The sequence below is a fragment of the Hermetia illucens genome, chromosome 2 (genome assembly GCF_905115235.1).
Source record: "Hermetia illucens chromosome 2, iHerIll2.2.curated.20191125, whole genome shotgun sequence".
NCBI lineage: Eukaryota > Metazoa > Arthropoda > Insecta > Diptera > Stratiomyidae > Hermetia > Hermetia illucens.
In genome coordinates this window covers 81,425,484-81,553,838 of record NC_051850.1, presented here as the reverse complement: position 1 = coordinate 81,553,838, position 128,355 = coordinate 81,425,484, and the positions used below count along the sequence as shown (strand labels likewise).

The 128,355-nt window shown below is 43.2% G+C and overlaps 1 protein-coding gene across 1 annotated transcript; it reads right to left on the bottom strand.

Moving 5' to 3' along the window:
• Window positions 1–65,498: 65,498 nt before the first annotated feature.
• On the bottom strand, window positions 65,499–127,190 carry LOC119649007 (contactin-2-like). Its single transcript, XM_038050951.1, has 6 exons — window positions 126,474–127,190; window positions 107,786–107,934; window positions 106,476–106,686; window positions 106,187–106,298; window positions 88,508–88,683; window positions 65,499–65,692 (listed from the first exon to the last, which is right to left on the bottom strand). The coding sequence occupies exons 1-6, from the start codon at window positions 126,583–126,585 to the stop codon at window positions 65,550–65,552; spliced, it is 903 nt and encodes a 300-aa protein (XP_037906879.1). The 5' UTR covers window positions 126,586–127,190; the 3' UTR covers window positions 65,499–65,549.
• Between the last annotated feature and the right edge of the window lie 1,165 nt (window positions 127,191–128,355).

Sequence of the window (128,355 nt, the reverse complement as noted above, 5' to 3'; positions counted from 1 at the left end):
TGTCTATTGCACCTTTTATCTCAGAAATTTGATTGAAATGCGGGACCTGTGGATCCCTTTGCATGCACGAAATAGCATAGTTCTACGTTGACTCCAAGGGGGGTCCCCATATATGCAAAAGAGGGGGTGAACAATTTTTTTCCACGGAGTATCAAATGAATGGTCTCGATAATTACTTCTCGGAACCGATATTAGTTTTAAGATTGGTTGCAAAAGGGATAAGTCGGAGGGTCCGAAAAAGGTCAGTTACTTGAAGGACCCATTTTCACCAACTCAAATATCTGAAAAGAAATATGGGTCCACGCACATTGTAACTAGGCTTCAAAATACTCTCCATACCAATACCTGTTTAAATAATATTAATAATAGTAAATTACCATATTTATTGTAAGTAAATTTTTTAAAAATTGACTGGGAACCCCCTTCAAGTTTATCCTAAAATCATCTACTTTTGCGGTAATATAGACTATAGAACATAATACTACCAAGTTTGGTGAATATCGCGCTATTATTAATAGAGATTGACCTATTATTCAAATCGTCACTTTCGTGCGAATTTTTTGCTTTCAAAGACTTTGAATGTCAATATCATTCCAAAGTGAATGGTTTGACAAACTGAATGCAAAAAAAATACGAGCTAAGTAAATTTATACACACTTAAATATGCTTATAAGCAATACCCAAAACCTTTCATACTTGAAGCATTTTCGGATTTTCGACTTGATTCAGATTTTTCGGTTGGATGGGTTCTGGAAACGAGGCCTGTTTCACTTTCACTGTAAAAAAAGAATTTTCTCCGCCTTTTTACATATATCGGGAGCCTGCCTATTCTATTCTAACCAAATTTCGTAACGATAGCTCCAGCATTTTCGGAGTAAATCTCGTATGACAGACGGACAGATAGACAGACGGACAGGGGAGGTAGACAGATCTCCCTACGGGCGCGTCTGTTCGTGCAGATACGGGAACGCTCGGCGGCTGCGTATGGATATGCACTTGTACGTATTTGGAGCTGTGCGGGCATGGGTATGTTTATGTAAGCACCCACCCGTAGATGAAAATGGCTATCGGAAAGGACACCCACGACAAGAAACCCAATCGAGGAATAAAGGGGGGAATTGGAGCTGATGGGCCTTGGAGAAAGCGTCAACCGAATCAGACGCTCCCAAAAAGGATATTTGATGCTGGAGCTGAAGAAGTTTCTGGGAAAACGGCTGAAAATTGCCCCGGTAAGATGAAGAAGTTTTAGGGGAAGAGGCAGGAATACGAGCAGGAAGCGGGAGATTGTGATACAATGTAAAGGCTGAAATCACGACCAATGAGGATATACACGAGGTCCTAGAAAAGCAGTTCCGTCCAATCAATTTAGAAGATTTCGCAATCAGAGGGCTGAGGGAGGCACACGAAGGCAGCCAAACGGCAATTGTAAGCTTACCAGCTTAAGTAGCATTCAAAATGCAAAAAGTAAAGTAAAAATAGCTTGGGTCGTTCGCCTATTCAGGGGGCAAGTTTCCTCAAGCATTGCTTTTGATGCCTGGTATTTGGCCACATAGCGGCGAATTGTAGAGTTGTAGCAGATCAAAAAGATGCAGAAAATGTGGGGGCAGAAGATCATATGCTCAGGTAGTGCAAGGCTGAGCCTGAATGTGTGCTTTGCAAAGGGAAAACAAGTCGGAATACCGGAAGCTCGCGCTTCGGATATAAAGGTTTTGTGTTCATCTTATGTAAGAAATTTCAACGCATATTTTTCTATCCGTATATAGCTACGAATCCAACATTCCTTCATATTTTTCCAAACTACGAGACATACGTACATATTACAGCCATAGATATTACGCTCACCCTAAACAAACAAACTGCCTATTTCCGAATACTGTACACATATAGGCACGTATATAAATTGATCGTACCCATATTTCCGATTTACTTCTTATATCTGTTTGAATTAGGCACTACCCGCAAAGTTCATTAGCACGCATATATTATATACCTACATGCACACCTGTCTGGCTGGCAAATAACCAAAAAAGCTAAAACAAAATAATTCTCTGGGACCCAATTCATAAGAACTTATTTTCTTGTGGTATTGACGAATTGATATGTGATGATGACGTCATGCAGGTTGTAGAGTGCACGAAATTCACAAAAAATTGTAAAGTTTCACCTCCTATAACTTTGTTAATAATAATTGGATTTTCTTCAAACTTGACCAAATTGTGTATTATATTCTTCATTACACGCATGCCAAATTTTGTAGTTCTGGGATGAACATAAGGGGGGTGCCGGGTAAATTTCTAAAATGTGGAAATATACTATTATTAACTTTATTTGTGCAGATGTCGGAACTAGATATATTTTGAGGCCTAGATTTCGTAGAGATGCACCACTGTGATTTTTTTCAGATTTTTCGGTTGGATAGGTTCTGAGAACGAGACCTGTTACACTTTTTGGGGGTCATATTTTGAGCGCTCACTCCTCCATGTTTCACCTAATATCAAATATTGTACCAGTTTCCAAAAGTACTAATTGAGACCTTTCATTTGATATCCCACATGGCTACATTCTGTGAAAAAAAAATTTGCACCCTCCATTCACATGTATGGGGAGCCCCCCCTTAAACTTAACACAAGATGGCGCCACTTACTGCATGTAAAGGGATCACCAGATTACATACTCTCACCAATTTTCGTAACAATCGGTCCAGCCGTTTCCGAATAAATCGGGCGTGACAGACAGACAGACAGACAGACAGACAGACAGACAGACAGACAGACAGACGGACAGACGGACAGACAGACACCGTCTCGATTCTAATAAGGTTTTGTTTCACACAAAACCTTAAAAACGTCGACTGTCGGCACGCTGTAGGCAGGCAGCAGATGCCCAATATTTAGAAGAGCCTTGAATGCAGTAAAAATGAGGTTGATACAAATCAACCTTAACCACCGCCATGCAGCGCACTTCCTACTCTCGCAGACCATCTATGAGAAGGGTATAGAAGTTGCCATAATGAGCGAGCTTTATCCCAACAATAAGAGTGGTGCCTGGACTACAGATGTAACTGGTCAGCTGGTGAAAATCAAGCCATCCAAGAAGTGATGGAGTTTCCAGAAGTTGGATTCGTAAGGACAAAAATAACTGACATCTACATATATAGTTGCCATGCTCCACCAAGCGCGACTATAGCAGAATTCGAGGAAATGCTAGGTGTGCTGGTCTCGGATGCAAGAAGACGAAACCCTAACATCAGAGGGAGATTAGAACTACGAACACCATTGTTCGTATCCACATGTGTCAGAACGACTATTGCACCAAAGTCGTTCTGACATATGAGTATGTGAGTAAAACATTAGCGAGGAGAATGGTCTGGTTTGTCAGTGAGCATACTCATAGCGACCACCAGGCAATTTTCCTCCAGATCGAATATGGGATAAGCGGGGATGTGCGTTCCCATGGAGTTGGAAATCAGAACCGGTCCGTGAAAAGGTTTGAAGAGGATACATTCATAGAGATGGTATTGGGAGGCCACATTCCCGGTAATGCACATGAAAAGGTAGAGCAAATGATGAGGCGCATGATGAGAGCACGCGACCCTGCTGCCATATCAAGAGGGCAAGAGGGCAACTATTGGTGGAATGAAGAAGGCGCGGAGTTACGGGCTCCATGCTTTCGAACTAGAAGGATCTGATAACGATCTAGAGGAATAGATATTTTGTGAGCCTAATCACGTGAGTGTCAATCAGTTGAGAACAGTAAGTGGGAACAGTGAAGGTGAACAGTGAGCGAAAAAAATTCAGGCAGGTGAAATTTTTACGTCATAATTTTAGTAGAAAATTTGTAGATGGAAAGCATTATTTACTTGCAATAGAATTTCGAAGAGGATTGATCTTAGGTTTTGAGCATTTTTAAAAAACAAAGACTGTATTGAGATAATTTCCGTTGATTTGACTGCATTTTTTGAATCTGAGGTTCCACCTTTTAAAACATTCCTTGAAATTGTCCTTATGAAACTTCTGAATTTTGACTTTGACTGCATTCAAAAACTCATCATTAGAACGTAAGACTCTTCTCCCCATTCGTTTTTAAGGTTTTGTTTGCAAAACAAAACCTTATTAAAATCGGTTCAATATCCGTCTGTCTGCCTGTCTGTCTGTCACACGCACTTTTCTCAGAAACGGCTATACCGATTGACACGAAATTTGGTGATAAGATGGGAACTGTGAACCCCCAGACATGCAGTGAGTGATATCCTTCTACGTTGAGATTTAGGGGGTTCCCCATACATGTAAAAGGGAGGTGTAAACATTTTTTCTCCGAATATAGTCATATGGAATATCAAATGAAAGGTCTTGATTAGTACTTTTCGAAGCCGGTGTTAGTTTTGAGATTTATTAGAAAGGCGGGGAGTGCGAGGGGTGGAAAGTCATACTTTCTTTAACGGACCCGTTCTCAGAAACTACCCAACCGAAAAATCTGAAAAAATTCACGAAGCTGCCTCTATATGGGTCCAGTCCTCCCAATACTCTCCACATCGATGTCTGTTCAAATTAAGTTCATAATAGTATATTATCATATTTTTGGGGAAATTGAGTAAAACCGCCCTTAAGTTTATCTCAGAGTTATAAAAGTTGGCAGTAGTATAAAATATAATATGAAGCATACTAACTCCAAGTTTGATCAAAATCATACTATTAGTAATAAAGTAGCTCAAAGTTGACTTTACCCTGTAAATTTACTGCAGTGATATCATACTAAAGTGGGTAGTCAGACATGCTAAATGCATATACATAACGGCTACGTACAAATGGGATAGTTCTAGACTCAAATATACTCACAGAAGAAGCAAATAAAATCCTTTGATACCTGAAACCCCCAGCTTCCGGTTTCGCGACTTGTTTACTTTTGATAAAGACCAGGGATTATACGGTGCTAGATCAGGGGAGTATGAAACTGAACCAACTTCTAGGATACCTGAAACCGCAATCAACACCATTGTCATAGTGTAGAAAGTAAGGTCGAAGTTTCTTTTTTGGCTTTTGGCCCATCATCATGCCTATCATAAGACATTTGATCCATCTGTTAGCTCGACGCATCACCATTCTCAGTGTACGCTTAGCTTGCTTAAACGTGCGTTCGGCAAGCAGTCCAATAACTCATCTTACCAGATGTGATTCATTAGGCATCTCGAGTCGTAAAGGACTTTCGAATAAGGCATTTCAAAGTCCCGGACCAAGAATTGATACCTGAGCCATGCCCGATGCGACCTACATTTGGACTTTTCCAGAGCGTCAAGCACCACCTTGCGTAATCAGCTTATACCTGAGGCCCCATTAACTATTAACGTTACTGATTAGCTCCTGCCAACAGGTTTCTGATTCTTTATTTTGTTTTCAAGTTCATTTTTGCTCTCTCTTATTTAGCGTATCTAAGGGTTATGTCATCTTGGTCTCTTGCAGGTTAAGCAATACGCCGTAAGAAACCGTAAAGCCGTCGTCGCTTGACTTTTTTTAAAAGTTTGGGTGCAAGCCCTAGGCGAGGGGTCCGTGGACCAGGAAAGAGGGAGTAAGTTGCTCCCCATTTGGTCCTGTCCTGCATTAAGTTGATGCGGACTTAGGACCCCATCATTCTCAAAACGAATACGCCGATGTCGGAGGCAGTTCTCTCGTATCTGCGATAATAAGGTTGACTGTTGGCTGTATTAGCGATTCAGTCGCATTTTTTCTGTCCGCATCTATTTACCCTCTGGAGAGAACTTCGGCCAATTTTCCGACATCAATTTTGCCTCTGTTCCACCCGGTAGATGTTTGCCAGATTCAGATCATTCGGAGGAGCCATCTTTCATTTCGAAGGAGATGAACTGGTGATCACGTTGCGCCGCTGAGCCTCTGTAGTAAAGGTTTCGACAGATGGATTGCCCTCGAAATCAGGAAGTTGTAATGAGTGTCGGAATACTACAGATATTTAGGACATTGGGTCCTGTCCTGGCAGTCATTTCCAAAAGCTATCATCATCATCAACGGGGCAACAACCGGTATTCTGTCTAGGCCTGCCTTAACAGGGAACTCCAGACATCCCGGTTTTGCGCCGAGGTCCTCAAATTCGATATCCCAAAAGCTGTCTGGCGTCCTGACCTACGCCATCGCCCCATCTTAGGCAGAGTCTGCCTCGTCTTCTTTTTCTACCATAGATATTACCCTTATAGACTTTCCGGGTAGGATCATCCTCATCCATTCGGATTAAGTGACCCGCCCACCGTAACCTATTGAGCCGGATTTTATCCACAACTGGACGGTCACGGTATCGTTCATAGATTTCGTCATTGTGTAGGCTGCGGAATCGTCCATCCTCATGTAGGGGGCCAAAAATTCTTCGGAGAATTCTTCTCTCGAACGCGGCGAAGAATTCGCAATTCTTCTTGCTAAGTACCCAAGTTTCCGAGAAATACGTGAGGACTGACAAGATCATTGTCTTATATAGTAAGAGCTTTGACCCTATGGTGAGACGTTTCGAGCGGAACAGTTTTTGTAAGCTGAAATAGGCTCTGTTGGCTGACAACAACCGTGCGCGGATTTCATCATCGTAGCTGTTATCGGTTGTGATTTTCGACCCTCGATAAGAGAAATTGTATTCTCCTATCTTTATTCTTCCCGTTTGACCAGTGCGGTTTGATGTTGTTGGTTGGTTCTTTTTCGGTGCTGATATTGCCACCATATATTTTGTCTTGCCTTCATTGATGTACAGCCCAAGATCTCGCGCCACCTGCTCGATCTGGACGAAGGCAGTTTGTACGTCTCGGGTGGTTCTTCCCATGATGTCGATATCGTCAGCATCGGCCAGTAGTACCTCTTGGATTTGCCTCAGCATCACGGATCACTTCTTCTCCAAAATCTATGCGCTACGAAAATCTGGTTGCGGCATGCTCCCTTCGAGGGCTCTGGTATTACGATCTCCTCAGACCAGAGCTCCTTTTTCCGTGTTTCGAATCTCGTCCTCCAAGCGGCGCGCCTACTCCGAAAAGCAGATATCGATATGTTTGGTGTGTAAACGCTGAAAGAGGCTTACTAACTCAATGACCCTGGGTATATCGGGGGCAGTAGGAAGCATTTACATAATTTGGAATTTCTCTTATGAAAAGTTTATTGCCGCTCCTTTTAAAAATTTTGTATACTGCCGGTAACAACGACCTGACAACACAACCGTCATGTCGTTGATGTTGTTAATGTTGTTGATGTTACCATTGTATTTTGGGGCTACAAGCCGCTATATCCGCTAGAAAGTGCAGTCGCTTTAAATGATTTAAATGTACTGCCAACTTAATGGTGTCATAAATTTGAACTGTTAAGATTATTATCAAAACCTGAAAGTGGTTTCCATGAAATGTCACAATGGTGTAGCAAAGTAACAGAATGCCACAGCTCTCAGCTCATGTCCATACTTTTCCGAATCGTTTTCCAAATCATAGGTCCATGTCCTGCCGGGTCATCGTGGTTATCACCGCCCACATATTTCGCCATCAGGCTGACTGATGATTATTTCAGGCTATCAACTGGGAGATGTGAATCGACTTGGCTCTGAAATAAGGATTGTTGCCATCCAACAGCTTTGCTCTATCTGACATTTGGTCGCGGTTTTTTTCAGGATGATACTACTTGGGTCTTTAACATGTATACAATGGAAAAGGAGAAAATTAACTAAGAAAGGAGTTAATTTTTCCGTCTATAGCTAGTATTGAGTGTAAGTGACACGTTTTCTGCAGGAAATTTTGAATGCTGAACCGTGTTTTTCGTTGGATAAGTATCTCCAACAAATCCGCAATTCAGTGAACTGGACAGTTGAGGTTACGTAAAAAAAGGTCGGGACACCGGATTTTTGTTTTGAACAAAATCTTAAAAATGATGTCGCGTTGAAAACCAACAAATCAAAAATTCTACTCCTAATCCAAACACGCCATTTAGGAAAAATTTTACTCTGAGGGATTATAACTTGGAAAATGTAAATTATTGTTCAACTAAGAACAACCCTTGAGAAAGATGGAAGCAAAGATGAGGAAATCCATCGGAGAATTTTACATATAAATTAAATGTACTACTTAGTCCAGAAGCATAAAAGAATTCAAACAATTTACACAGGAACAGGTTCGGCATATAAAAAGCTGTGAAACCTGACGGAGATGTGCATGTTTTTGAAATACCTTACATCACAAGAACTGATGATGCTATGCTAAGTAATGCAAAGAGCAGATAACATTACCAGGCGAGCAAACTGAACTGAACTGAATATGACCATTACCTAACAAAAGTCTTCTCTACTTATTATAGAGTAAGAAGTCACTCCAAAAATCATAAAAACAAAATTGTGGAGAAGCGAACTGAAAATTTCGAAGTGTCAATCTGTCGGTCTGTCGATCTGTCCGTCTGTTCGTCTGTCCGTCTTTTTTTTTTTTTTTTTTTTTTGAGGAGGTGGAAATCTTTAAAAGACACTGGTCTGGACACACCAGCGTGTGGGATTTTTACCCACTAAAACCACCCCCGACTCCCTCCCTGCCCCGCGGAACCACCATAAGGTATTACATCACGGGGCGGAGTCAGCTCACTCTAGCTTAATCCCATTTCTTCTATACGCGGCGCACGTGACCGCGTTTTTCTCCTTTCCTCTGCCTTTCGCAATTTATCTTGAATTGATGCGATCATGGAGTTGACCGCATCCCAATTCTCTTGATGTGCTAGCATTTTCGGCACCAGATTTTCTGGTACCAGCACCTCTCCTAGAGTCTCCTCTAGGTTCCTCCTTTCTTCCACAAATCTCGGACAGTGGAAGAATACATGCTCTGGGTCCTCTGGGACTCCATCGCAATTTGGACAGTCGGGTGAGGTCTCCAATTTAAACCTGTGAAGGTATTGGAGATATCCTCCATGTCCCGTGAGAAACTGGGTGAGATTATAATTAATCTCACCGTGTCGTCTCTCCAACCACTCCTTGATGGCAGGAATGAGCCTGTGAGTCCACCGACCCTTTCCCGAGCGTTCCCATCGCTCTTGCCATCTATTTATAGATCTCTCCCTCTCAGCCTTCTTCGTCTGCAATAAGGGAGAGATTGGCTTCGCATGGTATATATTCGCCATCTCATCTGCCAAGATGTTAATGGGCATCATTCCAGAGATGACAAATGCTGCATCATCTGAGACAGTCCTGAAGGCAGAGCATACCCCCAGAGCTGTCCTCCTGTAGACTGCATTCAGTTTGCTAGTGTTAACTGACATCCGCAACGCCTCGCTCCAAACTGGGGTCGCATAGAGCATGATTGAGGTCACCACCCTGGCTATAAGCAACCTAGAGGTATGCCGTGGCCCTCCCACGTTCGGCATCATCCTGGCCAGGGCCATACTGGCAGTGGATGATTTATCACAAACATACTGTACGTGTTGCTTATAGCTGAGCTTCCTGTCTATCACCACCCCCAAGTACTTGATGACCGGCTTGGAAGTGATGATATGATTCCCGACTCTAACACAGGCGTAATTTCTCTTCCGGCGCTTCGTGATGAGGACCGCTTCCGTTTTTTCCTCCGCAAGCGTCAGACCAGAGCTCTCCAACCAGCATTTGACAGCACTGATTGCCTCGCTTGAGTATAACTCAGCATCTTCGAGATGCTTTGCGACAACAACCAGTGCAATGTCGTCAGCGTAACCCACCACTGTGGCTTCCTCCGGAAGGGGAAGATTAAGTACATCGTTGTGCATGATGTTCCACAGGAGTGGGCCCAATACGGAGCCCTGCGGGACACCCGCGGAAACGACGTACTCCTGCGGTCCGTCATCAGTGTCGTACCAGAGCCTCCTTTTTGTTAAATAACTATCGACAATTGCGGCGAGGTAGGCGGGAATACCAACCTTCGCTAGGGATTTCCGGATTAGGTTCCAATTGGCCGAATTGAATGCATTTTTCACATCCAGGGTTACTACCACGCAATATTTGCTGGTACTACCCTTTCCGTGGATTGCATCTTCGGGCAAGCCAGTAACCAATTTGATGGCATCAATGGTTGATCTGGCTTTACGGAACCCATACTGCCGATCTGAAAGGCCGCCTTGGCTCTCAACTACAGGGAGTAATCTATTATAGACTACCCGCTCTAGCATTTTCCCCACAGTGTCCAAAAGACATATGGGTCGGTATGAGGATGGTTCACCCGGTGGTTTACCAGGCTTAGGCAGAAGCACCAACTTCTGCCGCTTCCATACCGCTGGAAATATTCCCTCGGACATGCACGCTTCGAACAACTCAGCAAACATGTCCGGCCTGGATTTCACGGCAAGCTTAAGGGCCTTATTCGGTACTCCGTCCAGACCCGGTGCTTTATCGTCTCCTATTCTGCCGCAGATCTCCAGGAGCTCGTCTCTGGTGACTGGCGGGATTGCCGTCACATTCAGAGGTGGTTGGAATGTGTCGGTGTTCTCCTCTTGCTGGGGGAATAACCCCTGGATGATTTTCAACAAGAGGGCGGGGCACGTGATCTGCGGAGACGAACGGCCTCTAAATCGTCCCATCACGATTCCATAAGCTCTGCCCCACGGATTTACGTCCGCTTCTGAGCAGAGCTCCCTAAAGCATTTCCTCTTGCTTCGCTGGATGGCGAGCTTGAGGGTTTTGCGGGCTGCCTTGTAGGCGCACTCTTTCTGCCCTTGATCGATTCTACCTACCGCCCTCTGAGCCGCTCTTCTCGCTCGGTGGCAGGCTGATCGAAGGCCGGTCAGTTCATCATTCCACCAGTAGTTTGGTCTTCTACTGGGGAATGCGCACCTCCTAGGCATGGACGCATCACATGCTTTGGCGATGCATTGAGCCAGATGGACAGCTCTTTCCGTAGAGGCGCCTGCTATATCAGGTTGATCCAACCACACCTCTAAGAAGCTCTGCTCATCCAAAGATTTTGCAGACCAGCCTGAAATCTTTTTCGGTTTCGGGCATGATAGCTCTTTGCCCTGATGTTCGACACATGTCTCAAAGAAAACTGCCTGGTGATCGCTGTGGGTGTAGCGTTCGCTGGCGCGTGGTATGTCCTGGTGCGGCTGATAAAGGTCAGGTCTACAACCGAGCCTGATCCCCCTTTCTGGAAGGTGTTTACAGCACCTTCGTTAGCCAAAACTATGTCCATCTGCGCAAAAGCTTCTAATAAACTGCGCCCCCTAGCATTTGATTCCCTACTACCCCACTCTAGGGCCCAAGCATTGAAATCACCAGCAATCACCTTTGGACTTCGTCCCTTCGCGTCGAGAACAAGATTATCAAGCATTTGCTCGAATTCAGCCAGTGTCAAACTTGGCGGGGCGTAGCAGCTGTATACATATACACCACTTATTTTCGCCCACACGAAGCCACTGCCTGCCTGACTTGCAGTACATTGTATGGCCTGTCGACCGCAAGCCCATATCGCCGCTCCACCAGTCGAATCTTTGACCCATATGCCACCGTGACGGTGTCTATACGGTTCGCTTATGATGGCGATTTCCATCTCAGATTCGAACGTGGCCTGCTCAAGTAAATCCTGAGCGACCCTGCAATGATTCAGGTTTATTTGAATAAACCTCATTTTGTCATTGCAGTGAGCGCCTTCCTAAATTCTGGACATTTACCACTCCCGGCAATATGCCGGTTATCCTGTCCCTCTTTTACTTCGCACAATAGGCACTTGGGGTCCCTACTGCACTCTCTGGCAATATGGCCTTTCTCCCCACACCTTCTGCATCGATCGGATCGATCAATGCTGCTGGTGCATGCCTTCGCGAAGTGTCCAAACATGAGGCATTTAAAGCATCTCTTCAGTGAAATTTGTTCCCTTAAACGGCAGACAACCCATCCAATCCGAACCCTTCCGGCTGCCAATAACATCTGTGCTGCCTCCGCTGGTACTCGTATTGTGGCTGTTTGAGTACCACCATAGGCCCTTCGTAAGCCCACAATAGACTCCTCGGTGAGTTTTTTCAACTTGAATTGCTCCTTCAGAGCAATACAAATTTCTTCTTTCGATGTTACTTCATCGAGATCCTTACATTGAAGGTAGATCTCATGTTTTTGGGCACGCAATGCGGCATTCTCCCCAAGTGAGTTTTTCACTTGAGTGCGAAAGTCATCAGTTTTGCCACCGCTGGATCTTTTCAGCTCGAACATGAGATCCCCTTTCTGGGTTCTTCGGATTCGGTTTACATTTCCGCTCAGATCTTTTAGGTCGGGATCAGCTTTGACCTTTTTGAGTATCTCCGCGTAGGACAGATTGCCCTTACTGGAGATAACAATTACATCTGGACGAGTTCGCACTTTTGCCTTTCGTTCCGCTTTTTTGTTGTTTTTGTCCGTCTGTCCGTCTGTCCGCTGTCTGTCTGTCCGTCTGTCCGTCTGTCCGTCTGTCCGTCTGTCCGTCTGTCCGTCTGTCCGTCTGTCCGTCTGTCCGTCTGCCCGTCTGTCCGTCTGTCCGTCTGTCCGTCTGTCCGTCTGTCCGTCTGTCCGTCTGTCCGTCTGTCCGTCTGTCCGTCTGTCCGTCTGTCCGTCTGTCCGTCTGTCCGTCTGTCCGTCTGTCCGTCTGTCCGTCTGTCCGTCTGTCCGTCTGTCCGTCTGTCCGTCTGTCCGTCTGTCCGTCTGTCCGTCTGTCCGTCTGTCCGTCTGTCCGTCTGTCCGTCTGTCCGTCTGTCCGTCTGTCCGTCTGTCCGTCTGTCCGTCTGTCCGTCTGTCCGTCTGTCCGTCTGTCCATCTGCCCATCTGTCCATCTGCTCATCTGTCTATCTGTCCGTGTGTGCGTCAGTCCGTCTTTGTGTTTTTTTTTTTGAGAAGGTGGAAATCTTCAAAAGAGACAGGCCTGGACACGCCAGGGTATGGGATTCTCACCCACTAAAACCACCCGACTCGTCCCAAGCCCCGTGGAACGGTACGGTATTACATCACCGGGCGTAGTCAGCTCATTTTAGCTTCGTCCCCTTTTGTCTCTACGCGGTGTATGTAACCGCGCTTTTCTAGTCTCCTCTGCCCTTCACAGTTTCCTCTGGGTAGATACGAACATGGAGTTGATCGCATCCCAGTCTTCCTGATATGCTAACATTCTTCGCACCAGATTCTCTGATACGAGCACCCCTTCTAGAGTCTCCTCTAGGTCCTTCCTTTCCTCCACAAACCTTGAACATTGAAAGAATACATGCTCTGGGACTCTATTACAGTTTGGACCATCGGGTGAGGTATCTAATTTAAACCTGAACAGGTACCGGCGATATCCTCCATGCTCCGTGAAAAACTGAGAAAGATTTTAATTGATCTCACCGGTCGGCATCATCCTTCCTAGGGCCACACTTGTAGTGGCTGCTTTGTCATACTGCAAGTGTTGCTTATAGCTAAGTTTGCCGTCTATCATCACTCCCAAGTATTTGATCACAAGCTTAGAAGTGATGATATGATTCCCAATTTAAATATGGGTAAACTTTCTTTTACGGCGCTTGGTCATGAGGACCGCTTCCGTTTTTTCCTCCGCAAGTGTCATACCGGAACTCTCTAGCCAATCCTTAACAGCACTGATCGCTTCGCATGAGTATAATTCAGCATCTTCGAGATGCTTTGCGGCAACAACCAGCGCTACATCATCGGCGTAGCCCACCACCGTGGCTTCCACGGATTAAGACAGGATTAAGTACATCGTTGTACATGATCATCCCTGTGGGACACCCGCAGAGATAACGTACTCCTGGGATCCGTCATTTGTGTCATACCAAAGCCTCCATTCTTGTAAATAGCTGTTGACAATAGCTGCAAGATAAGCGCGAATACCAATTTTCGCCAGAGATTCCCGTATTAAGTTCCAACTGGCCGAATTGAATGCATTTTTCACATCCAGGGTCCCTACTATGCAATATTTGCTAGTACTGGCTTTTCCGTGGATTGCATCTTCGGCCAAGCCAGTAACCATTTTGATGGTATCAATGGTTGATCTGGCTTTACGGAACCCATACTGTCGATTTGAGAGACCTCGCTGGCTCTCAACAACCGGGAGTAATCTATTATAGATTACTCGCCCTAGCATTTTGCCCACAGTGTCCAAAAGACAAATAGGTCTGTACGAGGTTAGCTTACCTAACTTCTGTCGCATCCATGATGCAGGAAATATCCCCTCGGACATGTACGCTTTAAAAAACTTAGCAAACATATCCGGTCACAATTTCACGGCAAGCTTAAGGGCCTCATTTGGCGCGCCATCCAGGCCCGACTCCTATCCTAGCGCAGATCTCCAGCCCCTCGTCACAGGTGACTGGCGGTATTGCCGTCACATTCCAAGGTCGCTCGAAGCTGTCTGTGCCCTCCACTTGCTGAGGGAATAGCCCCTGGGTAATTTTTAACAAAAGTGAAGGGCACGTGATCTGCAGAGAAAATCGGCCTCTGAATCGCCCCATCACGATTCCGTAGGCACTCTCTCACGGGCTTAGCTTGAGGGTTTTACGGGCTTCCTTATAGGCGCGCTCTTTTTGCCCTTGGCCGATTTTGCCTACCGCCCTCTGGGCCGCTCTTCTGGCTCGGTGACAGGCTGATCGAAGACAAGCCAGTTCAGTATTCCACCAGTAGTTTGGTCTTCTACTGGGGAATGAGCACCTCCTAGGTATGGACGCGTCACACGCTTGTGTGATGCATTGGGCCACATGGACAGCTCTTTCTGTAGAGGCGCCTGCTTTATTAGGTTGGTCTAACCACACCTCAGCCTGACATCTTTCTCGGCTTCTCGGATGATCTTCTTCCTGGAGACTCCACCCATAGCTGTAGGTGTAGTCCTTGCTGACGCACCAGGGCATACCACGTGCCAGCGCAGGGCTGACAAAAGTTAGGTCTACGATTGGGGCAGACCCTCCTTTCTGAAAGGTGTTTACATATCCTTCGTTGGCCAGAATGATATCCAGCTGTGCGAAAGCGTCTAATAGACTGCGGCCCCTTGCATTTGTCTCTCTACCCTCCTCACTGGGCCCAAGCATTGAAGTCACCAGCAATCACCTTTGGACTACGACCCCTTGCGTCGAGAACAAGACTGTCAAGCATTTCCTCGAATTCTGGCAGTGTCAGGCTTGGTAGGGCGTAACGGCTGTATACATATACCCCGTTTATTTTCGCCCATACTAAGTCGCTGTATGTCTGATCACCAGTACATTGTATGGCTTGTCGACCGCATGCCCATATCGCCGCCCCACCAGTCGAGTCTCTAACCCATACGCCACCGTGACGGTTTCTATAGGGTTCGCTAATGATTTCCACTTCGGATTCGTAGATGGTTTGCTCGAGTAAATCTTAAGCGACCCTACAACGGTTGAGGTTTACTTGAATAAACCTAATTTTTTCATTGAAGTGAGCACCTTCTTAAATTCCGTTCATTTACCACTTCCGGCAACATGCCGCTAATCCCGTCCCTCACTTCCTTCGCATAATAAGCATTGCCTTCTGCATCGATCGGACCGATCAATGTCGCTGGTGCATGCCTTCGCGAAATGACCAAACGCGAGGCACTTGAAGCACCTCTTTAGAGAAATCTGCTTTATCTCAGACGGCAAAGAACCCTTCCGAATCGAACCTTCCCGGCTGCCCATATCTTCTGCGCTGCGTCCACTGGTAACCGCAATGTGGGCGTTTGAGTACTGCCATAGGCTTTCCGCAAACTCACAATGGACTCTTCGGCAAGTTCCTCCAACTTGAACTGTTCCATCAAGGCAGTGCAAATTTTTCCTTTGGATGTCACTTCATCGAGATCCTTTGCACTAATATTGGCCTGATGTTTTTGGGACCGTAATGTGACATTCTCCCCAAGTGAGTTCTTAACCTGAGTTCGGAAGCCATCAGTTTTCCCTAAGCTGGTGTTTTTCAGCTCAAACATGGGGTCACCCTTTTGGTCCTTCGAATCTTGCTGACATTTCCGCCTAGATCTTTTAGGTCGGGGTCAGTATCTCCGCGTAGGACAAACTAACATTACTGGAGATTACAATCGCTTCTGGGCGAATTCTCATTTTTGCCTTTTTCTTCGCCTTTTTCTTAACTATCGTGGCCCATCCACCGTTTTCATTCCCCTTGGATTTTGTCGAGTCGATTGGAAGAGCTCGCACTTGGGGGACCTGCTTTCTCTCTTCGGTGCTTCTAGTTCCGTTTTACGGAACTATTTGTTTTCCCTTTTTCCTCTTAGGAGGCTGCTGATTTCCCAGGGGATCCACATCTCTTGCCCGCGCTCTCTTGTTTGGTGGCAAGTTGATCGCAATATGATTAGGTGTTACTTGAGTTGCCTGTGACACCATTGAGGCAACAGATTTCGACTTGCCTTTGCCCCTTCATTCCTCCTGCTGGGATTTGTTGTAGAGCACTCTAATAGCCCTCACCATGTTTCTTATGACTTGGTGCACGTTGTGCTTGTCCTTGACGAACTCAGACAGCTCCACTATTTTTGCACCAAGCTGTGTGAAGGGTAATTCCTCTGCTTCAGGGTTCTGCTCTCCATGAGTCCTAACCGGATTGCTACTTTTAAATAGCCCTTCACATTTAGCATTCGTTGACCTTGCCTCCGTTTTATCTTTTTTGATGTTTGGCACTGGAGGAGATCTCAGAGCTGACGAACTTCTTCTGAATGGGTCCTTTTCCTGGTCCTGGAGTACCTGCTGCCGCTGCTCCTCTTGAATATGTGCGGTCGGTATTGTGGCTGTTTTTGTCGTCTAGCGATCTGCTTTCAATTCATCCTTCTTCGATTTTGTTACTGGTGTTCTTGATAGAGTGGTACTTCACTTGAACATTTCCTTTTCCAAATCTAAAACACTTGTAGCATTAGATGCCACGGTGCCCAAGTTGTTCACCACCGAGGTACTGCTATCGAGGGACATTGACAACCCGGAGCCGCTTGCTCGCTCCCAAAAGCCACCGGTACTGGGGTTCCGAGCCCCTGCACCGTAAGTTTCCTCCTTCTCTTGTCTTCCATGGATTTTTTATATTCTACTGTATCGCACATTTTGGCTATTGTACATTTTTCTGGATAGCCGCGCACGGGGAACGAAACTGGCCCGTACCGTGCGCGGCAACTTTTCAAAATTTGCGTAATTTCGATCCCAATTTTCCAGAAGCACTCAAATGAACCAAAGGTTCTGAACTGTCGTAGGAAGAAGTTAAGTTGATTTGAATAAAAAAGGAAATTGGGATGTGATTCGAAGGGAACTTTGTTTTTTTGAAGCATTGTTCTTGAGTGACTGAGACATAACAGTGCAAGCAAATTAAAGTAATTTGTAGAGATTTACTTAAGTTTCATATGATACATATGCGCCATGGACCTCAAGAATATTACTCCAGATGTTGGGCTTATATTTTCGGGTAATTTGAAAAAGATTTTAGTAAGCACTGAACAGATATAGTGGGTTGCGTGTCTTGTGTTCCATAAGAGGCGACGTCGGCAGGAGATGAAGAAAAAAGAGCGGATCAAGGGAGGTGTTGAAGGTGAACTATCATCTTTACTTGGAATTTCCAACCAACAAAAAAAAGCAACTATCCTAAGTCATACAAACAAGATGCTGACGTCACAATTAACGAGAATAATTGACATTTGAGTGAAATGTTAAAATTCCATTCATAAAGAATTTAGTTCTTGTCAGCCTTTTTTAAGGTTTTGTGTAAAACAAAACCTTATTAAAATCGGTTTACTGTCTGTCTGTCTGTCCGTCACACGCATTTTTCTCGGAAACTCTAACAGCGATTGACACCAAATTTGGTGGAAAGGTGGGAACTATGAATGCTCACGCATACAGTAAGTTACATCCTGTTACGATGCGTTTAAGAGGAGGTCCCCATACATACAAAAGGGGGGTGTACAATTTTTCTTCACCAAATATAGTCGTGTGGGGTATCAAATGAAAGGTCTCGGTGAGAACTTTCCGAAGCTAGCCTTAGTTATGACTTTTGTTGGAAAGGCCGGGAGTTCGGGGATATGAAATTCATCATTTATTTAATGGGGCCATTCTCAGAAACTGCCCTACCGAAAAATCTGAAAAAAATCAAGAGGCTGCTAAACTCCAAAATACCTTCCATACCGATATCCCTTCAAATAAAGTTAATAATAGTATATTACTATAATTTTCAGTAATTGGCTGCAGAACCTCCCTTAAGTTCATCCCGGCACTACGAAACAATGTAGGTTATAATATAAAGCTTGATAATGCCATTTTTATTGGAAATCGCTCTATTACTAACAAAGTTATAATAAGTCAATATTGTTCCTTTCTTTTGAAATTCAAGATTTGGAATGTCAATATCACCCGAAAGTGGATATTCTCACAAAATGTGTATATTACGTGTGACGTGCTAATGGAATAAATTCACACTCAAATGTCTTTATTAAGTAAATATACAAAACCTTTCATATCTGAAGCGTCCAGCTTTCCCGGCTTGTTTATATCTGTTGTAAGTTAAGTTCTTCATATTTGCTAATAATATTAAACTCCGAATTTGAAGTATATGAGCTTGACTATTATCAATACATTAAATACATTAAATGATTTATTCAAATCGCTTTCTTCTTTTTTTCTTCAACCGTTATTCACAAGCGGGGTTTGCTCGTCGTGATCGATTTCGCCATTTTATTTTATCAAATGCCTTATCTGGATGTAATCGCGAGGTTTTCAAATTCCCATCTAACATATAAATTCACCATTATTTCTGTCGGCCTTTCGGTCGCTTACCATCGAGTTCGATGTTCAGATCAATCTTGGCAAGTGAATTCTCGTTAGCGCGAATTACGTGACCATTCGACCGAAGACGTTTCTCTCGCAGTTTTTCCACGATCGGTTCAACCTCATATCGATCACAGATAACCTCATTTCAGTTGCGATCAAAATGTGTCACGCCACTAGTCCAACGCAATATCTTCGTCTCCATTACCGCAAGACGCCGTTCATTGTCTTTAATAGTCGGCCAACACTCAGAACCGTGGAGAGCGACAGAACGGACGACATTGCGGTAAATTAAAAATTTGAGACGTTCGCTGATACGTCGATCACAAAGAACACCATTTGTGAAGCAATTTCATTACCCAGTTCTCCATTGGCTGATAGCATTGACTCGAGATATTTAAATCGCTCAGTTCTGGCCACCAGAATTAAGCGATTTAAAGACCTCGAGTAAATGCGAAGCCAATGGAGAACTGCGTTATGCTCCTCACATAGGGAGACACAAACCGTTTACACCTACAACGTCAAACTTCCGGACTCCTGACTTGCTATTAGTTTATTAGTAATTTTGCTTTGATTTAAATATACTATTACTTCCCAGTTTCCTGAAAAGGAGCCACCACACCATACATAATAGTGACCACCCAGTAAACCATGTGCTCGGAGTAGGCTTCTTAGTTAGCCAAAAAATCAAATCTGCTGTTATCGGCTTTCAAAACATAAGCGAAAGCCTATGCACTCTGCGCTTGCGAAGCATATTTATAACTACAAGCCTCAGTAGAGAAGGATACTTTCTACGAAGCAGTAGAACGAATCCTCGAAGGCTGTCTCAGGTATGATATCAAAATCATCCTTGGAAATTTTAACAGCCAAGTAGAGGCGGAGCCCTTATTGAAGCGATAACTTGGCTCCCCCAAGCTGTTCATCAACTTATGCTTAAGGTGCGGAAGAGCGAATCAATGCCTGACGACTATAACGAGACATTATCTGGTCCATACTTAAAAAGGAAGATATTGCGTAGCGCAGCAATTATAGAGGTACCACGTTGTTGGGTACCATTTATTGCATATTCCCCCCTATCTTGTTAGATCGAATAGGTTCATGCCAAAGAGGCTCACTCCTGGCAAATCAGCAACAGATAAGATTCTCTGTCTGCGGCAAGCGATGGAAAAATGGAATGGAATGTAGGCATCAGTTGCACCATATTTTAATCGACTCAAGGTTGCCTATGGTAGCGTAGCCAGGCTAAAACTTAACGCGACCATGTGAGAATTCCGTATTATGACAAATTGGTAAGACTGACTAGACTCACACTGACCAATATGCGAGACCGAATAAAAGCAGCAGGATCATTCTCGAGACCATTCAACATCAACAACGGGTTAAGACGAGGGGATGCCTTATCATGCGAGTTTTGCCGTCACACGGTTGTGTGAGTTAAACAAAAAAAAAATAAAAGAATATTTTTCTTTAGTACAAGTAACTTCAACTTCAACAATTTAGACGAGTAACGCTTGTAACGATTTTAGAAAAACCACCACTTTTATACATTTTGATATTGCACATTTTGTAATCTAAGGCTTTAAGGGTTTCCGCGGGTGGGTAGATGCAAAACTGCAACGTAGCGTCTGGCAGATTTCCATTGTTGGAATTTTCTCATGAAATTTTAGCAACGTTTGCATTTAAAAATAAGGACTAACGGTTTCGTCCAGGAAAGAGGCAACTCATCAGACGCTGCCTCACCTCTGCCCTAAGAGCAGCGTGACCGTAAGTGGCAAAAGATGGAAAACGCTCCTTTATAAATTCGCATAAACATGAAAAGGATGCGAATTATATCCAAGTGAAACCGTCAATGGTTTGAGCCTAAGCTAGGCGTGGGATCCGTGGACCAAAAAACGTGAGAGTAAGTTGCTCTCCATTTGGTCCGGTCCAACATCAAGTGGATGTAGACTTAGGATCCCTCACTATCCTAAACAATAACTTTGCATTTACTTGCGGTAGAATATTTCTTGGAATATGTTTGGAATTTGGAATACTATACATAACATAACACCAATTCGATATCCTTAAAAAACTGTCCGAGGTCCGCCATCGCTAAATCGCATGCACGGTCTGCCTCGTCTTCTTTTTCTAGCATAGATGTTGCCTTTCCGGGCTAAATCATCCTCATCCATACGGACTAAGTGACCGGCCCACCGTAACCTATTGAGTCGGATTTTATCCACAACTTGACGGTCGTGGTATCGCTCATAGATTTTGTCGTTATATAGGCTACGGAATCGTCCATTCTCATGTAAGGGGACAAAAATTCTTTGAAGGGTTCTTCTCTCGAACGCGGCCGAGTGTTCGCAATTTTTCTAGCTATGAACCCAAGTTTCCGAGGAATACATCAAGACTGGCAAGATCATTGTCTTGTATAGTAAATGATTTGACCCTATGCTGAGAAGTTTCGAGCGGAACAGTTTTTGTAAGCTGAAATAAGCTCTGTTGGCTGCCAACAACCGTGCGCGGATTTCCTCATCGTAGCTGTCATCGGTGTGATTTTCGACCCTAGATAGGAGAAATTACCTACGGTCTCAAAGCGGTAGTCTCCTATCTTTATTCTTCTCAGTTGACCAGTGCGATTTGATGATCATTTCTGATAGCTTGCTCCTTGGTGCAACTTTTGGTTTGCCTAATGCAAAGATTCTAAATTTCGCGGCCACTGTATTATGAAGTCTTTCTACTTCAGCGATGCCTGTGTGACTACGTGGTGTTGTTATATGGAGTGTCACACCTTCGGATTGAAGAAATTCCTTCACTTGAGCTTCATTTAAGTCATTTTCAGCAACAATTTTGCTTGGTTTGCCTATTTTGGCGAAGTGATCTTCCAATTTTTCTATTATTGTTATGTTGTTCCTGTCATTTTAATAGTATGCTGTTCCAAATTTAGAAAACCTGTCTATGACAGTCATGAAAGAATGTTTCATAATGATATTATATCTACTTGGATAATTTGATTTATATCGCTCGGGGTTTCTGGAAATTGGAATTTAGGCTTGATTGGCTTTCTGTCATATTTGACTTGTTGACATGCGTCGCATTGATTTATTACGTCATGGATAATATCGACTAGACTAGGATAATAAATTTTGTTCTTTAGATTATGAAATGCCTCCTGAATACCCGAATGAAGGCTTTCCCTCACATGATAAAATGATATTAGTTTCACGGCTTTCGTTTCCGTAAGGAGTCTTGTGCTCTGTAAGAACACTTGATAAATTTGATGGTGCTGTGGTTGGAGAACATTTGTCTTAGTTTTTCTTGGACAATGTTATATTCCGTGTCCGCAATTTCCGAATAGATTCCCGTGGTGCCTTTTTTAAAGTATTTCCTGAAACTTTCTCCTAGGTTCTCGAACTCATACTGAGCTATGTAAATTATTCGCTTATTGTGAACGATTTCTAGCTCTATTGTTTTGTTATTTGTAAGGATTATCTGAGTGCGGTGTTTATTCACGATCTCTTCCTTAATTGGAATGTAGTCTAGCAATTCTTCTTGTCCAGAATGGATTGTAGCCATAGTTACAACTTCATCGTCATCGATATTAAACAAATTATCTAGTGTAGATTCTCGATGATTTTCGGGTTTAGATGTTCCTTCATCCAGATTTTGATCTCCTTCCGCATGTTTTACTCGGCTTAGAAAGTCAGCAACGCGATTTTTTTGGCTTTGAGATATACAATTGTAAACTGTAATTCACCAAGTCTGAGAAGCCATTTTTGATGCTGTAGGGAAATATCTTTACCCCTATGCTTAGCTTGATTGGTTGATGATCAGTGAGTGTGGTAAATTTATTACCATAAAGGTAAGGCCTAATATATATATAAAACAAACTAGGTGTCCTTCTTGCGATAGGTGCTCAGAGTTGGGGGGGAGGAAGATGGGGCGGCAACCCTGTCGGCTGAACCAATACCAAGTGGCCGAGGAGAACATCCACGTGGTGGCACCGGGAAACGCTGTATCGCATTGGCTTGCCGGCCGTGAAGCAGTAGGCGAATCCTCCAAGACTTAATTAGGGCGATCAGACGAGTCTGCACGGGGACTCAGCTGAAATGGCTTCGGCCACGAAACCTTACCAGCGGTATACTGGTACTATGGGAACTAAGATAGTCCCTGGGCTCATGTACTTCCGGAGAATTCCTGTCGTATATGAGTTCGGTCGTTTGCGGTTGGCCCCCTAGCGGGAGCTGTGGGGCTGTGGTGATGCTCAAGCGAGAAGAGACCTTCGGGCCTCGGCGTGGTGTTGCGTTTCAACACGAGTTCCGTACTCTTTATTTCGGTAGAGATTTAGGCAGGTCTTGCATCGACCAGTATGAATGCTAATCCATGCACTTGGTATAGACTGGTACCGTTGTTGCTTGTCACAGCGGGGCTCTGATTGTGGTCACAAAATCAATCCGTGTCTTAAGAAGACCGTGGGATTAAGGCACCACGACAGGTACCTACGTTAAACCCCCAAGGACTTATCTGTCCTTCTTGTGAGAGCAACGCTCCGATTGCATATCCAGATGCATCAGTAGTCAGTTGAAATGGTAAATCCGGAAAACGTAATATAGGATGAGAACTTATTGATGTTTTAAATTTTTCGAACGCTTCAACATACGTCGCGTCTTTAACATTTATTTTATTGCCCTTTTTCAGGTATTTTGTGATTGACTGAGCTACCTTCGCATAATCGCGTATAAACTTTCGGTAGAAGCGCGTTAACCCTATGAAGCTTCTAATCGGTTTCTCCGTTTTTGGGAGTTTTAGTTGTTCAAAAACTTTAATTTTATCTGGATTCGGCTTCAATCCTTCTTTAGTAATTACATGTCCTAAGAAGTTCGTTTCCTTTCTCAGGAAATTGCACTTGTAAATTTGAAGCTGGTTTGCTTCCAAAGCTCGAAAGATATTTGTCAAGGATTTAATATGCTCCTGCAATAAAGTACAGAATATAAGTACATCATCCAGGTAAACTACACAAGTTTTATTGGTGTAGTCTTGTAGTACATCAATCATGAGACGCTGAAATGTTGTCGGACGTTTTTCAGCCCAAATGGCATCCTACAAAATAACCCATGAGGTGTTACGAAAGCGATTTTATGACGATCTTTCTTTTTGCCTAGTATCTGGTGATATCCCTTCGCCAGGTCTATTGTCGAAAAATACTGGGCCCTTCCGAATTTATCCAACAAGGAATCCATATTGCGCAGAGGGAATTTATCGTGAATAGTTATTTCATTGAGGCGCCGACAGTCTACGACTTATCTAAATTTTTGTTGCCCTGAATTATACTACCTTTTCGGGACAACAATAAGAGGACTTGAATATTTAGAGGAGATCTTTTGAATTATTCCTTGCGCCTCATTTCACGAATTTGTCTACGAACTTCGTCTTCGTGTTCGGGTGGATACCTGTACAACTTCGAGTTGATTTGCTCGTGATTGTTTTAATTTCGTGCTGTACGGTATGAGTACCTGTCAGCTTATCACCTTCTTTGAAAAATAGGTGGTCAAACCTTTTTACAAGTTTCATGAGTGCAGGATGTTCTTCCTTATTTAAGTGTTAGATGTTGTAGATAGATTGCCTATATGTTCCAGTTGGAATACTTGGTTAGTTGGTAAAGGGTTATTTAGGAATTTAATGATTTGATTATTTATAGCGTTTGTTTGAAAGTCGATAATTTTGTTTAGGGCATTTAATAAATGTGCACCTATTAAAAATTGATACTTGCTCCTTTTCAGGGATTTTACTTTCCATTTAATTTTAGCTCCAAACGCTAATTTAAATTCCACCGGTGCTCGTGTTTGAATTTCGTATTCAATCACATCTTTTCCAGTAATAGTGGAAAAATAAGCGCAGGGATCCGTCCTAGGGTTGGGCCTTTGGAACGCTACCTATTATAGTCTACTTAAACTCGACATGCTGGATAAGTAATGTGACAAGCGTTTCCAGGTTAGCTCTCTGAGGATGGGGAGTCCAACACTCTGTGCGTAAATGCAATCCTACTCCACAAAAAAAAAGTGATTGTAGTTGCAGCAGTGACACATCAGCACACAGTCGAAATGCAATCTAATCAATGCTTTGAGATAAAATTTTCGGAGTTTCTGGAGATGCATAGAGCCTGGAAATACCTACAAAGGATCCATTTCTGAGAATTGTATGCATGGTCTTTGTAATTCGTCCCGAATATCACGGCGTGGTGTTGTTGATGCCGATGCCTCTGTCCCCATCAACTTTGCGGTAGATGTTAGTGGCAGTTCCACCGACAGCGTCAAAATTTGCAAAAATTACCTTTGTTGACAAGGAAACCATAGCTCTTTTAGTTGCCTTTTACGAAGTGGAGGGGGGACGCTTTTCAGGTGTGATGTGCCACCTTATGTGGTTGTTGCCAGTCCACTTGGCAATCCCTTACTCTTCTTTCTTTGTAAATTAGTTTATGGTTAGTCGGAGCAGCTAAATGCCAAAACTCCAGACTAACCAGCTATGGGAGCAGCAATTGCCTGAACTCCACAATGATCTAAGCAGTGTAAATTTTGGGAGCAGCAAATTGCCTGGACTCCACAGAATAAAACACGTTAGGCTTGTGTTCGATAGTTCCAACGAACTAGGTACTTTTAATTCATATTTCCTATTTTATACAATTTTTACCTATACTTAGTAGGCCGGTACATATGAATTTACAGTATTTTAGAGAAAATATTACATAGTAGGCAATGATAATGTGGATAAGTTTACAGTATTTTACACAGGCAAAGAGATTTTTCGATATTCCAAGTCAATCGAAAATTAATTTTTTAAACAACTAAAGTGTCATATGTAAGATTTATGTCAATCGGCATCATAAAGTTTGAGTTTACTGGTGCGACCAACTTTCCCCGTTTTCCCCAAAACAGCGAGAATTGAAGGTAGAGCTTTACGTCGCCTGTCAAGTGTGGAAGGTTTTGTTGGATAGTTTGACCGTAGGCTAACACACAGGCAGAGCTATTATTATTAAATCTACATTTTTAGCTAACCCTAACCTTCAAAAGACATATGTACAAACTTGACGGATGTAGGACTATTAGTTTATGAGGTAGAGCATTTTAATGAAGCAACTTTGGTTAGTTTGAAGAAAATGGATAAAAAGGAATTTAGTATGTTGATGAAGTATTGCTTTTCGACGAAAAAAATGTTGAAGCACTACACTAGAAACTCCCTCGACGATTACCTACCTTGACGTGGTGAGGGAGCTCAGTAGGGAAGATCCTCCAGGAAACGGGAGGTGACACCTGAAGCCAAGCGGTAATCAAAACCCCAAGCCAAGGTGTGACTACCGTGCCGAGGGCTGAATGGTCACAGGGGTTAAGATGTGGCCGTAAACGGTGAACTCTGGGTACCAGGCGACCCCCAGTTTCAACTAGCCTTGTCTCGGCAAAAAGGGGCTCTGCCGAGATCGACTTACTTTCCCCGGAAAAATTGAGGCCATGGCAGCCAACTATGAAAAAATAAAAAAACAAAAACACAAACCTACTAAGCAAACACAATTAAACTTCGATCGTGACGATCCAACCAAGTGAAGGGGCAACCCTGAGCTCATCGATGGAGAACCTGAGTCTAGACTCAGATTCCCCACTTATTCAAGTGGGAACCAATTCAATTGGGACCCAGTCCTTAACGGATGAGCCGATGCAAGCCCCTTCTGTCAGTACTCCTGACCCCAGGCTCCAATCGGCGCCACCTGCTGAGGCTAAAGTCTTGCCCATGGGTAAGCACCTGTCCACGGACAGCAAACTGTCTTCGGGCAAACCGCCTTCGGGCGAACAGCCTCCGGGCAAACCGCCTTCGGGCAAACTGCCAGCGGGCAAACCGCCTTCGGGCAAACCGCCTCCGGGCAACGCACAACCAAAGAGCTGTGCCAAGGTTGAGGGGAAAGGAGCGTTCGGGGCACCTGCGGCTAAGGGGAAACCGAAGCGGCAGCGGTCCTCGGACGATCCTAACTCTTCGACACAAAAGGCGGCAAAGAGGGCTCGGCCGGCAACGGCTAGGCCTTCATTTGCAGCCAAGGCTATCGAAGCCGATGGATGGGTCCTGTATGACGACTCTAATCCATCCGGCTACGATACTGAACTGTGCGAACAGCTTAGAAGGAAACTCCTCCTAGCAGTAAGGACTGCGTCCGCGCAAGGCATTAAGCATTGCTTTGAGTCGGTAGGTGTATACCGTAAAATGTTACGGCTGAACTTTGCCGAAACACGAACGAGTGGCTCAGGCAGTACTGCTCCTCCCTTAACGATGTGTGGGAGGGTGCGCGACTAACCTTGAAAAGGGTCTCTGAGCTGCCATCGATCAAAAAGTGCTTTCTCTGGCTTCCAGAAGAAGAGCGAAATGGTGTCGGGGTTCTGGAACAACTTGGTGCACAGAACAACCTTAACACTTCCACCTGGTTGCTGCTAGGCAGCAGAACCGATAGGCCGGGAACTTTTCTGACTATCGGCGTTCCCGAACCTGATGTTAAGAAAGTTCGGGAAAAATCGGGTTGCCGGCTCTACTATGGGCTGGGGACCGTCACGTTACAAGTGTCGGCTCCTAAAACCATTGAAGGGGACATGCAGCCCCCGGCATCTACATCTGAAACATAAATGAGGTGCCACATCTCCCAAGTAAACTTGCAGCATTGTAAAGCGGCGACTGCACTTATCAGTCGTCGGATCAATAGCTGCAAGACATTTATATACCTCGTACAAGAACCGTGGGTTGTTGGTGGGGCAGTCAGGGCCCACTTTCTTCAACGTGGTCAGGCGAGAGGTCATCGACATCACGGTGGCATCTCCTGACATCGCGGCTCTGATCGGAGAGTGGAGAGTATCAAACGATGTCACACTCTCAGATCACAGACGCATTGATTTCGTTATGGGCATGGATCTACCTCCGCCCACTCCATTTCGGAATCCAAGGAAGACAGATTGGGTAATGTATCAAACAGAATTGAACGCCCGAGTCACGATCCCTGGGAGGCGCATCAAATCCATTGCTGGAATTGAGAAGACAACCCAGATGATCACAACTAGCATGAGAGAAGCTTTCGAAGAAAGCTGTCCACTCAGGATGCCAAAGAAGGGTAAAACACCATGGTGGAACTCGGATTTGGCAAAACAGAGGAGAACGACAAGCATGCTCCTTAATCGTGCTCTGAAGGGCGAATCAAGCACTAGCTGGAATCGCTATAAAGAGGCACAGAAGGCTCTAAAGAAGAGCATAAGATTGGCCAAACGGTCATCTTGGAGACGCTTTTGCGAAGAAACTAACTCTCTTGAGGCAACCTCAAAGCTGAAGCGGATTCTGGTCAAAGAACGTAGCCAGAAACTGGGTTACTTACGTTTACAGAATGGGAAGTACACAGAAAGTGATGAAGAAACGGCAAATAATTTGCTTGAAGTACACTTCCCAGGCAGCATCCAAAATCTAATCTCGAGGCCAACAGGTGCATACAGCCCTCAACCGAGAGATTGGAATCTGGCATGCAAAGTAGTATCACTGGAGCGAGTGAAATGGGCATTTAACTCGTTCCACAGATATAAGTCTGCAGGTCCGGATGGCATTATTCCTGCGCTAGTAATAGAAGGAATGGATGCCCTGGGTCGACACATTCGGAATATATATCGGGCATGCCTAGCACACGCCTATATTCCAATTAGATGGCGGGATGTGAAGGTGTTGTTCATTCCCAAACCAGGAAAACCCACCTACACAGACGCAAAAAGCTTTCGACCGATCAGCCTAACGTCCTTTCTGCTAAAAGGACTAGAAAGATTAGTAGATCGGTTCATAAGGGATACACACATTCCTAAATGGCCACTTCACCATAGGCAACACGCCTACCAGAAAGGCAAATCCACGGAGACAGCACTCCATGAACTTACGGCAAAAATTGAAAAGGCGATGTCCAATAAAGAATACGCTTTAGGCGCATTCATGGACATCGAAGGTGCATTCAATTATGCCTCATTTGCGGCAATTTGTGATGCGGCAAGACAGCATGGAATCGAACCGCTGCTAATCAGTTGGATCCTTCACATGCTAGAGTGGAGAAAAATCCACATATCGGTCGGCCAGAAGTCTATTGAAGCAGGATGTCTCAGGGGCTGCCCACAGGGAGGGGTTCTCTCTCCACTGTTATGGCTCTTGGTGATGGATACCCTGCTGTGGCTCCTGGAGGACAAAAAAGTCTTCGCGCAAGCATTTGCTGATGACCTAGCCGTAATAATCACCGGCAAGTTTGCGGACACAGTATGTGACCGCTTGAGTGCAACTCTGCATGTAATCCACAACTAGTGCCTCCGCAATGGACTCACGGTGAACGCTAGAAAGACTGGACTAGTTATGTTCACTAAGAACGTCAGGTGGGGCAGCTATACGCTACCCACCTTAGCAGGGGCGGAAATCCAGCTGGCAGAAACAGTCAAGTATTATACTTAGGAGTGCATTTCGACTCCAAGTTAACGTGGAAGCATCATATCCAGGAACAATACCAGAAATCCTGCAGATTGCTCTGGTGCTGTAGGAATGCGATAGGTAAGACCTGGGGACTTTCACCTAAACGGATATATTGGATGTATACATCCATAATAAAACCCATTTTGATGTATGCATGCATCGTCTGGTGGCCAAGACTGAACTTTGCTAAAGGCAGGAAGCTGCTAACACAGATTCAGAGACTTGGTTGCCTAAGTATTACTGGAGCAATGAGTACTACGCCGACTGCGGCACTTGAAGCCATCCTAAATTTAGCCCCCTTCCACTTGGAGGTGAAACGGAAAGCAGCCAACGACGCATATAGGCTCGATACCATTGGGGCGTGGAAAGGCAGCCAATCCAACGGGCATGCGTCTATATGGAAATTCCTTCAAAAACATCCGGTAGCCCTGATGCCGACCGATCATATGGTTTCCAGATTCGTCTTTGAAAAGACATACACTGTCGTAATCACCGAAAGAGAAGAATGGTCGACAAGTGGCCATGAGTCTTTTCAGATTACAGACCTAATAATCTTCACCGACGGGTCAGTCACGGAGGATGGATCGGGTGCAGGCGTGTTCTCGGAGAATCCGATTATAGAACTGGCCCGACCCCTGGGAAAAATGACGACCATATTCCAGGCGAAGATATATGCCATTTCATTGGCAGCAGAAGAATGTCTGCGACAAAAATGGAGGGGTCGCACCATTCGAATCTGTTCCGACAGTCGGGCAGCATTATCGGCACTGGATGGCAACAACATATCAAGCCAGTTGGTGTGGAGTTGTCATCAGGTGCTGCTGAAACTTGGCCGACTGAACGAAACATTCCTAATGTGGGTGCCGGGGCACTCTAACATCGCCGGTAATGAGGGGGCTGATAGACTGGCTCGCCGAGGGTCTGGATCCACAATGGTGGGCCCAGAACCAGCTCTTGGAATCCGACCATCTACTGTCAAGTCTACTCTGAAGGGTGAAATTGCAAGGATTCACGCAACCGAGTGGAGAAATTTGGACTCTTGCCGGCAAGCGAAAATCCTTGTGAAGGAGCCTAGGGCCACTAGAGCGGCATTTTTGTTGTCCCTTAAAAAGTGGGACATGAAAACCCTAGTAAGGCTTTTGACGGGGCACTGCTCCTTAAACTACCATATGGAAAGGATTGGGGTAGTGGTTTCGGCTGTGTGCAGCCAATGTGAGGAGGAGGAGACGGCCCTGCACTTTTTATGCAGCTGCCCGGCATCCTCATCCGGCATCAGACGAAGACACCTTGGCAAGGTTTTCTTCAATGAAGAATCTGCACACTCTCTGCCTCTTGAGAATGTTCTCAGATTCGCTAAAGCCTGCGAACACCGTAGGCGGGAAGCCATTGAATAGGCAACTTACGGGGATAGTACAATGGGCCTAATAATGGCCTGAGTGCTCGGAGCTGCGGCTCCCCCCATTTAACTAAATTAACTAACACTAGAAAAGTCAACCGTTCAAAAGTGGTTTACTAAGTTTAAATCAGACGGAATAAGCACCGAGGACGATACACCCAGTGGATGCCGCAAAAAGTCTGTTCTCAACGAAAACATCAAAAAAGTTCACAAAATAATATTCATTATCATCAACGGCGCAACAACCGGTATTCTGTCTAGGCCTGCCTTAGTAAGGAACTTCAGACATCCTGATTTTGCGTCGACGTCCACCAATTCGATATCCTTAAAAGCTGCCTGGCGTCCTGACCTACGCCATCGCTAAATATCAGGTAGGGCCTGTCTTGTCTTCTTATTCTACCATAAATATTGCCCTTATAGACTTTTCGGGCAGGATCATCCTCATCCATACGGATTAAGTGACTCGCCTACCGTAACCTATTGAACCGGATTTCATCCACAACCTAACGGTCATGGTATCCCTCATAGATTTCGCCGTTATGTAGGCTACGGAATAGTCGATCCTCATGTATGGGGACGAAAATTCTTCAGAGGATTCTTCTCTCGAATGCGGTCAAGAGTTCGCAATTCTTCTTGCTAAGAACCCAAGTCTCCGAGGAATACATGAGGACTGGAGAGATCATTGTCTTGTATAGTAAGAGCTTTGACCCTACGTTGAGATGTTTCGAGCGGAACAGTTTGTAAGCTGAAATAGGCTTTGTTGGCTGTCAACAACCGTGCGCGGATTTCATCGTCATAGCTGTTATCGGTTGTTGTGTGTTTTCGACCCTAGAGAGAAGAAATTATCAACGGTCTCAAAGTTGTAGTCTCCTATCTCTATTCTTCCCGTTTGACCAGTGCGGTTTGATGTTGTTGGTTGGTTGGATGGTTTTTGGTGCTAACGTTGCCACCATATACTTTGTCTCGCCTTCATTGATGTGTAACCCAAGATCTCACGCGCCTGCTCGATCTGGAAGAAGGCAGTTTGTACATTTCGGGTCATTCCTTCCCATAATGTCGATATCATCAGCGTAGAACAGTAGTTGGGTGGTTTGCTTCAGGACCACAGATCACTTTCTCCAGCGGCAGGTTAAAGAGGGCGCATGAAAGGGCATCTCCTTGTCTTAGACTGTAGTTGGTGTCGAATGGTCCCATGAGTGATCCTGCTGCTTCTATCTGGCCTCGCACATTGGTCAGGGTCAGCCTAGGCAGTCTTATCAATTTTACTGGGATATCTTATTCTCTCATGGCCGTGTACAGTTTTGCCCTGGCTATGGGCGGTCTTAATGTCGATGAAAAGATGATGGAACTGATGTCTATATTCCAATAGTTTTTCCATCGTTTGCCGTACAGAGAAAATCTGATCTGTTGCTGACTTGACTGGAGTGAAGCGTCATTGATGTTCTGAGCGTAGGGGGTTATCCAGCCTCTAGAATTGCTGCACTGTGTGATATCTCCCTTTTTATGTATGAGACAGATAATGCCTCGCTGCCAGTCGTGAGGCATTGATTCGCTGTCCAACACCTGGGGCACAAGTTGATGAACCGCTTGGTGTAATTCGTCGCCTTCACATTTAACCAATTCAAATCCCGATGACTTATGATTTATAAGCCGATGGATTGAATGGATTATTTCTTCTAGACTTTGTGGTGACGGTATTTGTCCGTCGGCTTCAGTTGGCGGGACATCCAACTCGCCGATATTCTGGTTGCTGAGTAATTCATCATAGTACTCAATCCATCGCTCCAATATGCCCATCCTCTCGGAAATCAAATTTCCCTCTTTGTCTCGGCAGGATGACCCTCGAGGTGTGTAAGGGTTCATCCTACTTACTTGTTGGCAGAATTTGTGTGCCTGGTGCTGTTGCTCCTTGTACTTCTCGAGTTCACAGATCTGTTGGTTACTTTTTCTGTCTGTGAAATGGCTCTGCTCGCCGAAGTTCGTTATAAGTCTCAGTGTGTGCGTGTTCCGTAACTAGCTTACATTTATCGTCGAACCAGCCCTTCCGACTCTTTTTGTGGCTGGGGCAAGTGTTTTTGTGGCCGTATTTATGATAACGATCTTCGTGTAATTGTGAAGATCATTTGTTGATGCTTCGTCTTCAGGATCTGTGTTCACTGCGGTTATTGCTGCGTTCATTTTCCCCTTATAGGTGTTATGGAGGGCTGTGTTGTCTTCAGTGTTACCTTGTAATGATAATGAGTGGAGGTAGGAGATCAAGTCGATCATCCTGAGTGGCCGATAACGACCTAGAGGGCAGAGCTATCCCAAAAAGCTAAACAAATTAGCAAAATTTGACCGTGAAGGTCCGCCCACAAAGATTGAAGCTCTATCAAAGTGCTCGGTCGACACGTTCTTGCACGCCTCTGTGCTAGCCAGGCTCGGGAATGTGGGGGGGTCCTTTGAGCGCTTTGATCCCTCACACTTCATTACTTAAAACAACGTGCCTTTTCCGATGCGTGGGTCCGCACCGGATTTTAACTTCGATTTTAAGTAGGATTTCGCGACGGCCTATCGAATGAAAACCAGAACGCGAGCTAAATTGGAAAATAAAAAAAAAAACCGGCTCGACCGCGCGCGTGGAGCCGTAAGTCTCCGGACCCGAGTGCCGCGATCAAGGAGGGGAAGATCCACGACGGATCACCGTCTCGATTGCCGTCTCTTCCGCCTCAGATCTTGTACGAGGCGCGGCCTGTGAGGTTCCCGCCCTTCCACGACATCCTCCGGCCAGTTATTCGATTAGAGGATGTCCCTTTCATAGGAATTCCGCGGGAGTAAGGAGGAACTAAGGGGAGGAAGTCCTCAAACTACTTCAGATTATGCAATCATTATTGTACTTGTTCATATGTATTGCAATATTAAGACAAAAATTATTACAAAAAAAAAATTAAAATAAAAATAACTAAAATGTAACACTTATAAGAAAAGAATAAAATAAAATAAAAATCATAAAATAAAAATTATAAAAAAAAATAGAAGAAGAAAAGAAAATAAACGAATAACTTACTCTGATGTCACTCCGAGCTCGGATTGATGCTTCTAGTATCTATATTTTCTTTGCTTTTTTTTTCAATTCAATATATTAATAATAACAAAACTATTATATATAGTCCTTAGAGAAAAATTAACGTTAATTCACTTTCTATCTTATAATTCAGTACTTCACTTTCAGGTGTTTGTGATGGTTTATACACAGCGCGGGAATTCCGACACTTTAATTATGCCGCTAAATATTAATTTCACTCATTTGATATTTCGATTATCGGTCTTTTCCATTGTTTTTCCACTTTTCTTTTTGCTCTCAATCACTGGGCGTTTATCATTTATTAACGACTGAACGATTCGTCCGCGATTTTAACTTATTCACGCGTTAGAGTTTAGCACGAAATGGTGTTAGATTTCTTAATTGAACTCTTTTCTTTCGCTCGCGAAAGTCTTCACCTTCTCGGATCAATGATCCTCTTTTCTTCCCCAAGATTTTCCAAATTCACTTTTAGTTCCTCTTTCTCTATTTTCACGCAAAAGCAACCCAAAAACCCATCTCCTCTTTCAACATCGACTCCAGTTCCCCTTTTTTCTTCTCGTCTCCTTTCCTTCTACGTCCTAGCGGCACCTTCCTTCTCCACGTCAACCAGACCAACTCCTCCAAGACAAACCTCACTCCCGTTCCCCTTTTTCTTCTCGTCTCCTTTCCTTCTGCCTCCTAGCGGCCCTTCCTTCTCCATCTCAACCAACAACCCATCTCCTAGACGAAGCCTCACTCCCGTTCTTCTACACTTACCCAGCAACATTCCCGCCGTGCTTTGTTCGTGCACCGCTTCTATTCCCGCTACATAGCCTTTCTCACTCGGCAATGTTGCGGCAACATGCGCATGCGCATGCGCCTGCAGATGCGGCAAATCATTCGCCTCCTATCAAGATCAATTCGCTCGAATGCATTGAATAATGTGCAATCTGCGGCGAACATTAAGGCAATTGCACACTATTAAATGCATTAAGCAAATTAATTAAGAAAGAGCCGAATGAAATTTCGCTCCCGTCGCGCAGCCGCGGTCACTACAACCTCTCACCTGATTGTGAGAGGGGATTGTAGGTGGTTGTAGGTGTTGCTACTCGAGCTCAAACGACCATGCCAACGATATAGTAGATCCGAGGTTATATTGGCCCCCTATATGTTCTGATATTCATCAAGGCTGAGAGGTGGCGGCATTCGATCAACACGTAGGCAAATTGATTGAAAATGGTCCCGTCTGGAGAGGCCCACGTTTGCTTGTGGACCCCTTTCCGCGCAAACCAGGTACCTCCAACAACCATGTCGAGAGTGCATACCTCGCTTTGGCGTCCATGCGGTGGTCGTCACTCACCAGGGAATGCAATTTGAGTCCACCTTTTTCTCGGAGTTAAGAAAACTCCTGGGGTTTAAACACCAGCGGACTACTGCATACCACCCGCAATCCAATCGGATGCTAGAACGTTGGCACCGGACGCTGAAAGCCGCCATTATGGCACGCGACAATCCGTCCTGGACCCAAGTCTTGCCTCTCGTCCTACTCGGCCTACGTACAACCCACCGAGAGGAATTTGCTGCCAGCCCCGCGGAGCTGGTATACGGGGAGAACCCAAGACTTCCAAGTGATCCGATCTTCGACAAGAGATCGGGTCTCACGGAGTCGGGGTTGGTGCGTCTGCTGAGAGACAATCTCCGATGCATCAAGGCCACTTCTCCCACCCAACCCTCGTCCGCACCTGCCTGTGCGCCCAAGGAGTTAGACACGTGTACGCACGTCCTGGTCAGAACGGATGCCGTCCGGAACCCGCTGCAGCCTCCTTATGAAAGCCCGTACCGCGTTCTCGAGCGGAGAGAACATTTCTTCCAGCTCGAGATCGGTGGACACAAAAAGGCGGTCTCCCTGTCCAGGCTGGAGCCCGTGTGCACACCTAAACAACGGCGTCCCAAACAAAACTTTTTATTTAGTTAAATGATTACAAGCAAAACCCTTTATTTAATTTAATACGGATATCTGATAACTATGAAATCAACCACCACCTTTTACTAATCAAACACAACTCTTTTCACAAAACGTCTCAATATCGGCAATTATTTTTCCCATGTCATGGCACTCTGATCTCCACTCCTGTGGCGAGATCTGAACTGAGTGGAGGGCGCCGGTGGCGTCATCTGTCCGCTCGCATTCCTCCCGCGCCGCATATGAATGTTTGGATATGTTCAAAGGGGGTGTCGAGCGTGCTCACAACCCACCAATTGCAAAGATGAAATCGCGGAGAACGGTCCCATTTGCAGAAAAAGAAAGTGATGTTTCAGCAAGACAATGCACTGTGTCACAAATATATCGCCGCAAATGAGTCCTATTTTGAGGCTAAAGACAAATAGTACTATAAAAATGCTATCGAAAACCATGACTATAATCGACCTCCAAGGATAATAATAATAAACTATGTAAGCCTAGGAGTCTTTAAGCCCAACTTTTGACTACAGAGCTGTCCTTTTTGTTCAATCCCCTTCATGTGTATACTCAGTTTACTTACCTTAGTGTGACACTGATACTTGGAATTTGGGATTGCCGTAAATTTACACGGGAAAGACAACTTTCAACTTGTGGGGATATCATGCGTCCTAGAAGAACTATCATACCGCTTTGCTGGTTATAGTGTACCTAGAAACTACAGTATGTCATTTAAATCTCGAACCGGCAGAAACTTGATTATGTTCCCTGCTTCCAAGTGTTCCAGCTTGGCATGGCCAGTATTAAGTATTCACCCAGATGCCTGAACCTACTTTGCACAGATGCCGGACACTATCCCAGAACATGTGTGAAGGTTTCATCACTCTCTTCACTGAATCTGCAAACAGTCCTGATGTCCGTAGATAGATTACAAGTATAGACGTAAATGTCTACACTTGTGTCTAGAAAATTAGAAAAGAAAGAAAGAAAAAAGAAAGGATTTCTATTTTAAATTCTTAAATGTGTAAACATTTATGTTTCTGTTTTCGATCATGTTTACTTACAAATAAGGAAGCCTATTATTTATATCCTATTTACTATATCTTATCTTCATGAATATATTGCCATGTAAAAAAACTATGCCTCTTTTATTTTCGTTTTCTTCTCATTCAAGTTTCTGTCTTATCTTAAACAAATATCTTCCCGTAAGAATTTTGTTATCATCTAAAAACATACAAAAATCCAAAGTACAGGTTGCATCTTAATTATGTAGTACAATAATGCTCATTTCGCACCTATCCTATCCGACAAGGGAATAAAGTTTCAGTGCTTGAGAATGGATATTCATGTTACATATACATGTTGTAACTGATATCATGGAACTTACCGGATGATAGTTTCGAGCACTTGGGTTTGTATCCTCCCATGAGAGTAAGTTCGTCCAGTAAGGTCTCTGAGCCGTTTCTAGTTATGTTTCAATATCGTAGCTACGAACTCACTTCCGAATCCACAGAATGGCTCTGGCCCATATAACGACGTCGCTGCTCCCTTCTTGGCCAGTCCATCCGCTCCTTCATTTCCTTCTAACCCAATGTGGCCTCGAACCCAGAGTATCCTGACCCCATTGAGTGAACCGAACATGTCCAGTGTATTAAAGCATCCCCATCGTAGTTTGGAATTTACCTGATAGGGTTTAAGAGCCTTAATTTCGGCTTGAAATATGCCAGCATGCTTACCCATTGGTTCAAAGTGCGTTTTCCTTTGATCAATGGCCATAGGGCCTGCATCCTTTGCCGTAATTAACCCTTCAGTGAACCAGGTAATAAGTTGCTGGTGTAAGCCGTATGTCAATGCTATGTTCTCCCAATTTTCCCTATTGCTCCAACGTGTTTAAAACTTCTTATCGAAGTGGAACCCCCTTCCTCCAGGTACCTCCAATAACCATTTCGTGTGACACTGCTAATCGTAAGGAATGGGAGCCAGGTTATCGCTTGGATAAGCGCTCCGCCTCTACTTGGCTGTTAAAATCTACAAGGATAATTTTGATATCGTACCTGAGGCAGTCTTCGAGCATTCTTTCTACTGCTTCGTAGAAAGTAGTCTTCTTCAACTCTGCAGTATTCCCGGACATTTGAAGATCGTCCCCTTTGCCTTCATCTGTATGTGCTGATGGAGAGAAGTTAATCCCAGAAAGACCGCTAGGCATGCCGTTGGGCAAGTTCTCATTGCTCCACTGATGCACACGCAAGCCAGTCCTTCTTCGTTTGTGTAATTCTCTGGTTATTGTGCTGAGTTGAGTTCTTCCCGCCTAAATTACAGCCTCATAAGTAATCATTTGCCTTACTATTGGAGTGTATATCCAATGTAGAAGTTTCGGATTGTATCCCCATTTTTCCCCTGCTGTTCACCTGCAAGTCATCAGAGCCCTTGTAGTTTTGCGATACATGTTTTTAAGACGTGTCTTCCAGAGAAATTTTTTTAATCTTGTGTGATTCACCTCGACGGCCTCATGGGAGGCATTGGCATCGCAGCCGAAGAGAAGTGGTAGCGCCTTCCTCTCACAGAACTTCGTTAGTGTACCAGCTAATTTCCGTAGGATCCGATTGATTTTAGTATCCTGATGCCATTACTGTCTCTCGAGTTCTTCCCCCGGCGTGTAGTGGGACTTAGATAGCCACGAGTTCTCCAGTTAGAAACTCTAAAAGACATATGTACGCATCGTAAGTTCCTTTTGATAATAATGCAAGCTCTTGTTTTTTGACAAGGGAAATCGCAAATTACCTGCATTCTTCCTTCCTCCGGCACTTTTCCAATGTTATCCTTGCAACTGCTCTTGCAATTACTTCAGGTGCAGCCTTTGCGTGGTGGTCGTTTATCTAGGCTGTTTTACTGCTGACGATTGGCTTTGTTAGAGCTCTCCTCCAGTATCGGAGCATTTCCCTAATGCGTTTTGCTGCCCGACTTCAGCTCTAGAAGGCCTATATCAAGGTGGTCCAGTTTCTCCTCTTCTGTAGCCAGCTCCACTCTCTTGTTCGGTCCTGCCATTCCAACCTCTATGATTTCTGCGATTCCTACCTGCTCTTCACGAGTGAAAATTTGCTTTGGAAATACTTTCGGCAGTATGGCCAGTCAAATGCTTTTTTACCGCATTAGCATAGCAAACGGTGAATTTCCTGGCTCCGGCCTTCATCTCTGCCTGCTCTTCAACCGCTCGTCAATCATCTAGATTGCCGCCCTTAGGATCGCATGTATTTCAGCCTGAAAGACCGTTGCATTTTGTCCCAAGAGAAATACCCACTTCTCGTTTTTATTCGAGAGGTAGGCTCGTTGTCGAGAACCCTATTCTGTTTTTGAGCCATCGGTTTAGAAGACGTTAGTGTATCCTGACACGCATTCTTCTGGTTCGTCCAGTTCCTTATTGTATCAAGATAACTTTAAATCCTCTACCAAACAGATGTTTGTACCCAAGAATCAGAAGGCATTGTGAAAACTGGATTCAATTCACCCAATAACTCTTCCAATACTTTCTACCATTCAGTTTTCTCCCTTTTTTAAATAATACCATCGTGGTTTTATTGGGATTTACTGAAAGGCCATGCCTGAGGCAGCATATATCAATCAAATCAACGTTTCCAGATCTGAAACTAATACAGCCACCTTATCTGCATAAGTTTAAGCGGGTATTGAATTGAATTTACAGTTCGCAAAGTAGTGAGCCAATCGCAATACTCCACGGAAGTGATGACAGCATGTGACCGTCACCTGGTCCTCTCTTTTGCATTTGAAAAGCCATCTTTCCAAGGTTTAGGACGACCTTACCCTTTTGCCAAGAGGAAAACACGTAGCCCAGAGCAAGACATCTTCGAAAAGTATTTTTTGGAAGTTATTATAAGTGGTCAATACTCTCCTTTGGCATTGCTGGGTAGAAACCATGCATGCCAAGTGCTTTGAAAAGTTCAAAGGATAATATAGCAGCTCTCGCCTTCCCATTAGTAGCAACAACTCTCATAGTATCCCAATTCCCCATCCAAAACTTTCGTGTTTACAGAAAAGGCAGTATGCGATTCAGAGTTTTCAAATTATCTTTTATCACCAAAGGAGTCCTTAGGCGCCTAGAAAAGTTCACTTTGTTCCGCGTTTCTATTACAGACCGTTCGCCTGCAATAGTCAGACCAAATTCTAAGTAGCTGTGATCTGAGAGTGAAACTTCATCTAGCACTCGCCAGTCTCTAATCAACTCTAACTGCTTTGAAATGCAGACTGTTAGATCAATTACATCAATTCTTCTTGGGCCTAAGAACGTACTGGCACAGCCTAAGTTCGCGGTCATTAGACCAGCTGAAGTGATAAAATCAAACAGCTTCTTTCCTCTAGGATTGCATTTACTATTGACCCCGACAAATAGCTGAGCATTCACATCACAATCTATTGAGAGCTCAAAGCGATTTGATTCTGCATGCACTAAGGGATCTGGTCCCTTAGTCCTTACGTTGGCGGCGGGCACAAAGTATCATAAAGTAAGTATGCAGAGGCAACTGTAACGTTTCTCTGGTCCAGTACCACTGATTTTGCAAAAACGAACCTATGGCTCTTCGAACAAGAATATATAAGGACAGACCTACAATTTTGCCTGCTTTGTTGCCAGTATATAGGAAGAGGCTTTGGCATGGCACCGGTGAATTTGACTAACCTTCACCCCTAACGGCCCCCAGATTTTCCCACTCTTGGCAGGAGGTTAGGTTTCATGGGAGCATTTCCCTCTTGCGATCCGATTTCCACTGCTCCAAGCTTTCATGACTATGATGCTGAAGGGTTAGGTTGGTGTTGACCCTTCTTAAGGGCCACTCTGGTTGCAGGTCGTCCTTTAGATAGCGCAGATACTATTTAGTACCTGCGCCACTGAGACCTGTCCCCTTCCTGACGTCTGATACGGTGACCTGAGAAGTGCCTTTTTTCGTTACTGGTTTTTGAGCGGGGACCTTTGTAGGTTGTGGTTTTCGTTCTCAACTTCTCCTTTCTTGGGTGTGGTCACCAGGCTCTCAGTGTTTTGAAGATGTGTCTCCATCTGATTGGCTAGTTTTTGTACGGTTGTTGATTTGTAAGTTTATTTTTTATATTACTCATAATATTCCTACAAGCATGGGGGTTACGATATTCGTGGTGCCATGGGCCCCCATAGCACACATAAACATACTCACTCAGCCCACCAGGTATCAGTGAGACTGCGTTCAAATGCAATTAGCTGCCCTCGACTGCAGAATATCCAATGTGCATGGCTCGCATAACACCCTGGATTTGGGGATGTGTTTTTCGACTTTTCGGTCTAGATCCGTAGCGTTATTAATAGTAGTATAATAGTTAGTTAGTAAGTGATACAAAACCTTTACATCCAGAGTGTCCAGCTTCCAGTATTCTGACTTGTTTGTACCTATTTCAAGCGACTATTATCGGTGCAGTACTTCTCAGTGCGAATTATTTGTGGAAACGGCTCTTGCGAAATTGCCCAGGATTGAATTTTTAACTATATACAAGTGGGATTTAGTACAGTCAAGGCACGTCACATAAGAAAGCACCAAACTTTTGACTTCACAGTTTTCAGTTTCCTGACTGATTTTTAATTTATTTATTTTTTTCAGTGAATAATGCTTACGCGATGCTAACGCAATGGGACGATTATCGATACAATACTTTTTAGACCGCATACAAATAGAAGTGTCCACCAAAGAAAACAAAACAAAACTCAACAATACATAGCGCGTTTAATTTCTTGTCTCCAATTTCTTTTGAAGTTATATACAGTTGTGATGGTCGCCGAAATTTTTTGATTGCGTATTCTTTAAGTACATTATCCCAAGAATATTTTCAATTTCATAACAATTGGAGCATTATGTCCGAAGTTATAGGTATCTATAATGCCCTACTTCGATGCGCCAGCGTAGTTGTGAATGGACTTTTGAACCCTCATTGCCGTATATGCTGCTTGCAGTTGCAGCCGCAAAACAAATCGGAAGCTCGGCGGTTCAAGTATAAAGGTTTTGTGTTCATCTTCTGTGAGCAACTCTCTATGTACGTTTTTCCATTCACACATAGCGTGCAAAATATTCCATCATATATTGCCAAAAAAATATGTATGCACATACATACATACACATAGACATAAATATTGTTCGCAAAATTCTCTGCATCTTCACGCATTTCCACTTTACTCTGTGCACGAAACCATGCATACGTCCAACCCACAAATTCCATTGCATATACCCATACACACATAGATGCCTGTACATATAATGATGAGGTCATACATGCCCTACAGTGCAATAAATTTACATGCAATACAATAATCCAATAACCTTGTTAATAATAGTTGGATTGCATTCAAACTTTCCAGAATTATGCTCTATATTATCAGCTATACTGTTGCCAATTTTGTACCTCTAGGATGAACTTAGCTTAGGTTTTTCGGAAAATTTCTGAAACATGGTAATATACTATTATTAACTTTATTTGATAGATGATTGATTAGATGTATTTTGAGGCCTAGATTTTGTAGAGAGGCATCACTGTAATTTTTCCAAATTTTTCGGTTGGGTAGGTTCTCAGAACGAGACCTGTTTCACTTTTTGGAGCATGCATTTTGAGTCCTCACTCCCATATGTTTCATCTTATATCAGAAATAAGTTCTGTAAAAAAATGTACACCCGCCTTTCGCATGCATGGGGATGCCCCTTCAAACTCAACACAAAATGGCGCCATTCGCTGCATGTAAACGAGCATACAGATCACATGTTCTTTGCAAATTTAGACGTTTCGGAACAAATCGGATGTGACAGATAGACAGACTGATCGATAGTGTGAACTGCCGCCCGAGCAAGGTGTGAACTGCGAACGCTGCGGAAGATTATAAGAATAAATCAGAATAATTCATAGTGAATTGATTGTTTCTGAACCTACATTGGTAAAAAGTGTGAATAGCGCAAGTGGAAATTGTTGAAGTGAATTACTGTAGGTATTTTACGAAAAAGGAACATTAATTACAAACTTTCCATTCCTTTGTGCTCTGCATTTTTAATTTTCTAACGAACTGCGAACCGTCGAAAAACAGCCGGTTTTTAAGGTTTTGTGTAAAGCAAAACCTTATTAAAATCGATTCAATGTTCTCGATGTTCTCCAAAACGGCTAAACCTATCCGAACGAAATTTGGTGGACAGATGGGGACTATGAAATCCCACGCATGCAGCGAGTGGCATCCCCATACATGCAAAGGGGGCATTCAAAAATTTTTTACCGGATGTAGTCGTATAGGATATCAAATGAAAGGTCTCGATTTATACTTTCCGAAACTGACATTAGTTTTGGCATGAATTGCAAAATGCGAGAGTAAAGAGTCAAAATGTACGCACTTAAAGTGAGACAGGACTCATTTTCGGAAAGTACCCAACCTAAAAATCCGAAAAAAAACCAGGGTCGTGCGCTTAGATTTAATCTAGGCCTCAAAATATGTCCCACTCCCATATCTGTTCAAATAAACTTACTAATAGTATATTATCAACTTTTAGAAATTGACTAAAAAACTTCCCTTAAATTCATCCTAGGTATACTAAATTTTGCAACGACATAGAGGACAGTCTCGTTCCATGAAAATCCAACTATTAGTGTCAAAGTTATAGAAGTTCAAACTTATCAATTTCGTGCTAATTAACAGCATTCTAAGCCATACAAATAAGATGCTGACGTCGTAATTAACGAGAATAATTGAAATTCGAGTGAAATATTAAAATTCCATTCAAGAACAATCGAATTCTCCCTAGCCCTTTTTAAGGTTTTGTGCCATTTATATTTGATGTTGGTTAAATTCTTGGCATTTGCTAATAATATTAAACTCAGAGTGTGAAGCGTATGAGGTTCACCATTATCAACACAGGGCTTTCCATCAAATGATTTATTTAAATCGGTTTCTAGAAAATAGAGGGCAATAGAATTTTTAGCTATATTACACGGAGCTGTCGTGCACTCGTCGCTCCTCACATCTTTTTCTTTTTCTTCAGCCTTCAGTTCAGAAGCGGGGTCGGCTCGTCGTGATCGGTTTCGTCATTTTATTTTATCAAATGCCTGATCAGGATGTAATCGCGAGACCTTTAAATCCCTGTCCAGCGTATCAAGCCATCATTGTTTTGGCCGGCTTTTTGGTTGCTTATCATTACTTTCGATGTTCTGACCAATACTGGTTGATGAATTCTCGTTAGCGTGAATTACGTGACCAGACCATCGAAAACGCCTCTCTTGCAGTTGTTCCACGATCGGTGCAAACACATATCGATCGCGGATATTCTCATTTCAGACGTAATCAAAACATGTGACGTCACCAGTGCAATGCAACATCTTCGTCCCCATTACCGCAAGACGCGTGCATTGACCTTTATAGTCGGCCAATACTCAGAACTATAGAGAGCGGCAGACGGACGACATTGCGGTAAATTTTAGATTTGGGACGTGCGCTGATACGTCGATGACAAAGAACACCAGTTGGGGAATGCCATTTCATCCAGGTTGCATTAATGCGTGAAACAATTTCATTACGCAGTTCTCCATTGGCTGATAGCATTGACTCGAGATATTTAAATCGCTAAGTTTGCTGTGAGAGCAGAATACAACGGATATCCCAAGTATAACAGAGGATGAGCTTACCATTGGCTGCGAAAAAGTAGGGGCTAAAAAAACGCCCAACCTGGACGGAATACCGAACGTGTCTTTGAAGGCGGCACTAAAAACAAGACCGGAGTAGTTCGTTTCCACTTTTAATACCTGCTTGGAAGAGGGCACCTTCCCGACTCAGTGGAAAATGCAAATGCTGATGCTATTACCAAAGAGTGGTAAACCTGCATAGGAAAGTTGCTGGAGCGTATTATATGCAACAGGCTGCTCCCAATTGTAAAACAAGTCGCGAAACCGGAAGCTAGACGCTTCAGGTATGAGAGGTTTTGTGTATTTCTTTTATAAAGAGATTTGAGTGCGCATTTGTCCCATTAGCATGTAGTACGTAAAATATGCATATATTACGTCAAAATAGCCACTTTCAAGTGATATTGACATTCATAGTCTTGAATTTGCAGAGGAGCGACAGTTTTGACCTAGTATAACTATGTTAGTAATAGTGCGATTTTCACAAAATTTGGCAGGATCATGATCTATACTGTAGCCTACATTGCTGCAAAATTTTGTGATTCTAGGGTGAACTTAAGGGGGGTTTTCCTGTCAATTGCTAAACATTATAGTAATGTACTATTATTAACTTTAGTTGAACAGGTATCGGTATGGAGGGTATTTCAGAGCCTAGGCACCATATAGTGGCAGCCCCTGATTTTTTTCAGATTTTTCGGTTGGGTAGTTTCTGAGAATGGGTTCGTTAAAAAAATGACCACTTTCAACACCCCGCACTCCCCACCTTTTCAGCAAAAGTTAAAACTAAGGCCGGCTCCGAAAAGTACTAATCGAGACCTTTAATTTGATACCCCACATGACTATATTTGATGAAAAAAAAATGTACACCCCGCTTTTGCATGTATGGGAACCCGCCCCCTTAAATTCGTCGTAAAAGGATGTAATTCACTATATGCGTGAGCGTTCACAGTTCCCACCTTTTTACCAAATTTTGTGTCAATCACTATAACCGTCTCTGAGAAAAATGCGTGTAACGGACAGACAGACAGACAGACAGACAGTAAACCGATTTTAATAAGGTTTTGTGTTTACACAAAACCTTAAAAAGCAGGAGGCAAGTCTACACAAAAATGTGGTTTTCGCCCCGGCCGATCAACGATGGATGCTATCTCGTATATTCAGCTAATCATCAGGAATTATTTCGTGGACAAAAAGTTCCTCTACGACACTGACGTAGGCCCAGTTGAATATATGATAACCACCGGAGTCTCTCAAGGATCAGTGCTGGGATCATTATTCAAGAAGGTGATGTACGACCATGTGCTGCGAATCGAACTTCCGCGACCACCTACCCTTATCGGCTATGCAGACGACATCGTAATTGTTGTAGTGGACAAACACTTGCAGACATTGGTTAGACTGATCAAGGATAACTTGGATTAGGTTTAGCGGAACATAAAACTGAGCCTGTACTGATCAGCAGCAGTAGAATGAAAGAAACCCTACGGTTTCGTGTGGGACAGCATGTGATAGAATCCAAGCCTTTCATCAAACACCTCCGCATTATGTTGGATCATCGACTGACACTGGAGCAATGCGGGCAAGAAAGCAACGAAAGTTGTAGGTGCGTGAACTGGAATGATGCCCAACATTAGAGCACCCACACCACCGTGGAGGCTGCTGCTAACCAGAGTGTGTTCAACCATTTTATTATATGCAGCACCCATTTGGAAAAAAACCCTTAATGTTCAGGCGTATAGGAGCAAATTATCTTCATTAGATCGTCTGATTGCGTAAAGAGGATATGGCGGATACGGTAGCTATTTGTATCGTTTTGGACATGACGATTCTGCCTTCTGTCCTCAGTGTAAAAACGAATAAGAGGACCCGCAGCACATACTCTTCGTATACCCAAATGAGACGGAATATCATGAACTTCTCTTGACAAAACCCTTAGAAGTGGAAGCGATCATTCCGCAAATGTTCGAATCCCAAGAGGTGAGGAATGCAGCTAGCGCCACCAGGAGCTTCGAAGGTTAGAGCGCTTACGAAAAAGCGGCAATGAGGGAACAATCTTCACCGTAGTGGACATAGTGGCAGAAGAGAGGTGCCTTTCGTGAGTTAAAGTTCCACACTGTGGTTTCGATGGTGTCCACCTCAATAAACAAAACAGACGGATGAACGGGCAGACGGATAGACGGACAGACGCACAGATGGACAGACGGACAGACGGACAAACGGGCAGACACCGCACATGTTCACGATGCTCGACAGCAGGAGGTGCTCCAGGAACAAGGAAGAGATCCATTCAAAAGAAGCTCATCACCTTTGAGATCTCCACCAATGCCAAAGAAGATGAAGGATAAAGTACAGGCAAGGGAGCAGAGCCCCGATCTGGAGGAATTACTCTTCACCCAGCTTGGGGCAAAAAAAGTTAAGCTGTCCGAGTTTATTAAGGACAAGCACCAAGCCGTAAAGAATATGGTGATGGCTCTTAGAGTCCTCTATAATAGATCACAGATGGAGGAAAAGATTAATAAGGATACGCCGAACCCCGCTGTGCCAACAGTATCACAAGCGACCCAAGTGACGCCTAATTGTACTACCATCGAATCCCAGCGAAATAAGCGAGTACGTGAAAAAGAGGGGGATCCTTTAAATAATCAGCAGGCGCCTAAGAGAAAAGGCGGACAGGACATTCTGAAAACCAATACCAACAGCTCTGAAGGAGGACAACGTACAGCGAATCTAGGAAACTCGACCAGCGTTGCGAAGCCTAAGACGAACGGAAACGATGGATGGACTAAAGTTACCAACAAAAAAAGCGAAACGAAAAGCAAAAGTGCGAACTCGTCCAGGTGCAATTGTTATCTCGAGTAAGGGCAATCTGTCCTACGCGGGGATACTCAGAAAGGTCAAAGCTGATCCCGACCTAAAAGATCTGAGCGGAAATGTGAACAGAATCCGAAGAGCCCAGAAAGGGGATCTCATGTTCGAGCTGAGAAGATCCAGCGGTGGCAAAACTGATGACTTTCGCATTCAAGTGGAAAATTAACTTGGGGAGAATGCCGCAGTGCGTGCCCAAAAACATGAGATATATATACAATGTAAGGATCTCGATGAAGTGACATCTGCCCTCAAGGAGCAATTCAAGTTGAAAGAACTGCCGAGCAGTCGGTTGCGAGCTAATGAAGAGCCCTTGGCGGTACTCAAACGGCTACAATACGAGTACCACCGGAGGCAGCGCAGAAGTTGTTGGAGGCCGCAAAAGGGATTGGATGGGTTGTCTGCCATTTAAGAGAACAAACTTCACTAAAGAGGTACTTTAAATGTCTCATGTTTGGGTACTTCGCGAAAGTATGTACCAGCAGTATTGATCGATACGATCGATGCAGAGGTGTGGGCAGAAGGGACACATTGCCAAAGAGTGCAATAGGGAACCTAAATGCCTATTGTGCGAGGTGAAAGAGGTACAGGATAACCGGCATATTGCCGGAAATAAACCTCAATCATTGTAGGGTCGCTCAGGATTTACTTGAGCAGACCACGTTCGAGTCTGAGATGGAAATCGTCATCATAATTGAACCGTACAGAAACCGGGTCACAGATTCGACTGGTAAAGCGCGATATGGGCTTGTGGTCGACAGGCCATACAATGTTCTGCAAATCAGGTAGCCAGTGGCTTTGTGTGGGCGAAAATAAGTGGTGTATATGTATACAGCTGCTACGCCCCACCAAGTTTGACACTGCGTGATAATCTTGTTCTCGACGCTAGGGGACGAAGTCCAAAGGTGATTGCTGGTGATTTCAATGCGTGGGCGCTAGAGTGGGGTAGCAGAGAATCCAGTGCTAGGGGGCGCAGTTTAATAGAAGCTTTCGCGCAGATGGACTTGGTTTTTGCCAACGAAGGTGCTGTAAACACCATCCAGAAAGGGGGTCAGGCTCAGTTGTAGACTTGACTTTTGTCAGCCCTTCGCTGGCGCGTGGTATGTCCTGGTTCGGCAGCGAACGCTGTATCCACAAGCAATCACCAAGCAATCTTCTTTGAGACATGTAGCCAGCCACAGGGCAAAAACCCATCATGTCCGACACCGAAAAAGATTTCAAGTTGGTCTGCGAAAACTTCGGATAAACAGACCTTTATAGAGGTGTGGTTAGATCAATCCGCTAATCCAGACGCCTTTATGGAGAGAGCGTTCCATATGGTCCAATGCATGCCAAAGCATGTGACGCGTCCATGCCTAGGAGGCGCTCATTCCCCAGTGGGAGACCAAACTACTGGTGGAATGATGAACTGACCGACCTTCGATCAGCCTGCCACCGAGCCAGAAGAGCGGCTTAGAGGGCGGTAGGTAGAGTCGATCAGAGGCAGAAAAGGTGCGCCTATAAGGCAGCCGCAAAACCCTCAAACTCGCCATCCAGCGAAGCAACAGGAAATGCTTTATGGAGGTCTGCTCAGAGGCGGACATAAACCCATGGCGGAGTGCCTACAGAATCGTGATGGGACGATTCAGAAGCCGCTTATCTCCACAGATCACGCTGTTGCTGAAAATCATCCAGGGTTATTCCCCCAACAAGAGGAGGGCACCGACACATGCTAACCATCTCTGAATGGGACGGCATTTCGCCAGTCACCAGAGACGAGCTGCTGGATATCTACGGTAGAATAAGAGACAATAAAGCGCCCGGCCTGGACGGAGTACCGAATAAGGCCCATGAGCTTGCCGTGAAATCCAGACCGGCTCCTGAATGCAAAAAAATACATTTAATTCGATCAATTGGAATCTAATACGGAAATCTCTAACGAAGGTTGGTATTCCCGCCTATCTCGCTGCTATCATCAATAGTTATTTAACTAAAAGGAGGCTCTGATATGACACCGATGACGGACCCCAGGAGTGCTTTGTTTCCGCGGGTGTCCCGCAAGGCTCCGTATCGGGCCTACCACTGTGGAACATCATGTAAAACGATGTACTTAATCTTTCCCTTCCGAGGGAAGCCACAGTGGTGGGTTACGCTGACGACAACGCGCTGGTTGTCGCAAAGCATCTCGAAGATACTGAGTTATACTCAAGCGAGGCAAATAGTGCTGCTAAAAGTTGGCTAAAGAGCTTTGATCTGACACTGGTGGAAGAAAAAATAGAAGCGGTCCTCGCCGGAAGAAAAATTACGCCTGTATTAGAATCGCCAATCATCACTTCCAAGCCGACCAGTCTCAGATGATGCAGCTTACGTCATCTCTGGAATGATGCCGATTGACGCCTTGGCGGATGAAATGGCAAATATATACCATGCGAAGCCAATCTCTCCCTCATCGTGGACGATTGATCCATAAATAGATAGTAAGAGCGGTGGGAACGCTCGGAAAGGGTCGGTAGACTAACAGACTCATTCCTGCCATCAACGAGTGGCTGGAGAGACGACACGGTGAGATTAATTATAATCTCACCCAGTTTCTCACGGAGCATGGAGGACATCGTTAATACCTGCACAGGTTTAAATTGGAGACCTCACCCAACTGAATGCCAAAGGATCCAGAGCATGTATTCTTCGACTGTCCGAGATTTGTGGAAGAAAGAAGGAATCTAGAGAAGGCTCTAGGAGAGGTGCTGGTACCAGAAAATCTGGTGGCGAAAATGGTAGCACATCAAGAGAATTAGGATGCGGTCAACTCCATGATCGAATCTATCCAGAACAAACTGCGAAAGGCGGAGGAGAGGAGAAAAGCGCGGTCACGTGCCCCGCTTATTAAAGAAAGCTGACTCCCCCCGTGATGTAATACTTTATGGTGGTTCTGCGGAACAGGAAGGGAGGCGGGGGCGGTTAAAAATCCTACACACTGGTGTGTCCAGACCAGTGTTTCACACAAAACCTTAGCTTGTAGCCGGCATCAGGCACTGGAATCAATAGCTTGATGTAAATAAATTAGTTAACTTTTAGAGTGAAAAGCACACACTTGAAACTGTAAACGTGATAATCTCGAAATTGTTTTTGTTTGTTTGTTTGTTTCTGTGAACGTGTCTTTGCAGTGGACCTACTAGGCCAATCCAAATATTGCTGCAAATCAGCCATTAATAAAAATTTAGTCAGAAAAATTATTGTCACAACACCCACTGCAACTGTATACAACCCCCTTATTTAAACCAATCGAAATACCGGTAGCTCGCCGCTGCAAGTGTAAAGGTCTTGCGTTAATCTTATGTGGGGAACCTTCTTGCATTTTGCATTTTTATATGGTTATAAATGCAAAATATTCCTTCATATATGGCCAAACTGTAAAATATACATATGTTCGTACACACACAATTAAAGATGTGAATATTGTGCCCATCCCAAGCAAACAAACATTGTGTATTAACGCATTGGCGCATGTCCACTTTGCTCTGTGCGCAAAATTGCACATACGGGTACAGATGTCCATTTTAATGAATACTACTCACAAACGTCAGTAACGCATACATATATGTATATACACTTGTCTATCTCCAATCTTTGGTACTGACATACAAATAACAAAAAGAAGCCAAAAAAGAAAAACTAAAATGTTCCCATGGACTCCCCCGTTCAGATCACTTTATGCGATGATGACATCATATACGTCTTAGAATGCAATAAATTTACGTGAAATGCAAAACCTTCAATAACTTGATTAATAATGGTTGGATTACGTTCACTTTTCGGAGTTATGTCCAATATTATCGCTTATACTTTTCGTATGAACTGAAGGAGGGTTTCAGGTTAATTTCCAAAATATTTCCAATATATTATTATTGGTGGAGAAATCGGAATTGTATATACTTTCAAGTTTAGAGTTTGTATGGATGCATCATTGTGATTTTTTTCACATCGTTCGATTGGACAGGTGGTGGGGAGTGAGGACCTAAAGAGTGTGCCCAAAAAAGGGAAACAGGTCTCGTTCGCAGAACTATATTTCACCCAATATCAGAAATAAGATTATTTTCGAAAAGTACTAATCGAGACCTTTCATTTGATATGCCACATGACCATATTCTGTGAAGAAAATTTACAGCTTCCTTTCGCATGCATGGGGAGCCCCTTTTGAACCCAACGCAAAATGGTGCCAGTTGTTGCATGTAAAGAGTCACATGTTTTCACTAAATTCCGAATCGATTTTAATAAGGTTTTTTTTTTACACCTTAAAAATGGGAAATTGCTCCCTCCTCAAAAGGTTCACAATATACATATTCAGATTACCGAGAAATTTTCAAAACTTCGGCGTAATTTTCGTAATTAAGTAAGAATTTTAAAGCTGATTATTTCTACATTCTCAGCCACGAAAAACAGGAAAGCTCCGGAAAATTTTTCATTTGGAAAACATCGAACAAGTGCAGAGACGCGGGAAGAAAATTAAGTATATAATGTATATAGCGTAATTAAAAGAAAGAGGCTGAAATAGAGCAAGTGTCTAACCTCGAGCTGTGAATGCACATTCTTAAACAAGCAAATCTTTTTGCAATCATTTAAGAATTCCGATGTTTCACAAGCTTCAGGGCTACTTCTTTATGTGCGTACATAGTTTTGGAGAAATCGGAACAATCAGCCACAAAAAAAGAGTTGTAGTTTATGGAATAAAATTTGCAAGAACAGTTTACAGATAGGGAGGGGTGGGTTATGAATTTTCACAAAAGCGTGATTGAAACTCAACGAACCCCTCATTTGCATACTTCGAACTGTCATCATAATTCACAGTTTTTATATTTTCAAATTTTACATCGCCGCCACGGTCATTTCTTCTTCTAAAATGGTGCTTAGGCCCACAATAGAGAATCAGCAAATACAAGTACAGCAGGGAATGCGTGAAAATGCGAGTCAGTTTTTCCTTAAGCTCATCATATATATATACGTATATATATTAAGCAGAAAGTATCGAATAAGCACTGTTGTAAGCCCTTAATTCTGTAGACCTGTTAACCATCAGATAGTAATCCATCAACGTCCAGCTGAAAATAAATTACACGAAATGGATTATCTGTCACGTGTTAGAATGAGTTTGGGCCTAACCTTCTTCAATATGTAGAATGTTCAATCCTTGCCATTTGCTTCTGAAACGTTATTATGTGAGCATGACACGTCAGTGCAACCAGTTCTCATGAAAATCCCAGGAAAAAACAAATTAATTCCGCTTCTGAACGTGCAATCTTCTCCTTGACAGAATCGCAAGTTTTGCCTCCAAGTCGTTGCAGATTTTGACGTTAGCGTGCTCTATTTCAAATATGACAAATACGAAAATGAAATGGAGGTTCACTTTTAGACGAGACGTAAAACGATAAGCAATGTCAGCAATTCATAGTCATTTACAGAATGTACTTCAAGCAGCCAAAATAAAGAGTGAAATTGTAGATCACCGACCATTTGTCCGTGAATTCTTGTCAGGAAAATACTTTCCCCTTATCCAGTTGGATCATCATGTAAAATGTCCTAACTCTTTCTGCTGAATGAAAATGCTCTTTTATTGAATGTTAGGTATCAGTCGATGAATACCAACGTACAATCAGGTTAATTAACCCGAGCGAACCCAATGTTGACTAAGTTGCCTCCTAGTGTATTGTGTTGTGTTCGCGCACCCTACAAAGCCAGTATTCAGATCGGTCAGTTGTGTCATCGACTGTTTCATCATTATTCTTCTTTACTTCAGTGAATATTACAATAGAACAACGGGAGGTTAATGTTCTTCATCACGTAGTGTATCAAACTTGAATCAACCTTATTTGAAGCCCGACAGAGCATCCGGGTCACTCCCCTTAATTAACTAAAGTCATAGGGCAATATGTGGAAAATTACCACATGCTTGAGTTATTCAACCATTGCCAACCAAATAAAACCTATTCCAGAGATTCAGTTCCCTATAGGTGGGAATGCTGTTTTCATGGAACTTTCCAAGGGTGCAAGTCCGCCAGTACCTATGTCCAGCTTCACTGAAGTATCCCAACAACTGCAATGCGTATCGCAGACTCTTTCCTATAATTCACTTATTTTCCGTCGCTGTTTTGCGAAATAAACACAAGTTGGTAAAGAAATGTTTGTGCGAGGTTATTTCCGCTAGATTATCCAATTATTGTATTATTATCCAACATATCACTAATATCCATAAATTGCACTGTATGGCGGTAGATACCTTATGTATCTTTATATGTTATGCCCAATTTCTAATTTTGTGTGTCCGTCAGTCTCTCTTTCTGTTAGTAGCACCCGATTTACTCTCAACCGTCTGAATCTATTGTTATGTAATTTGTGGTCAATCGGGTTTGGACAGATGAGGCAAAGTTATTTCCGAACCAAGTCGACTCACGTTTCCCAGTTGGTAGCCCCGGATAGAAATTAGTCAACCTAGTGTTGAACTAACGTGAGCGACGACAACGATGACGACCTAGCATAGCATTGATTTATGATTTCACAAACGATTCTGAATAGGATGTACATAAGTTGACAACTGTGGCATTCTATTACCTTAGTATACCAGAGTGGTATCTTCTGGAAACGGCTGTAACTTTGGCAGTACTGCAAGCACGTCCAAAACTATGTCACCTTTAAACTGGCTGTACAGGCTCAGTTGAAATAGACTCCTGACTAGCGCCTGATCCCGGCTCTGAACACGATCTGTTATAAGGTCAACTCGCGCTGACCTCCCTGCTCCCATAGACAATAACGGGGATCATTTAAGGCGATTGCATTGTAATCCCCCAAGTGGAGTATCGCTCCACGCTCACCGCTTCTCGCAGATAAAATGGGGGATTACAAGAATCGCAAGAAGCGCGAAGTTACGACGGTCGCCCAATTAAAAAATAAAAAGGCCCATTGTCTCAACGGTGAAGGCGGAAGTGAAAAAGGGGTGACACCGGACAGGATGGACCTGATCCGAAAGACAAGGGTAGAGGAAGAAAGGCTACTGAAGAAGAAATGGTGGCTGGTACCATTGTTCAGCGGAACATCTCCATCGATGTTAAAAATGGCATAATAGAAATGGAAGAACCGCTGGACCTTGTTCCACATCAGAGGAACTCCTGGATGACAGTCGAATAGAAGCTGAGGAAAATGCACATCGCTAGTGCAGCCCCTAGTTCCATAAAACGCAGTGGTCTCAGCCCGCCAGAGAGAGAACAAATAATCGACCATTAAGAAAAATAATCGTTGGCGCAACAATCAGGGATCAGGGCCTTGAAGTAGGTTAGAGCACTTCATTCAAGACCGTAACGGTACACTACAGTATACTGTAGGAGGCAATGCGGTTAGCATTGCGCTCACTTGCGATTATTACCCTGACTCAGGTACTCATACAACTGAGAAAACTCGTATCCGACGTCAAATCACGATGCAAATTCCACTGCCACGAATGAGATTTCAACCGAGACCTGTTGTACGACAGCCTTGTGCTCTAAACACTCAGCTATCCGGACACGGAGAAAAAAAGCCAAGGGGAACACAGTAGGGATCTGCCCATGTGAATGCAATGCAGCAAGAAGAATTCCTCGAGGTAGTAACCAAACGGCCCAAGCAGCGACGAACAAGTTGAAAGTCCAGCTACAATAACTTAAATTGAATAGCGACAGTGCCTTCATCCAGATCGAGCAGGTGGCGCGAGATCTTGGGCTGCACATCAATAAAGGCAAGACAAAATATATGGTGGCAACGTCAGCACCAAAAACCATCCAACAACATCAAACCGCACTGATCAAACGGGAGAATAAAGATAGGAGACTACAACTTTGAGGCCGTTGATAATTTCTCCTATCTAAGGTCGAAAACCGCAACCGATAACAGCTACGAAGATGAAATCTGCTCACGGTTGTTGGTAGCCAGTGGAGCCTATTTTCATTAACGCTTACAAAAACTGGTCGGCTCAAAATGTCTCACCATAGGGTTAAAGCTCTTACTGTACAAGCCAATGATCTTTCCAGTCCTCATGTATTCCTTGGAGACTTGGGTTCTTAGCAAGAAGAATTGCGAACTCTTGGCCGCATTCGGGAGAAGAATCCTCCGAAGAATTTTTGGTTCCCTACATGAGGATGGACGATTCCGTAACTTACATAACGACGAAATCTATGGACGATACCATGACCGTCAGGTTATGCATGAAATCCAGCTCAATAGCTTACGGTGGGCCGTAGCAAAGATGAAGTCGACTACGACGACAACATCAGCGCCAAAGAAATACAGGGGTAAACCACGGTCAGAGATCATTCTCAGCAAGAAAAACAAAAAAAAATTTTTCCCGAAAGTTCTTCGATAAGTCCCCAGGAATGCCAAACCAAAAGACGCTGAGGGGGACTCAAACCGGCGATATCCTTGTCGAGCTTGGGTCGAAGACTGATAACAAGAGTATATTCTGCGTGACAGTCCAGAGCACGAAAGCATTGGTTTCCAGTCTTGAACCGATGTGCACTCTTGAAATAAGAGATCTAGAATATCTCACTAGTACGGAAGAGGAGGCGATAAAAAGGGATTATCAGGTATGAGCAATCATAGGGGAGGGAGTTACAGTGAGAGGACAAAAATTGGTCACTGTCCCTGAGGAGACAGGGACAACTTTTCCTTTGCGGAAAAATAAAGATCGGGTGGAATATTTACTGAATAAGGCGTAGGACTGTTCTAGCCCGTTATTTCAAGTGCTGGGCATACGAACATATGTCGGGGGCATGCAAGGGGCAGAACAGAAGGACTTTGTGTTAAAAGTGTGACGAACCCGACCTCAAAGAAAAGACTTGCAATGCGCAAAGTGCTGTGTCCTTTGCAAGGATAGCGGTCTGCGGAATAAAGATTTGGCTTATATTCACGGTTGCGGGCGTTATCAGGTGTTCAGAGAAGGGTTTCAGAAAGCGAAAAGTCAAGCAAGCGGGACCATATTCGAGGAGATGGCTTCATCTAACGAATCTACTTGGAGAACGACATCAGAAACACGGAAGGGAAAATTCCAGTTGTAGGAGACTTTAACGCCACAGCCTACAAATGAGGCATGCCTCATCCTGATTATCAAGGCACACAGATCTTGAAGATGGCCGCCAAGGCAGGACTTACTGTTCTAAATACCGGTAGCAAACCGAAATTCCGACTTCCTGGTTGTAAGGGCACTATCCATGACGTAACTTTAGCTACGGAGTCCTTAGCGTCAACGGTCCAACGAGGGAAGCTACTGGAAGATTTCATCGCCAGTGATCATCAATAAATTTCATCCAAAGTGGCAGACGGCTTCCCTAAATGCTGTGACGTCCGGCAAACACATGCGGGATAGAACATCGGGAAAATAGATTTTGAAAAATCGGCCAAGCTCTCTCAAGAGTACTACGTGAATGATAAAACCCAGACGCAGACAGAAGAACTCCTACTAAGACCGTAGTTCATTCTAGAATCAGCCTTATCACCGCAGTTGTAATGCACCCGCTCCCAAAAAAGAAACTGTGTCCCGGGAAATTACACGTGTACTAGTGGGCGGCTGAAATTGCAAACCTATGAAGGAACTACCACACTCTTCGGCGGATTGTTTATTGTACATGAGGCCAAGAAAGGGTGGTGCTTAGATCCACAAAAAATAATAGTGGGAAAAAGGAAAAGGAAGGAAGGAGAAGCAGAATCAACCGTAGTTAGAACCGTATATTGTCCCCCAAAAGAACTTCCAAATGGTCGCATGCTTCCTGGTTGTTTTGTTCAAAATCTGAAAATACAGCTATCTCAACACTAAGACCAAGTTGTTGCTATATGGCAGTAGTCTATAGAAAGAGACTCAAAAGCTTCGCCAACGAATGATTGTGTCTTGTATTCGGTGTGTGTAGGTGTATACATATGAGTTAGGGGAGAGACAAAGTGTCTGAGCACCCAGACCCTAGTAGCCCATTGTACTCGACTCTCCCGAATATTCTGAATTCGTTTATAGTATGTATTACACGATTTCCGCTAGTGGGTGTAGTACATCACCACTGAAAATCTGACGTCTGATGCGTCCATAAGCAGGACACTCATATTAAAATTGTTCCCTGGTTTCCACTTCGCCATTATAGGATGGATAAGTATCATCTTCAAGAATCCCTATTCTGAACATATCTACAGCTAGTGAAATAAGGGCCAAGAATGGAGATCTGAGAATGAGAAGGCATTAAAAACTGGATTTAATTCTATCAGGAACTATTTCAATGCTCTGCGCCCCTCATGTTTGCGCTTCCTCATAGAACCCCTCGTATCAACCTATGAGCTACTCTGATTCGAATAACCTTGGTAGTGTATTGGCTAATTTTGCAATTCAAATAGTATTGGGTCGGTCAGCATACTTCAGTTGACTGCACACCTCATTTGGTCAGCCTTTCGTTGCTTACAATCTTTGCGTTAGCATAGTGTAGATCTACCAAATTACAGTTTCATCCTCACCATGCCCTCTGGTCGCATCACGAAGTTCTCGGAAAGGAAAACAATCAAGGCCCCTTCAATCTTCACGAACACTCGCCTCGCGTACTGGTCTGTATCTTTAAAATAAAAGGGTACCGAGCAGACTCACTAAACTTTCTATGCTGGTAAGCATGTTAGTTGTCATTTGTGGATTCAATCATACGGCCTTTTTGCGAATGTGACATTCAGTACTTCCTCCAGAGATTTGAGCGAGGAAGATGGTAAGCTGATATGCCTGAAGTTCTAAAGTTGTCTCTTTACAGTATGAGGACTACTTTGCCCTTTTGTCAAGAGAAAGGCAGGTAGTCCAGAGGAAAACATACTAGGAAAATACTTCTTAGAAGTCGCTCTAAGTGATCAATGCCAGGTACAGTATTCAACAGCCAGTCTAGAAGCTCCTGTTTTTCATTTCACAGCGTGGAAAGGCTTACAAAAAACAACTACCAAACCTCTGTACCCTGTCTTCCAAGTCTGTAGTAACTGGACTTTGGAGTTCGTGAAAGTTGCCCTGTTTATATATAGTTACTATAACCAAAAATGTGGGGCGCAACGCATTAACCAGAGCTAGGCGCCATCATTGTCAATCCCTGACAATGCACTTAAATTTACAATGATAAGTTTGCACTCCTCCTTCAGAGTTCTACATAGCGTTGTTTGGAGACTGGCGAGTGCTAGATGAAGTCTCACTCCGAGTTCACCACTGCTTAGAATTAATCTGACTATTGCAGTGTCCGGATAGCTCAGTAATTAGAACACATGGCTGTCGTACGGAAGGTTGCGGTTGAAATCTAACTAGTGACAGTGGGATTTGTATCCTGATTTGACGTCGAATACCAGCCGATTCAGTTATGAATGAGTACCTGAGTCAACTCATGATAGCAATCTCGGGCAAGCGCAATGCTGACCACATTGCCTCCTATTAGGGTACTATAATCCTGTAGTGTACCGTTACGAAGAACTGGGAGGTGAAAGGATGACTTTCAGGCTGTGCAGAGTCCTTAATAAGGACGGCTGCGTCTGTACAGACTCTCCACTCTCTTGGAAGTACATCGCCTAGGAGAACACGTCTTAGAAGTGGGAGGAAAAGAATTGGCGTTTCTTGGAAAGCTTTCGACATGGAAGTGTTGCAAGGGGAATGGGGACTTTGCGAGAGCGGTTGTTACCAATGAGAAGGCGAGAACTGCTATACTATCCTTTGACGACTTGAAAGCACCTGGCATAGATGGCATCTACCCAGCCATGCTACAGATGAGAGTAGTACACTTAGAGCAACTTCTAAAAAATATTTTTCGAAGATGTCTTGCTCTGCGCTACGTGCCTTCCTCTTGCCAGAAGGTGAGGGTAGTTTTCATACCTAAACTTTGGAAAGATGACTAGATAAATCCAAACAACTTGAGGCAAATCAGCCTAACATCATTTTCGCTGAAATTTCTGGAGAAACTGGTTAAGCGTCACATTCGTGAGAAGGCGCTAAGATCGCACCCACTAAACGAAAAGCCACATGCTTGCCAACGTGGAAAGTCCTCGGAGTCTGCTCTTTACTCTTTGGTTTCAAAGATAGAGGACGCAGCTCTGGAAGACAAGTACGCGATGGGGGTGTTCATTGATATTGAAGGGGCATTTGACTGTGCGCCCTTCCAAAAGCTTTGTGGCACTGCCAAAGAGCATGGTGTTGCTGAAATTTAATTAAGTGGACCTACGCTATGCTAACGCAGAGATTGCTGTGTGCTTAAGTGGGCGTTGATCGCTACCAATCAACAGAAGCGACGAAAGGCTGCCCCCAAGGAGGTGCTAACCTTCTTTGGGACAAACATGTAGAGGTAAAGCTGAAACGAGCTCTCACAACTTATGGGCTGTCCAGGCGTACCTTTGCCTCGACATGGGGACTTAGGCCTTAGGTAGTAATGTGGATAAATGTCCCCATCATTAGGCCGATATTGGCTTATGCATCCGTAGTGTGGTGGGTTAAGGTGAAACAAAATCCATGGGGAAACAATGGAAGTGAGGGCACAGAGGCTCCCCATACATATGTTTGGCGGAAGATATGAAGTTATCTTGAAAAGAAGGGAAAACTGAAACGAACAAGAGAAATGCGTATCAAGATATATTGACGTCTTCTATATCGATGGGTCAAAAACGGAACAGAGTTCTGGAATAGGAGTTCACCTCTCGAATAAAAACGAAAAGTTGGCTTTTTTCTGATCCTAAAGACGGCAACCTGGATGAGTGAAGAGCGGTTGAAGGGCAGGCGCATCGAAATCTGTAGTGGTAATCAAACTGCATTGAGGGAGTTGAGCAGCCTTTTGATTACTTCAAAAAACGTTCAGGAAGACTTTTGTATTCTGTTTCTATTATAGATTCAATACGGTGAAAAAACTCTGCGTGCCCGGTCATTATCGCGTAGAGGAAAATGAAATCTCGGATGCTGCTATCAAGATCTGGGGACCAAGTTCCCATAAGGACTGGTAGCTGAACCTTAATGCTGCTAAACATATCAAATCCTGTCAGAACTAAACAAACATACGACAAACTTTATCCTATCGATATGGAGGAAGACTTTCAGAAGAATTATAGGCATTTTGACTATCCACGATATTCACTAGTTGGAGATATGTTCAAAATAGGACTTTTCTAAGATGATAAGTCTCCGTCCTGTACTGAGGAAGCCGAATTCTCAGATAATTTTGTATGTGAGTGCCCCACCTATGGACGCTTCAGATTTTTGATGCTGATGTGCTACAACTGCAGCGGGTAGCACCGCATCCGCAGTGCAAATGGAATCGAGTACAATGTACCACGCGAGTCTGGGTGCTCAGCGGTCTGCCTCGTCTTCTTTTTCTACCATAGATATTACCCTTATAGACTTTCCGGGTGGAATCATCCTCATCCATACGGATTAAGTGACCCGTCCACCGTAATCTATTGAACCGGATTTTATCCACAACCGGACGGTCATGCTATCGCTGATAGATTTCGTCGTTGTGTAGGCTGCAGAATCGTCCATCCTTATGTAGGGGGCCAAAAATTCTTCAGAGGATTTTTCTCTCGAACGCGGCCAAGAGTTCACAATTTTTCTTACTAAGAACCCAAGTTTCCGAGGAATACATGAGGACTGGAAAGATCATTGTCTTGTACAGTAAGAGCTTTGACCCTATGGTGAGACGTTTCGAACGGAACAGTCTTTGTAAGCTGAAATAGGCTGTGTTGGCTGACAACAACCGTGCGCGGATTTCATCATCGTAGCTGTTATCGGTTGTTATTTGTTGACCCTAGATGAGAGAAATTGTCAACGGTCTCAAAGTTGTATTCTTCTACCCTTATTCTTCCTATTTGTCTAGTGTGGTTTGATGTTGTTGGTTGGTTCGTCTTCGGTGCTGACGTTGCCACCATATATTTTCTGTTGCCTTCATTGATGTGCAGCCCAAGATCTCGCGCCGCCCGCTCGATCTGGATGAAGTTTGTACGCCTCGGGTGGTTCTTCCCATGATGTCGATATCATCAGCATAGGCCACTAGTTGAATGGACTTAAAAAGGATAGTACCTCTTGCATTTACCTCAGCATCACGGACCACTCTCTCGCGGGCCAGGTTAAAGAGGACGCATGATATGGCATCCCCTTGTCGTAGCCCGTTGTTGATGTCAAATGGTCTTGAGAGTGATTCTGTTCCTTTTATCTGGCCTCGCACATTGGTCAGGGTCAGCCTAGTCAGTCTTATCAATTTCGTCGGGTGTCCAGATTCCAACAGTTTTTCCATCGCTTTCGGCACAGAGAAAATCTAATCTGTTGCCATTGATTACAGATGATACTCAGCAACTATAATGTGTGATATCTCCCTTCTTATGTATGAAACATGGCAGTGGTCAGGCATTGATTTGCTGTTCCACGCCTTGAGCACAAGTTGATGAACCCCTTGGTGTAACTGGTCGCTTATATATTTAACTAATTCGACTGTAATTCCATCGACTCCTGGCGACTTATGATTTTTAAGCCGATGAATTGCACGGACTGTTTCTTCTATACTTGGTAGTGGCAGTATTTGTCCATCGTCTTCAGTTGGCGGGACCTTCAACTCGCCGATGTGCTGGTTGTTCAATAACTCATCAAAGTACTCAACCCCTCGAATATGGCCATTATGTCGGAAATTAGACTTCCCTCTTTGTCTCGGTAGGATGAGCATCGAACTGTGTAAGGCTTCATCCTGCTTACTTGTTGGCAAAACTTCTGCGGCTGATGCGGTTGCTCCTTGTACTTTTCTAGTTCACAGATTTGTTGGTTCCCTCAGGCTTCCTTTTTCCATATGATTTTGCTATCATACTTGGGACAGGCTTCGAGGGTTCGTTCTACTGCCTCGTAGAAGGTATCCTTCTCCGACCCTGCAGTCTCCTTTGTAGGGGCGTGAACGTTAATGTGACTTATATTTCTAAATTTCCATGGCAAGCAGAGTGCCTAGCCGCTCGCTTATGCTTTCAAAGCCGATAACAGCAGGTTTCATTTTTTGGCTGACTAAGAAACCTACTCCGAGCACATGGTTTACTAGATTCGTTGTCGTTGCCGGTTTCGCTGTTGTAAGATCCATCCTCTCCGAGGCTCCTTTCGTGGCTCATAACATTGGTTTTCCGGGTAGGATTGTCAGCTCTATCCAACATCCAACCTGGAGGACTAGTTGGTACATTTTGTCCCGTTTTTAGGCGCGGGAAATCGGCTTCATCCTTCTCCGTCTACAGTTTTTCATAGAGAAAGAACTCCCAGCGATCACCACGTGGAGGTGGAGGTAGGGTTTGGAAGTGGAGCTGTTGGTGTTAGTTCAGCAGACGTTTCCCAGGTTTTATGCTCCATCCTGGGTACCAATCCACGCTTCGCCTGGGACCTATACTACCCTTTCACCGGCAACGATCTTTGTCTATCAAAAACGGACTGTGATTGGTTTGTGGAATGTGCGCACACTCCTCGACAACGCTAGCGAGGGTCTTCTAAATGCTCGCTTGCTGCAACTTGAGCGAAAATTCCAACGATATATGTATATATATGCAATCGAATATTGTGAGTCTAAGCAAAGTAAGATGGTGGAACTCTGGAAAATACTCCTTTCCCCCTTGCGGCAATGTACTTTTGTACTCCGGAAAGACAAACGGTAGCAGATGCCAATCCGGGGTATCGGGTTGCTTCCGCCGGATACCGCAGGGTGCGCTCTATTGACCTGGGAGTCGGTTTCTGAAACACAGTTCAAGTTAAGGAGCATCAATACTGTACAGTTCTATGCCCCAACAAAGACGCTCGAGAGACCGGAGAAGGATATTTTCTACGTGTAATTACACGCAGTTAAAGGTGGACTCTGATAACATCTTGCCCGGATAGGGGGAACACAGTGTTGTGATATGTGGATTTATGCATTCACTGTTGGCTCTTTGTTCGGGACAAAGTCTGCCGTAAGGTCAGTTGAGTTTCAACTGACCGACGCCGTACCAGAAACCTGATCCAACAGTAGCAGATTTAGAAGTTGTCTTCTGGATGTGCATAACAAGAGAGGTGCTGACAGCATCCTCGGACGGGATCACCATCTGATGGTTATTTACTTCTCGCAGACCTTCCCAAGATCAACATTGACCGCTTGTAAGACCCAGCTGTCGCTCATCAGTGAGAGAGCTACCTTGCGATCGGACTGCAGATATACTGAGTAACTCGTCGGACAATATCGATGGGCATTGGACTGCCATCAAAATTCCGCTTTTCTCAAGTGCTACACAGGTCGTCGACCACTTCTCGAAGGGGCGTCATAATGATTGATGATAGATGAACGGAAGGGGCTCTATTGACCGCTCTGGACAATGACAGGAGTGACGCGCTCGTATTTCGTATATTCAGTTTCCCCCAGCTCATTTTCGTATATTCAGTTCCGGATACATATGTACCTTTATACCTAATATGTGACCTAATATTTTGGCTGAAAAAGGTTTCTGAATTATGTTGTGCTCCTATTGCCCTAATCTATTATAACTGCGAGCAGAAAATTGCGTGGCACAGCGAACAATACAATCGCGGAGGGGTTAAACAAACGTTTGTTCAGTTTAACAGGGAGAGTAAATAAATCTTTAATTTAGAATATATGTATGTATATGCGTTAGTGGTAAGTGTTAACATCGTCATGTTGTATTTGCGTATGCAAGTGTATATTTTCAACACTAACTTCTGTTTTTAAGGTTTCGTGTGAAACAAAACCTTATTAAAATCGATTCAATGTCTGTCTGTCTGTCACACCCGATTTACTCGCAAACGGCTGAACCTGTTTTCACGCAATTTGGAGAGAAATTGTGGTTTATGCGTCCCTTTATAATACAGCGTGGTGTGATTTTGCGTCCATACATGCAAAAGGCGGGTGTCAAGTTTTTTTGCAGGACATGATCACGTGGGGTATCAATTGAAAGGGCGCGATTAGTACTTTTCGGAACTGATCTTGTTTCTGATATTGGGTGAACCATAGGAGAGTAAGGGCTCAACATGTATGTCCCAGACATTGAAATAGGTCTCGTTCTCAGAATCTATCCAATCGAAAACTCAGGAAAAAACACAGTAATGCATCTATCAATCCACGCTTCAAAATACATACATGCACAGATAAAGTTAATAATATAATAGCATATTACCATGTTTTCGAAATTTACCGCGAAACCCTCCTTAAGTTCATCCCAGAATTACAAAATTTGCCATCAGCATAGGCGAATGAAAGCAAAGTTATAGAAGGTCAAAGTTTCGTATTTCACGTAAATTTATTGCACCTTAGACGTGTATGACATCATCATTATATAAAGTGAGCTTACATGAGCGGCGGGATCCAATGGACGTTTTAGTTTTAGTTTTCGGCATTTTTTGGCTATTTGCATTTTAATGTCAATCACTCGACATAGACATATGTATAGAGTATATGTACGTCCTAATAAAGCTTACGGGTAGTAACCAATATAATAGACGTGTACCTTGTTACCAGCGGTTTTTAATTTACGGACATATTATATGATATATGTCTGCTTTGTCCGCGGAGTAAAGTGGGAAAGCGTGAAGATGCGTTATACCAATTTAGATGCGCACATATATATGTATGCATGTTATGCGGCAATAGGTAATGTTTGTTTATTTAGGATGAACCCAGTATTTATGTCGTTGGTATGTATGTTATGAACATATGTGTATCTTGGATGTAAGTATGAAGGAGCATTTTGTATTCTTAGATATGTATAATACGTATGGAAAACTGTATCTAGACAGTTCCTCACATAAAAAGAACACAAAACCTCTATACTCGAAGCGTCCAGTTTCCCTACTCATTTTGTTGTGTTGCTATATCTGTTGCTGCATTTTCTTCAAATTTCGGTGTCGGCGAGTTTGTATTAAAGTATGCGTTAAGAGCGGATTCAATGGTGTGGGGCCGACCAAAAAGACTCGATTCCATGCAATTTCTTGCTACCCAATCGCGTCAAAAAATCATAAGGGAAAACGCGTTTCACGAGATATATGAGAGGATGAGATGAAAAACACACGAAGCGCCGATTATAAAAATGATTCGAGGACTGAGTCAGACGGAGACGTAAGTACTTTGAAGATACTTTGAAGGAGACAATATCGATTTTGATGAATAATCTATTATAGAATTCTAAGTTTTGCTTATGACCAAGGTACTTTTTCCCCCAGTTTCACATCGGAACGTTCGGAACATTATTTGCGGTTATTCTCTAGGATTGGAACTTGGATCAACTCGGAAACTTACGCTCCCGGCAGGTAGAAATAATTCAAGTCGCAGATGACATTTATTCACGAGTAGGCAGCAAAAGGTTCTGTAATTCAAAGAGTTTGGATTTGTTTTTCTTCGCTTAAATCACTTTTATACATTTATTACTTTCAAATTTTTATATAAAAAACATTCGTACAACCAGAAAATTCCTTAGCAACATTGAACTCGTAAGTATACACATTATCACTTCAAAGGATATTACCAAAACGACCGCCTTTGAATTTTTGTTCGGATGCTGCATAGCTGCAGGCTTTTCACCTGGAAGTAAAAAAATGGAAATTTTATTTCTATTAAAATTCTCCATTCGATTTTATTTTATGATAATTGTAAATTAATCCCAATGTTCTGCTTTTCCATATAATTTTAGATGGGGGAGAAATGAAGAAGAAATGAAGAGAAATGAATTAATTGGCTTTAATTCATGCTGGCCTACGTAATTTAGTTTGTGATTAGCTGCAGCATTTGCACTGAACGAGAAAAATTTGCAGCTTGAATGTTGTTATTAAATAGTGTTTTCCGTACCCTGGCCATGTCTTCGTTAATCGCTTAACTCAAATCGAGTGAAAGCCAACTTCCAGTCATTTTCTATGTCCACGGACATAAACCGTTGATCTAAAGATTCAAGGTGGATTTCTCAGGTTTCCTAAGTTACGTACACAGGTTCGTGCGAATATAAGAACATCTTTTTTAGGGATTGGGGAGTCCTAAGTCCGCATCCACTTGATGCCGGGCCAGACCAAATGAAGAGTAACTTGCTCCCACTCTTGATGGACCGCGGATTCCTCTTTTTGGGTTTAACACCCAAGTTTCCAAAATTGCAACTTTTCACAAGCTGCCTCACCTCTGCTCTGGGAGCAGCGTGACCGAAGCGGCTCGCAGATGTTATACGCTGCCTTTTGTAATTCGCAGAACACGACAAGGGTGCGAATTATATTCGACATAAATCTCTTTTAAGTTAGGAACTTGAGAGAAGAAGAAGAAAAGGGGAGTCCGTGGACCATCAAAGGGGGGGAGCAAATTGCTCCATTTGGTCTGATCTGGCATCAAGCGTATGCGGACTTAGGACTCCCCAATCCATAAAAGAGTGTCTAGCTCCGGCCAAGCTTTGGTCTGAACTGTAGGCGGATTTATGTTGAATATAATTGCACCTTTTTCGTGTTTTGCGAATTATAAAAGGAAGCGTACAACATCTGCAAGCCACTTCGGTCAAGCTGCTTCCAGGGCAGAGGTGAAACAACGTCTGAAGAGTTGCCTCTGCCCTCATAAGAAACCGTAGCTGTCTTGGTTCCTCTTTTAATTCTAAGAACATCGCCAGATGCAAAAAATGCATAGATGGTTTGTAGCAGAAAATCTTTCGGAGATATCTTCGTCTGAGGTCAGGATTAGCTCCATATGAACTTCATACGTTTCCTTCCCTTACTCACACCGACCTATACCCCGGTTTTCTCCATATTTTAGTTTACCGTACCTTAGGGTTTCTATATTCCTCTATATAAAGGATAACAAAAATTCAGGTTCTTTCAGTAAAATTTTTGTTTACTGGAAATTTGAATTTCTTCGGAGCAGAAGGCCATACCGGTTACCCTCCACTTGACCCGTTCGGGGCTTTGACACTTACATCGAGAAGGTTTCGTGCAGTCCACCGTTGTCCCTTGTTGCATATAGCGATTGTTGTCTTAATCGGTAATAATTAACGATAAGTTTCTACTCCCCTCAAAATCTTCTTTTAAGTATCATTGACGGAATCCTCTGTTTCGGGAACTATATCCTTCATGGGGACTTTTCCCAGTCAGCATTTTTGGCATTTTTTTTATTCACTAATTTAATAGAACATCATTTCAGGAACCATCCCTAAAGTTTCAAGCCCAAACTCGCAATATTTTTTCTTTGTTTAATTTTCTTCGATAAGGAAATTTCACACTAGAAGACATAAAACACCACATTTTCCACATGAACTGTGCGCGTTTTTCCGGATACTTTGCTCGGCCATTTAATATTTGTCTCGTTTTTAGAAAACTGCATTTAAACTTGGTAAGATGTTACATTCCGAATAATCCCAAACATCTTCTCAAATTTTGAACGCGTCTATCTCGAGAAAACGTTTAACAAAACCTCTCCTCATTTTTCTGAGGAATTACTAGATCAATTATAATAATTTTTGTATCCAATGATCACAACCCTCGTCGTTATTGTCCGCACTAGAATTTATATTTTTACGTAAACAAACTGAGCGCCATTTCAAAATTGGATTTTTCAAAATCTTCCAAACTTCTATTATTTAACGGACCTCGTTAGTTCTAGTTCTGGTTATAATTACATGTGTTCTAAATAAAACTAAATTTACACTTTTTTTCGGGTCCCAGATTTGGTCAAAAAAGCAAGAGAAGTTGATTCAAGTCTCAAACAACTCAGAATATCGGAAGCTGGGCGCTTCAGTTATAAAGGTTTTGTGTCTATCTTATATGCGAAAGTTTCTATGTACGTTTTTCTTTTTGCAGATAACTATAAATTCAAAATATTCCTTCATATGTGCATTTCCAAACGTTCAGATATATCTACATATTGAAATATTATGTTATTGTCATGTCTATTAACGCCTACTGATGTGTACATTTTTTTTTTTGGGGTAGGGTAGGTGAATGCATTTACGCACACAGTGTTGGACTCCCGGTTCGGTACGCCCGTCGGACTACCAACTAAACACCTCCCCATAGTCAGAGAGCTAGCCTCGAACCGTTTGTCACATTACTTCGGGCTAGTCCCCGAACTCTCCCGCCTTGCGCAGCCTTCAAATCAGGGAATCCCTTTCACCAATGGGAGCGGAGAGGAGGAAGGGAACTGCCAGTTCAAGGAACCCCCTGCCATCCGGCTCCTCCACCGAGCAACGAGAAGGACCCGAACATAATGGACAACACAGTCCACAGTCAGCAGAACTCAGCATCTCTTCGACAATGTTGTCTGGAGAGAGATCCCCTGTGTTTAAATAGAGCTGCTGACGAACCCCATCCCACTTTCCACAAGAAAAAAAAGTGTGATGGGCGCGCGTCCACAGCTCCATTGAAAAACACACAATCCGGAGATCGCGGCTTTCCAAACTTGTGCAGGTAAGACTGAAAATTTCTATCCCCACTTTAAAATTGGGTAAGGAAATAGTCAGTCCCCCCATGCTTCCGATTCAGCCATGCACTTAAGTTGCCGATTAGCCGCGCACTCCATTTGCCTCTAATTTCATTTTGCCAAGAGAGCTGCCACTCGTCCACAGTGCGTTGCCGTTCTTCGCGACTAACCACCTCCCTTGGCTCATCTCTCTTGCGTTTGTATATGGCTTGACGCTCCCTAGCAAGAAGGGCAACGGGGATCACTCCCGCAATCACCATCACGGCCGGTTCAGAGACAGTGCGATACGCAGACACCACTCATAAAGCTCCTCGTCTCTGTACTTGCGCGAGGCGTTTAACATATACCTCCTTGTTAAGAGCGCCAGCCCATACCTCTGCGCCGTAGAGCAGGACAGACTACGTTGAACTCATCAGGAGACGTCGCCTGCTAAACGTAGGACCCCCAATGTTGGTATTAGCCTACTTAACGCCGAAACTCCAGTTGCAGCCTTGTTCGCTGCTGCTTTGATTTGCTCAAAAAATCTCATCTTTGAGTCAAGAGTCAACCCGTCAAGGCAAAACAAAGTATATGGTGGCAACGTTAGCACCGAAGCAACAACATCAAACCGCACTGGTCAAACACGAAGAAGAATAATGATAGGAGAATACAACTTTGAGACCGTTGACAATTTCTCCCATCTAGGGTCGAAAATCACAACCGATAACAGCTACGATGATAAAATCCGCGCACGGTTGTTGTCAGCCAACAAAGCCTATTTCAGCAAAAACTGTTCCGGTCGAAACGTCTCACCATAGGGTCAAAGCTCTTACTGTACAAGACTATAATCTTTCCAGTCCTCATGTATTCCTCGCAAACTCTTGCCGGGTTCGAGAGAAGAGTCCTCCCAAGAATTTTTGGCCCCCTACATGAGGATAGACGATTCCGTAGCCTACACAATGACGAAATCTATGAGCGATACCATGACCGTCCGGTTGTGGATAAAATCCGGCTCAATAGGTTATGGTGTGCGGGTCACTTAATCCGTATGGATGAGGATGATCCTACCCGGAAAGTCTATAAGAGCAATACCTATGGTAGAAAAAGAAGACGAGGCAGACCCTGCCTAAGATGGAGCGATGGCGTAGGCCAGGACGTTAGACAGCTTCTAGGGATATCGAATTGGTGTACCTCGGCGCCAAACCGGGATGTCTGGAGTTCCTTATTAAAGCAGGCCTAGACCGGATACCGATTGTTGCGCCGTTGATAATGATGATGATGACTACTTCGGTTTTTTTCCATTGCAAGGTTGAAACCATGAATAGTCATCCATCCGCTTACCCAACAAGCCCTGCGACATCATGTGCATAGCCGACCAGGCGCGACTCTTCTGGCATGTCGAGTTTAAGTAGACTGTCATAGATAGCGTTTCAGAGGTCCGGCCCTAGGATGGATACCTGTGCTACCTCCGACGTGACGTCCATCCTCCTTTGACCTTCTAGTGTTTCAAAGAGCAGATAGCGGTTCCTTAGATAGTCCCTCAATATCCGAAAGAGATAGTTTGGTACGTTGAAAGTATTGTCTAGTGTGCCTAGAATGTCTTTCCATTTTACGGAATTCAAGGCGTTTCTGACGTCAAGCGTTACGAGGAGCACCACCCGTCGAGTTCGGCGGCTATGCGTCTCTGCTCGTCGAATTGTGGATTTCCCTGCTCTAGAACCAAACTGCCGGGCAAATAAATCCCCGGCAGCGCGTATCGCTTCAGCGAGTCTACTTCTGATGAACTTTTCGAGTACTTTCCCAGCGGTGTCAAGCATATATAGTGGACGGTATGAAAATGGCGATTCGAGGTCGCCTTTTCCTTTATGGATCAGCGCAAGCCTCGCAACCTTCCAACGAGCAAGGAAAAAGTCCTCTTTCAGGCAAGCATTGAATGCGCCGAGCAGTAGGTTTGGCCGGTGTTGGAATACCAGCTTGTATACCTCTGCTGGGATAGCATCGGGCTCTGGCACCTTTTTGTTTTTCATAGACAATGTGTACATATGTATGGTATATACGCACATACCTATCTAAATTGATAGCACTCGTCTGAATAACTCCACTTTACTTCATGCGTCATATGCGTCACTTGAATACCATTGATACTAACGTACTCACTACAAAAAATAGTGGTTGGACGATCTCGATAACAGGGTGGAGCCGATTACATCAAACACCGCCTGGCGCCTCCACCCTGAAGGGTAGCGTGACTCTAGGTAACATTTTGCTCCATTTCTAAGGTTTTGTGTAAAACAAAACCTTATTAAAATCAGTTTACTGTCTGCCCTACGTATTTTGCTCGGAAACAATTATAGCGATTGACACTGTGAATGCTCACGCAGACAGAGATGTACATCGTTCTACGTCGAATTTAAAAGGGGAGCCATACACGTAAAATGGGGGTGTAATTTTTTTTTTCAATGAATATAGTCATATGGGCTATCAAATGGAAAGTATCGATTATTACTTTTCAAAACTGGTCTCAGCTTTGGCATTTAACTCACAAGGGTTTCAGTTTTGACATTTAATTCACAAGGGGAGGACGGGGCTGAAAATGGTCATTTCTTTCACGGGTCCACTCTCAGAAACTACCACACCGAAAAATCTGGAAAAAAAATCAGAAAACTGCCACTATACACTTCCTGCCATCAGAGAAATATCCTGCCATCGTTTGACACTTTACTTCGGGCAAGCACCCCCCCCCCCCTCTGCCATTTTCCTTCCTTCGGGTGAATTCAAGTCAGGGAATTCCTTTCACCAACGGGAGGAGAGGAGAGAGGGGAGTTGTTAGTTCAGGGAATCCCTTGCCATCCGCCGGCCAAGCTCAACCTTCTTGTTGCAAAGAGGGGCCGAACATAATGCGCCACAAGATTCCATTTGCCACCGCTCCGCAGCATTTCTTTGACAATGTTGCCTGGAGGGAGCCCTCCTGCGTCTGCATAACGCTGTTGACGAAAGCCGTTCCACCTTTCACAAGAGAAAAAGGTGTATTCCGCGTTGTGCGCGACTCTATTGCAGAACAGGCAATCAGGAAATCGTGCCTTCCCAATTTTGTGCAGGTAAGACTAACAATTTCCATGCCCACCTAGAAGTTGGGTAAGGAAATAATCTCAACATGTGAGTATAGTTGGAGTTATTCTACTATGCTAAATCCTACCTGATCTCTCTTGGTGACAGGCCCCGCGACAGGTCGACCAAGAAAATGCATAGAATGTCGTTAGAAACATGATGATCGGATTAAGTCACAGGCCTCGGAGAAATACTAGGGCGTCCACCTCAGTCGACGCGGCAGGACGGGCCCCGGTCCTGTCGAGAAATGGGCAAGGGTTCTTGACGCATGGACGGCGTCAGGACGTAAGCAAGTTAGTCCGCACACAACGAACAAAACAAATACGTGTCTGCACGCTAAATGTTGGTACCCTAACTGGAAAGACCGAGGAACTCGCAAGAGCCCTTCGGAAAAGGTGCATTGACATCTGCGCTCTGCAAGAAATCCGATGGTCTGGTTCCAAAAGCTGCGACATTGAACGCGAACGCGGTAAAAATGGCTACAAACTTCTCTATTTTGGTAACCCACACACTCAATATGGTGTTGGCATTGCCATCTCAGAGGGTTTCCGTGATGCCATTAAAGAAGTCGAACGATTTGATGATCGGCTGATGAAGCTCACCATTATATCAGCTGATCGCACTATTCACTTCTTCACCGCGTATGCACCACAGACAGGCCGACCTGATGCCGAGAAAGATGCCTTCTGGCAACTTCTCGATGAAAAGACTTGTCACGTGCCTGCTGACGATTACATAATCATTGCCGGCGACCTTAATGGTCATGTGGGTGAAAAGGCAGACGGTAACAGGTGCCATGGGGGAAAGGGGTTCGGAGCGCGCAACGAAGGTGGCGAGCGTATAATCGATTTTGCGGACACCCATGACCTTGTACTTATGAATACATGGTTCATCAAACGATTGTCTCATCTTCCCACATTTTATAGTGGGAACAATAAAACGCAAATCGACTATATTCTCATAAGAAGTCAACATTTTACCACTGTCACTGATTGCAAAGTCGTTCCCTATGAGACCATCGCACCTCAACATCGGCCGTTGATTGCTGTCCTGCGAATTAAGCCACCGATAAAACGGCGTGAGGAACGCACTGGCCCGCCGCGCATTAAATGGTGGCGATTTGGTGAGAAGAACGAAGAAACGGTCTCACTCATACGATTGCCAACCATTACGAATGTGGAAGAATCATGGAACCAAATGAAAGACACGATCCACAAAGCGGCCTCTGCAACCCTCGGGGTCACCAAGCCGGGTAAGCGGTACATCAACCGAGATACTTGGCTTTGGAATGATGATGTTGAAATGAAGGTCCGTGAAAAGAAACGCCTCTACCACAAATTTCTCGACGATAAAACGCCTGCTAATTGACAAATTTATAAGAATGCCAACCGGGAAGCAAAGAAAGCGGTCGCTGTCACCCGAGCGAACCATTTCAAAAATCTTTACGATAAACTGGACACTCGGGATGGCGAGAGAGATCTGTACCGACTTGCTAAAAGCCGTGATGAACGCACACAGGATATCGAACACTTCTGTTGTGTTAATGACAAGAACGGTACTTTGCTTACCAACCGTCGAGCCGCAACGGATAGATGGCGAGAATACTTCGAGCAGATTTCAACTGAAGAATTTGCTCATCCTCCATTTCCACAATCATTGCCGACATTTGGAGCAGTTCCACCAGTTAGCGCAACTGAAGTCGAGGAGGCAATAAAACAAATGAGATCGGGGAAAGCAACAGGACCTGACGACATCGCATCTGAGCTCTGGAAAGCGAAGAGCTGGGACCCAACATTGTGGCTCAGTGAATTCTTTAACCGGGTTATTCAGGAAGGAAGAACACCATCTGACTGGCAAGAAAGTACCACTGTTCCAATATGGAAAAAGAAAGGTAGTCCAGCAGAATGTTCAAATTACCGTCCGATCCGGTTACTTTCCCATACCATGAAGATTTTTGAACGCATTCTTGACAACCGTATTCGCGGAACCGTTGAAATAACCGTGAATCAAGCCGGATTTGTCAAGAACTGCGGAACTACTGACGCAATACACGCTGCGCGGTTACTCATGGAGAAACACCGTGAGAAGCATCGTCCTCTTTACATTGCCTTTCTGGATCTAGAGAAAGCGTTTGACCGTGTACCACACGAACTCATCTGGTATGCTTTACGACAACACTTCGTGCCAGAAGAACTCGTGCGCTGGGTTCAATTGCTCTACCACGATCCGAAAAGTAAAGTTCGAAGTATGGCGGGTGCATCAAAACCGCTTCGTGTCTCTGTTGGAGTTCATCAAGGAAGTGCCCTCTCACCACTCCTCTTTGTCCTTGTTATGAACACCGTCACACGGGATATCCAACGTCCAGCGCCCTACACACTGCTTTATGCAGATGATGTTTTCCTAGCATCTGATAGCAAAAATGATCTCGAGCAACTTGTTCAAAAATGGAATGATCGCCTCATGCAACACGGTCTCAGATTGAATTTAAACAAAGCTGAATTTTTGACGACCGATCCTCATGAAACAGGCACAATCACTGTCAGCGGCAGTGATCTGCCCAGATCTGAGCGATTTAAATACCTCGGGTCAACGCTATCAGCCAATGGAGAGCTGCGTTATGAAATTGCTTCACGCATTAACGCAACCTGGATGAAGTGGCGTTCCACAACTGGTGTCCTTTGTGATCGACGTATCAACGAACGTCTCAAATCTAAAATTTACCGCAATGTTGTCCGTCCAGTCGCTCTCTATGGTTCTGAGTGTTGGCCGACCATAAAAGACAATGAACGGCGTCTCGCCGTAATGGAGACGAAGATGCTACGTTGGACTAGTGGCGTCACACGTTTAGATCACATCCGAAATGAGGATATCCGCGATCGTTATGGGGTTGCACCGATCGTGGAAAAGTTGCGAGAGAGGCGTCTTCGATGGTATGGTCGCGCAATTCGTGCAAACGAGAATTCACTTGCAAAGATTGGTCTGAACATCGAAGTCGATGGTAAACGACCAAAAGGCAGACCGAAGCAACGGTGGCTTGATACGCTGGATGGGGATTTGAAAGCCTCGAATGCCCCAGATCAGGCATTCGATAGAGCCAAATGGCGAAGCCGATCACGACGAGCCGACCCCGCTTGTGAACGGGACAAAGGCTGAAGAAAAAGAAGAAGAATCCATCTGTCTTTGGGCTCATTTTTCTAATTGATTTGCGGCTCGGTAAGTGTGCGTTCACTTTCTTCAGGGACAACCATCTCTCCTAATTCTTCCCCTTGCCCAAGGAGGGCAACGGGATTCACTCCCGCGATCATCATCAGGACCGGTTCTGAGAGAGTGCGATAAGAAGACACCAATCACAAAGCTCACCATCTCTGTACTGAAGCATTGCGTTTATAGTGCATGTTCTTGTGAAGGGTGTCGACCCATTCCTTCAGGCCTTTGAACAAAACGGACTGAGACCCCAGCATTCGCTATTAGTTGCAGCCCTGCGCGCTGCTGCTTTGATTTCCTCGAAGAGCTAATTTTCGAGTTGAGCATTAAACCATGGTATGGTTTTGACTCTATAATCATTTTATCGATATGGGGCGCAGGGTCAGGATTTCCTTTCTGGTCAAGGTGACTAATTCAGTTTTTTTTCCAGCGCAAGGCTGAAACCCTCAGCAGTCATCCACCTGCTTACCCGTCAATATTTCAAGTCTTCTTTGGGCCTGTACAACAGTGCGTCTGGTAGCAAGTGGCGCAACGTCGTCTGCATAACCGATCAGACTCTTTTAGCATGTCGAGTCGTAGTAGACTGTCGTTCCGGAGGTCCAGATGGATGGATCCCTGTGCTACTCCCGACGTGATTTCCACTATCTTCTGCACCTCTAGCGTTTCATAGAGCAGGGCGCGGTCCTTCAGATAATTCCTTAATATCCCCACAAGAGAGAGCTTGGCAAATGAAAAGAGTTTTCTAATGTGCCTACCATATCTGTCTTCTACCTTGCAGAATTGAAGGCATTTCTGACATCACGCGTTGTAAGGAATACCATATCCATCGAGATTTTCGGCTGTGTGCGTATACGACCTCCATAGCAACATCCACCGTCTATCTCTTTGTTCTCAACCCTAATTACCTTGAGGATAAGTCCCCGGCAGCAAAAATCGCTTCAGCGATTCTACTCCTGTTGAGCTTTTCAAACACTTTCCCGGCCGTGTGAAGCATACGAAGCGGTCGATATGTAGACAGGAGCTCAGGGTTTCTTTTCGCTTTCCAGATTAGCGCGAATTTCTCCACAAGTCAAGTTCGAAGTCTGGCGGGTTTATCAAAATCGCTTCGTGCTTCTGTTGGTATTCATCAAGGAAGCGTCCTCCCATCACTCCTCTTTGCTCTTGTTATGGACACCGTCACACGGGACATCAAACGTCCAGCGCCCTATATACTGCTTTATGCAGATGATGCATTTCTAGCATCACATAGCAAAAATGATCTCGAGCAACTTGTCCAAAAATGGAATGACCACCTCATGCAACACGGTCTCAGATTGGATCTAAACAACACTGAATTTTTGAGGACCGACTCCTATGAAACAAACACAATCACTGTCAGCGTGAGGTCTGTGAACTACCCAGAACTGAGCGATTTAACTACCTCGGGTCAACGCTATCAACCAATGGGAAAATGCGTTATGAAATTGCGCATTAACGCAACCTCGATGAAGTGGCGTTCCACAACTGGTGTTCTTTGTGATCGATATATCAACGAACGTCTCAAATCTAAAATTTACCGCATTCCATTCTGTCGCTCTCTATGGTGAATGTTGACCAACTATAAAAACAATGGACGGCGTCTTGCGGTAATGGAGACGAAGATGTTACGTTGGACAAGGCAAATGGCAAAATCGATCACGACGAGCCAACCCCGTTTGTGAACGGGACAAAGGCTGCAGAAAAAGGGGAAGAAGTTTATAGCCAACTCCTGCCAGCCGTCAGCGTTGCTACGGAGTCGTCTTTTTTCTGATCTCTACTCTGCCTTTATAGCGCATGCCTCCTCGCGGACGTTTTAACGTTGTGCAAATTTCAAATTCACTCCGTGGGTCGGAAATTTCTGCTGCTCACCAGTACTTAGAACACTTGTCACGGCGTCCTCCAGAGCGTCAAGCCGACACTGAAAATCCGGCATTGTCTCATTCGATGTCAGGTAAACGCCAAAAGACGTTATCCCTAGACAGCGAGTCCAAACGAAACCATTCCTTCGTCCATGGCGAGGATATGAAGTCGAACGGCTGCTCGAACTCAGATGGCTGCGGGACCCGATAAGTTGAAATGCTATGAAGCCGAGTTGCTGTTACAGTATTGCCCGCTGATTAGCACTAGAGCAGCATTTACCTCCGCAGCAAACTGAGCTAGCGATTGATGAGCGGTTGCACTCCGGGGAATGTCCCAGCCCTTTCTTTCATTGCAGGTCTTTGCTTGGTGGCCTACCTGACGCCATTTGCGGCATGATGCCCTCCTGTCAGGTCCCTTGCAAGTTGCTGACGTGTGTCCGTAGTCCGGATACCTGTAACACTTGATGGGGCTTATCCGGGTTTATATTCTGGATACTACCCATCCAATTTTGATTTTGCCGCTGTTAAGGGGTTTCGTCGTATATTGCTCGAAACACAGTGAGTTACTATAGATTACTAGTGGATCTGCATAATAGGACTTTTATAGATCCCGTAACTTCGTTCAGGTCTTCAGTAAAACTTGCTACCTGCTCTACTGTCAATCTTTCAATCATTTTTGAAAAGGTAGCCGACCTTCGCATTCACGCGTTTCTTCAAAAATGCAGCAACATAACTACCGAAAGTAATCTCTTGCAGCTGAGTAAACATGATGCATAGCGCCACATGTGCACTATTGGCTCTCATATCATCTCGAAGGTGCGTCCACCACCACCCCAGAAGCTCGCTATTGCTAAAAAAAAATTTCACATACTTTTAAAGTAGGGTATTTGCTGATCATCATGTAGCTGCTGGGCTTCTCCACTACGCATGGTCCCAGAGTCCAACGGCAAATGGAGACCATGTGGCGATCACAGACGTCTGAATGCTCAGACCGTTCCAGACCGCTATCCCATACTATTCATGCACGACTTTGCGCACAACCTCGCTAATTGCCGCGTTTTCACTACCTTGGACTTAGCCAAGGCGTACCATCGAATTTCTTTATTTCCAAAAGACACTCCGAAAATGGCAATATGCAACTTTCAACATTTCCTTCTATTAACGTTGAAAAATGCAAATTCATTCAATAGCAAGCGAAGTTTTTGGGCCATATGAATTCCCCGAAGGGAATACTCCTGAACTCAGATAAAGTTCGGGCCAACACAGATCAATCGCCGTTCCTTACTCAAAGCCGCGATCCTCAATGCGAACTTGGCTGTCTAAAGACTCACGCACGATTACGTGGTCTAGAGAGGCCGTCCAGGTACTTGAACTAGCCAAACGACAGCTGGCTAACTCTACATTCCTGGCAATCCCTCAATCAGATGCGCCCGTAGCCATTTTTGTCGATGCCTCAGACATCGCAGTAGGTGCTGCCCTTCACCAAAAGGTGAAAAAAATCTGGCAGCCGTTAAGTTTCTTTTCTGAAATATTGAATTACAGTACTTATGATCGTCAGCTATTAGCCGCGTACATGACAATCAAATACTTCCGATACTCTCTAGAAGGCAAACTGTTCACAGTGTTTACGGACCACAAACCTCTTACCTTCGCTTTTAAGCAGAAGTCCGACAAAGCGTCCCCTCGCCAACTCCGGCACTCCGGCACTTCATAAGCCAGTTTACTTTGGATATCCAACACGTGTCCGACAAAGATAATGCAGTTGCAAACGCTTTGCCACGCATTTCAGGGGTTAAAATTCCTGCCACGGTCGATTTTTCGACAATCGCCGAGCCACAGAAGGATGACGCAGTACTTCAAAGCCTCAGGGTCATCCCAAATATAAATTTTGAGAGTTTTGTCTATTCGGCGCAACCGCCAATATACACTGGGAGACCTCTGAAAAAGGACCTGATAGACCAGTAGCTTACTCCAAACTACAATTTTTATTTTTCAGTGTAGATATATATTTCCGGAACATATACTCACTCATGGGAAGCAGAAAACTATCGAAGACCTTGTTGTCTGGTGGATGTGCAAGGGATGGAGTATGAAGCTTATATTCACCGGGCTATGCTTTCGACCAGGTGGTGGTGGACTGCCCAACACGGAGGCAACTGCGGAATCGCTTAGGACTAAAGTCTCTTAAATTGCTAACCTGAAAAGGAGTAGGTGAGACAGTGGCATATATTGTGGGAATGTTTCTGACTAAAGTTCCAGCGCTAGAGATGAAGGATCTTAAGGGCCACCAGATTACTCAGGACGTTGATCTCTAGGTGCGATTATGAACAGTCTTCAGAAGCAAGGTGGAGGGCAAAGGTAAACTCCTAACGATCGGGGTGGAAGACCGATCCCTGGTCAATGAAACGTCGAAATTGCCATATTAACTATAGATTTAGCAACAGTAAATGCACGTGCACAGGGAAGGGACGAAGAAAGACACTTCGGAGGAGACCTCGGGTGGCAAATTTATCAAGCTTCCCAAAGGGATCTCGGAGTCCATAGAGGCTGAAAGGGCTAGATCAAGCAATGGAAAAGTGCGCTCTGCCCAATGAAAAGGAAAAGCTGGACGACCTAGACCTGGATTTTCTAGGGCTTATAGTGGACAATGATTTACAACAAAGCGCTATTTCCAAAGTGGAGGGTGATACTTCGGCAGTGAAGAAGAGTTCCAAACTCTAACGGAACCGACGGTCAGCACTACGATAGCCCAGGTAAATTCGCATCATTCAGAAGTAGTAATTGTATTGGAGCCCTGGGTGTACCGGGAGCAAATTCTTCAAGGCATGCAGCTAATATGGTAATCCTTTTGCAAAAAACAAAAACCTGTCTCATCCTTATAGGTAATTTATATATTATGATATGTATAGATATTTCTTTCAGAGTTCCTGAATGGAGACCTTGCGACTGCACAAGCCTCACTGGACGCCGGGAGGAGAACTCGAGAGGCATTCGTAGCATCGGGTTATTTTCTAGGGGAAGACATCCGGATTTCCGCGGATCTATTCGCTAGGCTAGTGAAGTTCTGCGAGAAAAGGGCGCTACCACCTCTCCTCGGCTATGATAGCAACCCTCCACCATGAAATCTCGGGAAGCAGCGACATTAATTGAAGAGGTTAGTACCTTCTTGAATTTATTCTTAGCAATAAGTTGGAAATATATAGCATAAGAAACACTCTAACATTTGTGACCAGCGCTAGACAAGAGGTGATAGACATAACTCTAGGCAATACTCTGATGAACGGGTTGGTCAGATTTGATATTGAGGGCAACTCAGAAATAAAAAGGACAATAAGGAACCTTAAGAGAACAAATTGGGGCTCATATGCAACGCACCTGAGCAACAACATGGCTCACCTATAAAGGGAGCGAACTGGAAATGGAAGCAATAGTGGAATACCCCAACAACAACATATGAAGGCAGCTGTCCGGCCAAAGGAGTAAAGTTATCAATGTATGTATTCTGGTGGAACAAAAGCTAGCCAGAATGAGAAAAGAGGTGCGAAACCTCTTCAACCACCGTAAAGCCAACAGGAAACTGGCCGAGGTACAAAAGGTGCACCAGAACGGCTTCAGGGAACTATGTGAAGGGATCGAACAAATAACAGAAGAAACCAGGCTGTACAAGTTACAGCCGAAGACGAGGCAATATCTTCTGTTTATCTGAAGAAGGAAGATGAGACATTTACGAAGAATGAGAAGAACAGGGTGCATCTGCTTCTCAGAACTCATTTTCCCGTGCGGCAGAAGGCGGCAACATTCTGTTCGACACCCCCACAACGAATAAAAGGGGACGAAAGGAGAACTAGAAACAAGCAAATGAAGGATGCTCCGAAACTAGGGTAACGTCGGCAGTGGGAACATTTAAACCACAGAAATCACCCTCAGTATATGACTTCTTCCCAGTACTACTCCAGAGAGGTCTAGAAGTCATCTTAGAGCCTCTTCTAAGGGCGGTAAGTGGTAGCATAGCCTTGGGATATATACCAAGGACATGGAGGCAGGCATTAGTGGTCTTTATTCCTAAAGCGGGTAAAATGCATCCTTTTCACCCTAAATCTTTCAAACCAATATTCACCCTAAATCATTCAAACCAATGTGGCTTGTTAGTTGATGTTTCATTCGTAATCAAAACTATGGAGCAGGTCATTGACAACTATATTAGAATTAACGCTATAATGCGCAATCCTCTACTTCAGCGTCAACACGCTTGCCGGACAAAATGGTCAACCGATACTACCCTGCATCAGCTGACGGATGTATTACGAGATGCCATAGAAACAGGAGACAGCACTGTGTGCGAACGAGCACAGACTGCTACAAGATGCCCACATCCGCAAGCGGGTGGGAAACACTCTGACTTTCTGACTGACTTTCTGGGCAGAATGTTATATTGTAGGAGAATAGAAGAACCGACACACACAAAATCTATTGGCATGAATACTACCCAAGGTTTTCCACAGTACTGGGTATTATTATCGCGTATGTGAAGTATGATAGTGAATGAATTCCTAGAAGAACTAACAAATACTGATATACAAGGCCAGGGTTATGCTGACCACATTGCTTTAATCCTTTTTTTTTTTTTTTTGTGCGTACACGGAGGTGGAAAATCTTAGAAAGACACGTCCGCCGCCCGAACGGCGGAACAACAGCGGGCGCGTGTGGGATTCACACCCACTAAAAACCACCCCCAGTCTCTCCAGCCCCAGCCCCGCGGGACCACCATTGAGGTATTACTTCGCGGGGTAGGTTTGCTCTTAGGCACTCATCCTTCTCCTATTTGCAGCTTTCCTCCTTCTTTGTTCCTTCTGCAACTCCTCCTGCATTTGGATGATTGCGGAGCCAACCGCAAGCCACTTCTCCTCGGACTCCAGCATCTCAGTAACCAAGCTCTCCGGGGTCCCGCTCCTACCCAGCACCTGGTTTAAGATCCTTCTCTCCATCGCAAATCATGGGCAGTGAAACATCACACGCTCTGGATCCTCCGGTATGCCATCGCATCTGGGACAGTTCGGAAAATCACCCAACCCAAAGCGGTGCAGATACTGCCTGTAGCAACCACCGTGTCCCGTGAGGAACTGGGTAATGTGGTAGTTGGTATCCCCATGTTTTCGCTCAAGCCACACCCTAATGTTGGGAATGAGCCTGTGCGTCCACCGACCTTTCGCAGACTCGTCCCATCTGCGTTGCCAGAGATCAAGCGACTTGCTGCATTTCTACGCTGTGCATGCCCCTCCATATGTTTTGCATTGTACAGGACACTCATTTCTTTGGCCAGAATGTCAACCGGGATCATGCCTGTCACCACCAATACTGCCTCATCTGATGTGGTTCTAAAAGCACTGCAAATCCTCAAAGCCATCCGTCGGTAAACCGAGTTCACCTGCTTCCGTCTCTGAGAGTTTGCAAGCGCCTCTGCCCACACAGGCGACGAGTAGAGCAGGATGGAGCGCACCACTCCGGCTAGCACCAGCCTCCGGCAATGTTTCGGCCCACCAATATTTGGCAAAATTTTTGCAAGTGCTTTTTGGCTTTTTGGCATGCATACTCTAGGTGCTCCCTAAAACTCAACTTGGTGTCAATTATTACCCCCAGGTATTTGATAGCCGGCTTTGATACGACCGTATGTCCACCGACCTCCACTTTTACAGTGTTATTTTTCCTGCGTTTCGTTATCAAGACCGCTTCCGTTTTCGCGTCCGCCAAGGTCAGCCCGGCTTTTTCTAGCCAGGACTTTACCGCTCTCACTGTTTCCGTTGCGTAAGCCTCCACATCTTCTGGGTGTTTTGCTGCAACAACCACAGCTAGGTCATCAGCAAAGCCAACAATCGTAGTTCCCTCTGGGACGGGAAGAGCAAGCACCCCAGTATACATGATATTCCACAATAGGGGACCAAGTACCGATCCCTGTGGTACCCCGGCTGTGACAATGTACTCTTTGGGGCCCTCATCCGTCCCGTACTAGAGAGTCCTCTCTGAGAGGTAGTTTTCCACCAAATTCGTTAAGTATCCGGGGACACCTATGTCAGCCAACGCCCGTTTAATTCTATTCCAGTTGGCCGAGTTGAATGCGTTTTTGACATCCAACGCCACCACGGCACAGCAGCCGCCAGAAATCAGTGCACCTTTTGCCAGGTTTACCACCATGCCAATTGCGTCCACCGTAGAGTGGGCGCGTCGGAAACCAAACTGGCGTTCCGACAAACCATTGCTGGCTTCGACGATGGGCAGGAGTCTGTTGTAGATGACTCTCTCCATCATCTTCCCCATTGTATCTAACAGGCATATAGGACGATACGACGCTGGGTTTCCAGGTTGCTTGCCAGGCTTCGGAAACAACACCAACTTTTGGTTTTCCACTGGGCAGGGAATATTCCTTCTTTTAGGCACGCCTCGAAGGTGTTGGCGAAAAGGTCAGGCCTAGTCTTCACTGCCAGTTTCAAAGCTCGGTTGGGGATGCCATCCAAACCTGGGGCCTTGTTGTCACCGAACCTACCACATATTTTCCGTCATTTGGCTGGACAAAAATTTGCCTTCCCCTATTTTCGTGGCGAGGGAACAGAGTGGTAACAATCTGTTTCAGGAGGCGCGGACAGGTCACCTGGGGTGATTTCCGCAGCCTTTTCATCACCACTCTGTAAGCTTCGCCCCAAGGGTTTATGTCGGCATGGTCGCACAGCTGTTTGAAGCAGTTCTTTTTGCTCCTCCGAATGGTTTCTTTTAGGCGGCCATGCAATTGCCTGTGTGCCTCCTCTCGACCGTCGCCACCGGGTTTTCCCCTGAGTCTCTGACAAAGCCTCCTTGCCCGAAAACATGCGGCTCGCAAACTTGCGATTTCGTTGTTCCACCAGTAGTTGGGTTGCCTACTGGGGAGCAATCGCCTTCTGGGCATAGTAACATTGCATGCTTCCGTCACCCATCGAGTGATCTAGGTGGCTTTGTCTCCAGCCGTACCATTCAAGGATATGTCGGATTTGAGCACCGCGGAAAACGTGTCCCCCTCGAACGCTTTCACTGTCCAGCCAAGCATACCACCCGGCATTTTGCGAAAACTCTTTTTCAAGTTCGATCCGCCCTTGATCTCTATGCAGATTGCCTGGTGTTCGCTGTGATTATAATCCTCACTGACATGCCAAGCGATTCTACTGGCTAAAGTGGCACTCACGTATGTTAGGTCCACTATAGACCCCAGGCCCCTTCCCCGGAAAGTGTACGAAGACCCAACATTCGCCAGTACCACGTCCAGCTCCGCGAATGCTTCGAGGAGAACACGACCCCTGACGTTAGTTATCCGGCTGCCCCATTCAAGAGCCCACACATTGATCGGCCAACGTCCTCTTGCATCCAAAACAAGAGCAGCAAGCATCCGCTCATACTCGACGAGTGTAGCGCTGGGTGGAGCATAGCAGCTGTAGATGTGGATGCCCTTCACCTTCGCTCTGATGAAGCCCTCCTCCGGGTGCTCCATTATTTCCTGGAAGGCTTGTTCTCCACAAGTCCACAGCGCTGCTTGGCCCGTTTGGTCTTTGACCCAAACGCTACCACCGCGGTTTCGGTATGGTTCACTTAGTATGGCCACATCGATGTTTTTCTCGCGGATGGTTTGCGCGAGTAGATCCTGCGCCGCCTCGCAGTGATTGAGGTTGATTTGTATCAACCTCATCTGTGATTTGTGCTAAGGACTCTCCTGTATTCCGGGCACCTGCTGCTACCCGCAATGTGCCGATGGTCCACACCCTCCTTTCCCTTGCACAGTAGACAATTTGGGTCAGCTCCGCAGCCGTTGCTGATGTGGCCTTCCACTCCGCATCTCCTGCATTGCTTTGGCCTGTCATTTGGGTTAGTGCATGACTTCGCAATGTGACCAAAGCCAAGGCATCTAAAGCACCGTTTTAACGCCACCTGTTCCCTAAGGCGACACATAACCCAGCCTATTCTCACTCTCCCTGCTGCTAACAGTTTGAGTGCGTTCTCCACTGGTAGGCTGATGATGGCGGTTTGTGTTCCCCCATAGGCTTTCCTTAGCGTTTTCACCACTGACTCCTGTAGTCCGGCAAGATCGAACCGTTTCTCCAACGCCTCGCGAACCTCCTCCTTCGTCGTGATTTCATGGCTTAAGAATTTGTCCGCGGTTACATCCTTGGATTTCTTAAGTTCCAACATAAGATCTCCCTTCTGCGACCGTCTAATACGACTGACGTTGTCTCCCAAATTGGTGAGTTCGGGGTCTGCCTTCACTTTCCTGAGAATGTCGGCGTATGACCCTTCGCCTCGTTTGGAAATGAAAATCCGATAGTTTCTTTTCTGCGGTTCTACCTTCCTCCAAGCTTCCGCATCCGCCTTTGAAGGTTCGATCCCTTTTCTCGAGGTAGCCACTGCAGTATTTTCCCTGGTAGCTTCAGACGTACTTTTCATGAACTCCGCCTTTTTGGGAGTTGAGTCCTTTTTTCTTTTCAGGGTTTGCTGGCCTGTTGAGTCATTCAGCTTCTCGCGCAGCCTCTTCCCCGGTTTCTCCCCTTTTGTGTTTTGAACCGGCGTTACTTGAGTTGCCTGGTTCACTTTTCCAATCGGCGACTTCCCTACTCGTTCATCCTGGGCCTTGCCGTACGTCAAACGGATGCCTCTTATCATGGCCCTTATATTTTGGTGAATGTTCCTGCGCTCCTTTATAAACTCACACAGCTCCATGATCTTTTTACCGAGGGCAGTAAAGGCAGCTCCAGACTGATCATTGCCCAAAACATCGCTCGGGTGAATCGGCGTCAGTGATTCTTCCTCATCGAAGACTCCCGCTATACGCTTCCCACTGGGGGTAGCGATCGTGGGGGCTTGTGCCCGTGTGGGAGGGGATCTGCGAAAAATCGAGCTCCTTCTGAACGGATCCATCACTGGAGCCAGTTCAAGTTCCTCCCGTACGCTTGTAACATTAGATGCCACAGTAGCCAAGGTTCCCACTTCTGAGGTACTGCGGTCGTTGGATATCGACGGCCGGGAGCCCGCTTGCTCACTCCCAAAAACCGCCGGCACTGGGTTTCCGAAGCCCTGCACCGTAACTTCATTTTTCTTCTGCTCCTCCATGTTTGGTTTTATTTCTGGGTATCCTTCCCATAGCCAATTTTTATCCACGGGTGGGTGTTTACCTCCCACCTACCCGGCCTGCGCATAAACATGCCCATACACGCACATCTCTGGATGCGTGCATGTGCATGGCCATGACACATTCGCCGAGCATTCACTTATCCGCACGAAGGGACGCGCCTGATGGGAGATTTGGCAACTCCACACAGGCATTGCTTTAATCTGTAGGGGCAAATATGAGGATACCCTATGTGAAAGAATCCAAGCCGGACTAAGAGTTGCTATTGCCTGGTGAAGGAAGTCGGGGCTGCGAATTAATCCAGCCAAAACCACCTTAGTTCCATTCACTAGGAAGCGTAAGCTTCATCGCCTGAAAGCCATTAGGATATATGGAAGCGGGGTGAAACGAGAAACAGATGTCAAATATTTGAGAATTACAGTAGACCAAAGTTAATCTGCATGTTGGAAACATTTATCGGAAAGCTACCAGGACGCTCTTCAGAATGGCCTGGCGTATTAATCACACGGATAGCTTCCTAAATGCAAGGAAGATTTAAATTTTTTCTAGGCGGTATCCCGAATTACTGATACCAAGGAATGACATGACAATGAGGCTTTAATTCGGCAAGAAGTTTGAAACGCGTTTGTAGTAACAGGGCAAACCGCGAGTGCGTGACGGTGACATGCACTGAGAGGAACGACATTAGCTCTACATTGAGCTTAAGGGGAGACCTTCATAAATGCAACAGAGATGTACATTTTTTTCATCGAATGTAGTCATATTGAGAATCAAATGAAAGGTATGAGTTAGTAAAATCTGAAGCGGATATTAGCTTTCACATTACTTGTGAAAAGTGGGAGGTAGAGCTGATCCTTTTCGGGGTCTTTTTTGGGCCAATTTACTGCAACCCCAAACATTGAAAATCAATATCACACTAAAGTGAATAGTCTGACATAATAAAAGCATATACATTACAAGCTACCTACTGCTCAAAAGTTCTTACAGAAGTAATACACAAAAACCTTTCATAGCTGAAGTGCCGAGTTCCGATTTTTGGCATGTTTGTCATTAAGACGTGATTTCGTTTAACATGCCGTTTTCGAGGTGGTTATTTTTGTTTTAGTTGCAGGATGGTTTCAAAATTTACCAGGTGCGAATAACCTACTGCAAGTATCATGCATGATTTTTCACCTTCTTTGTAAATTTCTTCGATGTCTTCCTTTACACCATTTCGTTTTTGGGAGCGCTATTGATAGTCATCCCTTGCCGGTTTTATCTATGAGGCCCAATGTGCAAGTTATAGATATATCAGAAAATCGGCAGGAGTATCTCATTCTCACATAATACAACTGCAACTTTTGTGCGCAACACTTTCGGAGCAGAGAAAGCAAGAAATCTGCTTGCATACATCTGACACCAAATAGTATCCTATCTGTGCTGCACTTCTCGGATATTTTTCAGAGTGCCTGTGTTGTAAGCGAACCCGGACGAACTATCTCCGCTACTGTCCTTCAGGATACCTAGACTTTGCGGTCACCTAAATAGATATCCCTTTGAATCGTCTCACTTCGTCGTTGATGTTCAGGCTGATTTTGGCTAATGAGTTCCCATCACCATGAATTACATAACCAAACCAATGAAAACGTTTTTCTCGTAATTTGATGCATGCAACACCAAATTATCTTTATTTCGGATGGGATCGTGCTTTGTTACTGATCCAACACAACATCTTCGTATCCATTACCACGAGGGGAGCCGAAATCGGAGAGGGCGACCGACACAGCAGTACATTTTGAATTTGAGACATTCGTTGTGGCGTCTGTGACAAAGAATGTGAAATTTATTTGGAACCAAAAATGCGAAAATGCAGCATCATCTGAGTCAAATGACGGTAATAAACACACTCAAGCTTAACGCTGACCGCATTGCCTCCTACAGGGTACCGTAGGCTTGAAGTGTACCGTTACGTTCTTGAATGAAGAGTTCTAAGATGCTTCAAGGCCGAATTCCGATAATTCGTACATCAATAATTCTTTTTTCCGGTTAATACAAATACAAATTTTCCCGTCCCCAGAGCTAATTTTCTTTATTTCCCACTCTTGATAATTAATAGTCCCCATATTTCGTACCAAATCTTCAGTCCCTTGAGAAAACGAACTATCGGGATTCGGTATATCAGATGAAATCTTAGATAAATTAATATGAGTGCACTCATTGTTTACAATCCGAATAACACAACGTCGAAAGTTAAACCAGCATAAATATATATACACATACATCAAAATAATATTAAATCATTGAAGGCGTCTTTTATGAGTAAAATAATCTGGCAGTTACGTAGGTAGTACATGTATACCATAGTATAACATACACGCACGGGTAATGAAAGCAGAAAATGTTTTTACTCAACACCAACCTTAGAGGAATGTAAATATTCAACGCTCTCTAGGTCCTCTAGTTTTACTTTTCGAACTTGGTAGGAAGTGTCAGGGCGAACCCCACTCTTTTCCCTAGACTCGTAAAAGCTTCTGAGGGTCCTTCAACACTTTCTACGCCACTACAAAGCTGACGATTTTATCGTGAATGAAATAACGAACGCTCTAAGAGCAAGTATCTGAGTGTTAAAAAGTAAGCAGAAGGCTTCAATGGTCTGAAAGTGATCCTTACCTTTGAGTACATGCACGTAGACACTAGACTGACGGGCGTTAGCCGGGGCGCAAGTGTAATTGCCTCCATGTCTCATTGTTGCATTCCTCACCGTCAGAACACTTGATGGCAGCTTTCCCGTTGTCACCGAGATTCCGTCTTCAACGTCGTAGTTTATCATTCTGTCCTCGTGGTACCTGTAAAGGATTTTTTTGAAAATGAAAGGAACTTTTGCCTTTGATATAAGTTATTGACTCTATTGTAAGCGTGTTTCAAATGCATAGGATTACAAATCAATTTTAGCAGCGAGGTGACTATACGTTCGTTACCGAGCAGGCTGTATTGGGCAAGATACCCACCACTAAAAAGGTTGGGGATATTTCAAGATATTCACTTACGGTAAGTTCAAATGTTTCGACCATTTGTCTCCATTAGTATTAACTTTTATTTTGGTTCAAATGTTGGTCTTTGCCGCTCGATTAAGTTTGGTTGAGTACTTTAGTTACTCATCACTGGAGCATTGATAACGGTTAAAGAGATTTGAAGCGATTTAGTACACTTGAAACGGAACGATATACATAAGTAGACCGAAATAATGAAACCTCCCAATGAAACTTTTAATAGTTTAAATGATTCGAAGCATATGTTTCTCGTCCTTGGTTAGCTATGTACAGACATACTTCATTTTATTACTTTATTTAGAGTATATCTGTGCAATACAATTGCAATATTGAAGGATACAAACTTCAAGTGAACAAGGGTTCAAGAGCCGAAAAGTGTATTTCAAAACATCTGCAAAAGCAACTGCATTACTAAGTGGAGGTTATATTCATCATTCATAATAATAACAATCGTTGGCGCAACAATCCAATTGGATCAGTGCCTTGAAGTCCATTAGAGCACTTCATTCAAGACCGTAACGGTACACAACAAGATTCAGCATCCTGTCAGCACCTGGTCAGCATTGCGGCCGCTCGAGATTATCACCCTGATTTCACTCAGGAACTCACTCACAACTGAGTCGACTGGTATCCGACGTCAAATCGCGATACAAATTCCTCTACCACCAGTGAGATTTGAACCGTGACCTTCCATACGACGCCTTGTGCTCTAACCACTCAGCTAACCGGAACTCATAATACAGGATATGTATGCTAACCCATGTTCAATGGTTTAGGACGCTTTACATACTCAAGGCGCGTCTGGGCATTTTCGTTAGTGGATGATATGTTCCGCTTCCTCATTATAGGATTGACATGTATCAGCTCGTACAATTCCAGTTTTGACCATATGTCCCGCTAGTGAATTAAGGGCCAGTCAGGATGCCAACAATACTTCCGCAAGTTTTCCTCCTTTTCGGTAGAATAAACTTTGCCGTGTATTCGTTTCGTTCTAACAGGAAAAGTTTGGTATGTTTAGCAGCATCAAGGCTCTACCACCTGTCCATATGGAACGCTTGTTTCCAGTTTTTGATAGCAGCATTAGCCAATGTTACTGATACCCCAATTGCTGGTTCGGTAATCGAACCTTCTTTTGCTAAAGCATCCGAGATTCCATTTCCTTCTACATCACAATGGCCGGATGCACAGAGTAGTTCCACCGCATTGAATCTAGAAGCAAAATTCAATAGATTTCTACATTTCTGAAGGTAAGTGATCAAAGAACCCGTCCATGCAGCTTGACTATCTCTACAGATTACGATGCACCAATGGAATCGCTAATCAATTATTCATTATCGAATACTGTATTATATATGGATGTATATAAATTGTTCGTAGACATATTTCCGATTTACTTCGTGCACAAAAGCATACATATCCATATAAAATACGTATATTGAATACCGCTGGTTTATTGTACAAATATATCTATCTGAATTAGGCACTACCCCAGAGCTTCATTAACGTATACACATACATATGTCTGTCCCGAGCAATTGATATTAATATTAATGATTAAAAAATTGAAACTAAATGTTTCCCTCCGGCGCACCATTCATATTCACTTTGTTGTGGTATTGACGAATGGATATGCTATGATGTCGTACACGTTTTAGAATGCAGGAAATTCGCATAAAATGTAAAAGTTACACCTTCTGTAACTTTGTTAATAATGATTGGATTTCCTTCGAAATTCCCAGAGTTATGCCTTATGTCATCCCTTACACCACTTTTGTACTTCCAGAATGAATTTAAGGGAGGTTTCCGGCTAAATTTCTAAAATATGCTAACATACTAACTTATTAACTTTATTTGTGCAGGTATCGGAACGGGATGCATTTTGAGGCTTAGATTTCGTTTAGTTACGCCACTGTGATATTTCAGATTCGGTTGGATAGTTTCTGAGAACGAGACCTGTTACACTTTTTGGGGGTCATATTTTGAGCAAGGGTTCTTGACACATGGACAGTGTCAGCACGAATACAAACTGCCTGAAGCTATACAAATCTGTGTCCATTCATTAACTGTTAGTATACTCACTGACAATTGAGCTCTTCGGAAGAGGTTGATCAATATTTACGCCCTACCTCTAGCTATATGACGTGGTACTAGGACCTGCAACCACAGAACGAGAAAGTGGTTTAAATGGTTATTAAATCCTCCAATTTGGTAGCCCATGCACCCAACACTATGTCGGTTATCAATTTTCTTTTAGCGAAGTCGTGTCCTACGTGACTATCCCATTTCAACAACAGCAGTTTATTGTTGAAATAATGTGGCGATTTTGCGAAAGCAGGGAAAAAATGATGTCGCTGATCTGGTTGCTGACAATAGCATGTGTTAGCTTTCAAATTACATGTAAAAATGATTAGTTTCATTATGGAAAACTTAGGAAAATTATGCATGAAATGGGAGAAAATGTGGTTTTGATATGGAGCAAATTCACTTGCAATGAATGAAAATGAATGACTCTGCACTTCTCCCTTTTGCCTTTTCAACATAGTTCCAACTCTTCTACCGAATTTCGTATCAATAGGTGCAACCGTGTCTGAGAATTGTGCATGTGACAGACAGACAGACGGATAGAAAGTTATCTAAAATAGGAAAATAGGTCCAAGGTAAAGCCGTCGGGTCTCAGCATTGAAATATAAACCAAATAGAAAAAAAATTGCAAACCCATACCGATTAAATGTATTGCAAACATCTTGCGCCTACCATACATATCAGATGAAGCGATGATAACAGCTATAAACTCCACCGACAACTTGGCGCACGAGAGTCAACGCCTCCATGACTTAACATATACGCAATTGGTGAATTCTTTACCTATCGTCGTGAATTGGCACGACCACCACGGGCCGGGACTTAAAGGACGCTGAACTCACAGAAATACCCCAGATGCCTCGAAGTAAATTAAATGACGCTAGGGAGAAGTTAGCTACGGCCTAAGTCGCTTAGTAACGGGGCACGGAGGTTATCCGGCATATCCTTACCACTTTGGGCGTTAAAACTCCCCATATTGCCGACATGCGATATGATTCCGGACGATGTGGAGCACGTTGTTTTTATTTTTCCTAAATTTGCATGCATATTATGGGGTGGAAATTATCACCGGTCAACAGTTATCACCCGACAATATCGTGAGCCACGTGCTAGCCTCTGGAACATCTTGGACGGCCGTGGGGAAACTAATAAAAACGATCCACAATATGCCGGGGAAAGACGAGCTTCAGCGGAAGGTGATAAGTAACAATGCGAGCCGCTTTTTAGAATGACCTCTGGTGCAGTGCCCCGGTGGAGGATTACTTGCCAACCATAGTAGTGATTTTTAGATTGGGAGAAGAAGGTGTTCAATGAAGGAAGACCTAACTAGAACACCAATAATGAAGGTGGAAAATGAAGGGCTGAAAAGAGATCGTTGGTCGGCAAGGCCGCTTTTAAAACCCACCGCTCAATGCCTTGGTCTTTACCAATATGAAAGATAGCAACAAATAAAACGCAGGGAAGTGCACTAAGTCCCAACGGTGAAGAAGTGTTTAAAAGGAGTAATTCGACCAAGGCTCATAGGGAAACAGACCCATGATACGGAGAAACTACCCTTTGTGGAGCTTGATGTAAAACAGTTGAGCTGTTCGAGTTTATCAAGGACAAGCATAACGTGCACCAAGCTACGCAGAACATGGTGAAAGCCATTAGAGTTTTCTATTATAGGTCGCAGGAGAAAGAAAGAAGACCCAAAGGAAAGTCTACACCAGCTGTTCCAACGTGCCATGACCGATTGAAGTGAAACCTAACGGTAGTGTTATCGATCTGCAAGCGAACAGAAAAATAAAGGAGTTCATCTAGGAAATGAGGAGGCGCTTAAAAGGAAAAAGGGGTTGAGGAGAAAGAGGTAGTTCCGAAGAACGGATCTAAAAGCTGTCCCCGACCAAAACTATCTACGTGGAGATGTCAACAAGGACTCAGACAGGTGATAACATGTTTCAGTTCAAACAATCCAGCTTGTTGAAAATTGAAGGCGTTCGTAACGAAGTTAAGAATTCCCTTAGGCAGAATATCATAGTAGGAGCCCAAAAATATGAGATCTATGTATATGCGGTGGAAGGATTTCGATCAAGTGACCAGAGGAATGCAATGAATCTGCAATGCCTTGAAAGAACAATTTAAGCTGGAGGAATTGGGTGAAGAATAAATTGACAATTGGGAAAAGGCTTTTGGTATTATTTAAACGGCCACATACTACTACCAGTAACAAAACCCTGATGCATCGAGTTTCAAGACTTCATCTGCAGCGATCACCACGTACTTGTCTTCGATGTATGGAGTGAACCATACGGAAGGGAAACAGCATACCCAAAGTCGAGAAGGACATCAGCCGACAAAAGCGTTGGATGAGTAGACCTCCATAACTGAGTACCTAGAGCAACCTACTAAGGATGCTGAGTTCATGAAAAGAGTTCTCTATTTGTCGCAATGCATCGCTAAGCATGTGACGCGTCCATACCTAGGAGATGCGTATTCCCTAGTAGAAGATAAAACTACTGGTGAAATAGTGAACTCGCTGGTCTCGATCAGCCTCCTATCCAACAAGACAAATGGCTCAAAAGCAACAGGTATTATCGATCAGCTGCAGAAAGAGCAGACGTATTAGGAGGCACTCTCTTGCTGAAAATCATCCAGTGGGTTTCTCTCCTGCAAGCGAGAGAGACGCCGACGCCTTTCAGAGATCGCTGAATGTAACAGCAATTGTAGATCTGCAGTAGAATCGTGGACAACAAAACTTCGGGACTGGACGGTACACTTCTGAGGAGATATTTCCAGCAGCATTGCAGCTAAAGCCTGGTACAGCTCTACCGCTAGAGAGCCGTCCCTTTATAAAACCATATCGTTTCTAGACGCTATGCTGGAGTAGGTAATCTATAGTAGATTACTCCTCGCTCTTGAATGCCAAGGGGGATAATCAGCTCAATAACATGGGTTCCGTAAAGCCAAATCAATCAATGACGCCATCAAATTACTGGCTTGGTCGAAAATGAAGTTCACGGAAAGGGTATTTCCAGCAAATATTGGGTGGTAGTACCCCTAAACGGGAGAAGTGAACTCAATTCGGCCAATTGGAGCCTTAAACCGAAGTCCCTGCCTTCGATTGGGTTTCCACCTTTTTCGCTGCTACTTGTGAGAATAGAAGCTCTGGTATGATACCGATAAAAGATCAAAGGAGAATATTTTGTCTCCGCGGGTCTCCCACAGGTCTTTAGACCGAGCCCATTACCGTAAAACATAATATCCAAAGATATCCTTAATCTTCCGGGTCCCGTAAAAACATGCAAAACAGTTAGTGCTGTCAAAGCTTGATTAGAGAACGCTAGGCTGGAGGAAAAGACGGAAGTGGTCCTTAACATCAAGCCCCGAGTGCAAGGTTGGCAAATTTCAGGACTACGATTGAGGAAGATCCGCTTTGCAAAAGCCTCTAAGAGACTTTGAGCAAGTTAGCCCCCATTTGAGGGCCGAAGCTTTGAAGTCACCGTCAATTTCGTCCCCTTGCATCGAGAATAAGGTTGCCAAAATGTTTTCAAATTAGGACAATGTGAGACTGGGTAGGACATAGCAGCTGTACACATACATACCGTTTATTTTCGCCTACACGAAATCACTGGGCGACTAACTCATAGGGCATTGTATAGCTTGGCAACCGCATGTCCGTACTGCCGCTCCACCAGTCGAGTTTGTGACCCATACACCACCGTCACGGTTTCCGTAGGATTCACTTATGATGGCATTTTTCGTCTGAGATTCATAAGTGGTCTGCTCAAGTAAGTCCTGAGCGGCCCTACAATGAGTGAGGTGTATTTGAATAAACCGAGATATTTAAATCGCTCAGTTCGAGGTAGGTTACTGCCATTGACAGAACTGAGCGATTTACATATCTCGAGTAAATGCTATCAGCCAATGAAGAACTGCGTTATGCTCCTCACATAGGGAAACACAAAACCTTTTATACCCGAAACATTAAGCTTCCGGTTTCTCAACTTGTTTTTTTATGTGTTGTAGGTTGTCTCCTTGACATTTGTTAATAATACTAGGCTTCTTGTGTGAAACGAATGAAGTTGACTATTATCAATAAAGTGCTTTCCATCAAATGATTTATTTAAAACGCTTTCTAAAAAATAGAGGGCAATGGAATTTTTAACTATTTACACCCGGAACTGTCATACACTCATCGTTCCTCACATAAGAAAACACAAAACCTTTTATACCTGAAGCGTCAAGCTTCTAGTTTCCCGACTTGTTTCGGTTTGCTTTGGGGAAACAAGTTAATTAAATCACAAAATAATCCACTAAAACAGTTTGAAAAAATAATATAACCATTATAAATAAACCTTGGTATAAAGTATATTTTTTTTTGAAAATTGTGGGGTCCTAATGTTGGACAGGACCAAATGGGCAGCAACTTACTCCCTCTTTTTTTGGTCCACGCACACCTCTTTTAGGGCTTAGCACCAAAACATCCAAAATATTAGGCGATGACGGCTTTACGGTTTCTTACCAGGGCAGAGGCAAATCGTTCGATGCTGCATCACCTCTGCCCTAGGAGCAGCGTGACCGAGGCGGCTCGCAGATGTTAAGTGGTCCTTTATATAATTCGTAGAAAACAACATGACTAAGAATTATATTGAGCGCAAATCCGCCTTATTGACCAGAGCTTGGCCAGAGCTGAAATATTCGTTTTAGGAATGATGGGGTCCTAAGTCCGCATCAACATAATGCCGGACCGGATAATTTTTTAAAAAAATATATTTTCAGCTGTGGCCAAGCTCTGGTCAATGCGAAGTTCTAAAATATGTTAATATACTATTATTAACTTATTTATGCAGATTGTTCAAGCGATTTCACCGGATTTTCTCCAGCAGCCGCATCTTTGGAGCTAGCCCCATGAAACCCAGTCTGCCTGCGCATTTAACCTCTTCCGTCCTTACATCACATGCTATGCAAATGGCCTGTTTGGACATCACGAGATTCTTTTCCGCCTTTGCATCAGCATGTTACGTACCAAATGGTATATTTGGCCTCGACATGACTTTCTTCCGTGTCAGCAATTCACAGCGCAACAGCAGGTGTCGATTTGCCGCCGACAACCAAATTTATAATAATAAACAAGTGTTATTGTGTTGTGTACAAGAACACTTTCAAAGCAATGTGTAAACACGGAAGGGTCAAACATAGGTGATTTTAAGAATAACGTTACTTTTAATTTTGAGTAGTTAAAAAGCCTCTGAACAGAGCTAAAGGGTTCTATCCGAGAACACTTTATTTCGCGCGGGAATTACTTTAACTCGCTTTTGTGATTAATTAGTAAAAATTATTAATAAGAAAGAAATAGAATATGGTGCTTAGAAAATAAAAGGTTTGTTGAAGTGGAGTCGCGAGTGTTTTCTTTTACTTAAGCCAAGCCAATCAAGTAAGTATTATTCCTAACCTTTTAGCGTTTTCTGTTTCAGTGGTGTTTGATTACCCCATCGTTCCGAAGTTAAGTTTCGGCAACCCGGAACGAGAGCAACCACGGTCCTCTAGTTAAACATCCAGGAGCTAGTGCGCGAGCTTGGCCAACGCCCAAGCAGGGTAGTTCACTGGAAGAGGTCGTTTAGGAGAATGCTGAAACAGCTGGTCCGTCGAGCCGGATAACGATCCAAAGTAAGTTTTTAAAGAAAATTACTATTATAAAAATAATTTCTCTTGTGAAAAAAAATATATATAAAGTGCGGGAAATTATAGTGATTGTGTTTCGTCTACACAACATAAAACACTACTTGAACGTCAACGTTGATGTGAATTTTTGTGGTGTTGTTGATCCGTGGGCGCGTTCAAACCCAAGGCAAAGTCCTTTTAGTGTTGCGCCTCCCACGTTTCTCTAACGACACTCTGTCAACGTTGGTGTGATTTTTTGTGGTGTTGTTGATCCGTGGGCGCGTTCAAACCCAAGGCAAAGTCCTTATAGTGTTGCGCCTCCCACGTTTCTCTAACGACACTCTAACAACGTTGGTGTGATTTTTTGTGGTGTTGTTGATCCGTGGGCGCGTTCAAACCCAAGGCAAAGTCCTTATAGTGTTGCGCCTCCCACGTTTCTCTAACGACACTCTAACATCGTTGGTGTGATTTTTGTGGTGTTGTTGATCCGTGGGCGCGTTCAAACCCAAGGCAAAGTCCTTATAGTGTTGCGCCTCCCACGTCTCTCTAACGACATTCTAACAACGTTGGTGTGATTTTTTGTGGTGTTGTTGATCCGTGGGCGCGTTCAAACCCAAGGCAAAGTCCTTTTAGTGTTGCGCCTCCCACGTTTCTCTAACGACACTCTATCATCGTTGGTGTGAATTTTTGTGGTGTTGTTGGTCCGTGGGCGCGTTCAGACCCAAGGCAAAGACCTTATAGCGTTGCGCCTCCCACGTTTCTCAAACGACACTCTAACATCGTTGGTGTGTATTTTTATTATTGTTGTTGTTACGTGGGCGCGTTCAGACCAAAGGAAAGGTCCTTATAGTGCTGCGCCTCCCACGTATTCTGTGTGTCGTTCATATACACTGTCCGTGCCAAACGGAAATATTTAATTCAATTAAGTGACAACCAGTTGAAATAGAACCAAAAATGGAGATCCAGGAGATCATTGAAGCTCAGCAAAAGCGGGTTTTGAAAATTGAAGAGGTTCGCGAGACGCTATGCAAACTGCGGCAGGAGAAGCGAACTAAGGAACGCTTTGAAACCGCGTGGAGTGAGGTCCGGCAGATCTATTTAGAGTTCATTGCAGAACATAAACGGCTACTATTATTGAATCCCTCGGCAGATTTAATATATTTTCGAGAGAATAAGCTGGGACTCATGCAATCAGTTTATTTGAAAACAAAGGAGTTCGTTGAGAGAGTTCATCCCTCTCTTATTCCTGAGGAGAGACAAACAGAGGTCGACCCGTTACCTTTGGGGCCAGTTAGGGAACGAGTCCCTAAACTCCCGCCAGTGCCTCAAAATTATATAGATCCCGGTGAAGGAAGTTCGAATAGGGGGGCCGTCCCAAGACAAGTTGAAACAAAGTTATTAGAACGAGACTTGGGCATAGACGTCAACGACAGACTCCAAGGTGAAGCGACAGCTAGGGATCTGCCCAGGAGTTTAAGCAGGTGTGAAGTTGCGTTCGGAGGGGCATGGGGGGCCTGTGATAAGGATAGACAAAATTGTCCAACGTGGAGAGACGAACCGCGTACATCTAATCTTGGGCCCTTCCCCACCCAACTACGACCGGACTATTTATTAGGCCCTAGTCAGCCCCGCCCAGAATTTTTGCGGACTCCTGAACCAAACCGCTCAGAATCCTTCTTGGATCCCAGCCAAACCCGGCCAAACCATTTTGGTCCTTCGAGCCACTTTTCCCCTTGGAACTCAGGATATCGTTTTAGACCCGCCCCACCAATCCCAGATATTCCAATATTCAGTGGGGACATCAGTCAATACGAACCATTCAAAAGCCTCTTTAACTCTGTATACGATGGTTCTGAAATCGGTTTTGCGGAGCGCTTAATGATGCTTCAGAGCAAGTTAAGAGGCGATGCAAAACGTGTAATCGACCATTTAGGGATATACGGAGAGAATTACCAACAAGCATGGGTTCTTCTTGACCGAAGGTACGTCGGGCCTTAATAGAAAAGGAAATTCACTCGTTAGTTGACTTACCTCAGATAAACCAAAGGGAGGCTAGAACGCTGGGAAGAGCATTGGATACCATGCGTTCCGCAGTTCAGAACCTACGGAAAGCAGGATTCAATGCAGATGAAGGTATTCCATTCATTCCGTTCGTCCTGACGAGGAAAATGGATATGACAACTCGGAGGGAATTCGACTTAACGTTACGAGATCCGAAAATGCCCGTTACGATAAACGACATCGACCAATTCCTAGAAAATAGATATGTGGTCATGTCCCCCGGTTGGGATGGTCTAAGTGGGATATCCAAGGCGGAGGATCTTGGGAATAAGAGGAAAACCCAGAAGGAGATAGCCTTGCTCTCCAAGTCGGATGGTGAAAAGAGAAACTGGATTAAATGCTTCTTATGTATGGGGAAGCACTTCACAGCCCAGTGTCCTCAATTCATTGAAAGTACCGACAAGGAGAAACTGCTCCGCCGTTATCATGTTTGCATTTACTGTCTCTCCCACAAATATATCAGGGGGGAAGCGTGCAATAAACGCAAGAATCTCCAATGCGAAATATGCAAAGGGCAACATCTTACTGTCATGCATCCGTGCAAAGGGGATAACCCGTCTTCTGCTGTTCATCATGCCAAAAATTCGACAGCATTGTCATGGTCCGGAATCGTTCTTCCAACAGCTGTCGTTAAGCTAGAGGCAAGAGAAGGACATGCCGTTCCAGTTCGGTGCTTGATCGATCAAAGTAGTCAGAGCAGCTATATAACCGAAGATCTAGTACAGAAACTTTGGTTAAAAAAGAAAAAGACCAACATCGAAATTCCAGGGGTAGGTGGTGTGTCAGCAGGGAAAGTGTCAGCGGTTGTGTGTCTCACCCTTAAATTGGACGATGGTTCCGAGGTCAGCACTAAAGCGTTAGTAGTCAGACGGGTAACTAAAGGTTCCCTTCCACAAGTACCGCCGCAAGTAAAAGCGTTGTTTCAAGGGAAGAAGTTGGCGGACCCCGTAACGGAACATGCATCTCATGTTCCAGTTTTATTAGGGTCTAGTATCCTTCCACAACTTTTCGTGAATGGAGTAGAAACCGTAGATAGTTTCCTGCTCCAGAACACGAAACTGGGATGGATTGTGTCTGGTCCGGCTGAATCCTCGGTATCGAAGTTCACCTCAACACATGTCACAATCAAGGAATGGGAACAGGACTTAAGGGCTTTTTGGGATATGCCCCTAAGTAGAGATGAATCTAGTCGCATAGATGACGAAATTTGTGAGGACCTATTCGTAAAGGGTCATTACCGAAAGAACGATGGCCGATACGTGGTACCGACCCCGTGGCGACAAGATAATATTAAACTAGGAAACTCGTACCACAAGGCTATGCAGCACTATCTCGGTCAGGAGAAAAGGTGGTTGAAAAACAAAGACCACAAGCTCAAATCGGATGAGTTTATGGAAGAATATTTTAATTTGGACCACATGGCTGAAGTTCCAAAGGGTCATCAATCTGACACTAGCGGCGAAGTATATTATATCCCGTATTTAAGCGTGGTTCGCCAAGAGGCCACGTCGACGAAATTGCGGAATGTCTTCAATGCTTCCAGTCCGACATCAAATGGTGTGAGCCTTAACGAGATGATCCATCCCGGTCCAAAGTTGCAAAACCATATTTTCGACATTGTCACTAGAATACGCAGGTTTGCGTATGTATACTCTAGTGACATTACTGAGATGTATCGACAGATACTTTTAAGACCGGAGGATCAGATCAAGCTTAGGATTCTCTGGCGGGCGAAGCCTCAAGAACCGATAAGAGAGTTTTACTTGAAAACGGTGACCTACGGGTTAGACTGTGCACCCTGGCAAGCAATTCGAACGCTTCACCAGGTGGCAGACGACAATGCTCCTGATGAGGAGATCAACTGGATCATCAAGAACGCGTTCTATATGGATGATCTGTTATACGAGGCGTCCAGTATAAAAGAAGCTCAAGACGTCATCCGAAAAATCACAGAAACTCTAGGGAAAGGTAAACTTCCGCTAACGGAGTGGGCAGTCGTCAGGTATCAACAAAAACTACTCTTCGGGAGGCAAATTTTCAGAATTCAGAAGGGATTGAATATCGAGAAAAACCATTGGCTGTCCACGCTAAACCCCTTTGTCGATCAGGTATCTGGGGTTCTCCGAGTGGGAGGAAGATTAGAGCAGGCGCTCATCCCGTTTGAGCAGAAACACCCTATAATTCTCGGGAAGTGTCACCTAGCTGACCTCATAATTCAGCATGTTCATAAGTTTCACCAACATTGTGGAACAGGACTCACAATGGCTATCATCCGAGAAAGATATTACATTCCAGCGTTGCAGCAGAGGGTGAAAAATTGGATTAGGGGATGCGTTAGGTGCGTTCGAATGCGAGGAGCCACTATAATCCCGAAAATGGCAGACCTTCCTCCCGAGCGAATCAGGTCATCCGCTGTTTTTGAAAATGTGGGAACCGATCTGTGCGGACCATTTCAAATAAAGGCATCAAATTTACGGACCACAAAATCTATGAAGGTCTACATAGTGGTTTTCGTCTGTATGTCTACTAAAGCGATGCATTTAGAGCTCTGTATGGATCTTACCACAAATGCATTTTTGGCTGCGTTTCAAAGGTTCGTAAGCCGGCGAGGCCAGCCGAAAATGATTCGCTCCGACAACGGCACAAACTTAGTAGGGGCTTCCAAAGTGCTCAGGGAAGCCTGGGGAAAGTTGACCAGTGAATGCGAGGAAAGGTTGGCTCAGCGTCAGATCGTATGGCATCATAACCCCCCAAGAGCCAGCCACTACGGAGGGCTGTTTGAGGCAGCAGTGGGGAGTCTAAAACGCTACATAAAGCGGATGCCTTCAATTTCCAACCTGACATATGAAAATTTTCAAACTGCCGTCTGCACATGGGAAGCAATATTAAACAGCCGACCATTGTATCCGCTGGCTGATAATAGTCATGACCTACAGGTACTAACTCCTGCACATTTCATCATTCAGAGAGGCCTATTGTCACCTCCGGCTGGGGAAGGTCTAAATGAAAGTCTCCCAGCAACCAAAAAATGGCTTCAGATCCAGGAACTGCAGAAGCATTTCTGGGTCAAATTCGAGACTGACTATTTGGGGTATCTACAGAAGCGGTATAAATGGAAGGCCCCCGGTAGGCAACTGGGGCCAGGTGAACTTGTTCTAATCAAAGAAAGTGGTCACAGGCCATTAGATTGGAAGACCGGGCAAGTGTTAGAAGTTTTTCCAGATCTACAGGGCACCATCCGTCAAGTAAAACTAAAAACTGGTAGGGACAATATACATCGTGCCGTGCATCAGCTCGTTCCCCTTCTTCCAGAAGAGGAAGCTGAGCCCTCTCAAGCGCAGGAAGCAGATGATAATGCGTTAGAACCGGACAAGGTTCCACCTAACATTCCCTCCCGAACGCGAAGCGGAAAAGGATGGAAGCCGTGGTCTCTAGCGCAAGTGGCTACTCTGCTGTGTATATGCCGAATGCCCGCCACAGTGGTGTCCTGGGCAGTGGACCCGGTCTTGGAAACCAGAATTTTGGAATTGGGATTAGTGCAGGTAAAGGCATTTGACCTAAAATATACTATTGCAACCTCAGTAAACCTCACGCGTGATCTCGACACAATGTCGCAACAGTTGGAAAAGTTCCATAAGATATGTGAGCGGCAGATGGTGGAGGAAGTCCAAGAACATTGCAACGAGCTGAAACTTGCAAGCGAACTCCAAGTCGCTGATGTTAATCGACGGTTGACCGCTTCCTATAAGGTCAACCGAGTTAGGCGGGCCTTTGGTATAGTCCCCATTATATCAAGTAGTTTATTGAAAACAGGTGCTAAGTATATCCCAGGTCTCTTAGCGGCGGGGACAGTAGCTTACCTTAGTTACCGAGACATAGCTATTCGCGAGGAAGTGAAAGCTCTTAGACATCAACAGACAAAAATCGCAGCGTTAACGTTAAACATCACGGACCTAGAGTACCATCAGGTGGAGAACCAGATAAATCAGCTAATGGAGCAGCAGGGGAAAGAAATGTTAAGGCAGGAGCTGTCGGAGTACTCCCTAGGAATTAAAACATTAATTAGCGAAATCGTTGCCAAACATGAGCAATTACGAAACATTCGACCTACCAAGGAACTGGCGGCTTTTATAAGCCAGGTTAATAGGGAGGTCCCTGGGGTAGTCCTGCCGAAACAAGATGAGCCAGAAAGAGTGTTCGAGGTTAATCCAGTGTCTGCATGGCTTCAGAATGATCTCGTTACGATCGAATATACAATTCCTCTTGCGTATAAAGAGGAATTTAGACAGGTAGCAGTTATCACCCCTCCAGATTCTAAAAATAACACTTGGGACTTGGGGACAACGATACCATTCCGCATCCTATTCGTTGGGCCCAATGCGGACAAGTTTTTCTTCGAGGAAGAGTCTACAGAGATTCTCCCTCGTCTATATGAGACAAAATTGTTACGCTCTGGACCATCATGTATTAAGGAAATTATACGGGGAGGCCAACAATTAAAGGATTGGTGTTCGACCACGCGGTGGAGCAATGAGACCTACATCGGTCGCATTAGCCCCCATGTTGGAGTGATATTCAAAGGGCAAGTTGATAAAATACCAATCACGTGTAATGACACTCAGTTAGAAATTCGGTTTCCTGTTTCTCTAGTAGAGCTCAACTATTGTACCATGGGCGAGGTCCCCTTCCAGATAAAAGAGATTCCACGAGCCATTACAGTAAACTGGACAAAGGTGTATGAAACAGTCACTCCTCGGTTTAATCTTCCATCAACCGAGATCAGTCTCGTCCGGGACAACAAGCACCTTATAGCCACATTAAAGAGAGAACTCGATGGAGTAATTAATGACGATAATGTGTTCAAACAATACATTCCCCACGGTTGTACTTTGGCAGGGTTATTAGTAGGGGCCGTTATCGTAGGAATTTGGGTACGGTTAGCCAGAAAGAAGCGAAAGGGAGATGACGATCACCCTACCTTTATAAGCCATCTAGCAACAGCGGATCGGCAGCAAGGGAGATGGGGTCAAGAATCGACAAACCCTATAGGTATCATGTCACCCGCAAATTCCTCAGTCTAGAATTCCTGTGTATACATTCTCATGTAAAAAAAAAAAAAAACAAACCCGTAGTTGGATCCGAAATTGTAATGTAAATAAATGAAATTAAATAATAATCACTAACCTACGTAAAATTCTTGTGTATAAATGGATTGTAAATAAGTGACTAATACAAATTAACAACAGACCGGCGGCAAAAAGTCACGGTCAAGAACAGTAGCATGGTGTCAAGGTATCAGATTTGTTTTGATTGTTTTTGTTTTTTGTTATGTTGGGTGACGGTCGCTTGATATGTGTTGTTGTTGGTAGCATGAGTGCAAGCAAAAATGAATGCAGACGCGTGCAAAAGTGATTCAATGTCTGGGGCAGCCGGCGCTCTGTTTTCAAATGTGTAAAGTCCATGCCTGATGGATCACATTTCTTTACCGTGGTACGTCATCGTGAAATTGAGCTGATGAGGTATTCCCTAGGCATTGAATCGCTTTCGAGTAATTTTGATTACTACGCGTGTAGTTTAATTACTACCAATAGGTACCACACTTAAGTGCACAATGAAAAAAGAAAAAAAAAAAAACCGAAATATAAGTAATCTGAGAACAATTAACTGAGAGTAAAAATATTGCAGAAATAGTAAGGAAAAAACGAAATGTGGTGATCTTGTGAAGTATGAATATTTTCTAAATCAACACTAAAATTAACTATAAACACAAAATGCATATGAACATAATGATAACTACATCATATACAAGCAAAATAGCATCCAATTAAACGATTCAAGTTTTCCAGGCGTTTATAAAAAACGACCCCAAGTATTTATATTTGTGTAATTATTACATTCTTCATTTTCATCCTCTTGTAACAAAGTCCTAGGGTTAAATAGCCTTTTTTATTATAATTTTTAAAGAGCAGATTCGATTATAAAAGAATAATGAACACAATGAAGAAAATAAGAACGATACATTTAAGAACAAACAAAATTGTGGACCCTTCCGCAAAAGAAAGTTAGGCATAAGCTTTGATATGTATAATACTAACAAGACGATCGACTTCATCGAAAAAAAAAACAACACATCAACACCCGGAAGACAATTCTGCATCAATCGGAGATCTACCAGGGGAGGCTATTGATGGAAGGGGTTATTAAGGCGCTACGCACTACTTAGGGGTTTCCGATTTGGGCGCCATCATTTCGATCGTTAGAGGTAGAAGGATGGCCTTACACCCTTAGAATGCAAGCTGGCAACGAGTGACACCAATACAAGAGTTTCCATATCCAGAAACTTGGGACCGTTTGCCAATAGATAACAGTCCAGGTCCAGGCAATTGGACTTTCTTTGCGCGGGAGGATGTTCAAGCGATTTCACCGGATTTTCTCCAGCAGCCGCATCTTTGGAGCTAGCCCCATGAAACCCAGTCTGCCTGCGCATTTAACCTCTTCCGTCCTTACATCACATGCTATGCAAATGGCCTGTTTGGACATCACGAGATTCTTTTCCGCCTTTGCATCAGCATGTTACGTACCAAATGGTATATTTGGCCTCGACATGACTTTCTTCCGTGTCAGCAATTCGCAGCGCAACAGCAGGTGTCGATTTGCCGCCGACAACCAAATTTATAATAATAAACAAGTGTTATTGTGTTGTGTACAAGAACACTTTCAAAGCAATGTGTAAACACGGAAGGGTCAAACATAGGTGATTTTAAGAATAACGTTACTTTTAATTTTGAGTAGTTAAAAAGCCTCTGAACAGAGCTAAAGGGTTCTATCCGAGAACACTTTATTTCGCGCGGGAATTACTTTAACTCGCTTTTGTGATTAATTAGTAAAAATTATTAATAAGAAAGAAATAGAATATTGTGCTTAGAAAATAAAAGGTTTGTTGAAGTGGAGTCGCGAGTGTTTTCTTTTACTTAAGCCAAGCCAATCAAGTAAGTATTATTCCTAACCCTTTAGTGTTTTCTGTTTCAGTGGTGTTTGATTACCCCATCGTTCCGAAGTTAAGTTTCGGCAACCCGGAACGAGAGCAACCACGGTCCTCTAGTTAAACATCCAGGAGCTAGTGCGCGAGCTTGGCCAACGCCCAAGCAGGGTAGTTCACTGGAAGAGGCCGTTTAGGAGAATGCTGAAACACAGATATCGGAACGAGATGTATTTCGATTTGTGTGTGACTGTGATTTTTGTCACATTGGCGATATGCTATATGTAAAGGAAACAACAGACCAAATGCTCTCACCAATTTTCATGACAATCGGTTCCGCCGTTTCCGAATAAATCGGGTGTGACGGACAGACAGATATCGACTGGATTTTAATAAGGTTTTGTTGGATTTGGTCTTCAACTCAAGTTTACTGACCACAGAAAGTAGCAATAGTGGGCATATGCATTTCTGTTTATGGATGGTAATTAGTCGAGTCAAGAATAATTTTGTTAAAAATGACCTTCTTATACTCACCAGAAAACATACAACGGGCTTTCTGTTGCTCGCTTCAATTTACATTCCAGCTTCAGCGTTGACCCCTCATTTATATGTAGATCAGGAGCCTCGATAATTTCAGCTAACGCCTCTGGTGACAAAAGAACGGTCGAACGAAATGACCAATTAATAATGTATCAGATTTTATTTTGGAAGGAATGGGAAGGAATGTTCTTAAAACGGTTATGTGTATGGGAAATATTATGAATTTCTGTAACAACAGCCCCAAATATTTCTCATGCATTCTTCAAACTCTAAAGAAACTTACCAACAATTTTCAGTTCAGTGAAAATCGATTGTGGCGGATGTGTTGAAATTTGGCACTCATAGAATCCTTCATCGTCCTTCCGGGCGCTTTTTATCCGCAGTGCCCAATTACCTAAATGCCTCGTGTGCTCCACTAAGAACCTATCATCACTGCTATACGTCGACAGACCAACTGTGAGCAGTTGGAAGTCCTTTCTTCGAAACCAGGACACCTTGAAATACATTAAAATGGAATGAACATTCACTTATGTAGACTTATCGTATAAATAAAGCGTTTGCAAAATATGTCTTAAAGCAGGGACAAGCAACATGCGTTGCACGGACTTATTCCTTTAAAGTAAATCATGCCAGATTGATTTCTCATCAAAAATACTGCGTACAAAATACATAGAAGAAAATCTACAGAATTGAGGCGGCCGACACTGATCTGTTTATAAAGCGTGTAACTAATTTTAGTTTAGGTTGAGAGAGATTTATGAGAAATGCAAACATTCTGACCTGAATACCAGTAGATAGTACTTAACTGGAAAAAAGTTCAGGAAATTGGACCGACAACAATTTCAACCTCACATTACCACCTTGTATTTTTCCTTATCGTGTAACACCAAAAGGTGGGTGCCTACTGATTGTTCATCCCCGACAAGTAACCAGCGAAGTTAACATCATGAAAAAGTAACTAGGGGAATATGAACAGAATGCTGCAGGCGAAATGTTTTATGCGAACAAAGGTAGGGGCTGAAGACTTTTCAGGCATCATCTTTCACAATGGTTAATAAAATTTGATGGCATGCAATGCTCCACAGAATTCTGGGTATTATGTCCTCCGCTATAAAGGCCTGAATCTCTAAGTATTCCTCCCAACAGGAGTGGATGTAAGTTGAAAATAGTTAAACAAAGTGAAAGGATTACGTTCACTCAAATATAGTACAAAAAATTGAATTTACTGTGACTCATGTAACTAATTACTTTTTTGCTTTTACTCGAGTCTTTGGAGGGAGGATTGAAGGAACAATAACTATGAAGGTTCTGGTAATCGGATTTTCCGTTATTCAAAATGTACACCAAATCCCGCTTTAAGAGGAAAATACAGAGATAACTCAAGACAAAGTTATAGACAGTCGTGGGAGCCGTGTCTCCAAACCTATATTTTTCACACAAAAGCCAACAGTCATTCAGTAAGTTTGGGAGTTTGTGGAATGTCGTAGCTGTAGTAATATCATGCTTACTAGATCTCCGAAAAAAACATACGAGGACAAGATGCATCAGAACAACGATCGTACTGTAATATACATATATCAAATACTTACTTACAGTGGCTGGTGATGTCATTGTGACCGTGCAAGGTAGTATCGCTAATCCTCCTCGTTGACTAACCACTCGAGTGTTGTTCTTTGTGACAAATTGACTATCAGAAGGACTTATAAGGTTTTTATGTACACCACGTGATTCGGTAGTATCTTCTGCGATATGGATATGTAACGAAAATAAATGGTTAAGAGGCGTTAAACGAAATGTGTCGTATCAGATGATGTAAATATTGGCGTAATTTTTGTAATAATTATAGTCATTCGTTGAAAAAGAATACGGGAAACCAGTTTTTTTTCAGAGTAAGCGATTCAGTTAAGAGTTGTGTCATCATTTTAATTTCTAGTCGAAAAACTTGCTGACATCACCCAGAATGAGCCTTAATCCGGTTGTATTTCCACTTATCATCTAGATAGTTGAGTGAAAGAACCGATGTACTACCCACAAACTGATTAACATCACCATTATTTGGGCCTCACATCGTAATAATGGTCGCCGTCAATGGCTGGCGAAAGCCTTATTGCCGGTCTCGCCCGCTTCTCTTTCAAACTAGGCTTGTAATTTCTCCTACCACCTTCCCAACCCAAGTTCCCGGAATTCATTAAAACAATAAACAATACCTGTTTATTGTCGAAAATCGATATTGTCTCTTTCAAAGTAGTCCCCATCGACTGCAACGCGTTTATGTCAATGCTTGGTCCAATCCTCGAAACATTTTTAAAACTTCATATTAGGTATCTCCATTAAGGCCATCTTCGATTTTTCCATTATCTCCTCTCGGCTACTGAAACGGGTTCCTCTCAGTGGTTTTTTGATTCGATTGAAAAGAAAGAAATCGCACGGGACCAGATGAATTCGGCGGTTGTTGGATGTTATTCATGTTGTTTTTAACCAAAAACTCGCGGATAATGATGGCATTGTGCGACGGTGCATTATCGTGGTGGAAGATCCACGAGTTGTTCGCCCACAAGGGCCTGCGTATTTGACGGACAGATGCACGCAAACGTCTCAAAACACCGAAATAGTATTCCTTGTTGACAATATGACCTTGTGGCAAGAATTAAGTATGCTCCACACCGTGGTAATCGATGAAAATCGTGAGCAGCGCCATCTTCTTTGACTGGAAACGCGGTTTCTTCGGTCGCGGCTCATCCGACGCGCGCTATTCACTCGCCTGATATGTGGACTGCGTGTCGTACTCCAGTAATGATGCTTTTGATAAATGTTGGGTAAGAATTGTGGCGCGGCAGGATTCGCAGCATTCGAAATTTATTTCGAATGTTGCGAATGCGAACAAACAGATGGCGCGGAACTCTCCACTGTGTGTGGAGGACTAGCGGTGAGAAAGTGCCGTTGGTTGGGACAGGAAAAGACCGCATGGAAATAAGCCGGTCTCTCCTGCCTTGATCACCGGAAAGTGCGGACGCACGGCTGAGTCGTAGTATTTTATTATCTTCATTCTCACATCTTGTCTAGCGAAATTTCTTTGACTATAATACAATTTTTCAGACAGCATAACAACAATAATAGTGTGTATCAAGAAATTCAGTGCCTTCCCTTATTTTATGTCACAGTACATATAAAAACGAATATTCGTACACATAACTCAATTGCAAATTTGTGGAGGACCAGCGTTCTGTTTTTTTTTCTATTCTGGTAATCACGATAAAAGGAACAATTGGATAATAAACAAACGTATAGCAGTGGAATAGTGATATTTCCTATTTCGAGTGACAGAGAACACTTAAGAATCAGCCATGAAAATCATGTCTTTGGCGCTGTGCACACGGTCCTTCTTTCGCATGAAATTCTCGAAAATCGTGAACACCCTCAGAGAAACATGCACTCAACTCAACGTAACCTTCACAACTGATGATGAAATAACGCCAAACTTTGGTGGAAATATCAGTAACAGTTGAGTAACACACACATACAAAAAGAAGGACAGCCGAGTGCTAAGAGCGCCACATGGCGATCATTCCGAGAACTTTTTGATTAAGGTAGTATATCTTATTTCTCCTATATTTATTGTTGCTCATTAAAAATCAACGAGGAAAGGTGCAATGCCGTTTCGTTGGTTTTGAGAAGGAATTGAAGATTGCTGTGAATATTGTGGTTAAGATAATTTCGTACCTCACTTTGGTTACTCAAATAATTACCGATAGATATGTTATCTGGCTTCATTTGAGAGCTGACTAAGTGGAAAATTCTAAAATTTGTAAAGAAATGAATGAATGTTTACACCAGGACTAAAAGGAAAACTGTGCTCGGCTATGAAAACTAGTTAGCTAATGAGCTGCGGTCGGATTAAGAATTGATATGGTTATTTAAAGCTCACTTCGGAATTCTATCGTGCGATCTGACTCGACTGATAGAAACTCTGGAATTTCGCAGATGTACTATCCAAATGAGGGATATGCTGATGTAACTTTCACACAAGAAGCGATTACCTCATGATTATACCAAGTTTAAGAATATATACCATATATATATACAGAGGTACAGGATAAGTTGCTCTTAACAGATGTAGCTCGTTAAAAGCGTGTAGTATCCATAATTTCTGACTGATTTCACTATGAAACACTCTACCCCAAACTGAACCGTTTTCAAGATACACGAGTTTTAGTTTTTTATAAAAATGGCAGATTTTTCGGCTATTGAATTATTATTTGATTTTTACATATTGAATAAAATGCTTTATGACCTCAATCACCATAATTGTAAAGTTAACTACATAGGTCACTGTAGCCGAATGGAAGTTAAAAAAGTTAGTCCAAATTTAAAATGTTTAATTTTCTTTACAGGATATCTTAATAAAAAAATATGGTAACTGCTTTGCGGATGTGTCTAAAAATATCTACGTTTTATCAGCTACCCAACGAGTTATAACAATCTAGAGTTTTGTTTAAACTCATAGAAAAAACTGCAACATGGGATTTAAAAATAATGGCACTTATTTAATCTAATTTGTAATATGTATGCGGATTTGTGTGAGAAAATTGATGTGAAGAAACGGGTTTGGGAATACAACGCGCCACTGTTTTGTGTTTGGTTGTTTGCTGTTGTTAATTAGTCTGCTTATGTGATCCGTCCGTGGTAGATGCGGTATTATTTTGCTTTCTGTTTCCTACTCAAGTTGGCATTGATTCTTCTAATTGTGGCTACTGTGCTTATTTACTGGACTCCGATTTGTGCTTATGATAGGGAACTGTTGAAGATGACAACCTGCACGAACAAGGAATATGCTGATATGTTGATTTGCTACTACTGTAATTGTGTGTCCACACAAGCTCGCAATGAATACTTAATACGCTATCTCGGTCATCGAGTACCGGATGGGAGCCTGCCGACCGAATTTATCGAAGACTTCGAGAAACTGGCTCTTTTTCAGACTTGGGAAAACCACGTGTCATTGATGACGACGAAGAACCAGATAATGAGATAGTGGAACGATTTAGATTAGATCCAACCACTTCCACTAATATTGCTGCCCGTTAACTGGGACTCTCTCAATGGAAAGTGTGGTTTACACCACATACATTGGGACTATATCCATACCATTACACGCCGGTACAAGCTATCAAAGAAGGGGATCCCGCGAGATCTCTGAAGATTGATGCTAAATGCTGATGTGGAAGACCGGAACATAAAAGTTAAATAAGTGTTATTTTGTATCCATCTATTGTTTTATTTAGTTATCTAAGTTCAAAGAATAAATTTTTAAATCCCATGTAGCATAAGAAGTTTTTTCAATGAGTTTAAATAAAACTCTAGATTGTTATACCTCGTTGGATACCTGATAAAACGTAAATATTTTTAGGCACATCCGCACAGGAGTTGCCATTTTTTTTTTTGGAGATATCCTGTGTAGAAACTTAAATTTTTTAAATATGGACTAACTTTTTTAACTTTCAATCGGCTACAACGACCTATTTATTTCACTTACGTACAATTATGGTTATGGAGGTCATAAAATATCTTATTCTACATATAAAAATTAAATAATAATATTAACAGCCACATATTTCAAAATATCTTATTCAATCGCCGAAAAATCGACCATTTTTATAAAAAAAATTAAAACTCGAGTATTTCGAAAATGGTTCAGTTTGGAGTAGAGTGTTTCATAGTGAAATCAGTCAGAAATGATGGACATGATACGCCTTTAATGGATATAGGTCAACTTATCCTGTAGCCCTGTATATATATGCATATTTAGGTGGGACACCAATATCAAGGTGAATCAACTGAATACATTATAGGTACTACACAGGCAATCGTTGTTAGCTACAATCAAAATACGAACAGAATAAAGTAGAATAAATTGAAATTTGGGACGTGGTCATTTTAGCTATAAAGAGATTTACGGTTTTCTTCAGTGAATCATGCATGTGTATGCAGGTCTTCAATTTTGTACTGTTTTAAGACATTTATTAAACGACTTTGTTGAAAAAGTATTGAATGGGAAATAGTCCGCCTTGAATGTAGTAAACTCTTTTTTTCCAACTCCACGCTCCCTTCCTTTGCAACAAAACTCGCTTTGGAAGGTAATAATCGGGACCTGATGTCTAATGTCGGACACAACTAATTCGGAAAGAAATTTTTTTTTACTCCGTTTTCCATATATGGGCAGTACTTTAACCCAACGTAAACTGATGTCACTGCATGCATAACAATAATAATCTAATCGATGGATCAGTAATCCACTTTGGATCTACCCTTTAAAGCGTGTGTGGGCGCTTCATTTCAAAACCGTAATATACGTTGGGGGCAACATGTCCCGCTGAAATTAACTTGAGTTAGGTACTCATTCTAGTCAATATAGAAACCCCTCGGTCACAAATAAGATTTGAACCGCGCTTCGGTCAGTGTTGGTCATATTTGTATTCGTAAATACGAATATGAGTAGATTCATATGACGATTTTCTATAAGCAGATAATAATATTTAAGTTTCTAAGTGGAAGAATTCTCTCGGGAATATTCGCGGAGGCAGTCGAGCTATTTATGTTCGCGGGTAAGTATAGAGGTACCGCGTTGCTGAGTACCATCTACAAGATATTCTGAGCTATCTTACTAGGTCAGATAGCAGCATACGCCCAGAACATCATTGGCCCATACCAAATAGGGTTCACTCCATATAAATCAACAACAGATCAGATTTTCTCCTTGTGGCAAGCGATGGCAAAACTGTTGGAATATGGACAACAGTTGCATCTTTTCATCCACTTTAAAGCCACCTATGACAGCGTAGCCAGAATAAAACTGCATACGACCTTGAGCGAATTAGATATCCTAACGAAATTTATAAGACTGACTAGGTTAACCCTAACCAATATACGAGGCCAGCTAAAGCAACTGAATCACTCTCGAGACCATTCGACATCAACAGCGCCCTAAGACAAGGAGATGCCCTATTATGCGTCCTCTTTAACCTGGCTCTGAAAAAAGTGACCCGTCATGCTGAGGTAAATGCGAGGGGTACGATCCTCTTTAATTTCACCCAATTACTGGCCTATGCTGACGATATCGACATCATAGGAAGAACGACCCGAAACGAACAAACTGCCTTCATCCAGACCGAGCGGGTGGCCCGAGATCTTAGACTGCACACCAATGAAGACAAGACAAAATATATGATGGCAACATCAGCACCAAAAACCAACCAACCAACCACATCGAACCGAATAAAAATGGGAGACTACAACTTTGAGACCGTTAATAATCTGTCCGATTTAGGGTCGAAGATCACAACCAATAACAGCTATGACTATGAAATCCTCTCAAGGTTGTTCGCTGCCAACAGAGCCTATTTCAGCTTACAAAAACTGTTCCACTCGAAACGTCATAGCTGTCTGTACAAGACAATGATCTTGCCAGTCCTCATGTATTCCTTGGAGACCTGGATTCTTAGCAGGAAAAATTGAGAACTCTGGGCCGCGGTCGAGTGAAAAATTCTCCGAAGAGTTTTTGGCCCCTACATGAGGATGGATGATTCCCTGGCGTACATAACGACGAAATCTATGAGCGATAACCGTCTGGTTATGGATAAAATCCGGCTCAATAGGTTGCGGTGAGCCGATCACCTAATCCATATGGATGAGGATGATCCAGCCCCAAAAAGGCGAACAAGACCCAATTCTGTAAAAAATTACACCTCTCAATACAAAATGAATTTTTGGAAATTTGCGTGCTTCAAGGACCGGCACTGGACTACAATACCCTGCAATATAATGTACAATTGCGTGCTGCGGAACAATTTCCCATTGCAATTTCAACTTATTGGCTTTTCCGACGACACTGCGGTTGTAGATAAACCCTCTGAGAATGCCCGGCTAGGTGCGCATAGAGTAGTCAGTTTGGGGCAGACTGGAGTTCGCGAAACGCGAAATAAGGCTGAACTAGTGATTTTTTTCGGAGAATGAGGCGTGCGCTACTTCAAGTTTTAACTTCTCACTCCCCTTCGCTACTTATATCTAAGATATATGGCTAGTTCCCAAAGGGCTAGCTAAGGCCTTTCATTTGATACTCCATGTAGCAATATTCGAAGAAAACAATTTCACTCACCCCGTTCGATCGTTAAAAAAATTGTAAAATGCAAATACATATGTATTATTAGTTTATTTTTAGATGATTACGTAGTAATTGACAGTTAACACTTTGATAATCGTAGACGTCATTAAGTTAATAAACATTCCTATAGAGGTTTTTTAGTAAAATTTTTAAACCGCAACAACGAATAACTTCCTCAAATCAGACCAAAATTTGGGCACCAATTCAATGTTTCCCATCGTAAATCAAGAATCTGTTGTTCTACATTTTAAATGTGGCGATGTAGGTGCACCCCAGCGAATTTCACATCGCTGACCTGGTGAACAACTACTCCGTTGATTTCTCGTTTAAGTGCTTTTCACTTCATTCAATTTTACTCCCCACGTTTTCTGCCGTTGCTCAGCCCATTCAAATGCCAATGTTAAGGATGTTTGTTGCAGTCTGCATTTCCGAGTGGAAATCAGAATCGTTGAATAATCGAAGACTATCGAGGATGTCAAGCAACCCTGGTATAGTACGGCCAACGTTACCTTGGGGATTTCTCCTCTCGCATATAATGATTTTGAAAGTTGAAAAGGGAGACTATCTTGGAAGATTACATTTTCAATGCTTCAGCCTTTTGTCACAATAGCTCATCACCATCAATAGACTTTGCGGGTGGGATTATCCTCATCCATACGGATTAAGTGACCCGCCCACCATAACCTATTGAGCCGGATTTTATCCACAACCGGACGGTCATGGTATCGCTCATAGATTTCGTCATTGTGTAGGCTACGGAATCGTCCATCCTCATGTAGGGGCCAAAAATTCTTCGGAGGACTCTTCTCTCTAACGCGGCAAGAGTTTGCGAGGAATATATGAGGACTGGAAAGATCATAGTCTTGTACAGTAAGAGCTTTGACCCTATGGTGAGACGTTTCGAACGGAACATTTTTTCAAAGCTGAAATAGGTCTCAAAGTTGTATTCTCCTATCCTTATTCTTCTTCGTGTTTGTGTTTGACCAGTGCGGTTTGATGTTGTTGGTTGGTTCGTCTTCGGTGCTGACGTTGACACCATATATTTTGTCTTGCCTTCATTGATGTGTAACCCAAGATCTCACGCCGCTTGCTCGATCTGGATGAAGGCAGTTTGTACCTCTCGGGAGGTTCTTCCCACGATGTCGATATCGTCAGCATAGGCCAGTAGTTAGCATAGGCCAGTAGACTTGAAGAGCATCGTACCTCTTGCATATACCTCAGCATCACGGATCACTTTCTCGAGGGCCAGGTTAAAGAGGACGCATGGTGGGGCATCCCCTTGTCGTAGACCGTTGTTGATGCCGAATGGTCTTGAGAGTGATCCTGCTGCTCTTATCAGCCCTCGCACATTGGTCAGGGTCAGCCTAGTCAGTCTTATTAATTTCGTGGGGATACCGAATTCTCTCACGGCCGTGTACAGTTTTACCCTGTCTATGCTATCATACGCGGCTTTAAAGTCGATTAATAGATGGTGCAACTGTTGTCCATATTCCAACAGTTTTTCCATCGCTTGTCGCAGAGAAAAGATCTGATCTGTTGCTGATTTGCCTGGAATGAAGCCTCTTTGGTATGAGCCAATGATGTTCTGGCCGTATGGGGCTATACGACCTAGCAAGATAGAGGAGAATATCTTATAGATGGTACTCAGCAACGTGATAGCTCTATAATTGCTGCACTGTGTGATATCTCCCTTTTTATGTATGAGACAGATTATGCCTCATTGCCAATCGTCAGGCATTGATTCGCTGTCCCATACCTTGAGCACAAGTTGATAAACCACTTGGTGTAACTGGTCGCCTCCATATTTAACCAATTCGACTGTAATTCCATCGACTCCTGGCGACTTATGATTTTGTAGCCGATGAATTGCACGGACTGTTTCTGCTATACTTGGTGGTGACAGTACTTGTCCGTCGTCTTCAGTTGGCGGGACCTCCACCTCGCCGATGTTCTGGTTGTTCAGTAGCTCATCAAAGTGCTCAACCCATCGCTCAAATATGCCCATTCTGTCGGAAATCAGATTTCCTTCTTTGTCTCGGCGGGATGAGCATCGAGGTGTATAAGGCTTCATCCTGCTGACTTCTTGGTAAAACTTCCGCGCCTGGTGTGGTTTACCCATGTACTTTTCTGGTTCACAGACTTCTTGGTTCTCCCAGGCTTCCTTTTTCCGTCTGTGAAGTCGCTTTCCCGCTTGACAGAGTTTGTGATAAGTCTCGCGCGTGCCCGCGTTCATTGAGAATGTAACATTACTCGGTATGCGGCATTCTTCCGTTCCGTTGCTAGCTTACATTGATCGTCAAACCAGCCGATCCGACTCCTTTTGCGGCTGGGGCCAAGTATGTTTGCATCCGTGTCCATGATAACGTTCTTCAGGTGATTGTGAAGATCATTTGTTGATGCTTCATCTCCAGGTCCTCTGTTGACTGTGGTTATTGCGGCATCCATTGCCCTCTTATAGGTGTCGCGGAGGGTTGTGTTGTGGATGGCTTCAGTATTCACTCTCACCTGATTGTCAGAGGGGATTCTAGGTGGTATTGTTATTCGAGCTCGGAGCACCATGCCAACGAGATAGTGATCCGAGTCTATATTGGCCCCCCCTATATGTTCTGACGTTCATCAAGGCTGAAAGGTGACGGCGTTCGATCAACACGTGGTCAATTTGGTTGAAAGTGGTCCCGTCTGGAGAGACCCACGTATGTTTGTGGACCGCTTTCCGCGCAAACCAGGTACTTCCAACAACCATTTCGTGTGACCCTGCTAATTGAATAATCCGCAGTCCTTTATCATTTGTATTTTCGTGTAAGCTATGAGAGCCAACGTATCGCTTGAATACGGACTCCTTCCCTACTTGGCTGTTGAAATCCCCAAGAATGATTTTGATATCATATCTGGGACAGGCTTCGAGGGTTCGTTCTACTGCCTCGTAGGAAATATCCTTCACCGACTCTGCCGTCTCTTCTGTAGGGGCGTGAACCTTTATGAGGCTTATATTTCTTTATTTGCCTCGCAAGCGCAAAGTGCATGGTAGTTCGCTTATGTTTTTAAAGCCGATAGCAGCGGGTTTCATTTTTTGGCTGACTAAGAAACCTATTCCGAGCACATGGTTTACTGGATGGCCACTATAATATATGGTGTAGCGGCTCTTCTCCAGGAAACCGGTCCCTGTCCAAAACATCTCCTGTAACGCTGTTACATGAGCCCTATATTGGGACCGGGTATCGGCTAGCTGCTCATCAGCCTCATCTCTGTACAGGGAGCACACGCTCCATGAGAAAATGGGCAAATCGTTATTCCGTTGTCGTTGTCGGGTTCGTCGTTGTATAATCCGTCTAGTCCGAGGCTTGGGTTTGGTAGTAGAGTTGTTGGTGTTGGTTCAGCGGGCATTTCCCAGGTTTTATGCTCCATCGTGGGTGCCAATCCACGTTTCGCCCTGGGACCTATACTACACTTTGACCCCAATAGTTCCGTTATTCAAAAATAAAACAAGAATAAGGTCCGGGTTACAGCCTTTCAGAAGAATGAACAGTAGAGTTTTCAATACGCTATAAAAGATAAATTTGAAGTATGTCTTGTTAGGTGTGAATCAAAATATGTAGATTTCAATGAGCCAACGATTCCAGTTAAGGAAACTCTCACACCTATCAATAGTGGTCTAACAGGCTCATTTTATTTTTTTCCTGACAGGGAATTGATTTGATCATACTATTTGTAAAATGTTGCAAATGTCTTTTTGATTGGGGATGCTTGCATATCTAAATCTATAAATTTTAATTCATATGGAACGGAAAGTTTGTTTTTTTGATTAGGGACAACCCTATTGTTTTAATTTCCAGATATCAATGTGGATTGATTCATATCTAAAAAAATATACTTGGCCAAATTTAACTTTTATAACGTTTTGAAAAATCAACTGATCACAGGACCTGTCATATCCGTGCCCCGGCTTGGTTTGTTTATTTCTGAACTAAATTTCTTTACACGCTTATGTGTGTTATGCCTAATGATCTCAAGAATAAACTTATAATGTTACCTGGTTTTGAAAAATCTAGAAATAAATTGACCTCATGCATTCGACATTTTATGCGTAGAGAAAGACAAAACCTCCTTTGATTTTCTGCCATAATACCATAAAATATAACACAATATATCATTCATCTGGCTTTCACAAGGGATTTACCCGGGGTGAAGAATAAAAATGTGTGCCCCAAAAAGTGAACCATGTATCGTTCTTAGGGCCTATCTACCAAAAATTTTAAAACAATACAAGGCATAATTTTGCGAAGTTTGACGCAAATCCAACTATTATTAACAAGGTGATAGTTTTTCATTTTATGCCAATTTAGTGCTTTCTAAAATGTGTTTAATATCATCGGCATATACCAACTGTTCATTGCCCCAACAAAGAAAACTCATATAAATTGGCGCCGAATGGGGAGATCTTCCTTCTTTCCTTTAAAGCTTTTTTAGTTATTTGTATATAAGCATCAGTTACTCCAGACAGCGAGTAGTGCCTAGATCAGATAGATATATTCGTACCTAAGTACCAGCGGTTTTCAATATACCTATCGTATATATACCCATACAGTATGGTGAAAAAGTGGTCGAATAATTTAGGAAAAATAAAGTTCAAATAAATTGTTGTTACACCTTCTGTACTAAATTGGTTAATATTTTTCTCGGCCAACAAAGTCTAACGTTACATAAGATAAAACAAAAGTGAATATTTTCACTTTCCTCCTAAAAGTTAATAAGTCCTATCACATATTTGGTGATTAAAAAATTTAATACTTAGTGCTCTTTGATTTTTAAAGTTTTGTGCAAAAGAAAACCTTATCGATTCAATGTCTTATCTGTCCGTCTATTTGTCTGTCTGTCGATCACACCCGATTTACTCGGAAACGGCTAAACCAATTGTTATGAAATTTAGTGAAAAAGTATGGTCTGTGAATCCAGTCGCGCCATTTTGTGTTAATTTTGAGGGAGGCTCCCCATACATGCCAAAAGGCACTCCAAAAGGTGTAATTTTTTTTCCACAGAATATGGCCATGCAAGATATCAAATGAAAGGTTCGATTAATACTTTTCGGAAATAATCTTGCTTATGATATTGGTTGAAACACAGGAGAGTTCGGACTCAAAATGTGGTCCCCAAAAAGTGAAATGGGTTTCGTTCTCACAATCTATCCAACCAAAAATCTGGAAAAGGTCACAGTGATGCATCCCTACGAAATATAGGCCACAAAATACATCCAACCAATTTCTGCACAACTTAAGTTAATAACAGTATATTACCATATTTTAAGTTAAGTTAACTTCATCCTACAAGCACAAAATTTGGCATTGGTAAAAGGCAAAACTCTATGTAGTTTGAATGAAATCCACCTATTATTAACAAAGTTGTTGAAAGTCAAAGTTTCGCATTTCATGTAAATTTATGGCACTCTAAGATGTGTATGACGTCGTCATCATATAAAGTTTATAGTGAACACTGCTATTTTGTTATTTGGACATACACGTCTTCTATATTGATTTTGAGATTATTTAGGTTCATTTTATTTAAATTTTATGATTTTTACATCGTGATAAATATCTAATTATTCATTAGCTAATTATTTCTTTTGAATTAATTTATGTATGACACGGTTATATATACATTTCTTATTTTATAGGATTTTAATTGCGGCCGCGGTATAGGCAGAATCAAACAGAAAGCTGATGCAAAATTGCAATTACCAGTTTGCCTTTCTGATGAATTATTGGTATATTCATCGACTAACAAATCAGGTTTTGTGGAAAGAAGACCTGTTGAAAATTCTAAAGAAGATTGAATCGTAGAAAGGGTCAAGCAGCCATTCAGTATTATAGCCTGGTAAATGATTGGCAACAAAATCACACTCGGATACCAGTCGACTCAGCTGTGAATGAGTACCTGAGTAAGATCAGGGTAATAATCTCGGGCGAGCGCAATGCTGACCACGTTGCCTCCTTCAGTGTTACTGTAGTGTACCTTCACAGTCTTGAATGAAGTGCTACTTCTAGGCCCTGATCCAATATGGATTGTTGTGTCAACGATTATTATTATCATTGTGGAATTGATATACGTACATGTATATTGTATGTACAGTATTCAGTAAAAAGCAATTTTTGTTTGTTTAGCGTGAGGATAATATCTACGTCTGTAATATGTACATACATATTCTTAGAGTTTGAAAAAATATGAAGGAATACTTTGAATTTCTAGCTGTATACGAATGGAAAACTATGCATGTGCATGTGTTTTTCAGAAAAGGTGTATGCAAAACCTTTATACCCAAAGCGTCCGGCTTCCGATATTCCCACATGTTTCCAATTGAGTTCAATTCAGTATAAACTCTGCCACCAGCTTTAATCTTCGTGGTTGCCACTTTTTAAGATTTTGTGTGAAACAAAACCTTATTAGAATCGAGTCGACATCTGTCTGTCCGTCTGTCTGTCTGTCACACCTGATTAATTCGGAAACTGCTGGACCGATTGTCATGAAAATCAGTAAGAGCGTGTGATCTGTTGTTCCCTTTACATACAGCAACTAACGCGGTTTTGTATTAAGTTTAAGGAGGGGTGCAAATTTGAAGGATACAATTTTTTTTTTCAGAAAATGTAGCCATATGATCTATCTTAATGAAGTTTGCGAGTAGTGTCTAATTCGGATGGATATATTTGCACATTAAAGCAGCCATTTTTAATATACGTACTATATATGTATATATAGATGCTTTTGTGCACGAAGCAAATCGGAAATATGGGTACAATCAATTTGTATTTGCGCATATATATGCACTGTATTCGGAAATAGGCAGTTTGTTTGTTTAAGGTGAGGATAATATCTATGGCTATATTATGTACGTATGTCTCATAGTTTGGAAAAATATGAAGGCTTATGTTGGATTTGTTGCTACAGCTACACGGATAAAAAAATTTTCGTTGAAGTTTCTTACATAAGATGAACACAAAACCTTTATACCTGACGCGCGAGCTTCCGGTGTTCCGACTTGTTTTATCCTATGCTCGGGATTCAAATATAGCAAAAACTCAGTTCTCCTCAATTAGGGAGAACAAGGAACCGCCTTCTTGGACTGGCTGCTCTATTTGTAATTGAAATCGTGGTTGACTATGGTACAACCCACGGCTCTAACATCTGAGAGTCGTGTGCTCTACCGAATTAAGTGCGAAGTTCTTATGGTCAAGTTAAATAAAATGATTGCAAAAATTGCCAAATAAACCATAATACACCATAACAAAAGAAGAAAAATCCTGGTCGGAAATGAAATTTCTTTGTAAGGCAGCAACAGTAGCAGTAAAAGTTGCAATAATTGCTATGCAGTCCCACAGGAAGAATCAGAGGGCCAGTAATGAAACTCCCACCAATTATTTGCGTTAGCGTGCCCACAACTCTCTTATATTATTGACAGACTCTTAATATTATTGACAGAAAAGAATTTGAGAGAGAATCCTCAAAAAATGACACGAAATAAATTCAAGTCTCAGTATTTTTGTTACTTCTAATCAGGTGTGAGATTGGATAAAAAAAGGAATGAAGGCGAAATTCAATATTTAGACACACAATGACGTGATTTAGTTTGTGAATGTCCATGTTTTTCGCAGTTTTCACCTGTAATTGCGACATGCGAGAAATTAAAATGTTGTTAGCAGTGGTGGTTAGCATCTACATATATATTGAGGGAAGAACTCATTGAGGAAATTCGTAGGGACAAATAAATCGTATTAATAATACCTTAAACTTAGATTATATGACAACAACATTAAAATCACAGATTTCGAACGAGGTTGTGAAACAGATTGTAATGCTTTAGTAGGTTTCGACGTATTGCACCCGTCGGGATCCATTGATTCTTTGATGAATTCAATTCAAAAAACTGTTTACAGTGATGATACTTTACTAAAAACCTTCGTCTTAATCACGCTTTCGAAATTGAATGCCTCGTCTTTGAAGATTGGGGTCATCCCGTGTGTCGGATTCGTGGAATCGAAACTTTTTTTTGGCACCAATTGTATCTAGAGATAGTGTAGAGTATATGGGGAAAGTGATTTTTTGATATTCGGAGTCGTTTGGAAATTATAGTGTTAAACACGTGATAACTCAAATGCCAGATTTATGTTGTTCGCCGTAATAAAGCGTGTATTTATAGGTCCGAATGACGTTGGAATGAGTTCGCTAAAAGGACAAGCAGCCAAGGCTTTTCTTCAAGAAACCTAAGGTTTATGAACTAGGTATAGTAGATTAATGGGCAGTTTTATTGCTAAAATGGCTAAAAATTGCATTATATTATACTTTTAAATGCGTTTCTCTCAAAACAGCATGCCACCATAACCCAAAATCTATCCAACGAAATTCTTTGAAATTTTCACGACTTATTCAGAACATATTTCTACGGTCCACAAACTAGGATAATTGCGATTCATTCAATGGCTTTTTTTTTATTCATTGAATAAGCCGTGAAAAAACACCAAAATTCACAGAAAAAAGTTTAACACCGCACTAAAAATTTATTTTTTAATATTTTCTAATAATCCTAGTTTGCGGACTGTAGTTAAGTCTGTACGTTACAATGCCGTTTACTTTTTTTCTTTAAGATGCCCGCAGCGCCCTCCAGCGTGGCAGCAGAAAAACACCTTTTTTTGGAGATGGGTGTATATATTGCTCTGTATTTCAAAAACAAACGATGCGATTGGGCTGGAAAAATTACTAAGCACGCTCAAAATATTATTAAATATACGCTATTTGTATCTTTATCCAGTTCTTCACACGGGATGACCCCTTTAAAGAGATTATTTAAAGTTTTGTAGAAGACAACCTTACTAAAACCAGTCTGTATTTCTGCCACGGGTGCTTATCGCAGAAACGTTTATACCTATTGATACGAAATTTGGGGGAAAGTTTGCCACTGTAAGCACCAATGCATGCAGTGCACGTCACCATGTTGCGTTGAGTTTAAGGCAGGTCTCCATTAATGGGAGAAGAGGAACACCTTTTCCACCGAATATAGTCATGTTTGATATCAAATGATAGATCTCGATTGGCACTTTCCGAAGTCGTCAGTTAGCGGCGGAAACAGAGGGTTTTAAAGAGGCCACTTATTTTCCATAAATCACCCAATCCAAAGTTTGAAAAAATTATAATGATGACAGTATTTCATATCGGCATCAAGTTAAACAAACTTAATAGTAGTATACTAATTTACTTTGTAAATATACAGCAAAGTCATATTACATGATAATGTAGACCACAACATGGAACACCTTACGGGAAAGTTTGAAGGGAATCTTAAATTTACCTTCCACGCGAGAAATTACAGCTGCCTAATAGCGTCAGTTCAAATTGAAATGAATAGTCGAACATATTTAATCCATATACACTACGAGTTACGTATAAATAGAGGCATCGCCTATCCAAATATTCTTACTCAGAAAAACCGCTTTGATACGCAAAGCGCCAAGTTTCCGTTTTCCGACATGTTTCAAAATGGTCCATCCATTCTCATAATAATAAACGTTGGCGCAAGAATCTATATTGGATCAGGGCCTTGAAGTGTGTTAGAGAACTTCATTCAAGACCGTTACGGGACACTACAGTATACTGTAAGAGGCAATGTGGTCAACATTGCGCTCGCCCGAGATTGTTACCCTGATTTGACTCAGGCACTCATTCACCGCTAAGTCGACTGGTATCCGACATACAGCCACGATAACAAATCTCCACGCCACCAGTGAGATTTGAACCGCCGCCTTCTGCTACGACAACCCAGTGCTCTAACCACTTGTGCCATCCGGACACATCCATTCTCATGTCTCTTCTTTATTTCAACCCGTAGGAAAGGGATGATGACTGAATACATGCAGAAGCTTTTCGGTCAAATGCGTCGGACCGCTATCCTCATTAAATTGCTTTCCCTCGAAAGTGAATTTGAAGTCGGAAGTCACTACCATTCCAATGGTTTCAACTGTTATGTTCGGGTCCACAACAACGGACAAAATTTCTAGATGCTAGAATCATCAGAGCCGTAACATTGAGAACAGCATGAGAAATTTGGGAGTATTCCACCAACAATCTTAATTTCCTAGTAAATGTTATCGCTTTTGGTATTATTATTTTCCTACTTTCGTAACAATTTTCGATGAGACTCTGTTTCGTTTTCATTACCACCACGTTACACAATTTCGAAGTAATAAGCGTACAGTTGCGGAACAGATACAAAATGGAAATAAATATGAGGGTTCGCAATTGATTTTACCATGTCATCGTCGAATCCACCCCTCAGTAACGGCAGACGGTATATGGAGACCAGCGACCCCTCCGCGAAGTATCTCACTTTTGTTGCCATTTTTAGTGAATTCTGATACCGCTCTTCAATATTTTATATCCTTTTCAAAAACATTCTCTTTCTTTCGTGCAGATAGCGCACGTCAATTACTCGAGGGTCCATCAGGAGCATTCCCGTAATAGGCTGTTTTTAAGGCGTAACAAGCCCGCTGCATCACGAATGAGCAGGTCATATTTATCGTCTTCTAATTTGTCTTACACGTCACCCCTTTTTTTCAGACCGGCGCGGCGTATAATAATGTAGATCGAACTAGTTCGGCCTCCGTATCTTGCCACTGTATCTTGGGCCTCCAACGTTGAGCACCATCAGTGGTAGCGAAGTATCCAAAGTATCGCTTGAAATTGATCTTCGCGTCAATCATCATCAGCAAATATTTGAAAAATTACTTTCAGGTGATGACATAGTCACCAAGGAAACTACTAGTTGTATTCCTTTTCCTACGATTATTCATCAAGATGTCCTCCCTCTTTTGTTGAAGCCATATTAAGCACGACCATCCTCGGCAGCGTTCTTATGGCGTCGTTAGTCAAGTAATTAGGATTCATACTCAGCTGACTAAATGGATCGCATTTAGACGTCCAACGTTAACACCGCGCAATGTTTGATGAAGGACATCGCATCGTAAGTAAATTTCATGTCATAATACTGGAAAATTTGAAGGAAACTTTACTATTCTGGCGAAAATCTGCTACACACCAAAACATCACTGTATTTTATATATACGATTCTACTATTGTTACCTTTTTAAATTAAAATGTTCATTGCAGCCAAAGGGTCACGAAATGGGAGCTGCTTAATGTTTTTGTTTAGAATTGTTTGAAAAACCATCATATAGCTTCTCCAGCAGTTTTAAAACAGACACAAAGGCTTTATTGCTGATATGTGATCAGCAATAAAGCGTTTGTGTCCTTTTTTCTTTTTGAGGTTTTGTGTAAGATAATACCTTATTAGAATCGATTCAATGTCTGTCAGTTCGTCTGTTTCTCTGTCACATCCGATTTACTAAGAAACGGCTGAACCAACTGTCACGGAATTCGAGAAGAACGTGTGGTTAAACTTCCAGTTTACATTCACTCCTCTAAATGTGAAAGATAGCGCCATTTTCTGCTGTTTCAGTTCATTCGTTTGATAGGTAAGATTAACAGTGAAAACAAGTCGGAAACGTAAAGTTCGATATTTCAAATATGAAAGGTTTCCTGTATTTCTACGTAATGCACTACCATTCCATTTGTATGTAGCTCATTGTGCATAAGTATTTAGCGTATCAATTTTCACTTGCAAAACGGTTCTCCCATGTGCTGGTCTATTTGATTATTGATTTCATTTGACCAGATATCGGCGTGGAGAGGCCTAAATTTATTTGGGGATATCAGCTTCGGAAAATACGCCCTTGATTTAAACGTGTTCTTTCTTACCCCACTTCGCCTTCAGTTTGTAACTGTCATTTGATACCTCATATTGTTATATTCGATAAAGAAAATGTTGCATCCCTTTTTTATATGTATTAACACCCCCCGTTAAACCGAATATAAAATGCTTATTTATGGGGCTCACAGCTCTCACGTCAATATTAAACTTCCTGTCAATCGGTTTAGAGATTTTTGGATAGAATCGAATGTGATAGACAGACAGTAAACCCATAATCGAAGACAATCACTGTTGGAAACAGCAAAGCACTTAAACTGAAAAAGATAGCACTTCAAAAACAGTGCTTAAAATGACCCAAAATTCTTTACCGATCTCACCTTTCCGTCTATGCCTCCCAGGTCCGTGCATTTGATTATCTAAAAAATATCCTTGCGTCGAATAATTTAAAGTCATGTAGCACAAAATAAGAATAGTATTACGCCACCACATATTTACACAGCAATCTCAGCAGTTTAATCATATCTATGCGCTTATTTCGAATGAAACTAGCGGAATGCATTCAACTTGGTTCACCATTATGTCAATTCTATTCACAATTCGAATTAGTAACACCGCAATTAGCCATTGTTATACTACATTTGTAGCCGTGCTGGTAGTAGTGTTATATAGTAAACAACCTGCACTTAGTTAATAGGATATCATTGCTCTTAACGAACCAACTAGAAAAAGCCATCACAATTGAGCGGAGCCTTCATTCACTTTATCATGTTACATATTTTACTCGATACACATATCCTTAAAAAACCGGATATTTTCATTGCATCCAGCTCGTAGCTTGATTTTTCACTTGGTAGATTCAACGGAAGTGTACAAACAGAATGTTGAACTGGCATTAATCGCATTCAATTGGTAGACCCACTGGTCCACAAAATCACACCCGAGAGAGAACTGTCTGCCTGTATTCGCATTACCTACAACGGTAAAGGATTTTAGTACTTCCCAACACGAGAGGCTGAAATCCAACAAACCGATTTAAGTGCAGCCCCGACGAACACTAAATATCTATGGTTAAACGAAAATATCCGCATCCTAAAAGGAACTCACGTAAGCGAGTGAAAGTTCCAAATCCGTTGGCATCCAAAGAGAAGTGTATTTCCCCAAGCTGTGTTATCGTTCCCCGGACGGAGAAATTCACCACACGTCAATGACTTGCGCTGGGTGGGAGAGCTTCCTTCTTACTACTTAGAAAGGAAATGCGAGTGACAAAGGCTCAGAAGTAAGAAGACTTGTTCTGGAAAATGCAACATTACGAGACACAACAGATTTCCCCTGAAGGGAAAAGATAGTGGTATAAGAATACGTGTGTGCTTTTCACCAGTTGTGAAAAATTGCGGCTGATTGTAAGTAAATATTTATTTTGACGATGAAACATAACAATGCTTGGAACATATACATATGTACATGCGTATTTGTAGGCAATATTGATATCTTACCAACTAGACAAAATTAAAAAGTTGGGATTAAAAACAATTTGCGGAATCAGCACAAACATAACCAGGAAACTTTTCATTTTAAAGGCAACTAAGAACTGAGTCATTTATTTGGTCATGTGGGATATCAAATGAAAGGTCTCGATTTGTAAAATACTTTCCGAAGCAAAGCTTTAACATTTGTTCTATTTTCACTAAAGTGAGTCGCCTGACATACTAAATATACATACACATTCTTCCAGTTTTCGAGTTTTTTAAAAATATAATTAATTATTATAGACTCATCTTGACTGTGACCCCTGAAGAGCTACTAGCCATAACTTCTTAACCAGTAGATAGTACATATGTAAGTTTCTGTAGAACAACGCCAAGTGCAATCAACCTACAAGCCTAACATGCCTGTTCACGCTAAACAAACAACCATTGCCTATTACCGGATACTGTATTCTATATGCATGTATCTAAATTGATCGTACATCTATTTTCGATTTACTTCGAGCATAAAAGTATACATATGTACATATAAAGTACGTATATCGAATACCGCCGGTTCAATGTAAAAATGTATCTATCTGAATTAGGTACTACCCCGAAGATTCATTTACATATACATATAAATACATACATCTACAGGCTTGTCTGAAGTAATTGATATTGATATATAAATGATTAAAAAACTTTTGTGCTTCTAGCATGAACTTAAAGGGGGTTTCCGGCTTAAATTCCAAAATATGGTAATATACTATTATTGACTTTATTCGTGCCGATA

Excerpts from the sequence above, each read along its gene's own strand:
- LOC119649007 (XM_038050951.1), bottom strand. The coding sequence starts at position 126,585 with ATGTGGTGGCGTAATACTATTCTTATTTTGTGCTACATGACTTTAAAT. Across the intron at positions 106,687-107,785 it reads CAATGACATCACCAGCCACT|GTGTCCTGGTTTCGAAGAAA; the intron begins GTAAGTAAGTAT and ends ATGTATTTCAAG. Across the intron at positions 65,693-88,507 it reads CTACGTGCATGTACTCAAAG|GTGAAAAGCCTGCAGCTATG; the intron begins GTAAGGATCACT and ends TTTTACTTCCAG.